Source organism: Hoplias malabaricus, chromosome 4 (genome assembly GCF_029633855.1).
Source record: "Hoplias malabaricus isolate fHopMal1 chromosome 4, fHopMal1.hap1, whole genome shotgun sequence".
NCBI classification, from domain to species: Eukaryota; Metazoa; Chordata; class Actinopteri; order Characiformes; family Erythrinidae; genus Hoplias; species Hoplias malabaricus.
Genome location: NC_089803.1, coordinates 38,475,752 through 38,579,822, shown reverse-complemented (window position 1 = coordinate 38,579,822; position 104,071 = coordinate 38,475,752). Strand labels below are relative to the sequence as shown.

General features: G+C 38.4%; 8 protein-coding genes and 2 pseudogenes across 14 annotated transcripts; 5 read left to right on the top strand and 5 right to left on the bottom strand.

Annotated features, from left to right (window-relative positions):
* The first annotated feature begins 17,217 nt into the window (after window positions 1-17,217).
* LOC136694200 (hatching enzyme 1.2-like) lies at window positions 17,218-18,375 on the top strand (annotated as a pseudogene).
* A 2,135-nt stretch (window positions 18,376-20,510) lies between these two features.
* LOC136694298 (hatching enzyme 1.2-like) lies at window positions 20,511-21,650 on the bottom strand (annotated as a pseudogene).
* Window positions 21,651-24,674: 3,024 nt separating this feature from the next.
* LOC136694074 (hatching enzyme 1.2-like) lies at window positions 24,675-26,427 on the bottom strand. The gene is made up of 4 exons (XM_066667429.1): window positions 26,307-26,427; window positions 26,082-26,222; window positions 25,176-25,293; window positions 24,675-25,062 (listed from the first exon to the last, which is right to left on the bottom strand). Exons 1-4 carry the CDS (start codon window positions 26,425-26,427, stop codon window positions 24,675-24,677), a joined length of 768 nt encoding a protein of 255 aa, XP_066523526.1.
* A 4,112-nt stretch (window positions 26,428-30,539) lies between these two features.
* Window positions 30,540-33,268, bottom strand: LOC136693941 (hatching enzyme 1.2-like). 7 transcript variants are annotated; one of them, XM_066667207.1, is made up of 6 exons: window positions 33,060-33,268; window positions 32,795-32,888; window positions 31,652-31,962; window positions 31,423-31,563; window positions 31,102-31,219; window positions 30,540-31,012 (listed from the first exon to the last, which is right to left on the bottom strand). In XM_066667207.1, the coding sequence occupies exons 3-6, from the start codon at window positions 31,836-31,838 to the stop codon at window positions 30,625-30,627; spliced, it is 834 nt and encodes a 277-aa protein (XP_066523304.1). In that variant the 5' UTR covers window positions 31,839-31,962; window positions 32,795-32,888; window positions 33,060-33,268; the 3' UTR covers window positions 30,540-30,624. The 7 variants fall into 7 exon arrangements, with proteins under 7 accessions (XP_066523304.1, XP_066523308.1, XP_066523305.1 ...); XM_066667211.1 differs by having other exon boundaries at window positions 31,652-31,877; XM_066667208.1 differs by having other exon boundaries at window positions 32,745-32,854.
* Window positions 33,269-33,695: 427 nt separating this feature from the next.
* LOC136694046 (hatching enzyme 1.2-like) lies at window positions 33,696-36,555 on the top strand. Its single transcript, XM_066667392.1, has 5 exons — window positions 33,696-33,768; window positions 34,702-34,825; window positions 34,916-35,056; window positions 35,945-36,062; window positions 36,168-36,555. Exons 2-5 carry the CDS (start codon window positions 34,705-34,707, stop codon window positions 36,553-36,555), a joined length of 768 nt encoding a protein of 255 aa, XP_066523489.1. The 5' UTR covers window positions 33,696-33,768; window positions 34,702-34,704.
* A 2,540-nt stretch (window positions 36,556-39,095) lies between these two features.
* Window positions 39,096-40,243, bottom strand: LOC136694072 (hatching enzyme 1.2-like). The gene is made up of 4 exons (XM_066667427.1): window positions 40,123-40,243; window positions 39,894-40,034; window positions 39,573-39,690; window positions 39,096-39,483 (listed from the first exon to the last, which is right to left on the bottom strand). Exons 1-4 carry the CDS (start codon window positions 40,241-40,243, stop codon window positions 39,096-39,098), a joined length of 768 nt encoding a protein of 255 aa, XP_066523524.1.
* Window positions 40,244-43,578: 3,335 nt separating this feature from the next.
* Window positions 43,579-45,436, top strand: LOC136694034 (hatching enzyme 1.2-like). Its single transcript, XM_066667372.1, has 4 exons — window positions 43,579-43,699; window positions 43,789-43,929; window positions 44,826-44,943; window positions 45,049-45,436. Exons 1-4 carry the CDS (start codon window positions 43,579-43,581, stop codon window positions 45,434-45,436), a joined length of 768 nt encoding a protein of 255 aa, XP_066523469.1.
* A 2,541-nt stretch (window positions 45,437-47,977) lies between these two features.
* Window positions 47,978-100,739, bottom strand: LOC136694029 (hatching enzyme 1.2-like). The gene is made up of 5 exons (XM_066667365.1): window positions 100,636-100,739; window positions 49,005-49,315; window positions 48,776-48,916; window positions 48,455-48,572; window positions 47,978-48,365 (listed from the first exon to the last, which is right to left on the bottom strand). The coding sequence occupies exons 2-5, from the start codon at window positions 49,189-49,191 to the stop codon at window positions 47,978-47,980; spliced, it is 834 nt and encodes a 277-aa protein (XP_066523462.1). The 5' UTR covers window positions 49,192-49,315; window positions 100,636-100,739.
* Window positions 52,470-54,066, top strand: LOC136693896 (hatching enzyme 1.2-like). The gene is made up of 4 exons (XM_066667139.1): window positions 52,470-52,590; window positions 52,681-52,821; window positions 53,449-53,566; window positions 53,679-54,066. The coding sequence occupies exons 1-4, from the start codon at window positions 52,470-52,472 to the stop codon at window positions 54,064-54,066; spliced, it is 768 nt and encodes a 255-aa protein (XP_066523236.1).
* Window positions 56,212-57,357, top strand: LOC136693897 (hatching enzyme 1.2-like). Its single transcript, XM_066667140.1, has 4 exons — window positions 56,212-56,332; window positions 56,421-56,561; window positions 56,763-56,880; window positions 56,970-57,357. Exons 1-4 carry the CDS (start codon window positions 56,212-56,214, stop codon window positions 57,355-57,357), a joined length of 768 nt encoding a protein of 255 aa, XP_066523237.1.
* Window positions 100,740-104,071: the final 3,332 nt, after the last annotated feature.

Genomic DNA, 104,071 nt, shown 5'->3' with positions numbered 1-104,071 from the left:
AACCCTCACTTATAAACTTTGTGGCCTTTTTCAGATTAAAGAATTCTTATTTTCCAGTATATTTATTCACAATGTCCATTAGGAATTTAAAAAGAGGGTAAAAAATACAGTGAATGGAGGACTCCTAACAACCAGGCCAAACCTCACATAGCACATAATTGTCATCAACATGATGAATGGAGCAATAGAAATGCTCCAAATTTAGTTGGAATAAAATCTTTTTACATTGACTTCCAGTGAAAGTTAATAAGATTCTTTCCTTCTCTTATAAACTACTATTTTAATAGATACCGTGACGATTAAGTTGTTGAGGCTACTGTTTTAAAAACAATTAAATATGGTTTCTGCCTTTTGCCCAGTAATGAGTATGAGTCATGAGTATTATCTGTGTCCACAAGTGTGTGTGTGTGTGTGTGTGTGTGATTCCTCTCTTGTATGTGTGGTCCACTTAAGAAAATAATCAGTTGTAATCTCACACTTTTCCTGGATATGCCAAACAGCTTCAAAGAAAATGAAAGTCAATAGCGGCAAGCCCTCCTGCCGTTCAAAAGAAATCACAAGCAAAAACAGATCCAGAGACACAATCAGACACATACCACACACACACACACACACACACACACACACACACACATACACACGCACACCACACACAATTCTGACTACAAAGTTTCAGAGAACATTATATAGACTTTCATTTATTATCCCCTTAATTACTACTACTTAATTACCCTAACCCTAACTCTAACCTTAACACCTATTTTCACCTAAAAATATATTGGCTTACATTATGGGGATGTATATAAGCAGATTATGGCAGTGCAAATGCAAATGCAGTGGTGTAAGCATGCTACCATTGGACTCCTGAGCATTGTTTTCCTTCTGGCAATCTGATGGACAAGTCTGGGTTTGGTGGTTGCCAAGAGAACGGTACTTGTCTGTCTGCATTGTGCCAAGTGTAAAGTTTGTTGGAGGGGGGGTTGTGGTGTGAGGTTGTCTTTTAGGATTTGGGCTTGGCCCCTTAGTTCCAGTTAAGGAGATTTTGGACAAATTCATGCGTCCAATTTTGAGGGATCAGTCTGGGGATGGCCCTTCCTGTTCCAACATGAATGTGCATCTGTGCACAAAGCAAGGTTTATAAAGACATGAATGATCAAGTTTGGTGTAGAATAACTTGTACAGAGTCCTGATCTCCACTCAACCAAACAACTTTGAATTAGAGCCTGACTGTAAGCCAGGACTTCTCAAATGCACAACAATTCCCATAAACACACTCCTAAACCTTCCCAGAAGAGTCAAAGCTGTTATAGCTGCAAAGGTCAACATCATATTACACCCTGTAGATTAAAAATGGAATGTCACTCAAATTCATATGAGTGTGAAGGCAGATGAGCGAATATTTTGGGCAATAAAGTGTATAAACAAGCTTTGGAAAAGATAAAAAGTCAAATCATCACCATTATTTTATAGTTACATTTTCAAATTTCATACTGGTATTCAAAAATGTTAAATCTTAGTGCATCCAGTGCTAGAAGAATTTGTGTGAAAAGTCACAAATAGGTCGACTAGGTTCACCACAAAAAGTGACTGTATTATAGTATTAAGAAAAACGTGTTCTTGGCCAGTCTGCTTTTTCTTTCTGTGAATCACATGATTGGAACTCCTGAATGATTTCTCAGGTAAATCAAAACATTTTTATTGGTTACATAGATTTGTCAGCATATTTTTAATCATGTCATGTATTTTATGTAATGGGCGTTGTTTTATGGATTATTCATTGCAGTGAAGTGGATTTTTTAGTTTAAATAATATTGATTTACCCATGGACTGCAGATGAACATGGGCCGTTTGGCTCAATCTGGCACATTTAAATTATGAAACAATAATGTTGATTAATGTGTGATGTCCCTAATGAAATAAAATCAAAGTCAAAATCAAAGTGTACAATTTTAAAAATCTCCTTGCTCAGCTTGTCAGAATTGTGATGGGCTATGGGATGTTTTTCATTGTCTTTTCTTCTTAAAATTTAAAAAAATAATGTGCAATGTGTGTGCCAAATATGTTGTGGCTGCTCTTGTGAATATGTGACTCTTCTCCCTCATCTTGTCTTCAGGAATTTCAGCAGTATGCTTCATTGTACTTGTTTAAAATGTTTGAGTTTTACATTACTTTAGTTGTTTTGCTGTACTGCAACAAAAAACTCCTGGCAACAGCATGGCCCTGGAGGAAGATTAACCTGCAGTATGTGTCTGCTAAGCCAGTAAAATGAATAAATTCACTTCATAGTTACAACAGTCAGCAGTAGGTTTTTCATTTTCAGTTCTTGTACAACAAAGTTTGAGTACAAATTTGCTGTTGTATATTACTGTACTTCATGATTCTGGCCAAGAACGTCAAAATGCTAAATCACTGCATGCATGCACTCCAGTATTGTCAAATGTTATTACATCTACGGTTTAGTTCCAGTTAAAACATGAAAATATATTTATCCTATGTCCACAGTCATGTTCAAAAAAGTGAACATTCTTCCTCATTTGTGAATTCAGCTACTTCAATGTACACAGATATTCTGTTGCACTCACAGTTTGTAGCATCTACCTGACCAATAGAACAGGATACTGTGAAACAGTTGCACACAAACCTAGGGGTTTAAAGCTCCCCTTGCAATGGACTGTGAAAGCGCGGATCTGTGTCTTTGGGGTTTGGCACAGTAATAATAAAAAAGTTCTTTTTTTCTAGTACTTTGGTCATTTTACAGGCAACAGTGTGTCATACAGTGTCATACCACATAGGCACTACATAACCAGGTTTACATAGTCAAGCACTGGGTGATTTAGGCCTAGATTGCTGTTTTCTGTGTGGTAATTGGTGGGATTTATGCTTCAGTTGCTTTCAATTACTTGTAAATCAACTACAAACCTTTAGACATCAGCTTTGGTTAGAGCTCAGATGTGGTAGCACTGGACTGCATGCAAGTGATACTGGTTTTTCTTGTCCTTCAATTTATTTCAAGTTTGTAACCCCACTTCATTGCTCTATACATCCAAATACAGTTTGAGTCTAAATGTGTCTCCCAGCTTAGCTCCATTCCTCCTCATTCCTCCTTTCACTGTTTGTGTCGGCCTCTGTGTTTTTGTAGGGCAGTGATTCAGTGATTAAAGATTCTTTTTTCCCCTTTCCATTCACTTTTCCTGCCTCAGACTCTTTCAGATGAAGTTAAATGTCACCATCTGAGTGGGGAAAAACATTTAAGCTGGGAACAATTTTGAGCGTGTTAATGGTGGAATTCTGGGGATTTTATTCATGGGAAAGTAGCAAAGAAAAAGGTATAGCTGTTAATATAATGGATTTTACATGCCTTAGATTTATGGGTGAGCATGGACACAGTTGGCATCTGCAGGCACTAGTTAATTCTCTTTTTACCAGAGCTTATGAGCAATAGGAACATTGTATAATTTTATACCAAAAAGAGCTCTGCCCTGCCCACTATAAATTCATGCGATAATTCATCCTACATTGTTAGGTTTCCTTTTTAAGAAGCTTATTTAAAAAAGCCTTGATTTCCAATCGTAATGATCTGGATTTACATTTTTCAGAAACAGTTCATCCACTGGTTTTACACTGAAGTGCAGCACACCTTAATTTCTATATGGAATTCCTATAAGAGTCCTATAAGAGGACCTGCATGTCATATTTTATTTTTATATTATATATATATGTGCTATGCCCAGGGTGTATTCTTGCCTTGTGATTCTGGGTGGGCTCCACACCCCTGTGCTGAAGCTGTGTAGCAGCAACTCTCCCTGGTGGGCCACCATGCCAACCAATATCCAGCACACATTATACAATTATGTTACAAAACAGTGGTAGAATCTCACATAAATATCCATCCATGTGTAGAAACTAACAATGATTATAATATTCAGCATCCTAACATTAACATTAGCTTTCTTGTTTTATTATGCTTTTGTCCACTAAAATGAAACATTCTCCAAAACTGAATAAAAATAAAAGAATGTAAACTGTGCTGCAGTGTTGTGAGTGAGATTTGTTAGTTTTAAATGGTAAAATCCTCTTCAGAAGCTGTCTCTGAATGTTTGAGAACATTTTTGAACTCAGAGATCTTAAGGGTAGATATATGTTGCTTCTGAAATGTTTTTCGTTTTCACTAGCTGGCTAATGCAAACAGAAGCCATGTAGCTAATATAATAACATCACTTCTCTATTTATTGGCTACTACATCTGAGCCTATACTAGCAGTGAGGGCTTCTTTACTGTAGTAGTGAGTGTTGCCAATGTTTGTGCAAAGCATGATGGGTATTGTAGTGAGAAGATCTGGATGGACAAAGAGACATATATATAGAATTGTGGATCATGTCAAAAATAAAAAAGCTTTTTAAGCCCTGTAAAAGCTAGAGAAACACATGTTACTTGTCCAAAATTACATTAATTTGATTAAACCCCCCTGCTTTACCTTAATAGACCTAAACTGAAGTACACAGAGATATAAATGAATGTAGTGCAGAATGATGATGTGCAGATGGAAGGATGGAGTGATGAGTGGCAGTATGGTATGGCTATATGTTCAGATGTCTCGCTGTTACAGTAAAACTCCAGACTGTCTTTTCTTCCTGGTGGTCCACCCTTGTCACCAGGACAGCGGTTTTATGAGCTTTGACTTCTGGACATGGTTCCAGCATGGCCCTACTCTCACATAAAACATAGTGGGCCTGGAGATGATGAAGTGCTGAGGAGTGAGGTTATCTCCCAAAGGCTAGAGACTTATCCCTGCACTTGGCACTTTCATATGGTGTTAATACATAGTGTGGAACTGTACCCACTAAACATATACACTGGACATGTGTCCATTATTTTCACATATACAGTTTATATTTTATCATTATATTTGCAAAAGATATTGTGGTGAAAACAAGTTCAAATATAAAATTATTTTTTTATGTATATAATATATAAATAATTTTATTTTCTATAAAGGATTAGGTGTGAGTGAGTTTAAAGAACAATGTTTTGTTCAGATTCTTTTTGGTTGCATCAATTTGTTAAATCAACAGCACACATTATTTAAAATCATTATTTATTAACTGGTGAAACTAGGTATTGGATGATAACCTCAAATAATACGGACTCCACGAGGAGAGATTTGGAAAATTTAAATCAACACATTCACACACAGAATATCACAGAATACTTGCATAATGTTATTTGGTTTTATTCTAATGTTGGGTGCTATTTGTTGTTATTTTATCAAATAAACACTTACTGCTAAGATAAATAGCTTTTTATGTCTCATAATTCCTGGTGTCTTAAACCTTTTCACAGTATATAAAATAAAATAGAAAATGATGCTTGAATTAATATTATATACTCTCTAATAAATCAGCTCAGCAAATAACTGTTTGATAATATGCATTCAAACATGCAGAAGGTGTGGATATGTCTTGTCTTTAAAGAAATCAACAAAATACTACAAAATGTGTTATGCTTTTGTGCATGTTTTATCTTTGTGGGAATGTGACTGAATTAGATCTAGTGCAGCTAATTCATTACATAATATGCTGCAATTAAACATGATTTATTTTTAATAACTGAATGACTGAAGCTTTTACTAATTCATATTTATATGTAAAATGAACAAATACATATAGGCTCAACATATTGGAATAATATTTATTTTAGTAGTGTCTATCCATTAAAAATAAATATTCAAAACAAATATAACTAAAGTAAAATGCTAGTACTTACTTGCATTTTTGGGAGGGAGATAATATGTATTGTGATAAACATGACAAACTGGATCACTTAAACCATTTTTTCTTTATTCTAATTATAATTTTTTTCTGAAATTATTTTATTCTGAGGAATATGGCTCCTGGGCTGGTTCTCTCTCTGGTTGATACATGCATTTAGAACAGAGTCTCTTGCAGAGAAGAAGAAGGGAACTCTGTAGCCATATATTTTCCTTAAGTGGGGGGTCTTAGTCATAGACGTCTCATCAACTTAATAGCTAACAGGATGAGGAGGAGCAGCCAGTTTACAGGGCTTGAGTTTCAGACAAAAGTGATCACCTTGTGACTTCAGATGAACCCTCTCTTTAGTTCACAGAAGGTAAAAAGCCAGTGAACATAAAAACATCTCTGGCTGAGATAATATCTTTCTTAGCAGCTGTGCCAGAGAGCGAGAGAGTGAGATAGAAGTAGAGCACAACATAAATAATTAGAGAGAGAGAGAGAGAGAGAGAGAGAGAGAGAGAGAGAGAACAAAACAGAGAAGCTTCTAAAATAAAAATTCATCCGACTCTCTTCATGAGTGACCGCCATCCGCTGCACTCCTCCTCAACTCCTTTTTCCACTCTTAACCAACATTGAAATGTTAAGGGAAAACAACTGAAAAGATAGCTCTTTGAAAACTGATCCCATCTCAGTGGCCTGCACCACCCCCTCCCCCACATCACTGCCCCTTTCACTTGTGCAGGCTTGATGAAAGACTATCCCTCTCTCCATCGCACGCAACTCTCCCAAACCTGTCTGGACCCTCACAAGGAGAAGGGGAGGGGGTCAGAGAGCAGAAATGAAAGAGAGTCCCACAGAGAGTGCTGACCAGGGAAAGGCAGGTTAGAGGAAGAGAGAGAAAGTGAAGAGAAAAAGTGAGCAAGAGAGAGAGAGAGAGAGAGAGAGAGAGAGAGAGAGAGAGAGAGAGAGAGAGAGAGACAAAGAAGCAGAGACAAGAGGTGAGATAAGCAAATGAGTATGTAAAAAGATTCCAGCCTAAAAATATAGTTAAAAATAGATTGGAGTTAGTAAAAATTATATTTAACCATTACCGAAACACTTTTGATTGAGATAAACTCTTTGGAAATGCTGGTTTGTATTGCTCGCTTTAAAATATTTTAGATGTGATCATCTGAGGTTGCAGTTTCAGCAATAAAACAAATGATCCTGAAAAATCTCAATGTGTTGGGAGAGTAGCCTCATAACAAATGAATTGCATAGCCTTTATCTCACCACATATATTTTCTCTTGGCAGAGAAACACAAAGAAAAAAGATTATAAGGTAAGCACATTGTGAATGAATGCCTGAGCTTTTGCTTATGAATAGGTTCATTTTGTTACAGCCAAATTAATATTTCTTAAGTACAAATGACCATGTCCTTTAGGCACTGATAAAAAAGACCAACTCAAAAAAGTATGTTTCAAATTTCCTCATGCTGCTACCACTTCTGAAGCTTGGGAAAGTCCGCCCATGTGAGCAAAGAATTCATGCTTTGTTTTAGACAGAATGCAGCAGTAAGATTGGGATGTGGCTGTCTGCTCCAGTTCTGGCTGAATATTGTTGATTTATTCTGCTTTCTTTCAGAAACACTGAGTGATGAGGGTAATGTCTACAGTCCGCACCTGTGAGCCTGCTTCTACCTCTTTAAGTTTCCAAACTTTTCTCAGCACTTAAATGTTAAAGCATTTTAGTCGTGACAACATCAAAGCCAGTAATGAATGCCTCCCTCCTCTCCAAACAGGCATCAATCATAAAGTAATGATATGCTTCCTTGTGAGCAGAGCAGTGGAGATTAACACACTGCATTGCATTCCTTACGCCTGACTTCAGCTCGCCTCGGCCCTCACCTACCAAAATATCACAGTGCAGCTCACTGAGGGACTGCTACAGACATGTTTTGCTTCTTGAGGTTAACGCAAGGCCCTTGCAGGGGAAATTCCTTGGCCAGTGTAGCGATGTAGAGACTTGCAGAGATATAAATTTGACCTTGACCCATGTGTAAGGTCAGCTGTCCTTACAGAGCTTCCTGTATCCAAATCAGAGAGGTTTTTTTACAGCAAAAATAAAGTATATGATTCAACCTATCATTTAAATGAAGACAATTTTGCACTGATCTATTTGCTATATTTTAGTTCACAATTTTTTACCAGAAGTTGACAGTGTTCCCTGGGGTTGTAATAAAATTTCTGTGACTAGAAAAGTCAAGCATAATTGCATCATCATCAGCCATTCTCACTTGCCCATAGTATAAGCCCAAATGTATGTAGACATCTTAATAATTTGTGACTTCAACTTAAGTGTGAATCCATTGTGGACATAGACAGATGCAAAGCTTGTACAATTGAAAAAAAAAAATCAGTTGAAAAAATGAAAGAAAATGAGATGCTCTGAAGCAGAGGCAAATGAGCATTAGCTCACCAAGGCCAGTGCCAAGTATTAGCTAGAGGACATTGGCATATGGGGTAGTGGAACTTCATTCTCTGGAGTAATGAAGCACAACCCAATACCATTGGAATGAATTGGAGTGGAGTGCCTTATCAACAGCTAATTGGCAGACAGTACTATCTAATCTCACAAATGCTCTCTGGGCTGAATATATTAACCTTCAAAGAAATCTTTCAGCATCTAGCCTAAAACATTCTGGATGGATTAGAGGCTGTTACTTAGGCAAAGGTGAACAAATTCTATTAGTAACTTTGATTTCTTCTTAAGCAGCCAATATGTGTGTCATGGCGAGAAGTCAACATACTCTAATATCTTAAATGTAATGACCATAACATAATTGCTTTTATTACTTAGCCATGCATCAAGCACCTTGGCAGAAATTACCTGAGTTTCATAAAAATATGAAAAATGTATGCATTAAACATTGTAATGCATTATAAAAATATTCAAATGTGAATAGAAAGCATCTTGAGTCATTAGCAGATCTCGGTTGTGTGAGGAAATTTCTACAGCAGACTCCTGACGATAATACCGGGCCACCGGAGAAGGAATATTATCATCTTCTTTGGAGACTTCAATGACAAAGCTGGCAGCATCAGCTGGACAAGGGGAATTACCAACAAAAACATTACAATGTACAACATTCTGAGAGACCCTACCAAACAAGAAGAATCTAAGATCTCTTTGTCCAATAAGTTCCAGTATCTGCAAGAACTACTAAAAGAAGTGTCCTTGACTGAGAAGGGCTCAAGAAGTGAAGCAGGCAGTATCATCAACCTGTCAAGAAATTCTGGGTTCCAAGAAACACAGCCAGAAGGTATGGACCTAAGCAGACACAATGAATCTAATACAGCAGAGGAAACTGAAAAAGACAGTAGTCAACAACAGTTGCACACATCTGGAAATGTCAAAGCACAGGAAGAGTATTCCAAAATGAACAAGAGCACCAAGAGAAACATCAGAAAAGACAAGCACAACTACACGGAGATGCTGGCAACAGAAGCACAGGGAGTAGCTCACCAGGGAAATATGCAGGACCTATATGCTATCAAGAAGCTGCAAGGATAATTCTGTAAACTGGAAAGACCAGTGAAGGACAAGGTATGTAGGGAAAAAATAAAAACAGATGAGGGTCAGAGAATCAGACTCATGAAACACTTTTAGGAACTGAACGTATCAGCTTAACAGGAACCACAAGATATCCAACCAGCAGCCAGCCACATTCCCATTCACTGCTGTATGACTTAGAAGGTTTTTGGACTGATATCAAGGCCAGTGTGGAGTTGTTCTACCCACTCTATAGCCAGAAAAGGGAGGAGGAGCAATTTCCTTCAGAGTGGTGAGAAGGCTACTTCATCAAGCCCCTAGAAAGAAAATGCAGCTTTTTAATCCAGGAAAGTTGTTTATCCAAATCCTATTGAACAACTGTTGAGCCCCTGCTCCACAACCAACAAGCCGAATTTTGCAGGGATAGGTCCTTCATCAGATAGTGATGCTGTGCATCATCTTGAAGCAGTTGTTAGAGTGGAATTGGCTTCTTTATGTCAGTTTCGTTAAATATGAGAAGGAATATAACAGCATAGACAGAAAGCTACTCTGGAAGCTACTAGGACACTATAGGGTGCCAGAAAATCACAAATAACAGACATAACTCCTATGAGGGCTTACTTCCACTTGCTTAGGTACGGTGGCCTGGAAAGCCCAAATGACCTGCAAATTAAAACAAGCTGCAAAGGCACAAAATGCATCCATCAAAATGATGACACATGGGCTTCATTTAAAAAAACACAGTGAAAGTTCAGAAAACAAATGCAAGTTCAAAGAGGCTGCAAATCCAATCACAACACAACGGAAGTTTTCTGAAGGACCCTGAAAGCTGTTGCACTCCTAAAAACACAGAACAGGAGCCCCATCAGAATCTGAATCCATTTGCATGCAAGCAGCACTGGCACAACAGATTACACTCCACTGAAATTCCTATTGTTTCTGTTTAAAAGAAATGTAAGGCTTGATTTCCTTCACATCAAACATCAGAACAGCACCTAAGCATGAGTTGTATTGCATTATATAAACTGAATGCAGTTAGGTTTAATGGCTGGTGTAGAACACAGGATATTTTAAATCAAAAGTATCTCAATAAAAAGAAACTATGTGTATCAGACTATACACAGAAGTACAGATTGGAGAGAGGTGTTTACAAATTCAGCAGCTGTCAAAAAAGCATTGCCAAACTTCTACTCCCCGTATAAAATCCTCCCCTGAAAAGACTAAATTAGCAGATAACATATACACACCAAGACATGTCACCAAAATAAATTTGATGTGTATCAGGCTTTACTGTCCAAGGTTTTGAGCATTGCCACTGCCCCTGAAATTATACTTGTTTCTGGAGTGTATAGTCTGATACACATCATGTTTCTTTTTATGTTTGATATATTTTTGATTAAAAAAAATCCTGTGTTCTGCGCCAACCATATAATGGTATTTCGTTTATTAAATGCAATACAACTAATACTTAAGCACTTTTCTGATGCGCGTGGAGTCAAACATCGATGGGGCTTTTATTCTGTGTTTTTAGGAGTGCAACAATTATCAGGGTCCTCCAGTAAACTTCCGTTGTGTTGTGACTGAACTTGCAGTTGTTTTCTGAACTTGCATCACAATTTTTAAAGGAAGCCCAGGTGTCATTGTTTTGATAAATGCATTGTCTGCTTTTGCAGCTCATTTTAATTTGCAGTTCATTTGGGCTTTCCCATCCACTGTACTTAGGCCATAACATCTACAGAGTGAAGAGAAAGATTCTCAGGGTCAGTGCAGCAATAACCACACCCATCAAACTGGAAAGTGAGGCACAAGAAGATGTAAGAGTATCTTTGATAAACAGATGGGCACAGATGCTGATACTAGAACTCAAGCAAGGCAAAGGCAGCTTTCCATTAACTAAGCAATGTCTGAGCATCCACAGACCTGACAGCCAACATCAAGGTCAGTATTTTCAACAGCATTTTGAAGCCAGTCCCATTTTATAAGGTGGAGGACTACTGCCTCCACCATTAATAGAATACAGATATATTCATTAACACCTGACTTAGAAAAATTGTTCTGATTCACTGGACAGATACAATTCATAATGTAGAATTGTGATAGCAAACACAACAGCAGTGAACAGGAGAAGAGATCCTGACGCTGGAGATGGATTGGCCTCACACTTTGCAAACCTGCATGCAGCACCGCAAAACAAGACGTCACCTGGAACTCACAGTGGAAAAGGAAGAGCGGTCACCCAAAAAATACATGATTCTGTGACTTGGAAACAGACATGAAAAGGACAGGCTGCACTTGGCTACATCAGGAACAAATGGCTCAGCAACAGAATTTTTTGGTGACCTAAATCCCCATGTGCAGCTAAAGGCGATGAGCCATTCTGGTGTGGACAAGGCCTTCCTTTACTCATTTTTCTTTGATTGACCTTTGTCTAACCTATTTTACAGGGAAGAAAATAGTCATTAAAGAATGATCAATGTTTTGTCCAAGACAATCTTTTTCATTTATCTTTGTTTTACTTTTATATTTTAGATTTCTGGAAACCACCAACCAGACTGCATACACTCTCTCCAACATGTCTTTTGCTGGGTTAATTTTCCTGGCCATTGGCCACTTTTTTGTTACCCAGATTTCTGTAATGTTGCTTGACATTCTGTTGTGAAAAGTGGTATATAAATACATTTTGATTGATTGGTGGTTGATATATGCATATATGCCTTCAGCCCAAAAAAAATGGAGTGGCAGTTGTGGCCATTTCTTGCCCCTTTATGACCACAGGTTTATTATAGCAAAGAGATAGGGATTCTCCAACAGAGTTGTGGTGTTTTGAGAGTTTGTGTTGGTGATTTCTTGCAGTGTGGAGAGTAGTAGAAGGGTCAGAGGTTAATGTGAATCCCACTGACCCACATAAACACACGCTCATTCATTCGAGCCTACTCCCTCATAACTAAGCCATGACTCACTGCACTGAATACTAGGGAGAGAGAGGGAGAGAGAGAGAGAGAGAGAGAGAGAGAGAGAGAGAGAGAGAGAGAGAGAGAGAGAGAGAGAGAGAGAGTGAGAGAGAGAGAAAGACAGTATTAGTGTCTATAAGAAACAATATGAAGGTTACCCTTTTCATTACACTAAAATGGAGCTCTAATCTCAGAGACACCATCTCCACTTTTAATTGGCCTAGCAGCAATATTCTAGATTAATGGTTAACTGCACAATCCAAGTGTAAGCTCTTTAGAGTTTTCTTTTTTAAAGGCTTTTACTGTATTTTACTGGACCATTTTTGCTCATGTAATATTTTGCATGGAATGAAATGTACTAATAGGCTGTTTGTCCCTCTTGCTGCTAGGTTTTGAGGGAATTGATTGATTTATTGACTCGGACACATGAGCATTTGCAAGGCCAGGTACTTTTGTGAAACCACATTAATTTAACTCAGACATACTCCATCAACACTGATCCAATGCTCTACAGTCCAATGTCAAGGTGGGCTTTATACCCTTCTAGCAAACTTCACATTTAAGATATTTAAGGTCAGTAATGTGCATCTCCAACAGTCCAATTCTGTTTCATGGAATTTAATTAAGATTTTTATAAAATATATATATATATATATATACATTATACTTAGATTTGAATATCTGTGTCTTCACTGGCTTCACCTTAAAGTATCTAAATTCAGTAGTTATAAGGGCTGCCAATAAATTATTAAATGAAAACTACAAGAGCAGCTTGAAATATTTAGTATTTGTATGTATATAGAATTTTTTAATTGGTTTTGGATTTGGTTGATAAATTTTACCAATAATATTGGTGTAATATTGTATAATAATAAATGTAATATTTTATCTATTAGAATAACCACAGCTTTAAAAATTATAATTAAAGACTGTTGGCCATTACACTGTATTTCTCATCTCTTTATTTTATTTCTGCTTCATCATTATCAAGCTTTCCCTTAGCCCTTAGTCCTTAGTCCTAATCTCTGATTTAAAAAAGTTGCAAATTGCTGAGAAGCACACACAAACACAATAAACAGGACCTATTTTTGTTAAATGTGGAAATCATTATAAAATGAATCAATTGAGCAATTTAAGGAAGATAAACACATTCACAGTTGAACAACTGCATCTACAATAAGTGCTTTTTAAAATAAAATAATTCACCAATAATAAGGTGTTTCCACAAACCTTTAGACAAAATGTATATAACAGGTACATCAGTAGACCTCTAAAATGGCATCTGTATTAAAGTACAAGTGGTGCTACCAAGGTGTTCACATATTTTGTTCTTCTTTTGCACAATTCTTAAACAACAATTCCTGTGTGGTGTCCAGCAGCTGCCCCAAACACAGGCTAATATAGTGATGTAGAGTGACAACTGAAGCACATGTCTTAAAGCTTTAGGCACACATTAGGATACTTGTTTATCATTAATCTCAAGACAGCCACACCCATGGATATCCTTTTGTATAAAATTAACAAAAAGTTTAATAGTTTTTACATGGGCACAACAAAAACTACAAGAATTAATTCCAGAATATTAAATAAAGGGAATGGTATATTTGATTAAAGAGTAACTATGTATTATGAATATTAAAAAAAGCCAGATAAGTCAGTATTGTTGATTAAAACAAGCATAGAATAAGATTTGTTGAATTTTGAGAGAATGTATATATTTATTCATTCATTCATTGTCTGTCACCGCTTATCCAGTCAGGGTTTTATCAGGGTTGCTGGGGCTGTAGCCTACCATGAATCACTGGGCGCAAGGCAGGAACACACCCTGGAGGGGGTGCCAGTCCTTCACAGGGTGACACACACTCACACATTAACTCACACACTCACACATATGGGCACTTTTGAGTCACCAATCCACCTACAAAAATACACAATTCAGAATTATTGAAGTAATAAACTAGTAAAAAAAACTAGTTAATGTATAAAAGAAACAAAAAAACAAACAAACAAAAAATTTTTTTAGGTGAATTCTTAAATAATTGATATAGACAAATAACTGATATTACAAATAAAGAAATTTGAAAATGCACACATTATACAGTGCGTCCCCTTGTAATATAAGGTTCTATCTGTGTTCTGTTCTGTTTTGAGATATCATGCTTGAAAAATTTTGCAATCAAAATAGCAAAGCTGAAACATGGAACTAGTCTCTTTCATACAGTAAAATAACAAGACACACTCAGTGTATTATAAATGCACAAAAAAAGATGCTTCTAAAAATGCTTGTAAAGAGTTTTTTTTTTAACAGGTTAAAGGCAGATAGTTTCTTTCTATCTCCTTTGAATGATAAAATTCCATCTGGCAAACATGAAAAAAGTAATGAAGTTTTAAGGAAACATTAAAAATTTTAGGAACATTAAACACAGATTGTGTACATCTGTCAGAAAATTAAATGTAATGTTTTAAATATATGGCATTGGTTTGAAATTAATGAGATTCTTATAATGTTCAATTTTATATTTTAAAATATTTCTTATTTACAAATAATATTCATTCATTCACTTTCTACAATTAAATAATTGCAGACAGATGTTTCAGACATTTTTATATATACAATATACACTCACTTTGGAGGTATCTTACTGTTATTGTGCTGGGACCCTCAACAGTCTTCGTATCTTTAATATGGGAACATACTGAAAATATGTTTATTTTTAATGTAGATCTGTGTAATATCAAAAAACAGACTTTTAATTCATTATTATCTGTAACTGCTTATCCAGTTCAAGGTCGTGGTGGGTCCAGAGCCTATCTGGAATCATTGGGCACAAGGCAGGAATACACCCTGGAGGGAGTACCAGTCATTCACAGGGCAACACACACACAGTCAACAGTCACTCACACCTATGGGCACTTTTGAGTCGCCAATCCACCTACCAACATGTGTTTTTGGACAGTGGGAGAAAACTTGAGCTCCTGGAGGAAACCCACGCGGATATAGGGAGACACTCCTCACAGACAGTCACACGGAGAGGGAAACCAACCCACAACCTTCAGGTCCCTGGAGCTGTGTGACTGCGACACTACCTGCTGCGCCACCATGCCGCCCAGACTTTTAAAGTTTTTTTTATTTTGTTTTATTTTATTTTTTTAAATTTAATACTAATCTGTTATACAAATGTACAGCTCATTGACCTTTATTCTAGGGAAGAGAATATAATAAACCTTGAAGGGAAAAAAATGGATTTTAAAGCTTTTTGGTGCCTTTGAATGGACGCTGTCTTTATTTTAGCAAACAACAATGTAACCACAAAGGATATTGTTTTCTGACAGTGTATGGAAACACAAAAAAGGAAGAAGTTTCTGAATCACTGGGGGGCACCTGTCCTTCAGATGGTGATACGCACTCACACCTACGGACACTTCAATATGTGTTTTTGGACTGTAGGAGGAAACTGGAGCACCTAGAGGAAACCCATGTGGACACGGGAAGAACACACCAAACTCTTCACAGACAGCCACCCAGAGCAGGACTTGAATGCCTAACCACAGATTCCTGATGTGTAACAGCAACACTACCTGTTGTGCCACCATGTCACCCTAATACAAATTATATTTGTTTCTTATTAAAAAAGAATTGCGAGGTATTTTTAACCACTGCAGAAGTCAATTTTAGGTAGAAACCATGAATGTTTAATTTCCTTTAGGTTATACAGCAACTTGCATCTGTAATAAACTGTCCCAGCAAGCCAGTGAAGAAGCTCGGAATAAAGCAAAGTTTGGCTTGGTTTTATATCACAATTGTTGACTTTAATACACTAAAAAATCTTTTGGGAGAAAAACTGAAAACTTTGGATGAATGAATGAAATAAATATTTTTGCTCTAATTCAGAGTCCATCAATTCAAAATGTATTAATATACTGTACGTATATGCTGGGAAATCTAATGACATAAGACATTTTAAAGAACTCAGACATGAGAGGCAATGAATGCAATAAATGTTGATGTTCCACAAAGGCCAATAGATCAAGACATAAAATCATACACAATTAAAAACAATTACTGACAATTACTATACACACTCTTTTGTGGTATCTTATTGTCACTTGAATGGTGTGTCTTACCATCTTTAATATGGGAACATAAGAATACCATGTTGTATTTCAAGTGTAGATCTTTACATTGAATTGATTTAATCAATTTCAAACATTTTTGTTTCGATTTACTACTGTTCTGTTACAAAAAATAAAGCAATTATATATTTCTTCCAAAGAAGAGAACATAATGAACTTTGAAGGAAATTGATTGGATTTGAATTGGATTTTAGTGCCTTTGAAAAGTCATGTACACTGTCTCTAACTTTAGCAAAAACTATCTATCTATATAGAATATAGTTTTCTGACAATGTATAGATGAAAACAAAAAGAAAAGAGAAAAATGTCTGTTTCATAAGACAAAGACAAACAAGATGATAGGGTCTGCCCATTAGATGCATACATTAGACAGTTGACACTAGCATGCCAGTTGATCCCCAGACAGCCACACAGAACTCATAAAATTAAAAATTGTGATACTAATATCACTCAGGTATGAAAAAATTTAAATGAAAATAATTCCAGTCTACTGATGAAAAGTAAATGAATAAAAATTTGGGAATTCATTTTTAAAAATTGTAAATGAAACAGGTCCTAAAACAGAACACTGAAGAACACAAGAGGCATGAAATCCTACAGAATACATATTGACTATTTACAGAGACAATCCTGTTTTTTTTATTTTTTTTCTGTTTTTCAGGTCAGAATGAAAGAAGTTGAGAGAGCCCACCCTTTAGATACACACATTAGACAGTGGACAACAGAGTGTCCGTTAATCCCAAAAGAGCCACACCGATGTGAGTCCATGGGTATAAAACCGAGTATGACCCGGTTGAGACCCCAAGCTACAGTTAAGGAGCTTCCACATCATACCTGTATACTGAAGAACATGGAGTCAGCAGCTTCTCTCTCCGTTCTTACTTTCCTGCTGCTTGGACTCTCGCAGGCCGTCACTTTCATGGAGCCTCATCCAGTGGGAAGCACAGCAAACATTCTGACCATCAACAACGGTCAAGAAACCTATGTTTTTTCCTTTTGGTTATAACATGTTCCATCAGAAATATGTTTTCCTAATCCATTTTCCATTTTCATCTGAAGGATCCAGACAACTATTGGTGGAGGGAGACATACTCATACCAACGACAAGGAATGCTCTGGTCTGCCCCAGCAACACCTGCTTTTAGAAGAAGTCCTCGAATGGCTTAGTGCAGGTTCCCTACACAGTGAGCACTGATTTCTGTGAGTAAAAGATCATTCTTCACATTAAATTAATTTGCACATCTTTGTGGAATACAGAAGGGAACAGTCCACACACAAATATTGAAAAACAATACTGTGGTTATACAATAAAGAAGTTCCACTAATAATGTCACTGTATGTATCTAGGGATTTCCTAACACTTGTCATTAAATATTTATTGTCAATTCCTTGCTTGTTTAAAGCATCCTCACACATGTCTGTGATTGCTGGAGCTATGGCGGTGTTCCACAGCAAAACCTGCATTCGCTTTGTTCCCAGAAGCACTGAAAGTGACTACCTCAGCATTCAAAGTGGAAATGGGTGAGTGTGGCTGAAGCATAGACTGGTACACCCTTTATTGAATACATTGTCCATAGCTGTGCTTCGGTGATGTGGTCAACCTTCTCTGTTACTTCCCAGGTGCTATTCTTCAGTGGGCAAAACAGGTGGAATTCAGATGGTCTCTCTCAGCTTGAATGGCTGTGTGTACCATGGCATTGTGGAACACGAGCTGAACCACGCACTAGGATTCTACCATGAACATACCAGGAGTGACCGTGACAGCTATGTGGAGATCAACTGGCAGAACATCGACCCAGCAATGCAGTACAACTTCAACAAGGAGAACACCAACAACCTCAACACCCATTACGACTACTCATCCGTGATGCACTATCCAAGAACAGCTTTCTCCATCAATGGGCAGGACACCATCACTCCCATTCCTGATTCTTCCGTGCAGATTGGTCTGCAGCTGGAACTGTCCGCCATCGACATCCAGACGATCAACATTCTCTACAAATGCTGAATCACTTTTAATAGCACGGAGTGTAACGTTGTATCGTCACATGTCATCTTCAGTCAAACGTGCTGTAATTGCATAATAAAGAAAATCAAAGCATTTTAACTTGAATGCATCTTGTTTTATTTATATTGAAGTAATCTTAACAGAGGTAACTAATGTTTAACTGCAAATAAACATTACTTTAATATATCCTCATATATGTTTCGTTTAGTTTTCAACATTTTATATTTTCCTTTGTCTAATTAGATTTTATTTAAATTATCATTAAACACATAGTACTTTCAAAACTAGTCATGCTTCAGCTTTGAAGCTAATGCCACCAAACTTAACAGGACTGCAGAGCCTATACCCAAACAGTGTCTTGTCCCCTTAGAAAATGAATGATGGGATCTAAAGGAAACCCAAATAAAACACATGATGTCTCAATGGACTCTCACACTCATATTTAATACATTTTATGTAGCAAGTTTTACAACTTAAACATCAGCTCAAAGTACAGTACAATAAAAAGGTAAATCAGAAGACATCAACGACTTTCTTTGGAAAATTATGAGACAAAAGGGGAAATATTATCAAAATAATGTATAAATATGTATAAGCATTGCTGGTTTAAATATGATTTCTAAATATTTTGACCATATGCAGAGGTTAGTTTTAGGTAGCAACCATGATTGTTTAATTTCTTTAGATAAAGATAATAATTAAAAGTAAGATAAATAGGGCCCTATCAGCTTTTTTTCTCTGACTTAACTGAAATGAATCTTATTGTTGTTTGCTAAAGGTACAGACAGTGTACATGTCTTTTCAAAGCACAACAAGACTCTTAAAACTCAGTTATGTTGCTTCAAGCTTTATTATATTCTCAACTCTAGAAGAAATATCAAACAGCTCTATATTTTCATAATAGAACAGTATAAAATAGAAAACAAATTAAAAATCTGGATTACGTTCCTGTATTAAATATACTAAGACATACCGCTGAGGGTCCCACCACAGTGGCAGTAAAATATGGCCAAAGTTTTCTATGAGAGTATAATGTTCATGAGAATTTCTGCAATAGCAACTGTTAAATTAATGAGTAATTTCAGTCAGCAATTGCTTCTGATTGTATATCTAAATGTATAAACCTCTATGAAACATGACCATATTTTGTAGAAACAGTTGGCCTGTCATGCTCCAGTTTTTTAAAAGGTCATACATTTTGTAAAAATTGTGTCTGAAAGATATTTAGAGCATGAAATATCATTAGATTACCCAGTATAGTAGTATATAAGTATGCATTTGAATAGATGGGCTCAGAATTACAACATAAATACTAATAGCATTCATTCTTTTACATTTTAAAAACATTTCTTCCCAAAAGACAATTTTGTGATATAAAACCAAACCCAAACACTGCCTTTGCATGGTGCTTCAGAACCTACTTGTTGGGACAATTTATTATGCATGTTGCTGTCTAAAGAAATTAAACAATCATGGTTGCTACCTAAAACTAATCTCTGCATATGGTCAACATATTTAGAAATCATATTTAAACCAGCAATGCTTATACATATTTATACATTATTATGATATTTCCCCTTTTGTCTCATAATTTTCCAAAGAAAGTCGTTGATGTCTTCTGATTTACCTTTTTATTGTACTGTACTTTGAGCTGATGTTTAAGTTGTAAAACTTGCTACATAAAATGTATTAAATATGAGTGTGAGAGTCCATTGAGACATCATGTGTTTTATTTGGGTTTCCTTTAGATCCCACCATTCATTTTCTAAGGGGACAAGACACTATTTGGGTATAGGCTCTGCAGTCCTGTTAAGTTTGGTGGCATTAGCTTCAAAGCTGAAGCATGACTAGTTTTGAAAGTACTATGTGTTTAATGATAATTTAAATAAAATCTAATTAGACAAAGGAAAATATAAAATGTTGAAAACTAAACGAAACATATATGAGGATATATTAAAGTAATGTTTATTTGCAGTTCAACATTAGTTACCTCTGTTAAGATTACTTCAATATAAATAAAACAAGATGCATTCAAGTTAAAATGCTTTGATTTTCTTTATTATGCAATTACAGCACGTTTGACTGAAGATGACATGTGACGATACAACGTTACACTCTGTGCTATTAAAAGTGATTCAGCATTTGTAGAGAATGTTGATCGTCTGGATGTCGATGGCGGACAGTTCCAGCTGCAGACCAATCTGCACGGAAGAATCAGGAATGGGAGTGATGGTGTCCTGCCCATTGATGGAGAAAGCTGTTCTTGGATAGTGCATCACGGATGAGTAGTCGTAATGGGTGTTGAGGTTGTTGGTGTTCTCCTTGTTGAAGTTGTACTGCATTGCTGGGTCGATGTTCTGCCAGTTGATCTCCACATAGCTGTCACGGTCACTCCTGGTATGTTCATGGTAGAATCCTAGTGCGTGGTTCAGCTCGTGTTCCACAATGCCATGGTACACACAGCCATTCAAGCTGAGAGAGACCATCTGAATTCCACCTGCTTTGCCCACTGAAGAATAGCACCTGGGAAGTAACAGAGAAGGTTGTCCATATCACCGAAGCACAGCTATGGACAATGTAATCAATAAAGGGTGTACCAGTCTATGCTTCAGTCACACTCACCCATTTCCACTTTGAATGCTGAGGTAGTCACTTTCAGTGCTTCTGGGAACAAAGCGAATGCAGGTTTTGCTGTGGAACACCGCCATAGCTCCAGCAATCACAGACATGTGCGAGGATGCTTTAAACAAGCAAGGAATTGACAATAAATATTTAATGACAAGTGTTAGGAAATCCCTAGATACATACAGTGACATTATTAGTGGAACTTCTTTATTGTATAACTACAGTATTGTTTTTCAATATTTGTGTGTGGACTGTTCCCTTCTGTATTCCACAAAGATGTGCAAATTAATTTATTGTGAAGAATGATGTTTTACTCACAGAAATCAGTGCTCACTGTGTAAGGAACCTGCACTAAGCCATTCGAGGACTTCTTCTAAAAGACCAGAGCATTCCTTGTCGTTGGTATGAGTATGTCTCCCTCCACCGATAGTTGTCTGGATCCTACAGATGAAAATGGAAAATGGATTAGGAAAACATATTTCTGATGGAACATGTTATAACCAAAAGGAAGAAACATAGGTTTCCTGACCGTTGTTGATGGTCAGAATGTTTGCCGTGCTTCCCACTGAAGGAGGCTCCATTAGAGGGACAGCCTGCGAGAGTCCAAGCAGCAGGAAAGCAAGAATGGAGAGAGAAGCTGCTGACTCCATGTTCTTCAGTATACAGGTATGATGTGGAAGCTCCTTAACTGTAGCTTGGGGTCTCAACCAGGTCATACTCAGTTTTTATACCCACAGACTCACGTCGGTGTGGCTCTGTGGGGATTAACGGACACTCTGTTGTCCACTGTCTAATGTGTGTATCTAAAGGGTGGGCTCTCTCAACTTCTTTCATTCTGACCTGAAAAACAGAAAAAAAAATAAAAAACAGGATTTTCTCTGTAAACAGTCAATATGTATTCTGTAGGATTTCATGCCTCTTGTGTTCTTCAGGGTTCTGTTTTAGGACCTGTTTTACTTATATGCACATGGACTGTTGGATTTTTTAAATCATTTCATCAGTAGACTTGAATTATATACATTTACATTTTAATTTTTTGAGTTCTGTGTGGCTGTCTGGGGATCAACTGGCATGCTAGTGTCAACTGTCTAATGTATGCATCTAATGGGCAGACCCTTGTTCGTCTTTGTCTTATGAAACAAGACTCTCTCTTTTTGTCTCTTTTTCTTTTGTTTTCTTCCATACACTGTCAGTACATAGTTTTACCTAAAGGTACAGACAGTGTCCATGTCCTTTCAAAGGCACTACAACAGTGTTACAATCCAGTTGATTTACTTCAAGGTTTATTATATTCTCTTTTCTACAGGAAACCTCAAAGAGGTCTACATTTTCATAAGAGAAAGGTCTGAATTAAAAAAACAAATTAAACCTCTGGAGTTTGAGACTACACAGATCTGCACTTAAAATAAAACATGGCAGTATTATGCGGCAAAAAAGCAGTTCAAAAATGTTTAATTAAAACCCAAGACAACAGTTATCAGTGTAAATGTGCAAAGGTGAATTGCGTGGGATTTTGTCAGCATCTAAATATGCAGGGGTAAGAGCTGCAGACAAAAAATTAGGAAGCAAGTGGTATCCACTAGTGGCATTGCAGTTATGCTGCATTCAAGTGATTTTGGAAACTGAGAAAAAAACAATTTCCACACATGTGTATTGTATTCAAGAGACAGACAAATCATATTCACCACTGGTAAACTGCATTCTGTATAATACATGAGTTTACGAGATGTGACGTAAGTATCACAACCTTTTACCTCTTCCCCAAGAGAAAACGGCAAGTATTCATTTGAATTGTCTAATTATGTATGTTTTCTCCAAATAAAACTCAAATATCAAGATTAGATTTGTTATTACTCAAAAAGCACTTAGTTGATATTTAATAATTAATCACTTTAGGAGAATAGTTATATGACAGTGAATAGTTATCCAGTAATATTGCTTTTCTCAATGATAACTAGCACTGATTTACTTATGATTAATTTTATTTATTTATTTTCTATTGCTGTGTGGTTATTTGTTGTATTTAATTTGTGCGATTACCTTTCGCCCAATGATTCTGACTTACCACAACCCTGAACTGGATTAGCGGTTACAGATAATGAATCAATTAATGAATTTGTGTGATTGTGACTGGAGTGTCGAGTGTACTTAGCACTGAGTGGTGGGGAAGTCTAGAGTGGCTTATTGAAGAACTAAGATTTATCATTACGCCTAGCGTTTATTTATCATCATCATCATCATCATCATTTTCTTCTCCGCTTTTCCATTTCAGGGTCGCGGTGCGTTTATTTATTCATTTATTTAATATTTTTACCGTGGTGACTATGAAGCTATGTTGAAGTTGCTTTCATTTTTTCTGTTTTAGAAGATTTATTCTTTTACAATGGTGATTATGCCACCCTCTTCTTTTATGAGTTACAGTTCCAGGACTCTGACAAACTGATGCTTGGAGCACTTGGACTGCATTTGCACTTTTTTTATAAAGTTTTATTTTACTTCTCAATTATGTGAATAACATTTTTAATTGTGTCAAGTACCAACTTGACTCAGTTCATTACTGGCAATTCAGCTGCATCCCCAGGTATATGTATATAGGTATTAGACAGAGGGGAGGGTGTACCCCCCACCTGTGTGACAACATCTGTGTGCTGTACTCTGAGAGTAAATTAATAGAAGCATTCGACAGAAAAAAGCTGAAGTATGTAAAATTGATGGCTGATATGACGGTGACAGGCATATGTAAGACCAGTATATATAGATTTGTAGCCAGGTCCGTCAGAGTTTGGAATCAGGGGCCAGTAACTAAAGGGTATATCTTAAGGAGTTATCAGAGCACAGACTAGTGAAATACACTGTAGAGGTGTTATGGTGGTAGTTGGTGATGTAGCGCATAGTCATCACATGGAAATGGTGGCACAGAACATGCACTAACAGTGCCAATGGGGTAACTAATTACAGCCAGGTCAGGTCAGTGTGGATTACAGCTAATGATAAAACTAGCTTGGAGACGGGGTGGGTTTGGGATGCCAGAATTCACTTTTTAGACATCCAGAGGTGTTGTGGGATTTATTCTGCCAAACGCTGATGAGGGGAGATGCCTACAAACCTGGGCTGGGCTCAATGAGTCACTCTAGGTGTTAAGGACAGCATGTTTCATATCAGATAAAATATGTCCACAGTGGTTTGGTGTAGAATTTAAACAATTATTGATAACAGACATTTTGTGGCTGCAGATTTTCTAATGCATTGGCATGGTATATTTTACATCTTAACCTGTGTATGATTATAATCACCTTGTACTTTAACTTGTGACGTTAAGAAAAATAGCAGCAAAAAACCATTAGACTCTGCAGTCCTGCAAAATTTGGTGTTTCCTATCTGTAAAGCTGTAGGATGAAGATTTAATGAGTGAAATAATAATTCCACTTTCTACCTAAATAGAAGAGGAGAAATTAAAAATGTGAAGAATGAAATTAAACTCCTGTGGAGGTTTGTGTAATTACTGTATACATGCGCTTCAACACTAGTTATCACTGTGTTGGCGTTAGTTCAGATAAAGACAATATATGTTCCAGTTAATATGCTTTGATTTTTTTATTGTGCAATTCCAAAAAAACATTTGACTGAAGATTACATGTGACGGTACAACGTTACACTATGTGCTTAAAAGTGATTCAGCATTTGTAGAGAATGTTGATCCTCTGGATGTCGATCGCGGACAGTTCCTTTCTCTGTCCAATTTCCACAGAAGAATCAGGAATGGGAGTGATGGTGTCCTGCCCATTGATAGAGAAGGCTGTGTTTGAATAGTGCATTACGGATGAGTAATCGTAATGGGTGTTGAGGTTGTTGGTGTTCTCCTTGTTGAAGTTGTACTGCATTGCTGGGTCGATGTTCTGCCAGTTGATCTTCACATAACTGTCACGGTCACTCCTGGTATGTTCATGGTAGAATCCTAGTGCGTGATTCAGCTCGTGCTCCACAATGCCATGGTACACACAGCCATTCAAGCTGAGAGAGACCACCTGCTTGCCACCTGTTTTGCCCACTGAGGAGTAGCACCTGGGAGGTAACAGAAAAGTTGTCCACATCACTGAAGCACAGCTACAGGCAGTGTACTCACAAACTGAGAAGCATATCTAAATTCTCCTTCAAAATCTTTCAGTTTTTCTTACCCGCTTTTGTTCTCAATGCTGATGTAGTCACTTTCAGTGCTTCTGGGAACAAAACGAATGCAGGTCTTGCTGTGGAACTTCGCCATAGCCCCAGTAATCACAGTCATGTCAGAGGATGCTTTCAATGGGCAAAGAATTGACAATATATTGTTATTTAATGACAAGTGTTAGGGAATCAGTAGCTACATACTGTGATGTTATAAGCTAAACTACTTTATTTATACAATTTATTCCATTGCATTAATTTCTGTCCATCACAAAGATTTTAACAGCACATAGAACACAACTTTGTCAGTTTGTGCTGCAGTAAACATTTGCATGTATGCAATTTTTTCACCTAACGATTTGTTTCGTTGCAGGTTTTGAACTGATTAAACATAGAAACAATTAAGTAATGGTTCAGCACTAAGAAAAGGTAACTAAAACTCGTACACGGTCACAAAAGCTGTCACTGTGGTGGTACATTTTAATTTGTCGGTTCCCCTTAAGGGAATTTCTGTACCTGTAGTAAGAGAACATAATTATACCTTACTCTATATTAATAATAGATTTTAAAATTTTGTTCATTTCATACAACAAGTTTTATCTCCATGACTTACATGATGTTCTATTTTGAGTTGTACAATAAAAGTTACAAATATTCACCTCTCCTTATGGAGAACAGAAAGTAATGTACATTTAAGGAGCATTACTGGACTTCAACATCACGGTTGTATCTGTAAAAGTACATTTACACTCTTTGTACATTTAGTGAACAATAATGTACCTATAACATACATTTTTTTCTCAGAGTGAGTTGTTAGGGTTCTATCACTCTGTTCACAGAATCCTATGTCTTTAATAAGGATGTTTATTTAACTTTAAATAGTCTAATTACTTTATAGTGAAGAACAGGTTTTTACTCACAGAAATCAGCGCTCACTGTGTAGGGCACTCGCACTACTCCATTCCCGGACTTCTTCCAAAAGCAGTTGTTGCTGGGGCAGACCAGAGCATTCCTGGTCCTTGGGATAAATATGTCTCCCTCCACCAATAGTTGTCTGGATCCTTCAAATGAAAATGGAAAATGGATTAGGTAAAAAAAAAAAAAAAGATTTTTGGAATGCCTATGAGGATTTTTTTTTTTTTTACCATTGTTGATGGTCAGAATTTTTGCTGTGATGTCCACTGGCTGAGGCTCCATGAGAGGGATGGCCTGTGACAGACTAAGCAGCAGCAAAGCGAGAACGGAGAGGGAGACTGTGGACTCCATGTTCTTCAGCATAAAGAGAATATGTGGAAGCTCCTTAACTGTAGCTTGAAGTCTGAACCTGGTCATACTTGGCTTTTATACCCATGGTGCATACATCGGTGTGGCTGTGTGGGGATTAAGGGACATTCTAGTGTCCACTACCTAATGTATGTATCTAAAGGGTGAAAGAACCTTCTTTGTGAAGAGTCAATATTTATTCAACCTGATTTTTTTTGCCTCTTCTGTTACTCAGGGTTCTGTGATAGGACCCGTTTTTGTGCATACTGATGTGAAATACAGTACTCTGAAATACAATGTCTAATATGTGCATCTTCAGCTTGTTTGTCTCTGATTTAAAAGCAGAAACATCTAAACTAGAATTGATATGTTTCTTCACTTCTTGTGTACCCCTGGGTTCCATTTTAGGCCAGATTCTATTTTGAAGACTTGGACAGAGTTGATTTTTATATTTTTTATGCTAGGATTTCCTTTTAGTATGAGAGTTTGTAGTTCTTGTTTTAAGCAAGTGAACATATTAATCCCAATGTGAATGTAAACACATGGGTACACCCCATGTAGCTGTCTGGCGATTAAATGACACTCTGGTGTTGACTCTCTAATGTATGCTTTTAAATGGTGGACCATCTCTGTTGCTTTTTTCAGCTTCTTTCAAAATAGTTTTATACTTTAATACTCTAAAATGTTCACAATTACAGTTAATGTCCATACTGTTTAAACTACTGATTCTGAATGTTGGGTTGTCTAAGTATCTAATCGTTGTCAAGAAGAATTTTTCATGTAGAAGCAAAGACTTGCAATACAACGTTAACTTATGGGCTAACACAGGTAAAACTGTATGAAATGACTTAACTTACTCATACTAATTACTTAACTTACCCAATTACTTAACTTACATGAACAATACTTACACTACTTTATATTTCACAACAAGTTCTCATAGCACAGGGGTCGGCAACCTTTACCACTCAAACAGCCATTTGGACCCGTTTCACACAGTAAAGAAAACACTGGGAGCCACAAAATCCTTTTGAAATTTTATACGAAATAACACTGCATATAACAGGTTTTTTTTTTTTTTTGCCTTTGTGTTATGTATAAACAAACTATACCGTGTTACATTTATGAAATTAATGAACGACTGCAGAAAAATGAAATAACATTTCTGCATGCAACAAAACATTTTTAACTCTGAAAAAAAAGACGTTGGGTTGATGGTTAAGTAAAATACTCAATGTCTATTTGAGTCCTTGTAGTAATGGGGAAAAAGCTTAAATTATCCACTGGCAGCAAACAAAATTGCTGTCCTCTCTCTGCGTGCCGTCATCCTTTTGCTGGCGCCGTGCATTCAGCTGTCAAATAGTTCAAGAAACCGCACACTGGCGGGTGTCCCACATTGGAAGTTGTGACGTGTATTAAGAGCGACAAAATATTTTAAATATTAAACTATTTTAGATTTTTCAAGATCGCCATAATCTTCATAGAATTACATTCTGAAAATGAACGAACTAAAATAAAATACATTTTAATTAAATTCTCAGTAATTTTTCATACACGGTTGCCGACCCCTGTCATAGCAGCTATGATAATTTTGGCTTTACCAACTCCATTAGTACAATAATGCTCTTGTTCCTCATGTAAGCCATTTCCTTTTTAATTTGAGCTTTCATTAAAATTGATGTATAAATATGTTAATGTGCATATATGTAACCACGTCTTTATTTTCTGAACTGACCACACAGGAGCACTTTTTAAATTTACCATTACTATCATTCTTTCATTTGTTGCTCTGTGTGGATTATTGTCCCCCTTTCACCCTGTTCTTAAATGGTCAGGACCCCCACCAGACCCCCATAGAGCAGGTATGATTTTCACAGTGGATCAAAAGACAGCACTGCACTATTCTCAACTGCAACCACTTCAACCACAACGCTTTTAGTGGACAAACCTGGCCTCACTCTCAGGATTCTCCCTGAATGCTTGCTCTCTGTACATCTTCATTAACCAGTTCAGGGCTGTAGTGGGTTTGGAGGACTCCCGGGAATCAGTGGGCGTAAGGTAGGAACACACCCTGGAGGGGGCACCAGTCCTTCACAGGGCGACACACACACTTACATATTCACTCACACACTCACACCTATGGACACTTTTGAGTAACCAATCCACCAACCAATGTGTGTTTTTGGACTGTGTGTTTTGAAATGTGCGTTTTGAACCCACAACCTCCAGGTCCCTCCAGGTTGTATTTTTTTGTTTTGTTTAGTTTTTCCAGCTGTATCATTTTCTTGGACTACTGGCTGCACTGCACCAATGGTTTCCAAAGGTACAGCACACTTCCAATTGGATCTGTAAGCTTTCCTAGAAAGTGCACAGGTACAGATGAAGTTAACACACAGTACAGACAGAAGGCTAAATCCTTTGAAATCTTCCCTTGACCAATTTTCTGGTTGCAGTCTTGCAGTCCTTTAATGGCATTTGGTACAAAGTAATAAGTATCCACTGGCAATGCTTGTATGTTTCAGGCACCAAATTCAAAATGTGTCTTTAAACCTTTCTTCAAAAGGTATTCAGTGAAACCACTGAAAATGTTTTCAATAAATAACATTTCTACAAAATTCAAAATAAAAAACGCCACAATTTTTACCAGAAATGGCATATTTAATCAACTCTTTTTCGTTTTTTTTAGGGTATGATAGTTTTTTCCCTTTTATTTTGTACACATGGATAAACACCGCTGTGGTTGTCTGTTTGTCTGTCTGTCTACCATGTGCATCTACAGGGCAGACCCTAACAGCTTGTTTTTCTTTGACTTAACTGAAACTAATTTTGTTGTTGTTTGCTAAAGGTACAGAGAGTGTACATGTCTTTTCAAAGCACAACAAGAGTCTTAAAACTCAGCTATGTTGCTTCAAGCTTTATTATATTCTCAACTCTAGAAGAAATATCAAACAGCTCTATATTTTCATAATAGAACAGTATAAAATAGAAAACAAATAAAAAATCTGGATTACGTTCCTGTATTAAATATACTAAGACATACCGCTGAGGGTCCCACCACAGTGGCAGTAAAATATGGCCAATGTTTTCTATGAGAGTATAATTTCCATGAGAATTTCTGCAATAGCAACTGTTAAATTAATGAGTAATTTCGGTCAGTAATTGCTTCTGATTGTATTTCTAAATGTATAAACCTCTATGAAACATGAGCATATTCTGTTGAAACATTTCGCCTGTCATGCTCCAGTTTTTTAAAAGTTCATACATTTTGCAAAAATTGTGCCTGAAAGATATATAGAGCATGAAATGTCATTAGATTACCCAGTATAGTAGTATATAAGTATGTATTTGAATAGATGGGCTCGGAATTACAACATAAATACTAATAGCATTCATTCTTTTACATTTAAAAAAAATTTCCTCCCAAAAGACAATTTTGTGATATAAAACCAAACCCAAACACTGTCTTTGCATGGTGCTTCAGAACCTACTTGTTGGGACAATTTATTATGCATGTTGCTGTCTAAAGAAATTAAACAATCATGGTTGCTACCTAAAACTAATCTCGGCATATGGTCAAAATATTTAGAAATCATATTTAAACCAGCAATGCTTATACATATTTATACATTATTATGATATGTCCCCTTTTGTCTCATAATTTTCCAAAGAAAGTCATTGTTGTCTTCTGATTTGCCTTTTTATTGTACTGTATTTTGAGCTGATGTTTAAGTTGTAAAACTTGCTACATAAAATGTATTAAATATGAGTGTGAGAGTCCATTGAGACATCATGTGTTTTATTTGGGTTTCCTCGAGATCCCACCATTCATTTTCTAAGAGGACAAGACACTGTTTGGGTATAGGCTCTGCAGTCCTGTTAAGTTTGGTGGCATTAGCTTCAAAGCTGAAGCATGACTAGTTTTGAAAGTACTATGCGTTTAATGATAATTTAAATAAAATCTAATTAGACAAAGGAAAATATAAAATGTTGAAAACTAAACGAAACGTATATGAGGATATATTAAAGTAATGTTTTTGCAGTTCAACATTAGTTACCTCTGTTAAGATTACTTCAATATAAATAAAACAAGATACATTCAAGTTAAAATGCTTTGATTTTCTTTATTATGCAATTACAGCACGTTTGACTGAAGATGACATGTGACGATACAACGTTACACTCTGTGCTATTAAAAGCGATTCAGCATTTGTAGAGAATGTTGATCCTCTGGATGTCGATGGCGGACAGTTCCAGCTGCAGACCAATCTGCACGGAAGAATCAGGAATGGGAGTGATGGTGTCCTGCCCATTGATGGAGAAAGCTGTTCTCGGATAGTGCATCACGGATGAGTAGTCGTAATGGGTGTTGAGGTTGTTGGTGTTCTCCTTGTTGAAGTTGTACTGCATTGCTGGGTTGATGTTCTGCCAGTTGATCTCCACATAGCTGTCACGGTCACTCCTGGTATGTTCATGGTAGAATCCTAGTGCGTGGTTCAGCTCGTGTTCCACAATGCCATGGTACACACAGCCATTCAAGCTGAGAGAGACCATCTGCATTCCACCTGTTTTGCCCACTGAAGAATAGCACCTGGGAAGTAACAGAGAAGGTTGTCCATATCACCGAAGCACAGCTATGGACAATGTAATCAATAAAGTCTATGCTTCGGCCACACTCACCCATTTCCACTTTGAATGCTGAGGTAGTCACTTTCAGTGCTTCTGGGAACAAAGCGAATGCAGGTTTTGCTGTGGAACACCGCCATAGCTCCAGCAATCACAGACATGTGCGAGGATGCTTTAAACAAGCAAGGAATTGACAATAAATATTTAAAGACAAGTGTTAGGAAATCCCTAGATACATACAGTGACATTATTAGTGGAACTTCTTTGTTGTATAACCACAGTATTGTTTATCAATATTTGTGTGTGGACTATTCCCTTCTGTATTCCACAAAGATGTGCAAATTAATTTAATGTGAAGAATGGTGTTTTACTCACAGAAATCAGTGCTCACTGTGTAGGGAACCTGCACTAAGCCATTCGAGGACTTCTTCCAAAAGCAGGTGTTGCTGGGGCAGACCAGAGCATTCCTTGTCGTTGGTATGAGTATGTCTCCCTCCACCAATAGTTGTCTGGATCCTTCAGATGAAAATGGAAAATGGATTAGGAAAACATATTTCTGATGGAACATGTTATAACCAAAAGGAAAAAGCATAGGTTTCCTGACCGTTGTTGATGGTCAGAATGTTTGCCATGCTTCCCACTGGATGAGGCTCCATGAAAGTGACGGCCTGTGAGAGGCCAAGCAGCAGGAATGCAAGAATGGAGAGAGAAGCTGCTGACTCCATGTTCTTCAATATACAGGTATGATGTGGAAGCTCCTTAACTGTAGCTTGGGGTCTCAACCAGGTCATTCTCGGTTTTTATACCCATGGACTCACGTCGGTGTGGCTCTGTGGGGATTAACAGACACTCTGTTATCCACTGTCTAATGTGTGTATCTAAAGGGTGGGCTCTCTCAACTTCTTTCATTCTGACCTGAAAAACAGAAAAAAAATAAAATAAAAAAACAGGATTTTCTCTGTAAACAGTCAATATGTATTCTGTAGGATTTCATGCCTCTTGTGTTCTTCAGGGTTCTGTTTTAGGGCCTGTTTTATTTATATGCACATGGACTTTTGGATCAATTATTTTCATTCATTTCATCAGTAGACTGGAATTATATACATTTACATTTTTTCATACCTGAATGATAGTATTATCACCATTTTTAATTTTGTGAGTTCTGTGTGGCTGTCTGGGGATCAACTGGCATGCTAGTGTCAACTGTCTAATGTATGCATCTAATGGGCAGACCCTTGTTTGTAGATGCACATGGTAGACAGACAGACAGACAACCACAGCGGTGTTTATCCATGTGTACAAAATAAAAGGGATAAAACTATCATACCCTAAAACAGAACCTAAGTAACACAAGAGACTTCAGACCCAAACGGAATAATTATTGAATCTTCAGGCAGCGTTTTCATTTTATGATCAAATATGCCATTTCTGGTAAAAAATGTGGCCTTTTTTTATTTTGAATTTTGTAGAAATGTTATTTATTGAAAACATTTTCAGTGGTTTCACTGAATACCTTTTGAAAATAAAGACAAATTTTGAATTTGGTGCCTGAAACATACAAGCATTGCCAGTGGATACTTATCACTTTGTACCAAATGCCATTAAAGGACTGCAAGACTGCAACCAGAAAATTGGTCAAGGGAAGATGTCAAAGAATTTAGCCTTCTGTCTGTGTTGTGTGTTAATTTCATCAGTACCTGTGCACTTTCTAGGAAAGCTTACAGATCCAGGTGGAAGTGTGCTGTACCTTTGGAAACCATTGGTGCAGTGCAGCCAGTAGTCCAAGAAAATGATACAGCTGGAAAAACTAAACAAAACAAAAAAATACAACCTGGAGGGACCTGGAGGTTGTGGGTTCAAAACGCACATTTCAAAACACACAGTCCAAAAACACACATAGGTTGGTGGATTGGTGACTCAAAAGTGTCCATAGGTGTGAGTGGGTGAGTGAATATGTAAGTGTGTGTGTCACCCTGTGAAGGACTGGTGCCCCCTCCAGGGTGTGTTCCTACCTTACGCCCACTGATTCCCGGGTGTCCTCAGAACCCACCACAACCCTGAACTGGTTAATGAAGATGTACAGAGAGCCAGAATTCAGGCAGAATCCTGAGAGTGAGGCCAGGTTTGTCCACTGAAAGCATTGTGGTTGAAGTGTTTGCGGTTGAGAATAGTGCAGTGCTGTCTTTTGATGCTTTTGTCGCTCATAATACACGTCACAACTTCCAATGTGCGACACCCGCTAGCGTGTGGTTTCTTGAACTATTTGACAGCTGACTGCACGTCGCCAGTAAAAGGATGACGGCACGCAGAGAGAGGACAGAATTTTTGTTTGCTGCCAGTGAATAATTTAAGTTCGGCGATTTTTTTCCCCATTACTACAAAGACTCAAATAGACATTGAGTATTTTACTTAACCATCAACCCAACGTCTTTTTTTCGGAGTTAAAAATGTTTTGTTGCATTCAGAAATGTTATTTCATTTTTCTGCAGTCGTTCATTAACTTCATAAATGTAACACGGTATAGTTTGTTTATATATAACACAAAGGCAAAATAAATAAAAAAAACCTGTTATATGCAGTGTTATTTCATATAAAATTTCAAAAGGATTTTGTGGCTCCCAGTGTTTTCTTTACTGTGTGAAACGGGTCCAAATGGCTGTTTGAGTGGTAAAGGTTGCCGACCCCTGTGCTATGAGAACTTGTTGTGAAATATAAAGTAGTGTAAGTATTGTTCATGTAAGTTAAGTAATTGGGTAAGTTAAGTAATTAGTATGAGTAAGTTAAGTCATTTCATACAGTTTTACCTGTGTTAGCCCATAAGTTGACGTTGTATTGCAAGTCTTAGTTTCTACACGAAGAAGTTTTCTTGACAACTTTTAGATACTGGGATAACCCAACATTCAGAATCAGTAGTTTAAAAAGTATGGACATTAACTGTAATTGTGAACATTTAAGAGTATTAAAGTATAAAACTATTTTGGAAGAAGCTGAAAAAAGCAACAGAGATGGTCCACCATTTAAAAGCATACATTAGAGAGTCAACACCAGAGTGTCATTTAATCGCCAGACAGCTACATGGGGTGTACCCATGTGTTTACATTCACATTGGGATTAATATGTTCACTTGCTTTAAAAAAGTACTACAAACTCTCATACTAAAAGGAAATCCTAGCATAAAAAATATAAAAATCAACTCTGTCCAAGTCTTCAAAATAGAATCTGGCCTAAAATGGAACCCAGGAGTACACAAGAAGTGAAGAAACATATCAATTCTAGTTTAGATGTTTCTGCTTTTAAATCAGAGACAAACAAGCTGAAGATGCACATATTAGACTGTGTATATCAGAGTGTTAGTTAACCCCCAGACAGCCACACCAAAGTGCATCAGTATGCACAAAAACAGGTCCTATCACAGAACCCTGAGTAACAGAAGAGGCAATAAAAAAAAAAATCAGGTTGAATAAATATTGACTCTTCACAAAGAAGGTTCTTTCACCCTTTAGATACATACATTAGATAGTGGACACTAGAATGTCCCTTAATCCCCACACAGCCACACCGATGTATGCACCATGGGTATAAAAGCCAAGTATGACCAGGTTCAGACTTCAAGCTACAGTTAAGGAGCTTCCACATATTCTCTTTATGCTGAAGAACATGGAGTCCACAGTCTCCCTCTCCGTTCTCGCTTTGCTGCTGCTTAGTCTGTCACAGGCCATCCCTCTCATGGAGCCTCAGCCAGTGGACATCACAGCAAAAATTCTGACCATCAACAACGGTAAAAAAAAAAAAAAAAAAAAGAAAGTCCACACAGGCATTCCAAAAATCTTTTTTTTTTACCTAATCCATTTTCCATTTTCATTTGAAGGATCCAGACAACTATTGGTGGAGGGAGACATATTTATCCCAAGGACCAGGAATGCTCTGGTCTGCCCCAGCAACAACTGCTTTTGGAAGAAGTCCGGGAATGGAGTAGTGCGAGTGCCCTACACAGTGAGCGCTGATTTCTGTGAGTAAAAACCTGTTCTTCACTATAAAGTAATTAGACTATTTAAAGTTAAATAAACATCCTTATTAAAGACATAGGATTCTGTGAACAGAGTGATAGAACCCTAACAACTCACTCTGAGAAAAAAATGTATGTTATAGGTACATTATTGTTCACTAAATGTACAAAGAGTGTAAATGTACTTTTACAGATACAACCGTGATGTTGAAGTCCAGTAATGCTCCTTAAATGTACATTACATTCTGTTCTCCATAAGGAGATGTGAATATTTGTAACTTTTAATTGTACAACTCAAAATAGAACATCATGTAAGTCATGGAGATAAAACGGGTTGTATAAAATCAACAAAATTTTAAAATCTATTATTAATATAGAGTAAGGTATAATTATGTTCTCTTACTACAGGTACAGAAATTCACTTAAGGGGAACCGACAAATTAACAGAAAATGTACCACCACAGTGACAGCTTTTGTGACCATGTACGAGTTTTAGTTACCTTTTCTTAGTGCTGAACCATTACTTAATTGTTTCTATGTTTAATCAGTTCAAAACCTGCAACGAAACAAATCGTTAGGTGAAAAAATTGCATACATGCAAATGTTTACTGCAGCACAAGATAGATAGATAGATAGATAGATAGATAGATAGATACATACATACATACATACATACGTACATACTTTATTGATCCCCAGGGGAAATTCAAGAAACTGACAAAGTTGTGTTCTATGTGCTGTTAACATCTTTGTGATGGACAGAAATGAAAGCAATGGAATCAATTGTAGAAATAAAGTAGTTTAGCTTATAACATCACAGTATGTAGCTACTGATTCCCTAACACTTGTCATTAAATAACAATATATTGTCAATTCTTTGACTATTGAAAGCATCCTCTGACATGACTAAGATTACTGGGGCTATGGCGAAGTTCCACAGCAAGACCTGCATTCGTTTTGTTCCCAGAAGCATTGAAAGTGACTACATCAGCATTGAGAACAAAAGCGGGTAAGAAAAACTAAAAGACTTTGAAGGAGAATTTAGATTTGTTTCTCAGTTTTTGAGTACACTGCCTGTATCTGTGACGTGGACAACTTTTCTGTTACCTCCCAGGTGCTACTCTTCAGTGGGCAAAACAGGTGGCAAGCAGGTGGTCTCTCTCAGCTTGAATGGCTGTGTGTACCATGGCATTGTGGAGCACGAGCTGAATCACGCACTAGGATTCTACCATGAACATACCAGGAGTGACCGTGACAGTTATGTGAAGATCAACTGGCAGAACATCGACCCAGCAATGCAGTACAACTTCAACAAGAAGAACACCAACAACCTCAAAACCGATTATGACTACTCATCCGTAATGCACTATTCAAACACAGCCTTCTCTATCAATGGGCAGGACACCATCACTCCCATTCCTGATTCTTCTGTGGAAATTGGACAGAGAAAGGAACTGTCCGCCATCGACATCCAGAGGATCAACATTCTCTACAAATGCTGAATCACTTTTAAGCACATAGTGTAACGTTGTATCGTCACATGTAATCTTCAGTCAAATGTTTTTTTGGAATTGCACAATAAAAAAATCAAAGCATATTAACTGGAACATATATTGTCTTTATCTGAACTAACGCCAACACAGTGATAACTAGTGTTGAAGCGCATGTATACAGTAATTACACAAACCTCCACAGGAGTTTAATTTCATTCTTCACATTTTTAATTTCTCCTCTTCTATTTAGGTAGAAAGTGGAATTATTATTTCACTCATTAAATCTTCATCCTACAGCTTTACAGATAGGAAACACCAAATTTTGCAGGACTGCAGAGTCTAATGGTCTTTTGCTGCTATTTTTCTTAACGTCACAAGTTAAAGTACAAGGTGATTATAATCATACACAGGTTAAGATGTAAAATATACCATGCCAATGCATTAGAAAATCTGCAGCCACAAAATGTCTGTTATCAATAATTGTTTAAATTCTACACCAAACCACTGTGGACATATTTTATCTGATATGAAACATGCTGTCCTTAACACCTAGAGTGACTCATTGAGCCCAGCCCAGGTTTGTAGGCATCTCCCCTCATCAGCGTTTGGCAGAATAAATCCCACAACACCTCTGGATGTCTAAAAAGTGAATTCTGGCATCCCTAACCCACCCCCTCTCCAAGCTAGTTTTATCATTAGCTGTAATCCACACTGACCTGACCTGGCTGTAATTAGTTACCCCATTGGCACTGTTAGTGCATGTTCTGTGCCACCATTTCCATGTGATGATTATGCGCTACATCACCAGCTACCACCATAACACCTCTACAGTGTATTTCACTAGTCTGTGCTCTGATAACTCCTTAAGATCTACCTTTAGTTACTGGCCCCTGATTCCAAATTCTGATGGACCTGGCTACAAATCTATATATACTGGTCTTACATATGCCTGTCACCATCATATCAGCCATCAATTTTACATACTTCTAGCTTTTTTCTGTTGAATGCTTCTATTAATTTTCTCTCAGAGTACAGCACACAGATGTTGTCACACAGGTGGGGGGTATACACCCTCCCCTCTGTCTAATACCTATATACATATACCTGGGGATGCAGCTGAATTGCCAGTAATGAACTGAGTCAGGTTGGTACTTGACACAATTAAAAATGTTCTTCACATAATTGAGAAGTAAAATAAAACTTTATAAAAAAAGTCCAAATGCAGTCCAAGTGCTCCAAGCATCAGTTTGTCAGAGTCCTGGAACTGTAACTCATAAAAGAAGAGGGTGGCATAATCACCATTGTAAAAGAATAAATCTTCTAAAACAGAAAAAATGAAAGCAACTTCAACATAGCTTCATAGTCACCACAGTAAAAATATTTAATAAATGAATAAATAAAAGCTAGGCCTAATGATAAATCTTAGTTCTTAAATAAGCAACTCTAGACTTCCCCACCACTCAGTGCTAAGTACACTCGACACTCCAGTCACAATCACACAAATTCATTAATTGATTCATTATCTGTAACCGCTAATCCAGTTCAGGGTTGTGGTAAGTCAGAATCATTGGGCGAAAGGTAATCGCACAAATTAAATACAACAAGTATCCAAACAGCAATAAAAAATACACAAATACAATTAAACATAAGTAAATCAGTGCTAGTTATCATTAAGAAAAGCAATATTATTGGATAACTATTCACTGTCATATAACTATTCTCCTAAAGTGATTAATTATTAAATATCAACTAAATGCTTTTTGAGTAATAACAAATCTAATCTTGATATTTGACTTTTATCTAGAGAAAACATACATAATTAGACAATTCAAATGAATACTTGCCGTTTTCTCTTGGGGAAGAGGTAAAAGGTTGTGATATTTACGTCACATCTCGTAAACTCATGTATTATACAGAATGCAGTTTACCAGTGGTGAATATGATTTGTCTGCCTCTTGGATACAATAAACATGTGTGGAAATTGTTTTTTTCTCAGTTTCCAAAATCACTTGAATGCAGCATAACTGCAATGCCACTAGTGGATACCACTTGTTTCCTGATTTTTTGTCTGCAGCTCTTACCCCTGCATATTTAGATGCTGACAAAATCCCACGCAACTCACCTTTGCACATTTACACTGATAACTGTTGTCTTGGGTTTTAATTAAACATTTTTGAACTGCTTTTTTGCCGCATAATACTGCCATGTTTTATTTTAAGTGCAGATCTGTGTAGTCTCAAAGCTTCAAAGCTGAAGCATGACTCGTTTTGAAAGTACTATGCATTTAATGATCATTTAAATAAAATCTAATTATGCAAAGGAAAATATAAAATGTTGAAAACTAAATGAAACATATATGAGGATATATTAAAGTAATGTTTATTTGCAGTTCAACATTAGTTTCCTCTGTTAAGATTACTTCAATATAAATAAAACAAGATACATTCAAGTTAAAATGCTTTGATTTTCTTTATTATGCAATTACAGCACGTTTGACTGAAGATGACATGTGACGATACAACGTTACACTCTATGCTATTAAAAGCGATTCAGCATTTGTAGAGAATGTTGATCCTCTGGATGTCGATGGCGGACAGTTCCATCTGCAGACCAATCTGCACGGAAGAATCAGGAATGGGAGTGATGGTGTCCTGCCCATTGATGGAGAAAGCTGTTCTCGGATAGTGCATCACGGATGAGTAGTCGTAATGGGTGTTGAGGTTGTTGGTGTTCTCCTTGTTGAAGTTGTACTGCATTGCTGGGTTGATGTTCTGCCAGTTGATCTCCACATAGCTGTCACGGTCACTCCTGGTATGTTCATGGTAGAATCCTAGTGCGTGGTTCAGCTCGTGTTCCACAATGCCATGGTACACACAGCCATTCAAGCTGAGAGAGACCATCTGCATTCCACCTGTTTTGCCCACTGAAGAATAGCACCTGGGAAGTAACAGAGAAGGTTGTCCACATCACCGAAGCACAGCTATGGACAATGTAATCAATAAAGTCTATGCTTCGGCCACACTCACCCATTTCCACTTTGAATGCTGAGGTAGTCACTTTCAGTGCTTCTGGGAACAAAGCGAATGCAGGTTTTGCTGTGGAACACCGCCATAGCTCCAGCAATCACAGACATGTGCGAGGATGCTTTAAACAAGCAAGGAATTGACAATAAATATTTAAAGACAAGTGTTAGGAAATCCCTAGATACATACAGTGACATTATTAGTGGAACTTCTTTGTTGTATAACCACAGTATTGTTTTTCAATATTTGTGTGTGGACTATTCCCTTCTGTATTCCACAAAGATGTGCAAATTAATTTAATGTGAAGAATGGTCTTTTACTCACAGAAATCAGTGCTCACTGTGTAGGGAACCTGCACTAAGCCATTCGAGGACTTCTTCCAAAAGCAGGTGTTGCTGGGGCAGACCAGAGCATTCCTTGTTGTTGGTATGAGTATGTCTCCCTCCACCAATAGTTGTCTGGATCCTTCAGATGAAAATGGAAAATGGATTAGGAAAATATATTTCTGATGGAACATGTTATAACCAAAAGGAAAAAGCATAGGTTTCCTGACCGTTGTTGATGGTCAGAATGTTTGCCATGCTTCCCACTGGATGAGGCTCCATTAGAGGGACAGCCTGCGAGAGTCCAAGCAGCAGGAAAGCAAGAATGGAGAGAGAAGCTGCTGACTCCATGTTCTTCAGTATACAGGTATGATGTGGAAGCTCCTTAACTGTAGCTTGGGGTCTCAACCAGGTCATACTCGGTTTTTATACTCATGGACTCACATCGGTGTGGCTCTTTTGGGATTAACGGACACTTAGTTGTCCACTGTCTAATGTGTGTATCTAAAGGGTGGGCTCTCTCAACTTCTTTCATTCTGACCTGAAAAACAGAAAAAAAAATAAAAAATACAAAAACAGGATTTTCTCTGTAAACAGTCAATATGTATTCTGTAGGATTTCATGCCTCTTGTGTTCTTCAGGGTTCTGTTTTAGGGCCTGTTTTATTTATATGCACATGGACTTTTGGATCTATTTTTTTCATTCATTTCATCAGTAGACTGGAATTATATACATTTACATTTTTTCATACCTGAATGATAGTATTATCACCATTTTTAATTTTGTGAGTTCTGTGTGGCTGTCTGGGGATCAACTGGCATGCTAGTGTCAACTGTCTAATGTATGCATCTAATGGGCAGACCCTTGTTTGTAGATGCACATGGTAGACAGACAGACAGACAACCACAGCGGTGTTTATCCATGTGTACAAAATAAAAGGGATAAAACTATCATACCCTAAAACAGAACCTAAGTAACACAAGAGACTTCAGACCCAAACGGAATAATTATTGAATCTTCAGGCAGCGTTTTCATTTTATGATCAAATATGCCATTTCTGGTAAAAAATGTGGCCTTTTTTTATTTTGAATTTTGTAGAAATGTTATTTATTGAAAACATTTTCAGTGGTTTCACTGAATACCTTTTGAAAATAAAGACAAATTTTGAATTTGGTGCCTGAAACATACAAGCATTGCCAGTGGATACTTATCACTTTGTACCAAATGCCATTAAAGGACTGCAAGACTGCAACCAGAAAATTGGTCAAGGGAAGATGTCAAAGAATTTAGCCTTCTGTCTGTGTTGTGTGTTAATTTCATCAGTACCTGTGCACTTTCTAGGAAAGCTTACAGATCCAGGTGGAAGTGTGCTGTACCTTTGGAAACCATTGGTGCAGTGCAGCCAGCAGTCCGAGAAAATGATACAGCTGGAAAAACTAAACAAAACAAAAAAATACAACCTGGAGGGACCTGGAGGTTGTGGGTTCAAAACGCACATTTCAAAACACACAGTCCAAAAACACACATAGGTTGGTGGATTGGTGACTCAAAAGTCTCCATAGGTGTGAGTGGGTGAGTGAATATGTAAGTGTGTGTGTCGCCCTGTGAAGGACTGGTGCCCCCTCCAGGGTGTGTTCCTACCTTACGCCCACTGATTCCTGGGTGTCCTCAGAACCCACCACAACCCTGAAATGGTTAATGAAAATTTACCGAGAGCAAGCATTCAGGCAGAATCTTGAGAGTGAGGCCAGGTTTGTCCACTGAAAGCATTGTGGTTGAAGTGTTTGCGGTTGAGAATAGTGCAGTGCTGTCTTTTGATGCACTGTGAAAATCATACCTGCTCTATGGGGGTCTGGTGGGGGTCCTGACCATTTAAGAACAGGGTGAAAGGGGGACAATAATCCACACAGAGCAACAAATGAAAAAATGATAATAATGGTAAATTTTAAAGTGCTCCTGTGTGGTCAGTTCAGAAAAATAGAGGTGGTTACATATATGCACATTAACATATTTATACATCAATTTTAATGAAAGCTCAAATTAAAAAGAAAATGGCTTACATGAGGAACAAGAGCATTATTGTACTAATGGAGTTGGTAAAGCCAAAATTATCATAGCTGCTATGACAGGGGTCGGCAACCTTGTCTGAAAAATTACTGAGAATTTAATTAAAATGTATTTTATTTTAGTTCGTTCATTTTCAGAATGTAATTCTATGAAGATTATGGCGATCTTGTAAAATCTAAAATAGTTTAATATTTAAAATATTTTGTCGCTCTTAATACACGTCACAACTTCCAATGTGGGACACCCGCCAGTGTGCGGTTTCTTGAACTATTTGACAGCTGAATGCACGGCGCCAGTAAAAGGATGTAAAAATAATTTAAGTTCGGCGATTTTTTTCCCCATTACTACAAGGACTCAAATAGACATTGAGTATTTTACTTAACCATCAACCCAACGTCTTTTTTTTCAGAGTTAAAAATGTTTTGTTGCATGCAGAAATGTTATTTCATTTTTCTGCAGTCGTTCATTAATTTCATAAATGTAACACGGTATAGTTTGTTTATACATAACACAAGGGCAAAAAAAAAAAAAACCTGTTATATGCAGTGTTATTTCATATAAAATTTCAAAAGGATTTTGTGGCTCCCAGTGTTTTCTTTACTGTGTGAAACGGGTCCAAATGGCTGTTTGAGTGGTAAAGGTTGCCGACCCCTGTGCTATGAGAACTTGTTGTGAAATATAAAGTAGTGTAAGTATTGTTCATGTAAGTTAAGTAATTGGGTAAGTTAAGTAATTAGTATGAGTAAGTTAAGTCATTTCATACAGTTTTACCTGTGTTAGCCCATAAGTTAACGTTGTATTGCAAGTCTTTGCTTCTACATGAAAAATTCTTCTTGACAACGATTAGATACTTAGACAACCCAACATTCAGAATCAGTAGTTTAAACAGTATGGACATTAACTGTAATTGTGAACATTTTAGAGTATTAAAGTATAAAACTATTTGAAAGAAGCTGAAAAAAGCAACAGAGATGGTCCACCATTTAAAAGCATACATTAGAGAGTCAACACCAGAGTGTCATTTAATCGCCAGACAGCTACATGGGGTGTACCCATGTGTTTACATTCACATTGGGATTAATATGTTCACTTGCTTAAAACAAGAACTACAAACTCTCATACTAAAAGGAAATCCTAGCATAAAAAATATAAAAATCAACACTGTCCAAGTCTTCAAAATAGAATCTGGCCTAAAATGGAACCCAGGGGTACACAAGAAGTGAAGAAACATATCAATTCTAGTTTAGATGTTTCAGCTTTTAAATCAGAGACAAACAAGCTGAAGATGCACATATTAGACATTGTATTTCAGAGTGTTAGTTATCCCCCAGACAGCCACACCAAAGTGCATCAGTATGCACAAAAACAGGTCCTATCACAGAATCCTGAGTAACAGAAGAGGCAAAAAAAAAATCAGGTTGAATAAATATTGACTCTTCACAAAGAAGGTTCTTTCACCTTTTAGATACATACATTAGGTAGTGGACACTAGAATGTCCCTTAATCCCCACACAGCCACACCGATGTATGCACCATGGGTATAAAAGCCAAGTATGACCAGGTTCAGACTTCAAGCTACAGTTAAGGAGCTTCCACATATTCTCTTTATGCTGAAGAACATGGAGTCCACAGTCTCTCTCTCCATTCTCGCTTTGCTGCTGCTTGGTCTGTCACAGGCCATCCCTCTCATGGAGCCTCAGCCAGTGGACATCACAGCAAAAATTCTGACCATCAACAACGGTAAAAAAAAAAAAAAAAAAAGAAAATCCACACAGGCATTCCAAAAATCTTTTTTTTTTACCTAATCCATTTTCCATTTTCATTTGAAGGATCCAGACAACTATTGGTGGAGGGAGACATATTTATTCCAAGGACCAGGAATGCTCTGGTCTGCCCCAGCAACAACTGCTTTTGGAAGAAGTCCGGGAATGGAGTAGTGCGAGTGCCCTACACAGTGAGCGCTGATTTCTGTGAGTAAAATCCTGTTCTTCACTATAAAGTAATTAGACTATTTAAAGTTAAATAAACATCCTTATTAAAGACATAGGATTCTGTGAACAGAGTGATAGAACCCTAACAACTCACTCTGAGAAAAAAATGTATGTTATAGGTACATTATTGTTCACTAAATGTACAAAGAGTGTAAATGTACTTTTACAGATACAACCGTGATGTTGAAGTCCAGTAATGCTCCTTAAATGTACATTACATTCTGTTCTCCATAAGGAGAGGTGAATATTTGTAACTTTTAATTGTACAACTCAAAATAGAACATCATGTAAGTCATGGAGATAAAACGGGTTGTATAAAATCAACAAAATTTTAAAATCTATTATTAATATAGAGTAAGGTATAATTATGTTCTCTTACTACAGGTACAGAAATTCCCTTAAGGGGAACCGACAAATTAACAGAAAATGTACCACCAAAGTGACAGCTTTTGTGACCGTGTATGAGTTTTAGTTACCTTTTCTTAGTGCTGAACCATTACTTAATTGTTTCTATGTTTAATCAGTTCAAAACCTGCAACGAAACAAATCGTTAGGTGAAAAAATTGCATACATGCAAATGTTTACTGCAGCACAAGATAGATAGATAGATAGATAGATAGATAGATAGATAGATAGATAGATAGATAGATACATGCATACATACATACTTTATTGATCCCCAGGGGAAATTCAAGAAACTGACAAAGTTGTGTTCTATGTGCTGTTAACATCTTTGTGATGGACAGAAATGAAAGCAATGGAATCAATTGTAGAAATAAAGTAGTTTAGCTTATAACATCACAGTATGTAGCTACTGATTCCCTAACACTTGTCATTAAATAACAATATATTGTCAATTCTTTGACTATTGAAAGCATCCTCTGACATGACTAAGATTACTGGGGCTATGGCGAAGTTCCACAGCAAGACCTGCATTCGTTTTGTTCCCAGAAGCACTGAAAGTGACTACATCAGCATTGAGAACAAAAGCGGGTAAGAAAAACTAAAAGACTTTGAAGGAGAATTTAGATTTGTTTCTCAGTTTTTGAGTACACTGCCTGTATCTGTGACGTGGACAACTTTTCTGTTACCTCCCAGGTGCTATTCTTCAGTGGGCAAAACAGGTGGCAAGCAGGTTGTCTCTCTCAGCTTGAATGGCTGTGTGTACCATGGCATTGTGGAGCACGAGCTGAATCACGCACTAGGATTCTACCATGAACATACCAGGAGTGACCGTGACAGTTATGTGAAGATCAACTGGCAGAACATCGACCCAGCAATGCAGTACAACTTCAACAAGAAGAACACCAACAACCTCAAAACCGATTATGACTACTCATCCGTAATGCACTATTCAAACACAGCCTTCTCTATCAATGGGCAGGACACCATCACTCCCATTCCTGATTCTTCTGTGGAAATTGGACAGAGAAAGGAACTGTCCGCCATCGACATCCAGAGGATCAACATTCTCTACAAATGCTGAATCACTTTTAAGCACATAGTGTAACGTTGTATCGTCACATGTAATCTTCAGTCAAATGTTTTTTTGGAATTGCACAATAAAAAAATCAAAGCATATTAACTGGAACATATATTGTCTTTATCTGAACTAACGCCAACACAGTGATAACTAGTGTTGAAGCGCATGTATACAGTAATTACACAAACCTCCACAGGAGTTTAATTTCATTCTTCACATTTTTAATTTCTCCTCTTCTATTTAGGTAGAAAGTGGAATTATTATTTCACTCATTAAATCTTCATCCTACAGCTTTACAGATAGGAAACACCAAATTTTGCAGGACTGCAGAGTCTAATGGTCTTTTGCTGCTATTTTTCTTAACGTCACAAGTTAAAGTACAAGGTGATTATAATCATACACAGGTTAAGATGTAAAATATACCATGCCAATGCATTAGAAAATCTGCAGCCACAAAATGTCTGTTATCAATAATTGTTTAAATTCTACACCAATCCACTATGGACATATTTTATCTGATATGAAACATGCTGTCCTTAACACCTAGAGTGACTCATTGAGCCCAGCCCAGGTTTGTAGGCCTCTCCCCTCATCAGCGTTTGGCAGAATAAATCCCACAACACCTCTGGATGTCTAAAAAGTGAATTCTGGCATCCCTAACCCACCCCCTCTCCAAGCTAGTTTTATCATTAGCTGTAATCCACACTGACCTGACCTGGCTGTAATTAGTTACACCATTGGCACTGTTAGTGCATGTTCTGTGCCACCATTTCCATGTGATGACTATGCGCTACATCACCAACTACCACCATAACACCTCTACAGTGTATTTCACTAATCTGTGCTCTGATAACTCCTTAAGATCTACCTTTAGTTACTGGCCCCTGATTCCAAACTCTGACGGACCTGGCTACAAATCTATATATACTGGTCTTACATATGCCTGTCACTGTCATATCAGCCATCAATTTTACATACTTCTAGCTTTTTTCTGTCGAATGCTTCTATTAATTTTCTCTCAGAGTACAGCACACAGATGTTGTCACACAGGTGGGGGGTATACACCCTCTCCTCTGTCTAATACCTATATACATATACCTGGGGATGCAGCTGAATTGCCAGTAATGAACTGAGTCAAGTTGGTACTTGACACAATTAAAAATGTTATTCACATAATTGAGAAGTAAAATAAAACTTTATAAAAAAAGTCCAAATGCAGTCCAAGTGCTCCAAGCATCAGTTTGTCAGAGTCCTGGAACTGTAACTCATAAAAGAAGAGGGTGGCATAATCACCATTGTAAAAGAATAAATCTTCTAAAACAGAAAAAATGAAAGCAACTTCAACATAGCTTCATAGTCACCACAGTAAAAATATTAAATAAATGAATAAATAAAAGCTAGGCCTAATGATAAATCTTAGTTCTTCAATAAGCCACTCTAGACTTCCCCACCACTCAGTGCTAAGTACACTCGACACTCCAGTCACAATCACACAAATTCATTAATTGATTCATTATCTGTAACCGCTAATCCAGTTCAGGGTTGTGGTAAGTCAGAATCATTGGGCGAAAGGTAATCGCACAAATTAAATACAACAAATAACCACACAGCAATAAAAAATAAATGAATAAAATTAAACATAAGTAAATCAGTGCTAGTTATCATTGAGAAAAGCAATATTATTGGATAACTATTCACTGTCACTCACTGTATTCTCCTAAAGTGATTAGTTATTAAATATCAACTAAATGCTTTTTGAGTAATAACAAATCTAATCTTGATATTTGACTTTTATCTAGAGAAAACATACATAATTAGACAATTCAAATGAATACTTGCCGTTTTCTCTTGGGGAAGAGGTAAAAGGTTGTGATATTTACGTCACATCTCGTAAACTCATGTATTATACAGAATGCAGTTTACCAGTGGTGAATATGATTTGTCTGCCTCTTGGATACAATAAACATGTGTGGAAATTGTTTTTTTCTCAGTTTCCAAAATCACTTGAATGCAGCATAACTGCAATGCCACTAGTGGATACCACTTGTTTCCTGATTTCTTGTCTGCAGCTCTTACCCCTGCATATTTAGATGCTGACAAAATCCCACGCAACTCACCTTTGCACATTTACACTGATAACTGTTGTCTTGGGTTTTAATTAAACATTTTTGAACTGCTTTTTTGCCGCATAATACTGCCATGTTTTATTTTAAGTGCAGATCTGTGTAGTCTCAAAGCTTCAAAGCTGAAGCATGACTGATTTTCAAAGTACTATGCGTTTAATGATCATTTAAATAAAATCTAATTATGCAAAGGAAAATATAAAATGTTGAAAACTAAACGAAACATATATGAGGATATATTAAAGTAATGTTTATTTGCAGTTCAACATTAGTTTCCTCTGTTAAGATTACTTTAATATAAGTAAAACAAGATACATTCAAGTTAAAATGCTTTGATTTTCTTTATTATGCAATTACAGCACGTTTGACTGAAGATGACATGTGACGATACAACGTTACACTCTATGCTATTAAAAGCGATTCAGCATTTGTAGAGAATGTTGATCCTCTGGATGTCGATGGCGGACAGTTCCATCTGCAGACCAATCTGCACGGAAGAATCAGGAATGGGAGTGATGGTGTCCTGCCCATTGATGGAGAAAGCTGTTCTCGGATAGTGCATCACGGATGAGTAGTCGTAATGGGTGTTGAGGTTGTTGGTGTTCTCCTTGTTGAAGTTGTACTGCATTGCTGGGTTGATGTTCTGCCAGTTGATCTCCACATAGCTGTCACGGTCACTCCTGGTATGTTCATGGTAGAATCCTAGTGCGTGGTTCAGCTCGTGTTCCACAATGCCATGGTACACACAGCCATTCAAGCTGAGAGAGACCATCTGCATTCCACCTGTTTTGCCCACTGAAGAATAGCACCTGGGAAGTAACAGAGAAGGTTGTCCACATCACCGAAGCACAGCTATGGACAATGTAATCAATAAAGTCTATGCTTCGGCCACACTCACCCATTTCCACTTTGAATGCTGAGGTAGTCACTTTCAGTGCTTCTGGGAACAAAGCGAATGCAGGTTTTGCTGTGGAACACCGCCATAGCTCCAGCAATCACAGACATGTGCGAGGATGCTTTAAACAAGCAAGGAATTGACAATAAATATTTAAAGACAAGTGTTAGGAAATCCCTAGATACATACAGTGACATTATTAGTGGAACTTCTTTGTTGTATAACCACAGTATTGTTTTTCAATATTTGTGTGTGGACTATTCCCTTCTGTATTCCACAAAGATGTGCAAATTAATTTAATGTGAAGAATGGTCTTTTACTCACAGAAATCAGTGCTCACTGTGTAGGGAACCTGCACTAAGCCATTCGAGGACTTCTTCCAAAAGCAGGTGTTGCTGGGGCAGACCAGAGCATTCCTTGTCGTTGGTATGAGTATGTCTCCCTCCACCAATAGTTGTCTGGATCCTTCAGATGAAAATGGAAAATGGATTAGGAAAACATATTTCTGATGGAACATGTTATAACCAAAAGGAAAAAGCATAGGTTTCCTGACCGTTGTTGATGGTCAGAATGTTTGCCGTGCTTCCCACTGGATGAGGCTCCATTAGAGGGACAGCCTGCGAGAGTCCAAGCAGCAGGAAAGCAAGAATGGAGAGAGAAGCTGCTGACTCCATGTTCTTCAGTATACAGGTATGATGTGGAAGCTCCTTAACTGTAGCTTGGGGTCTCAACCAGGTCATACTCGGTTTTTATACTCATGGACTCACATCGGTGTGGCTCTTTTGGGATTAACGGACACTTAGTTGTCTACTGTCTAATGTGTGTATCTAAAGGGTGGGCTCTCTCAACTTCTTTCATTCTGACCTGAAAAACAGAAAAAAAATAAAAAATACAAAAACAGGATTTTCTCTGTAAACAGTCAATATGTATTCTGTAGGATTTCATGCCTCTTGTGTTCTTCAGGGTTCTGTTTTAGGGCCTGTTTTATTTATATGCACATGGACTTTTGGATCTATTTTTTTCATTCATTTCATCAGTAGACTGGAATTATATACATTTGCATTTTTTCATACCTGAATGATAGTATTATCACCATTTTTAATTTTGTGAGTTCTGTGTGGCTGTCTGGGGATCAACTGGCATGCTAGTGTCAACTGTCTAATGTATGCATCTAATGGGCAGACCCTTGTTTGTAGATGCACATGGTAGACAGACAGACAGACAACCACAGCGGTGTTTATCCATGTGTACAAAATAAAAGGGATAAAACTATCATACCCTAAAACAGAACCTAAGTAACACAAGAGACTTCAGACCCAAACGGAATAATTATTGAATCTTCAGGCAGCGTTTTCATTTTATGATCAAATATGCCATTTCTGGTAAAAAATGTGGCCTTTTTTTATTTTGAATTTTGTAGAAATGTTATTTATTGAAAACATTTTCAGTGGTTTCACTGAATACCTTTTGAAAATAAAGACAAATTTTGAATTTGGTGCCTGAAACATACAAGCATTGCCAGTGGATACTTATCACTTTGTACCAAATGCCATTAAAGGACTGCAAGACTGCAACCAGAAAATTGGTCAAGGGAAGATGTCAAAGAATTTAGCCTTCTGTCTGTGCTGTGTGTTAATTTCATCAGTACCTGTGCACTTTCTAGGAAAGCTTACAGATCCAGGTGGAAGTGTGCTGTACCTTTGGAAACCATTGGTGCAGTGCAGCCAGCAGTCCGAGAAAATGATACAGCTGGAAAAACTAAACAAAACAAAAAAATACAACCTGGAGGGACCTGGAGGTTGTGGGTTCAAAACGCACATTTCAAAACACACAGTCCAAAAACACACATAGGTTGGTGGATTGGTGACTCAAAAGTCTCCATAGGTGTGAGTGGGTGAGTGAATATGTAAGTGTGTGTGTCGCCCTGTGAAGGACTGGTGCCCCCTCCAGGGTGTGTTCCTACCTTACGCCCACTGATTCCTGGGTGTCCTCAGAACCCACCACAACCCTGAAATGGTTAATGAAAATTTACCGAGAGCAAGCATTCAGGCAGAATCTTGAGAGTGAGGCCAGGTTTGTCCACTGAAAGCATTGTGGTTGAAGTGTTTGCGGTTGAGAATAGTGCAGTGCTGTCTTTTGATGCACTGTGAAAATCATACCTGCTCTATGGGGGTCTGGTGGGGGTCCTGACCATTTAAGAACAGGGTGAAAGGGGGACAATAATCCACACAGAGCAACAAATGAAAAAATGATAATAATGGTAAATTTTAAAGTGCTCCTGTGTGGTCAGTTCAGAAAAATAGAGGTGGTTACATATATGCACATTAACATATTTATACATCAATTTTAATGAAAGCTCAAATTAAAAAGAAAATGGCTTACATGAGGAACAAGAGCATTATTGTACTAATGGAGTTGGTAAAGCCAAAATTATCATAGCTGCTATGACAGGGGTCGGCAACCTTGTCTGAGAAATTACTGAGAATTTAATTAAAATGTATTTTATTTTAGTTCGTTCATTTTCAGAATGTAATTCTATGAAGATTATGGCGATCTTGTAAAATCTAAAATAGTTTAATATTTAAAATATTTTGTCGCTCTTAATACACGTCACAACTTCCAATGTGGGACACCCGCCAGTGTGCGGTTTCTTGAACTATTTGACAGCTGAATGCACGGCGCCGGTAAAAGGATGTAAAAATAATTTAAGTTCGGCGATTTTTTTCCCCATTACTACAAGGACTCAAATAGACATTGAGTATTTTACTTAACCATCAACCCAACGTCTTTTTTTCAGAGTTAAAAATGTTTTGTTGCATGCAGAAATGTTATTTCATTTTTCTGCAGTCGTTCATTAATTTCATAAATGAAACACGGTATAGTTTGTTTATACATAACACAAGGGCAAAAAAAAAAAAAAAAAAAAAAAACCTGTTATATGCAGTGTTATTTCATGTAAAATTTCTAAAGGATTTTGTGGCTCCCAGTGTTTTCTTTACTGTGTGAAACGGGTCCAAATGGCTGTTTGAGTGGTAAAGGTTGCCGACCCCTGTGCTATGAGAACTTGTTGTGAAATATAAAGTAGTGTAAGTATTGTTCATGTAAGTTAAGTAATTGGGTAAGTTAAGTAATTAGTATGAGTAAGTTAAGTCATTTCATACAGTTTTACCTGTGTTAGCCCATAAGTTAACGTTGTATTGCAAGTCTTTGCTTCTACATGAAAAATTCTTCTTGACAACGATTAGATACTTAGACAACCCAACATTCAGAATCAGTAGTTTAAACAGTATGGACATTAACTGTAATTGTGAACATTTTAGAGTATTAAAGTATAAAACTATTTGAAAGAAGCTGAAAAAAGCAACAGAGATGGTCCACCATTTAAAAGCATACATTAGAGAGTCAACACCAGAGTGTCATTTAATCGCCAGACAGCTACATGGGGTGTACCCATGTGTTTACATTCACATTGGGATTAATATGTTCACTTGCTTAAAACAAGAACTACAAACTCTCATACTAAAAGGAAATCCTAGCATAAAAAATATAAAAATCAACACTGTCCAAGTCTTCAAAATAGAATCTGTCCTAAAATGGAACCCAGGGGTACACAAGAAGTGAAGAAACATATCAATTCTAGTTTAGATGTTTCTGCTTTTAAATCAGAGACAAACAAGCTGAAGATGCACATATTAGACATTGTATTTCAGAGTGTTAGTTATCCCCCAGACAGCCACACCAAAGTGCATCAGTATGCACAAAAACAGGTCCTATCACAGAACCCTGAGTAACAGAAGAGGCAAAAAAAAAAATCAGGTTGAATAAATATTGACTCTTCACAAAGAAGGTTCTTTCACCCTTTAGATACATACATTAGGTAGTGGACACTAGAATGTCCCTTAATCCCCACACAGCCACACCGATGTATGCACCATGGGTATAAAAGCCAAGTATGACCAGGTTCAGACTTCAAGTTACAGTTAAGGAGCTTCCACATATTCTCTTTATGCTGAAGAACATGGAGTCCACAGTCTCTCTCTCCATTCTCGCTTTGCTGCTGCTTGGTCTGTCACAGGCCATCCCTCTCATGGAGCCTCAGCCAGTAGACATCACAGCAAAAATTCTGACCATCAACAATGGTAAAAAAAAAAAAAAAAAAAAAATCCTCATAGGCATTCCAAAAATCTTCTTTTTTTTTTACCTAATCCATTTTCCTTTTTCATTTGAAGGATCCAGACAACTATTGGTGGAGGGAGACATATTTATCCCAAGGACCAGGAATGCTCTGGTCTGCCCCAGCAACAACTGCTTTTGGAAGAAGTCCGGGAATGGAGTAGTGCGAGTGCCCTACACAGTGAGCGCTGATTTCTGTGAGTAAAAACCTGTTCTTTACTATAAAGTAATTAGACTATTTAAAGTTAAATAAACATCCTTATTAAAGACATAGGATTCTGTGAACAGAGTGATAGAACCCTAGCAACTCACTCTGAGAAAAAAATGTATGTTATAGGTACATTATTGTTCACTAAATGTACAAAGAGTGTAAATGTACTTTTACAGATACAACCGTGATGTTGAAGTCCAGTAATGCTCCTTAAATGTACATTACATTCTGTTCTCCATAAGGAGAGGTGAATATTTGTAACTTTTAATTGTACAACTCAAAATAGAACATCATGTAAGTCATGGAGATAAAACGGGTTGTATAAAATCAACAAAATTTTAAAATCTATTATTAATATAGAGTAATGTATAATTATGTTCTCTTACTACAGGTACAGAAATTCCCTTAAGGGGAACCGACAAATTAACAGAAAATGTACCACCACAGTGACAGCTTTTGTGACCGTGTACGAGTTTTAGTTACCTTTTCTTAGCAATGGAATAAATTGTAGAAATAAAGTAGTTTAGCTTATAACATCACAGTATGTAGCTACTGATTCCCTAACACTTGTCATTAAATAACAATATATTGTCAATTCTTTGCCCATTGAAAGCATCCTCTGACATGACTGTGATTACTGGGGCTATGGCAAAGTTCCACAGCAAGACCTGCATTCGTTTTGTTCCCAGAAGCACTGAAAGTGACTACATCAGCATTGAGAACAAAAGCGGGTGAGAAAAACTGAAAGATTTTGAAGGAGAATTTAGATATGCTTCTCAGTTTGTACACTGAGTTTTGTAGCTGTGCTTCAGTGATGTGGACAACTTTTCTGTTACCTCCCAGGTGCTACTCCTCAGTGGGCAAAACAGGTGGCAAGCAGGTGGTCTCTCTCAGCTTGAATGGCTGTGTGTACCATGGCATTGTGGAGCACGAGCTGAATCACGCACTAGGATTCTACCATGAACATACCAGGAGTGACCGTGACAGTTATGTGAAGATCAACTGGCAGAACATCGACACAGCAATGCAGTACAACTTCAACAAGGAGAACACCAACAACCTCAACACCCATTACGACTACTCATCCGTAATGCACTATTCAAACACAGCCTTCTCTATCAATGGGCAGGACACCATCACTCCCATTCCTGATTCTTCTGTGGAAATTGGACAGAGAAAGGAACTGTCCGCCATTGACATCCAGAGGATCAACATTCTCTACAAATGCTGAATCACTTTTAAGCACATAGTGTAACATTGTATCGTCAAATGTAATCTTCAGTCAAATGTTTTTTTGGAATTGCACAATAAAAAAATCAAAGTATATTAACTGGAACATATATTGTCTTTATCTGAACTAACGCCAACACAGTGATAACTAGTGTTGAAGTGCAGATATACAGTAATTAAACAAACCTCCACAGGAGTTTAATTTCATTCTTCACATTTTTAATTTCTCCTCTTCTATTTAGGTAGAAAGTGGAATTATTATTTCACTCATTAAATCTTCATCCTACAGCTTTACAGATAGGAAACACCAAATTTTGCAGGACTGCAGAGTCTAATGGTCTTTTGCTGCTATTTTTCTTAACGTCACAAGTTAAAGTACAAGGTGATTATAATCATACACAGGTTAAGATGTAAACTATACCATGCCAATCATTAGAAAATCTGCAGCCACAAAATGTGGGGGGTATACACCATCCTCTCTGTCTAATACCTATATACATATACCTGGGGATGCAGCTGATTTGCCAGTAATGAATAACATTTTTAATTATTGACACAATTAAAAATGTTATTCACATAATTGAGAAGTAAAATAAACCACTCAGTGCTAAGTACACTCAACACTCCAGTCACAATCACACAAATTCATTAATTGATTCATTATCTGTAACCGCTAATCCAGTTCAGGGTTGTGGTAAGTCAGAATCATTGGGCGAAAGGTAATCGCACAAATTAAATGCAACAAATAACCACACAGCAATAAAAAATAAATGAATAAAATTAAACATAAGTAAATCAGTCATAGTTATCATTGAGAAAAGCAATATTATTGGATAACTATTCACTGTCGTATAACTATTCTCCTAAAGTGATTAGTTATTAAATATCAACTAAATGCTTTTTGAGTAATAACAAAATCTAATCTTGATATTTGACTTTTATTTGGAGAAAACATACATAATTAGACAATTCAAATGAATACTTGCCGTTTTCTCTTGGGGAAGAGGTTAAAGGTTGTGATATTTACGTCACATCTCGTAAACTCATGTATTATACAGAATGCAGTTTACCAGTGGTAAATATGATTTGTCTGCCTCTTGGATACAATAAACATGTGTGGAAATTGTTTTTTTCTCAGTTTCCAAAATCACTTGAATGCAGCATAACTGCAATGCCACTCGTGGATACCACTTGTTTCCTGATTTCTTGTCTGCAGCTCTTACCCCTGCATATTTAGATGCTGACAAAATCCCACGCAACTCACCTTTGCACATTTACACTGATAACACTGTTGTCTTGGGTTTTAATTAAACATTTTTGAACTGCTTTTTGCCGCATAATACTGCCATGTTTTATTTTAAGTGCAGATCTGTGTAGTCTCAAACTCCAGAGGTTTAATTTGTTTTTTTAATTCAGACCTTTCTCTTATGAAAATTTAGACCTCTTTGAGGTTTCCTGTAGAAAAAAGAATATTATAAACATTGAAGTAAAATCAACTGGATTGTAACACTGTTGTAGTGCCTTTGAAAGGACATGGACACTGTCTGTACCTTTAGGTAAAACTATGTACTGACAGTGTATAGAAGAAAACAAAAGAAAAAGAGAGAAATGTCTGTTTCATAAGACAAAGACAAACAAGGGTCTGCACATTAGATGCATACATTAGACAGTTGACACTAGCATGCCAGTTGATCCCCAGACAGCCACACAGAACTAAAAAAAAAATTAAAAATGGTGATAATACTATCATTCAGGTATGAAAAAATGTAAATGTATATAATTCCAGTCTACCGATGAAATGAATGAAAAAAATAGATCCAACAGTCCATGTGCTTATAAATAAAACAGGTCCTAAAACAGAACCATGAAGAACACAAGAGGCATGAAATCCTACAGAATACATATTGACTGTTTACAGAGAAAATCCTTTTTTATATATTTTTTTCTGTTTTTCAGGTCAGAATGAAAGAAGTTGAGAGAGCCCATCCTTTAGATACACACATTAGACAGTGGACAACAGAGTGTCCGTTAATCCCCACAGAGCCACACCGACATGAGTCCACGGGTATAAAAACTGAGTATGACCTGGTTGAGACCCCAAGCTACAGTTAAGGAGCTTCCACATCATACCTGTATACTGAAGAACATGGAGTCAGCAGCTTCTCTCTCCATTCTTGCTTTCCTGCTGCTTGGACTCTCGCAGGCTGTCCCTCTAATGGAGCCTCATCCAGTGGGAAGCACGGCAAACATTTTGACCATCAACAACGGTCAGGAAACCTATGCTTTTTCCTTTTGGTTATAACATGTTCCATCAGAAATATGTTTTCCTAATCCATTTTCCATTTTCATCTGAAGGATCCAGACAACTATTGGTGGAGGGAGACATACTCATACCAACGACAAGGAATGCTCTGGTCTGCCCCAGCAACACTTGCTTTTGGAAGAAGTCCTCGAATGGCTTAGTGCAGGTTCCCTACACAGTGAGCAATGATTTCTGTGAGTAAAAGACCATTCTTTACATTAAATTAATTTGCACATCTTTGTGGAATACAGAAGGGAACAGTCCACACAAATATTTAAAAATAATACTGTAGTTATACAATAAAGAAGTTCCACTAATAATGTCACTGTATGTATCTAGGGATTTCCTAACACTTGTCATTAAATATTTATTGTCAATTCCTTGCTTGTTTAAAGCATCCTCGCACATGTCTGTGATTGCTGGAGCTATGGCGGTGTTCCACAGCAAAACCTGCATTCGCTTTGTTCCCAGAAGCACTGAAAGTGACTACCTCAGCATTCAAAGTGGAAATGGGTGAGTGTGGCTGAAGCATAGACTTTATTGATTACATTGTCCATAGCTATGCTTCGGTGATGTGGACAACCTTCTCTGTTACTTCCCAGGTGCTATTCTTCAGTGGGCAAAACAGGTGGAATGCAGATGGTCTCTCTCAGCTTGAATGGCTGTGTGTACCATGGCATTGTGGAACACGAGCTGAACCACGCACTAGGGTTCTACCATGAACATACCAGGAGTGACCGTGACAGCTATGTGGAGATCAACTGGCAGAACATCGACCCAGCAATGCAGTACAACTTCAACAAGGAGAACACCAACAACCTCAACACCCTTTACGACTACTCATCCGTGATGCACTATCCGAGAACAGCTTTCTCCATCAATGGGCAGGACACCATCACTCCCATTCCTGATTCTTCCGTGCAGATTGGTCTGCAGATGGAACTGTCCGCCATCGACATCCAGAGGATCAACATTCTCTACAAATGCTGAATCGCTTTTAATAACACAGAGTGTAACGTTGTATCGTCACATGTCATCTTCAGTCAAACGTGCTGTAATTGCATAATAAAGAAAATCAAAACATTTTAACTTGAATGTATCTTGTTTTATTTATATTGAAGTAATCTTAACAGAGGTAACTAATGTTGAACTGCAAATAAACATTACTTTAATATATCCTCATATACGTTTCGTTTAGTTTTCAACATTTTATATTTTCCTTTGTCTAATTAGATTTTTTTTAAATACACATAGTACTTTCAAAACTAGTCATGCTTCAGCTTTGAAGCTAATGCCACCAAACTTAACAGGACTGCAGAGGCTATACCCAAACAGTGTCTTGTCCTCTTAGAAAATGAATGGTGGGATCTCGAGGAAACCCAAATAAAACACATGATGTCTCAATGGACTCTCACACTCATATTTAATACATTTTATGTAGCAAGTTTTACAACTTAAACATCAGCTCAAAATACAGTACAATAAAAAGGTAAATCAGAAGACATCAACGACTTTCTTTGGAAAATTATGAGACAAAAGGGGACATATTATCATAATAATGTATAAATATGTATAAGCATTGCTGGTTTAAATATGATTTCTAAATATTTTGACCATATGCAGAGGTTAATTTTAGGTAGCAACCATGATTGTTTAATTTCTTTAGACAGCAACATGCATAATAAATTGTCCCAACAAGTAGGTTCTGAAGCACCATGCAAAGGCAGTGTTTGGGTTTGGTTTTATATCACAAAATTTTCTTTTGGGAGGAAATTTTTTTAAAATGTAAAAGAATGAACGCTATTAGTATTTATGTTGTAATTCTGAGCCCATCTATTCAAATACATACTTATATACTACTATACTGGGTAATCTAATGATATTTCATGCTCTAAATATCTTTCAGGCACAATTTTTACAAAATGTATGAACTTTTAAAAAACTGGAAGATGACAGGCGAAGTCTTTCAACAAAATATGTTCATGTTTCATAGAGGTTTATACATTTAGATATACAATCAGAAGCAATTACTGACCGAAATTACTAATTAATTTAACAGTTGCTATTGCAGAAATTCTCATGAACATTATACTCTCATAGAAAACATTGGCCATATTTTACTGCCACTGTGGTGGGACCCTCAGCGGTATGTCTTAGTATATTTAATACAGGAACGTAATCCAGATTTTTAATTCATTTTCTATTTTATACTGTTCTATTATGAAAATATAGAGCTGTTTGATATTTCTTCTAGAGTTGAGAATATAATAAAGCTTGAAGCAACATAGCTGAGTTTTAAGACTCTTGTTGTGCTTTGAAAAGACATGTACACTCTCTGTACCTTTAGCAAACAACAACAAAATTAGTTTCAGTTAAGTCAAAGAAAAACAAGCTGATAGAGTCTGCCCTGCCCTGTAGATGCACATGGTTGACAGACAGACAGACAGACAACCACAGCGGTGTTTATCCATGTGTACAAAATAAAAGGGATAAAACTGTCATACCCTAAAACAGAACCTGACAAGAGGCTTCAGACCTAAACGAAATAAATTTTGAATCTTCAGAGAGCAGTTTTATTTTAAGATCAAATATGCCATTTCTGGTAAAAGAATTTGGCCTTTTTTATTTTGAATTTTGTAGAAATGTTATTTATTGAAAACATTTTCAGTGGTTTCACTGAATGCCTTTTGAAAATACAATGACAAATTTTGAATTTGGTGCCTGAAACATACAAGCATTGCCAGTGGATACTTATCACTTTGTACCAAATGCCATTAAAGGACTGCAAGACTGCAACCAGAAAATTGGTCAAGGGAAGATTTCAAAGGATTTAGCCTTCTGTCTGTACTGTGTGTTAACTTCATCTGTACCTGTGCACTTTCTAGGAAAGCTTCCAGATCCAATTGGAAGTGTGCTGTACCTTTGGAAACCATTGGTGCAGTGCAGCCAGTAGTCCAAGAAAATGATACAGCTGGACAAACAAAACAAAACAAAAAAAAAATGAAGCAAAAAAAAAAAAAAAACCTGGAGGGACCTGGAGGTTGTGTGTTTGAGTCCCGTTTCTGGTGACTATCTGTGAGGAGTTTCAAAACGCACATTTCAAAACACACGGTCCAAAAACACACATTAGATTGGTGACTCAAAATGTCCATTGGTGTGAGTGGGTGAGTGAATGTGTAAGTGTGTGTGTGTCACCCTGTGAAGTACTGTGCTGTGAAGTACTGTGAAGAAGCTAAACGTTATATTGCTTCTACATGAAAAGTTCTTCTTGGCAACTTATAGATACTTACATAACCCAACATTCAGAATTAGTAGGTTAAACAGTATGGACATTAACTGTAATTGTGAACATTTTAGAGTATTCATTCATTATCTGTAACTGCTTATACAATTCAGGGTCGCGGTGGGTCCAGAGCCTACCTGGAATCATTGGGCGCAAGGCAGGGAATACACCCTGGAGGGGCGCCAGTCCTTCACAGGGCAACACAGACACACACATTCACTCACACCTACGGACACTTTGGAGTCACCAATCCACCAACTAACGTGTGTTTTTGGACTGTGGGAGGAAACCCACGCGGACACGGGGAGAACACACCAACTCCTCACAGACAGTCACCCGGAGCAGGAATTGAACCCACAACCTCCAGGTCCCTGGAGCAGTGTGACTGCAACACTACCTGCTGCGCCACCGTGCAACCCCATTTTAGTGTATTAAAGTATTAAACTATTTTGAAAGAAGCTGAAAAAAGCAACAGAGATGGTCCACCATTTAAAAGCATACATTAGACAGTCAGCACCAGAGTGTCATTTAATCGCCAGACAGCTACATGAGGTGTACCCATGTGTTTACATTTACATTGGGATTAATATGTTCACTTGCTTAATACAAGAACTACAAACTCTCATACTAAAAGGAAATCCTAGCATAAAAAATATAAAAATCAACACTGTCCAAGTCTTCAAAATAGAATCTGGCCTAAAATGGAACCCAGGGGTACACAAGAAGTGAAGAAACATATGAATTCTAGTTTAGATGTTTCTGCTTTTAAATTAAAGACAAACAAGCTGAAGATGCACATATTAGACAGTGGACACTAGAGTGTTAGTTAATCCCCAGACAGCCACACCAAAGTGCATCAGTATGCAAAAAAACAGGTCCTAACACAGAACCCTGAGTAACAGAAGAGGTAAAAAAAATCAGGTTGAATAAATATTGACTCTTCACAAAAAAGGTTCTTTCACCCTTTACCCTTTCACCCTCTTTTTCATCCGTTTGGGGAGCTTAAACATGGTGGCAAGGCAGAAAGTTGACTCAATTATGGCGGAAATGCCTAGATGGTGAAAAGTAGGTGTGAACTGAATTTTAGGTGGTGTGCTGGGCGGGTGGCTGGTCTAAGGTCTTGTGTGAGGAAAGAGCATGAGCTTGAAATTAGGGGCTAGGAGCAGTGTGGCTGAAAAGTGGATAGGTCAGGTTGAAGTCCCACAGAATCTGGAGGAACCAATGTGAACTGTACCATAGGAGGCAGGTTGTGGTGCAGTCACTAGAGGAGACTAGAGTGGCGCAAGCTGGAAAGCTGGGAGCAGTGTGGCTGCCAAGAGGAGAAGATGGGGCGAAGGTCCACAGAAGTACCTGGAACAGAGTGAGAGCTGAAAAACTATAGGTTGGGAGTGACGTCATCAGAAAGGAGAGAGCTTGAGCTGAGGGTCGTAGGAGAAAGAGTGAGCTGCAAAGATAGGGCTGGGAGCAGCATAGCGGCAGAAAGTAAGATCAAGCAGGAGAGAGTGTGAGACGGGCATAGGGACGAAGGTCCACAGCAGGTCCTGAAAATAGAGCATGAGCTAGAAAGCTGGAGAGTGTGAGCAGCACAGCAGCAGAGGGGGAGGGTCCAGGACGATGGTCCACAGCACCTGAAAGCACGGTCAAAAGTGAAGGGCATGGGACAAACGTCCACAAAGCACACAAGCTGTTGAGTTAGAGGCTGGGAGGATGAGGGGAGGGTGGGATGATAAAATGAGAGCGAAGCTACAGTGAGGAAGCCGTGCCGCGAGGAGACTGCGTGGAGTGCCCTGAATTCTGGGCAGAAGGCAGCCCTGCAGCAGCACCTGTGGAGGGGGAGAGTGCTGGAAAAAGGGAGGGGTGGGGTGATAATATAAGAGAGAGCGAATCAGCAACAAGTAAGCTGTGCAGTGAGGAGACTGCATCAAGTGCACTCAGTGCTGGGTAGAATGCAGGCCCACAGCAGGACCTAGAAGCAGCTAGAAAGTTGGAGGCTCAGAGCAGTGGTTGCTGCAGGGGTAGAGGATGAGGTAATGAAGGGAGAGGGTTGGGATGATAAGGAGAGGAGGAGAAAGTGAGGGATGGGATGATAAAGGGAGGGGTTGGGATGATGAGTAGAGACAAATAGAGTGGAGGAAGGTGGGATAGGAGAAGAGAGAATGAGAGGAGCAGCTTCTAAATGGGTGCAATGCTGTCAGTCAAGGCTGTGTTCCGAGGGAAGGAGGTGCTGATTCAGAATAAATGCTTAAATGTGCTGCCTGTTCCAATACTTTCAAATGCTATCATCTCGTGAGCCCTGTAGGTGAACTTATGCCTTGATAATGTGCAGAAATATTGCAGATTACAATTACAAGCCATTTTCTAACACAGCTTAGGTAAAAATTTGAATTTCAAAAGCTGTCCTCTAACGCACTAACTTGTGAGACAGCTAGTAAGACATTGAGGCTAATGCCATCCAGCTCAGACACAACCAGGAAGAGTAATAGAAAGATGAGGAATGCTCCAGCAGGGGTCGTTGAATCAGGAGTGTGCAGGTTGCGACATCATCACATTGCTGTGCGGGGGCTACGTACACTGGCAACGGGGATTACTCTCTTTAGCTGAATGAGTGAAGGGAACACCGTTGCTTCGGAGTACATTACTGGAACACAGAAATTGTTCAGCCGGAATGGAGGAAATGGGAGGCTCGATGTTTCACGCATGCCACTGCAAGAGGAGAAACAGGAGAACAGTTTTTTTTCTCCTGTTAAAAAAAACAAAGCTCACATAAAGAAAAAAACATATGCAAAAAGGCTTGCCCTCTTTGTGAAGATATGAGCTGCTGATTTCTCCAGTTTCTGACACACAAAACATTATCGTACTTATGCAGTTAAAGCCACAACTATCATAGCCACTATGAGAACTCGCTGTGAAATGTAAAATACTTCTTTTGTAAGTATAATAAATGTTGAGTAAGAGAAGAACATTCATACAGTTTTACCTGTGTTAGCCCAAATGTTGTAATGCAAGTCTTTGCTTCCACATGAAATATTCTTCTAGACAACTTTCAAATACTGAGATAACTCAGCATTCATAATCAGTACTTTAAACAGTATGGACATTAACTGTAATTGTGAACAAGTATTAAAATTACACTATTTCGAAAGAAGCTGAAAAAAGCAACAGAAATGGTCCAACATTTAAAAGCACATATAAGACAGTCAACGCCAGTGTCATTTAATCGCCAGACAGCTACGTGGTGTGTATCAATGGATTTACTTTTAAACTGAGATTAATATGCTCACTTGCTTAAAACAAGAACTACAAGCTCTAATACTGAATGAATTCCTAGCAAAACAATAATTGAAAATTAATGTCCAAGTTTTAACATCTGGCCTAAAATGGAACCCAGGGGTACACAAGAAGTGACAAACAAGCTGAAGATGCACATATTAGATCAGAGACAAACAAGCTGAAGATGCACATATTAGACAGTGCATACTGGAGTGTTAGTTAATCCCCAGACAGCCACACCACTGTGCATCAGTTTGCACAAAAACAGGCCCTAACACAGAACCCTGAGTAATAGAAGAGGTAAAAAAATCAGATTGAATAAATATTGACTCACAAAGAAGGTTCTTTTTTTTAGTTTACAGAGCCCACCCTTTAGATACATACATTACGTAGTGGACACTAGCATGTTCCTTAATCCCCACACAGCCACACCGATGTATGCACCATGGGTATAAAAGCCAAGTATGACCAGGATCAGACTCCAAGCTACGGTTAAGAAGGTTCCACATCTACTCTGTATACTGAAGAACATGGAATCCACAGCCTCTCTATTCTCGCTTTGCTACTGCTTGGTCTGTCACAGGCTGTCAGGACCTGGTGGTGAGGGAACTGGGCTTGTAACAGGATGGTTGCCAATTTGATCCCCAGAGCCAACAGGTCATGACTAACATGCCCTTAAGCAAGGCACCTAACCCCCCAACTCTGAGCGTGTGTGCTCACTATCCAATAGTGTGTGTGTAAATTTGTGTTTCACTGCACTGATGTCAAATATATCACTTTTACGTACAATTAATAGACATCGTCTAATTTAGGGTTAAATTCGAATTACATTTATGGAAAACTATTGTTAAACTTTTTTAAAGACAAGGTACGTTTTTACCAAGCATTTAAAATGTATATAAAAAAACACTGATTTTGTCATCTTTTGTGTTGCTTAATTGATTTTTGCCTGAACATTAAATAATTAAATTACTACCCAATGTTTTTTGGGTGTTTTTTTTTTTGGCTGATAATTCCAGCGTGCTCTGGCTGACCAGATTCTGGTTTTTCTGGGTCTAACTGCATTGCAGACAGTACAGTGCAGTCTGTTCTCTCAGTCCATCTGTCTAAGATAAAACAGAAAAGAGTCAGTTGTGCTAAATTATTTCTCCGCTTGTGATCAAGACTAATGCTCCTTTCCCCTTGCTTTTTTTCTGTCAAACATATGTGACCTCCCATTTTTTTTCCACTTCCCTCTTCTGTCATTTTCATTTCATCCCAAGCCAAATCCATGCCTGCTCCCTCTGCTGTGGTTTCATTTGCTTGCTGCATTGTAGCTTTACACCCGTCCAGTTTGTGTGTGTTAAAGTTTCCCTCTGGGTAAAGAATAAAGCCACAAAGAGACAACCTAACCATACACACATGGAACACACAGTGACTTCATCCGCAGACTTCCGCAACAACTGCACACAATATTTCTTAAAAATATACATTTCTTCTTCCAATGTATTGTGCAGTAATTTATGCTTTCATTGTTTAGGCCACTAACATTGCTATCTCAATACACTGTCAATGCAATGGTCCTCAGATTTTTCTGAAATTTTTCTAGTCCATGATCAATACGGTCCACACATTAATGCACCACTATTTCTTTAATAAGAGACAAAATTGTTTTCTTAAGAATGAAAAACACTTTCTTGTGTAATCACTTGAGCAAAAGTTACTTTTGGAAAAAACATCTGAAGTAAGACTATATGCACTTGAACAGTCCTGTTTCAGAATGGGAAATGTAGGAAACAGTACCTCTGTGTGACTGAACAAACATCTGCTAAAATCTGAAACTTTGTATAGTCTCCACAGAAAAAATATTAAGTAAGTGAGACTCTGAAACAGTTGCACACGAGCATAATGTTCATGTGGCTAAATGGAATCAAATCCTCACAAATATGTTCTGAGTGTATCTAGTGTAATGCATTTTCAGAAGAGTAAACAAACAACCCATATATACCTTATTTAGAAGAGATATTTAGGATGAGTGCATCTTAGAATTCAGCTGTGAACTGCATTCAGTAAGCTTTACATCCTACCTTCTGTGAGCACTGAGAACATAGTATGCTTAACTCTATGCCCAAACATATCTGAGGTTAAGAGTGGGAGTAGCATTTAGCAGGTAGCTTTCAGAGTTCTTACAAAAGGAGATCATTTCTACCTACACTCTTTAGCAAGAGTGCATTCCTGTTGAGGGATTCTCTTCCTGCTGTGGTTCAGGCTGATTACCAGGCTGTGAAATAAAGACACAAATTCTTTTAGAAAAAGTAGCAAATGTACAACATTTGGAATTTTATGCAGCTGAGAATAGCAGAGAACAGAAAGCATGGATCAATCCACCTATACCATACATTCTGTGTTTTGAGTTTATTTATATATTTGCTGTATTTGTTGTGTTTTATATTCAATTTAATCTTTAATTTGATAATCCCCCCTCTCCATGCTTTCCTCAACTCTTTCAAAATCAGCTGAATTTAAGGGAGGACAGAAGCAGCAGCAAAGATTTTGTGACACAATCTCAAAGACTAGGAAAAATTTCAGGTCATGTTGTTGTTTGTATTACAATCATAAAATCACAATTCATCTTTGCATGTTTTCTCCTCAGAGTGGATGCATTCCCATGCAAAAACAAGTTCTATGAGAGAAAGCCAAAGAGGTGAGTCACTGCCCAAAACCCACACAGTAAACAAGGTGACAGGTCAGCTAAAAGACACTTTAGACACCATTGCAGTTACTTTACATTTGGGTACAAAATAAAGAAGCATGCAGTTGTCTTTAGAAGGTTATGTAAACAGTCTAGGCTGGGAATGCCTGTTGAAATAAAGTATTCCCTTTTAGATATGATCAATCCCAAGCATCAAGATCTGGAGCTTTCATAATAGTAATCAATAATAATCAATGTGCCTACTACCCTGACTCATCTAGCCTAGTGATAGCCCACATTGTCAACTTTGTACGTATTTCATGCGTGTGTGCCCAGGTTCTGAATCATACCATTTGTAAAATTACAGTTAGATGAGGAATGAACCTAGGGGAATTTCCAGAGCTTCCCATTCACATCCCATACATTTGCATTTAGAGTATTTGGCAGATACTTTTCTCCATAGCCACATATCATTTTGATAATAATACAGATAATAGTAGCGTTAGAAATATTGCCCAGAATTTGTTGGATTTGTAACCCTAGTCTTAGATATTTCCACAAAGATCCTAAATAATGTGGCCACTTTGAATTCATACCTAGACCCGTTCAGCTCTTTCAAGCAAGAAACTGGTAAGTGTGTGATAAGAGACTTTGATAGTGAACAATGTGCCAAGCAGATGACATATCACATCTCACATGAGAAAGAGAGTCAAATATCAGATTTTCAGGCAAATGGACTAACTGAGGAAAGATGTAGCCTCTGGGCCTTGCTCAAGCATGCCGCTAAAAAAGAAACATGGTGAATAGAGATTCTGTGTTGAATTCTGATGCTTGAACAATATAACAGGGAAAGCTTTAATCTTCTGCTTCGAAATACACTAGAAGAAATGGCAGAAGATGTTTAATTTTATCCTGTCTTCCTAATGGAAAATGCCAGGTAAAATTTGTGTGGGTGATCAGAATAATTTTATATGAATTTACATATTTTCATCTGATGTGCATGTCTTTCTTGCAATATGCAATACAAAATAAGTAAAAATTTGGACACTGTATGACAGTGAAGCTTTGTGAAAAATGTGTACACTGTTTGAGTTTTTTTTGAGATTAATTGCACTGAATGTCCAAACTTAATTTCACATATTTAAAACGAAAACATTCTGCTGTACACTCAAATCTTGTTAAATATCCACTGAAAAGCACTCACCATTAAGCTTCAATGTGCTTAATGCCAAGTGTGGGTTAAATGAATAAAAAGCTCTCAACCTGCAGGCTGGATACAGCACCCTGCATTCATTTGAGTGGCTCCTTTAAATACAGCAGCAATATATGTGGACTGGATAATGTACGTCTTAAAATTGAAAGTTCAAATATTGGATATATTATAATGCCATAAGTATTCACACATCTGCCTTTGTATGCATGTGAGCTTGAGTGACATCCAATCCCTAATCCATAGTGTTTAATATGCCTTCTGAGAAGGCTTTCCAAAATGCTTAGCATGTTTATGGGAATTTTTGACCGTTCTTCCAAAAGAGCATTTGTGAGGTCAGACATTGATGTTGGACAAAGGCCTGGCTCATAGTCTCCGATCTATTTTATCCAAAAGGTCTTCTATTGGGTTGATGTCAATCAAGTTGTTCCACATGAACTCACTCATCCATGTCTTTATGGATCTTGCTTTGTGCACTGGTGCACAATCATATTTGAACAGGAACGGGCCATCCCCAAACTGTTCCCACAAAGTTGGGAGCATGACATTTTCCAAAATATCATGGTATGCTAAAGCATTAAATGTTCTGTTCACTGGGAGTAAGGGGCTGATCTCAATGCCTGAAAAACAATTCCACACCCTAATCCCCTCCACCAGTTTTACTCTTGGCAAAATGCAGTCAGACAAATTTTGTTCTCCTGAAATATGTCTCCTCTGCTCTAGAGTCTAGTGGTGGCGTGCTTTACACCACTGCATCTGACACTTTGCATTATGCTTGTTGATGTAAGACTTGGATGCGGCTTATCAGTCTTGGAAAGCCATTACATGAAGCTCTCTACACACTGTTCTTGACCTAATCTAAAGGCCACATGAAGTTTGGAAGTCTGTAGTAATTGTCTCTATAGAAATTTGCGGACCGCATTAAGCACCTTAGTATCCACTGACCACACTCTGTCAGATTAAATGGCCTACCACTTTGTGGCTGAGTTGCTGTTGTTCCCAATTGCTTCCACTTTGTTATCATACCAATGACAGTTGACTGTGTAATATTTAATAGCAAGAAAATTTGGTAATGCTTTATGATACATCCAGTGTCTTAACATGCACTTAGCTGGCACTTACACCATATCGTCACCCATTTTATGGTGTACGTTCTCCTGTTTTAAAGTGTATTTTGCTAGTACGGATTCAGCCCGTAGAGACTGAAATGGGGAGGTGAACTCCCTTTGGATAAATGAGAAAAGGGTGGAGACGGGGTGGAGGTGGGAGCAAGGTTTAAAACAGCAGGATCGGTGGGTTTGATAAAGGTCGAACACGGCTCCGAATATGGGGATCAGCGGGAATGACTCTGTGAAGCTGACAGTGAAGCAGTCGAGTCGAGATCTGTCTCCTGAACTAAATGAAGCGAGTTTGTCCGACATGGAAATTACGTGAATTTGCGGGGTATATATAGGGCTGAGAGGAGGAGTTCAGGCGTGGTCCTACTCCCAAAATTATGTTATTACATAACTTCAATTAATGGGTACTTACAGGGTACCTTCCCATAACCTCCTTATGCATCAGTACATCTAAAATACTTACAAGTGTGTTTTTACAAGTACTTCCCTGACACTTACAATGCATCTTCTCGCACTCTAAAGTGTATTTACCCTGTATTAACAGCGTAGCTTCCTATAAACTCAGTACAGTTAAAATTCTTACCAGATACTCACATTCCAGGAATTTCATTCATTAATTCATTTTCTGTATCCGCCCATGGGTCATGGGTTGGCTGGAGCCCACCTGATCACTGGAAGCAAGGCAGGAACACACCCCGGAAGAGGCGCCAGTCTTCCACAGGGCAGCACACACTCACACATATGGACACTTTTGAGTTCAAATCCAGCAACGAATGTGTGTTTTTGGACCATGGGAGGAAACCCAAGCAAACATGGGGAGAACACATAAAACTCCTCACAGACCATCACCCAGAACAGGACTTGAACCCACAACCTCCAGGTCCCTGAAGCTGTGTGACTGTCACACTACCTTCTGTGCCACCCTAGGGACTTATTATTCTTCTAAGAAATTCTGTTTTGTATGACACTGTACGGTTCTTAATAATATGATGAGCATTGGCTCTGCACCTTTGAAATGTCCTTCTAGGTGTGTAGGCTCAGTTCTACAGCAGCTCATGACAGGCTGAGTAGAAATAAGTTACTTCTTAAGTCCACAACTATGGAAGGCATGTATTGTCGTCCAAAGACAAAAAAAAACTGAATGCAGGGATATTAATATTTATAATACAATAATAAGAAATGCAAAGTCTTATACAAATGGTTTTATTCAATAATTATAAAGAAAGCACATATCTACAGTCCAACAACATTGAGCAGGCTGGATTATATAGTTCCTCACTGTCCTCTCCTTACACTGTAACTACAGTTACATGTAAGTATGTAGAGTACTACATAAAACATATAAAACAATGTTTTAATTGCACAAAACATACTCAGTATACACCTAGATGTTGGAAATAAGTGGAGTAAAGTGCTATATGTTGACAGTTAGAACATATAATTCATTTTCAGTGAAATTACAGAGCTGTGTCATATCTTCTTTCAACACATTATTATCATTATCTGTAACCGCTTATCCAATTCAGGGTCGCAGTGGGTCCAGAGCCTTCCTGGAATCATTGGGCGCAAGGCGGGAATACACCCTGGAGGGGGCGCCAGTCCTTCACAGGGCAACACAGACACACACACACATTCACTCACACTCACACCTATGGACAATTTTGAGTCGCCAATCCACTTACCAACGTGTGTTTTTGGACTGTAGGAGGAAACCGGAGCACCCAGAGGAAACCCACGCGGATACGGGGAGAACACACCAACTCCTCACAGACAGTCACCCGGAGCGGGAATTGAACCCACAAACTCCAGGTTCTTTCAACACAGTGTTTTCCTAATTAACGGGAAACATCCTACTTCCTACATAGAAAGGCTATTGAAACTCTGCATCTTTTGACAGCTTCTTCTAATAAGACTATTTATTTATTTACTTACTTACATTTATTCCCCTTAACTAGTGATGAATAAACATAATGGGGTTTTCATTAGTTGTCAGTTGTATTCATCAAAGTAAAAGAAATAAACACTTGAACTATATCAGTCTGTGTGTAATGAATGAGTATAATATACAAGTTTCCCTTTTTGAATGGAATTACTGAAATAAATCAACTTTTTCATGATATTCTAATTTTATGACCAGCACCTGTATATGTTTTTGGAATGGTCTGGTATGCTTAGGCACATGTATAAAATGAGGTCCTCATGATTTTCCTAAAACTACTATAGGGCAAGACCATAAGGTGTCTTGTCCAATTCAACATGTGCATGGCTATGTGTTCTTTATGGGTATGTTGTTAAGCATCCTTGTAAACAGACTATAATTTTAGAATATGAGTTTTATATGTAATAACCTTCTCTCATACTGTAGTTTATGGTATTTGCTCTCTCTGATTGTGATCTGTTGTATGTCCACATGAGGCTCGTCATACTTAGTAATGCTCCGCTTTGGTGGGTACTTTGTGTCTTACTTACCCACAAGTCTTTAATTTTGTTAGCTGCATGGTTTGAAGTGATCCCAAAAAATGTTTGGTTACACAAAAGACAAAAAGGGAAGAAGTCTGATTTTAGGATGGGTAGCAGCCTATGGGCATTCTTCATCATTCTTGCCATGTGTGGAGTCATTTTACATAAACACACTCTTAGAGGAATGTTTCAATTTCTATCCCATTTAGCCCTGTTTTTTTCTCACATCCGCTTGCTTTCCCCTCACAGCTATGCCATTATTTTGCCCATTTTTAGCTCATTTCTCCAAAATCTGAATTCCAGAGCTCATTGATTTTGGCAGAATCATCACAAGACTGTGCTTCTTTGAATCTCAACACTTACTCACACCATAATCTCTCTCTCTCTCTCTCTCTCTCTCTCTTTCTCTCTCTCTCATACAACAGTAACCTAGTGGGTTGAGGTCAATAGTGTCTAACTGGCCTCACACATGTTGATCATAAAGCAAAGGCTCAGTGCCCTGCTGCTGCACTCTTAATGCCAGGGGCTCCTGCCAGGCTTTTGATTAGCAGAGGCCCAACATATCAATCCCTCCTGACAAGGAGACTTTGATTTATTGTTCCGTGACCAATATTCACAGGTTAAAAAAAAGCAAAATCCCCAAACACAGCTGTGTAGATGAAATGTCAGACGGGATTCCAAATGAATTGCTGGTAATTGTGAGATCTATATTTCTGCCCAAGCCTTGACAATCTGGCTCCCATTACAGTCTCCCACAGAGAAGGAAAGAATGAAGGAAGGAAGAGTATGAGAGAGGTACAGAGCAAAAGAGAGAGAGAGAGAGAGAGAGAGAGAGAGAGAGAGAGAGAGAGAGAGAGAGAGAGAGAGGTGGTGGGGGATTACATGTCTGCAACATGTAAGAAGTGAGCCTTTAATGTTACAATATGGTAACACTGATCCAACTAATAGTCATTAAGATGTTTTTTGACTGGGCAAACAGAAAGCCCATTTAAAATCTTCTACTCTGACTTCTAACCTATATATATATATATATATATATATAAACCGCATCAGATGTGTTTAAGAGAAATCAGCTTTCTGGTTGTGTATCTGCTTTATTGACCTGACATTTTTTTTTTTCCGACAGGCCGCAAAGACGTAATTCTATATATGCCACTGCATTTATCAGCAAAATTAATTACATAGTCCAGTGGTGAATAACATTCCTTTAAAAAGAGGTGGTAATTTCAGTTCATGATTTGTCATTTTCACCTCTGAAGTAGTATAGTGTTAGACCGTGATAATACTGTGGAAAGTTTGGCGAAGCTGTTATTATAACATGCTCTCGGTGTGAGGGTTAGTGGGTCATCTTAAGGGCACTATACCCTGAACTTGACCCATTATTTCCACATTGCTCCCAGTGGGAGAATCTGAGCCTTTAATTGGGTTTAACTGGCTTTAATTGGGTTTAATTTGTGCTGTGTTTGAGCCCAACGAGCTGTGCCTTTAGGCTACTCCTCAACTGAATGATCTGGAACCAAGTCAAACTCCATTCACATCCCACTGCCTCTCCCTCTACATTTCACGCATAATAGAACACTGTGCTGTGTTTTCTTGGGGTGGGAAATGGTCCATTTCAGTGACTGGCAATGGGTTAACGTTCTGTTATTATGGTGAAGAATATGTTCAGGTCACTGAGATTTAGAATGGGTCATTGAAATGGGGATAACTAACAACTCAGTTATTACATTTGGGAAGTATATAGGAGATTATGTTAATTTCCTTGTACCAACATGTGGTGCTCAGTGAATTCCTTTCTAGCCCCTCCAAAGTTTAATCATTACAGGTCATTGGCCCAGGTGCCATTACTTTTATGATATCGTTATTATATTTTATGTAATATTTAAAGTTTTACCTTACAAAAATATTTTAAAATGCTAGTTTCATTTTTAAGATTGTATTTTATTACCTTCAAACATTATAAGTAGGAGGCATATAAGGAGGCCAGTATAGCCTCTGATTAAATAGCGCCGTTGCAATAAATATGCAGGATGTAGCTTGCCTTTCTCATTCTGAAATAAGAATTGATGTCCTTGAAAATAATCTTGCAGACAAAGGAAAATTTATTTATTTATTTATTTATTTATTGCTGTGGTTGAGAGAATGTGACATCCTCTATTTCAACTAATCAAAGCACAGGATAAAACATCTGTGTTTTTGGTATTGTATGCATTTCAGCAACAGCCTTAATTTATAATTGTGGATGTTGTGATAAAATGTGTTTACTGAATGTTTTGTTTGTTTGTGGAGTAATGGGTTAATAAAGAATCAGCATATGTGCAAGTGTGTTAGTGCTGTTGGCATACAGATGTATCATTTTTATCTGGATCTGTGCAAACCTCACTGTCAGCAATTATTATGTTGAACTCCTCCCTATTTCCTTACTGCTCAGCTATCAGTCAGCATAGACATGTTTCGGTAGCCACCATCCACACACATAGACCACTTCACTGGCTTTATTGCAGCCCAGGAATGATAGGCATGTCTGAAGGCCCACCCATTGGTTTATGAGAGAGGGGAGACAGGGAGAAGGTGCATGCTACAGCCTGCAGGTCCTTTCATCTCTAGCAAGTGCGTGTGTGTTTGTGTTCACGTGCGTCTCTGTGCATCTGCGATTCACTGCTAGCATTCACAAAGGCAGCCATGGTCAGACTGAATTTACCAAAACCCTGATGGGTGATGGAGCCACAAATTTCACTGCCTGAGTTTGGCAGCAGCTGGAAATGGCAGGTCACAACAGGGAGATGATTTCCTCTTCCCATCATGAGGTTCCACTGCTTTCATCCCAGATGAATGTCTCCCTTTGTGGAGAGAGGCACATGCAAAGTTGTGACTTCAAGATTATTCATACCACCTTTATCCAGTCCATGTTGCCAAACCTTCCCTCAGGCCTCAAGAGGAGAGGAGAGAATATATGCACTGTTAGCACTTGGCATTAACATCTCCTCACTGGCATCTGATAATGTTTCTATGTTTCTCATCCGATCAAGACACAGCATGTTTATGTTTCCCCATTGTGGATGCAGCTTCTGCAGCCAGATACTGATAGGACAATATTTTCACACATTGTATTTAAATTAAGTGTTGCACATCATGGCTGATAGTACTCCCATATTCTCAGCAGCAACAGAGGACATCTGGTAAACAGGGTCAACAACAGGGTCATGAACACCCAAGGCTCACTGAGGTGCAAGATTAGTTGCCCATCTAAACTGAGGCCACAAAAGAACTACTGTAACTGACATTAATGAAAAATTAATGCTTGCTATGAAACAAAAATGTTGTCAGAATACACAGTGCATTGCAATTTGAACTATATGAGAAGGACATGTGTTGGAGCATTTCTGTGAGGTTGGATGATGTGTAGCCACAATAACATAAAATATTAGTGAGGAAACAGAATGATATGCTGTAGATCACAAACAACACTCCAATGTCAAAGTTACTGGAGAGTCACTTTAGTGAACAGTTCCTCTGCTTCATTGTCAAAAGCTGGGGCCTGTCTACAAAGCTATGTTTGACCTGTTAGGTTGTTTGCAGGAATGGCAGAATATGTTTAAGTGACAGAGCCTAAGAGAGCTTGCATTTACATAATAGTGTCAAAAGAGTTGTCTATGTTCTTTTGTTGAATGTACATACTCCAATCAGCCATGATATTAATATCAGCTCCTTGTTTCTGCAGTCATTTTGCATTATATAATCTCCAGTGATCATAATCACCAACTTCATATTTCTACAATCAGTGAATGTATAAACAAGAAGGTGAGTACAGAAACTAGGAGGATGTAATGATGTTATGCCTGACTGGTGTAAAGTAGTCCTTATTCTGTGCTGTGGGAACTGATTTGTTGTGGGGGGGGGGGGGGGGGTCTGCAGGCTATCATTAACTAACCCAAAGCTTTGCATGATTATAGACTCATAAGGTCAAATCAGCTTGAAATCATCTCCTCCATTCATTCATTTATTCGTTCTTGGACACAACATGCTTCAGTTGTGTCCACATACATACTGACTCTAAATAATGCCATATATGTAGTATATTAATATTAGCATATCAACAATGTATTAACTGAAATATATATATATATATATATATATATATATATATATATATATATATATATATATATATATATTATATTAACAGTGATATAAATATATAAATGAAATATATATCAGTGGCGGATGCTGGTCTTTCAAGGAGGGGAAAGAGGCTCAATTTCATCATAAAATGTGTCGGTTTATTTACATGTAAATTCTACCCTCCATTCCTTTTCAAGAAAATGATCTGTGACCCTGTCGTATCAACAAGACGTCTTTTCCAGGGACTTGACTGGTGTCCTCTCAATGGCCAGCAGAGCTAGGCTGCTTAAATGGCCTTGGCCCATGTGAAGTGTGTCCGCCTGTGAGTGCTTTGTGACGGTGGAGGGGCTCAGCAGCACCCGCTGGACAGAAACTGCGATAGAAGTCAGAAAGAGATAAATGTCAGTTTCCAAACACAAGCAGCTACAAAAAAACCCACCAGAAATAGAAGCTCGATTTGTCGCTAGTCGTTTTAACAAAGAAAATGCCGCTAAGAGGATTAAGAAAGTCTGGTTCAACTCAGAACAGAATGAAAATGTAATGCTCCCATGGATCTTTACACCAAAGGGTCGCTGATTCGCTCATTTTGCTGTCAATCAAAAAGGGATTCAGCCTCAGGCAGATCATACAATCATCATGCAGAAGCTGAGCATCCAGGCCAGCCGAGGCCAGCCCACTGCCCCATAGACCCCCAGACACGCTGAGCGTCCGATGGGCAGGACAAAGCCCAGCATTTATCCAATGACTCGTCTCGTTTCAATGCACTTCGCTGCTTCGCTATTGAACTCTGTGGACGCTCAGTGTCCACACTGTTTAAAGCACTGTGAAGCTGCGGGAATGATTGAGAGGAAAGCCGCGTCTTTACCAGCGATAAGAATCACTTGATCACTTATTTTTTTTAAATTTTATGGGAAGCTGAGCTTCCCTTGCAGTCTTAGAGCAATCGCCTCTGATATATATTAATTCATTCATTCATTATCTGTAACCGCTTATCCCGTTCAGGGTCGCGGTGGGTCCAGAGCTCACTTGGAATCACTGGGCGCATATATATATATATATATATATATATATATATATATATATATATATATATATATTTAATAAAAAAAAGAAATGTATTAGTTACTGAATAAATTGCAGTAGTTACTAGTAGATCTTAAGATAAATAACTGATAAAGGAGGTAAGTAACTGAATAACAAAATAAATGAATTCATTCTTCTTCATGCACTTAGAGTTCAAGGAGTTAAATTTTTATGAACCCTAGAAAGTGGTTGCTCTCTTGGATGCTGACCACAAGTCTCTGGCTGGACATAGGCTGTGACGTTAAAGGATGTGGGACAGCAGAATTGCAGGCTTGCTAATGCTAGCAGAGACACTTTTGCCCATTAGAGTCAGCGGCTGACTGCACCTCCTCGGCATTTCCCTCTCACACGTACAGTGCAGCCACACTCACCACACTCATTTACTGAGGAGAGAGATAGAAAGGGCACAGGCTATATATACACACACACACACACACACACACACACACACACACACACATTTATTTCCTAGCTATGGAGCATTTTTTCATTATCTACAGTTCATAAATGCACACATATACAGTCATGAAGAGTTTGGGCATCCCTAGCCAAATTACAAGTTTGCTGATTTGAAAGTGAATATAAGTACACATTCAATTGCATAATTACTATTATTTGCTGAATTTATCATACTAGGAATAAACGTGGTCTGTGCAAAAATACACCTTTTTTCAGTATGTTGAAGTTTGTTCCCTGATGTGCACTGCTCAATAGACAGACTCTGGACTCAGGTCCAGGTCTGGACCTGAATGCAGTTTTTACAGACAAACAACAGACAATAAGCCAGTGATAAAAACTCTTTGCAATCCGTTTTAAGTTTCCACAATCACTTTTTGTTTCTTGCATTCCAGTCAAGGAACCTGTAAATAATGATGTCATTCAGCAAGCAGTTTGTTTGTTGCCATGTGTAGCCATTAATATCTGCTTAACAAATTGGCAAAGGTAGGCTTCTCCTCCAAGAACTAAATTTGTTCTGTACAAAATAAATAAAATAAATCATCAGTGAAATCCATTCCTCAAATATAGACTGGAAAATATGCTCTTTTGAGTTTCTGCTATGACCTGACCCTCACCTCAGAGGAAATTTGGCAAGTGGACCTCTAATGGTGCTGATCCGCATGGCATCGTCTCGAGTCTTAGCTTGGCATGGCTTGACGTGTTTTTTCCTGGTTGCTTTTCCACTAGCACAGCTCCCCAAATAAAGGTAGCTGGTGATGTCTCAAAACCCCATTTCAAACAGGAACCACAACAGTGGCACCAGTAACTTTAGGCACTTTTATGGAGTAATTTTAGTTTCAACAGTATTTGAATTTGAATTCTGCAACTTCAGTATTTTTTTGCCATGATTTGAATTTGTATTTGACGTTTTTGAATTTGCATTCTGTAAATTGAACCTACATGTATATTCATTTCAAAGGCAGAGAAATTCAAATACAAAACAAAACAAAAAAAAAAACAATCAGTTCTTTTGATTCTTAAAATTCATTTTGTAGGGACTTATTTTTATCATGCTTTTACCATTAATGCCTTTTCTGGTCTGTCATTGTGTGTTTCTTGTTTTTTCTAGTTGTCATGTGCTCCATAGCACATGGCTCTGTTTTGTCTTTGTCTTTGTCCTTGCCCCCTCCAGGGTGTGTTCCCACCTTGTGCCCAGTGATTCCAGGTAAGCTATGGTCCCTCCGCAACCCTGAAATGGATAAGTGGCTTTGGATAATGAATAAACTTTTTTTTTTTTTTTTAAGGCGAGGCTGTATGATGTCTTCATTGGGACAAAACTTAATATCTCCAAATAATTACATTTACATGAGAAAGGTATACCCTTTAACTTTCTGTGGAGTTAATGGAACAGGAATGAGACATTTTGTCATTTTGCAAGGATTGGTTGCTAGGTGTTTATGCATGGAGATGACCAGCAATATAAAAAATGTCCCTTCTTTTGTCTTTTGTTCTTTCATACATTTACAGAATGGCTTTAGTCAAAGATTTTCCCCAATTCAAGCCAATTCATGTCTCTCTCTCTCAGTGCTGGAGAGGGCTGTTTTTCTTTCCATACAGAGAGAGAGAGAGAGAGAGGGAGAGAGAGAGCGAGAGAGAGCAGGGGGCGGGGAATAAAGAGACTTTGTATTAGTAAAATGCATGCAGCAAACCCAAAGTGCCTGTGAAATGGAATAAGTGAGCTTGCAATTTGAAGAAAGCATGAGCCCAGTTTTAACTGATTACTGCATCTGTCCAACGAGTAAAGGCCTATTCTTTCATGATAGAATTCATGTCTGTGGAAAAAGATTTGCCTCCTGAATGAGATTCAAACCTTGAAACAACGCTGCAACACCCACACTCAGAACAATTTACAGAATGTACACTATTTGTCTAAATGTTTGTAGACATCTGTTCATTCAGCCTTTCTTTTTAAATCAAGAGATTGATATCTAGTTTTCCCTTTCGTTTTTCCCATTTCACTTCTGAGATTGTACTAAATTCTGGGATATTATGTTTTCCCATAAATTAAAAACTGTTATGAGTTTCCAGAAATCTTAGCAAAATAAAATAACATGCTGTAATTTAAGAGACAGTATTCCATTTTATAAGAAATTGTGTAAAATGAACGCAGTTGTGATGAATTTCTGACTTAACATAGAACATATTTTTATTGATCAAACTGTCATCTAAAATGGATTACTAAAGCTTTGACGGTGCTAATGTGATTAAATTGATTATTGCTTATTCTTGTGAGCTGTAAATCCTGTCTGTAAACTAAACTTTTCCTGAGTTATGAGGCATAAAATTATATATATATATATATATATATATAGGTGATTACTTGTTGATTTTTGATGCTTTATCAGACAACGATGCTTTGTAACATGTGTGTTTGGGGAGTGTTAAGATATAATGTAAAACAATTAATAAAAAAGACCCTATGTTAATGCAGGTATAAACCTGATGAATAAACACAGACAGAACTTTAGTGTTATTTTTGCCTGAATAATTTGTACCTTAATATGAGTCCATTTGAAACATTAATTTATATGAACTGAGCTCAGCTCCCATACACAGTGTGTCTCTTTTGGTGTGTTCTGTCCTGAGTGTAACTGTGTAATTGAAATTTGAAAAACCCTGGTGTAAACCCTTGTGGTATGGAGAGAATGCACACTGTGTGTTAAAACAAGGAGGTGGTTATAATGTCATAGCTAATTGGAGTATGTTCGTGTATAATTAGCCAGAACAGATCTGTTGTATTTCCTATAAAGTGGGGAACTTTTTTATCCTTAAAATGTACAAACACACTTATGCACACTCACACACACACACACACACACAGAGAGAGAGAGAGAGAGAGAGAGAGAGAGTGGCGTGAGAAATTAAATGTCTGGACAACACAGCTGATGAGTGTGTCTGGCTTGAGTACTTGAGCACTGACCCTTTAGGCTGGAGGAAACAGGCCATAAATCTGAGTAGTGGGCCATGAGGGCTACTCCCGTTTACTCAGGTGGTCTACTCTGACAGCCACCACTACACACTCATGCTCAGCCATTGTCTCCAAAACACTGCACAGTGTGAAGATAAAGAGGGAGCGGAGGAAACTGCTGAAGTTATAGAGCTTCCTTTGTGCTCACAAACACTCTGGGAAAATGACAGGCACTTGGTAATGTTCAGCAGAGTTTGTGTAAACAATAGTTTTGTGTTGTGCTTATCTGTGTGTCTTCAGCATGCCTGACACAGAGGCTCACATTACTGAGGTCAGCTAGGACATGATGACACTGTCTGGACATTAATGATTCATGACTGACACATGTACACATGATACCAGAAGAGAGAAAAGAGAGAAAGTGGAACTGAAATGTATTGATGGTAAGATAGAAGGATAGAAACCAACAATAACAATCAAACAAAATTCCCTATATATATATATATTAACATATCTAGTCACTAGCAAAATCAGAATATTGTGGCTAATTTTCACAAAAGAGAAATTTTCACAATAAGCAAACAACATTCTGATTGTCCAGTTGAAGGTATATAAATACATTTTCATTCAAAACCTTTACACAATCAGAATCTTGTTTCTTTATTCTTAAAATTCTCACCAATTTCTGACCTTTAGTGTTTTGTGTTTAGTGAAATGTCTGTTACGTGTAATAGGAAGCATATGTTTTTAAAGTATACAAGTAAAAAAAAATTTAAATATACATTCACAAGGTATTGTTCTGACTATATGGAAGCTGATACGCTGATCATCACAAGCATATGTAGTGTTCCCAAGGCTGGTACCGAATTCAATTCAGTGCAGTTCAAATATATTTATACAGCATTTTTTACAACTGATGTACAAATCACAAAGCAGCATAATTCCAGGTCCTAGCCCTAAGTTAGCAATCCGAAAATAAACAGTGGCAGGAAAAAACTTTCCTCAGAGCATGGGGAAGAAACCTTGAGAGGAACCAAGATTCAAAAGCGGAACTCATCCTTCTTTGTTGGGCTTTGGATTAAAACACTAAACAAACAAGAGTACATTAACAAATACTAGGCAATGTATAATTATGAAGTTACAATGCAGTATATAAAATCATGTTCTGAGTGGGTAAAGAGCTGTGTAATAAAGTATAGCAAGAGGTAAGTCATCCAGCATGGTCCTGCTGAGTGACCAGATACACCAGCACCAGATGAGAACAAAACTAGGTTTATTCATCTTAAACTAGTATGGAGTTGTTGTTTTTGTATTCATCTGGGTGTAGTAGTTTTTTGTTCATTTATAATTGTATCCAGACTGTAGTTCTGATATAGTCTATACTTCTGTTCACTAAGAAATAATAATAACCCAACACATGAAATGTAGGCTGTCTGAACATTCCGTAAATTCATGACTAGTACCGAAACTGTCATAAATCTACAGTCTGTACATGTTATTTATTTGCTTAAGGATTTTTATCTGTCGAAATCTCAAACTCTTTCAAATATTTGTGTACATGCTGTAATGCACCTATTGCATTTAATTTAGTCTAGATGGATATATGAGAAATTACTCAGTCACAGCTATTTAACTGAAGAGATTATTGTGTTGAATGAATGGTGTATTGTACTAAGGTGCTGTTATGGCTGTTAGTCATACATCTAAAGAGATGTTTTATGACACACCTGTTTAATTAAACAATGTGTGTTTTTTTCATGATTTTTCAGTCACAGCCTGTGGATTTTTTTTCTCAGTTTTTCTAACTTCCTCATGCTGTACTACAAACAATAGATGCATAAAGACTGGTCTTAATCCAAATAATTCAAAAATTCCTTCAATATATGTTTCATTCATTCATTGTAACCACTCCAGTTCAGAGTTGTGGTGGGTCCTGAGCCCACCCAGAATCAGTTTTACTAATTTTCTCCCCAATTTTGTCACTGCTAATTCTACCTATTAATTAGGTTTCCATAACTCACACAATACTACCAAACTAGGAAAGAAAGGTTTAGCACAAGCATCCACTGTGGCATGTGAAGCCAGCCACATTTTCTTTTTAAAGTTTTGCAGGCACAATGCCATAGAAACATTTAATTGTGCTTGAGGGGAACACTAACAGATCTGTTCTGTTATGTTAGTACCCTGGAGTAGTCTGAGAATAAAAGGGCATATGTTTGAGCCTTGACTGAATTCTATGAGCCTGGACAAATACTTTAAATTGCAATAAAGCATAGCAACAATCCTGGGTCCTACATTTTGTCTGTAATGTGGTCAAAATATTCCACTAATGGTTAACTACTCTTTTAAACATTTGTTCTTATTTGTTAATAAGTACAATATACAACTTTCTTTACAATAAAGCGATGGCTGTTTTTCTGACCCTTCTTGAGAGGCCCTCTAAGGTCTTGTCAGACACACATATAGAAACAATATCCATTTGATGCAACCTCTTTTAAGAAACATGCCTGTGCCCCTCCTGATTGGAGTCAGTTGATCAGGGCCATGCTAGCAACCTTACCTCACATTGGCCAAAAGCGCTCATTTTTCATTTATTTCACTCCTTTAACAGAGTGACTAGGGAATTATTTCTGAAAAGCCTCAGGAGGGGTGTTGCCAGTTTGCTGAATTTGAACCATTTGAAGCAATGGGGCTGCCTCTGGTCTGGATTAAAGAAATGGCCCATTCATTTGGGCCTGTCAGAGCAGGAATGGTTTGCAGACTCGGGATGGGACACTCACTAGCCCCCTGAACTCATTATATAATGTACCTCCACTTTCAGGTACAGGCACACAGACACAGTTCTCTATTGCTTTGTCCAATCATCACCTGCTTCATCATGGACAGAGAGAGAGAGAGAGAGAGAGAGAGAGAGAGAGAGAGAGAGTTAAGATGATCTCTTTAATGTGAAGTATGAACTCTTTTAAGTATTCCCAGTATCCATCTGACTGCCATTTAAAAGCTTAAAGATCATTCAGGGTATTACAGGAAATACTTCAAAAACATGCTATTTAGCAATCATCTGTAATCTCCAAGCTAAACACACTGGAAAGTGAATAGCTGGAAGATGTAAGAAAGGCTTCTTCTATGTATCTACACATATAAACTTTGTGATTAATCATTGTTTTGCTCACTTAAAAGTGATTGATTAGTTAAATTGAATAACATTGTTGAGCCAGGTTTAATTAGTTACAAATCAGTCCTTGTATGATGTTCAGCCAAAGAAAGCGGGTGAAGTAGAATCTTTGTTAATGTTCATAAGTTTGTAGTTCTATATAATAACACATTTTGAACAAGCATGATGTAATACCATCTTAACATGTCTAGAGCCGGATCAGATCATTCAAACAGAATGTTGTTAGTTTTTATATTATGTTTTTAAAGCTTACATTTTTTCATTCATACTTTTACTCACACTCTCTGAATTATACAGTCCTACCAAACTTGGAGGATGAAAACCTGCACATAACTCCACTGAAACATTTGAAGCCAATCATCTGAGTATTTATTTATTTATACTGGACATGTCAGCATGTTTGGAGGAGAATGCTAAATGCCTAGTTCTCTAACAGACACCTGTGCTAACTCGCATTGTTCTAAGTGAGCATCCCCACCCCCTTTTTCCACATAAATCAAAGCTGTAAAATGCTGAGTGTATTATACACTTCTGTAATGTACATATTGTAGTACTTTACATAAAGTCCTGTGTACAATTCATATGCAGTGTGTCTAGTTAACAGGATTAGCTAGGGAAAAAATCATTACCTCAGCATTAGAGTTGCAGTTAATTTATGCAGTTAAAGGTAATTGCTGTGGTCAAGTCTAACTCAGTCAATGTTTATGGCACAATTAGACGTGTTGGGGTAAGGTCACATTAACTTTTGGGGCTTTTAAGATGCTGTACAGCTGAGAAAACTCTATATAAAGAAGTCTAACTACTCTTTCTGGATACTTTAGGTAGCGTAATTGGATGTGACTCCAGCTCCATTTACTAGTGCCTTACATTTCTCACTGTTTTTGCCCAGGGGAGGAGAGGCAGTAATATTTACGTAAAGTTATGTTTGGGTGACAGTGGCATATGCGTTACATTTTTTTTCACTGAACTACAAGCTGTTCCCATGCGAATATCACATAAATGTCTGTGTCATCACAAAAAAGCAGAGTATTGAATTATACTGTATTAATTTATAGGAACAGAAACCTACTGCCGACGTACATCGAACTGGAAAAATTACAAATCTGCCAGGTCAGGTACTTGAAAGCTGACATTTCAACCAAGACAATTGTGGCTCACTTAGGCTCATAACATATCACAAGCAATTATAACCATGCATAAACCAGATTTCCCCTAAACATATTAATTTGTCAGTCTTATTATTTGGACACTTCTCAATAAGTTGTTTTATTGGTTTTCTAAGTGACAATAAATAAATAGCCTCTAGAGGGAACAAATGTCTGCTCATTTTAATTAATTTAACTTGCAGAAAAAAAGCATGAAATGTGGCCTGGCACATTAAATATTTTTATTCTCAATAAATAAATAAATAATAATAAATAAATAGAAATAGATCACTAAACCTAAACCTAAACTGAAATGTTTTCTCTGTATGACGTGTGGCTTTTCTTTTGAAATCCATTCACCTACATGCTCTTACCCTAATGTTTAGGTAAGATGTCAATGTTACTGTCACCCAAATGTAAGATGACAATGCCTTTCAATGTTATTACTGCTGCAAGAGAGAGTCTAATATGTACCCCCAGCCACACACATACACCCATAAACACTCACACTTTATAACATGTACCTCAATCTAAAAACTTACAATCTTAAATACACACACTTACACATGTATGAGATTATCTGACATTATTTTTACTGGGCCACCCCATTGTACAGTTAATGGTGAGGGTGAGAAGTAAGGCAGAAGAAACACTGACAGCTATACCATCCCCTCCGTTTCATAAGATAACACCATTTACTGTACAATTATTGTTTTGAAGTTTCTCTTGGACAGAGGCAATATACTATACACCAATCAGCCAAAGAATTATGAACACTTCTTGTTTCTACATTCACTGTCTATTCTCTCAGCTTCAGATTTGCTTATAGAGTCATAATCATTTTGATGCCTTACTGACCTGTAATTCCTGAGCTTCTGTCATTGATGCTCCTGGCTCAGTACCACAGAACCTGTACTGTTTAAAGGCTGAAGGAGGGTAGGATATTGCTATTAAAACTAACTACACTCAGCAACTTTGCCCCGGAGCAAAAATGCCAAATCTTACCTAGTGTTTCTTTAAGTCAATCTTTAAATGGTGTAGGACAGATGTGTTATGTATGCATTCATTAATCACCCTGATCCAGTTCAGCAATGTTTTTCCAGGTGTCTGTTTCACACCTGGTGCATTTAGGACTCATTACCAGCCCACGAGGCCCTTCTTTTGACAGATGACATTCCTGTTTTCACGTGCCCTATATAAACACAATCTAAGAGAGGAAAGCTGTGTTAAAGTGAGCCTTGCCCAGTCCTCCATCTCGCTCCATTTATTGCCTCACCTCAGATTGGGCATAAAGCCCCATCAAGCAAAAGTCATTTAATCTTCAGCAGCTTTGGCCTTGCTAGCTTGGGCACAGTGACAAAAGACATGTTTTGGCAATGTGGCTTTGATTAGCTTTGAAAGCAAGCACTCAGGCTGTTGAAAATGCCCCGGCGTGCTGGTCTTCTTTAAAGGGAGCGGCTACTTCCCAAAGACAGGTGTGCAGGTTAAAGGGGAGGGTGTCTGGCTTAGGCTGCCAGAAAGTGAACACGAGACAAGCGGGAATAGTAAATCACAAACACACTCAGACTCCTGCCATCAGCGCTGATCAAGGGCTGCCCACCAGCCGGCTGGAGGGCCCACATCAAAGCAAAGCAGTTCCGCTTGTGCGAGCAGCACTGGCCCTACAGTGGCCGTAGTGAACTGGTCTGAATTAGGCTGAGATGAAGGAATAAAGCCCCAAGAGCCCAAACAGGATGCTAGACTAAAGAGCTATTCAGGACCATTTGGAATGATTAAGATCTTGCAGTGATTATTAACATCTATAAACCTGGCTTTCCATTAGTATACTATTTGTTACTAACAGGATCTGGAAGAGACATTTCTTAAAGCAATAGGATTATGATTTATAAGCAAAAATATACAGCTATATGCCATCAGTTCCTGGACTGGACTCATGGCAACCCTGATCAGGATGAAGCATTTACAGAAGATGTAAAGCATTAGTTTGTTCATTCATTCATTCATTTGTTCATCCATTCATTCATTTATTCATTCGTTTGTTCATTAGTTTGTGAGTTCGTTTGTTCCATCAACAATCATCTCCTATAAGTGTTTCACCCTGATCAGAGATTCAGTGGGTCCAGAGCCTAGGGAAAACCGTAGTGTACAAGGTATAATTGCATCCTCAACAGGAAGCTAGCCCAGCGCAAGAAAAACATTTATGATATAGATATCCAAAGACACTTTATATAATACATTTTTTGTAACTTTACAAAGAACACCTGTAGATAGTATTTTTTGGGCCAAGGGACCTCATAAGTACACTATGAATTTCTGCAGCCCAAAGCAGTTAAAATGTTTTACTGCATTTTTATGGATAAGGATTTCTGAAGTTTAAAATTTAATTAATTCATATTGGCCACTTCACCTTCAATGGTGTATCATATACTATTAGTAGTTACATGGGAATATAAGTGTTTTATAAATACTTTACCATTTAAGGTAGAGCAGCAAATGTTAGGAACTAGAGATTCCTAAACCAAAATAGGGAACTTAATTATGTGTAGAAATTATTTGAAAAATGCAAAATGTAGACAGACGGTGCTTGTGCATTAAATGTAAAGGCAACAGTATAACAGGGTTCAAAACAAAGAATCCATGTTTTCATCATACAGTCTTCTCCATGTCTTCAGTTTAAATACAAATAAAAATATAAATGCTAAAGAACATCACATCACATTACTTGAATGGATTTTACAATTTAACAAGTATTTCATTTCAGTTTAGTGCACTCTCTCTCTCCTCTTGCATTTGTGCATTTTGGTCTATGACATTTGACTGAGGCTTAATGTAACAGGCCTATTTTCCAATCACACAATCAGTCCTATGGTTGGGCTGCAGTTCAAAATAATCACCATTCTATTGGCTCTGAGACATGGCTGCACCTCTTAAATGTTGTTTTCAGCATGTCTTGCATGCCTTACTTCTCTCCATCCCTTTTGTTTAGTTCAATTTGTGGTCAGATTGTTATGAAGTGATGATTGCAATGTATGGGTAACAGTGGTCAGGCTTCCAGGCCTAGCTTTGTTTGATTGAATGGCCAAAACTTTTGGACTATTACATCCAAATTAACACTGGTGCATTCATTGAGCCAGTGTCAGTGAGATGCCAGCATTATGTTAATAGGGAACAGACAGGGAAAGCTTTACAGCAAAAGACTGTCTACTTCAATGTTTTTAATCGACGCAGAGTGACAGAAGTGTAATGCGTTCCAGAGGCTTCTCACTACCAACCAACTTCAGACTTCTCCATTTCTAAGAACAATAAACGGCTGCCACTCGAAGAGAAGTCTTCTCAGCCTATTTCCCAAACCCCAAACAAAGTCTTCCTCCACTGCAGCCCACCCAAACGTTTTGACAGTGGGCTTGACCCTGGTGGAGGACAAGCTATCTCCAGCAGACCCATGCAGAGTGAGGGGTGCTATTGTTTGACTTAGTTGCATAACTGAGATATTACACTTCTTTCCAAGTCAATGAGGACCAGATGAAGGTGAGCTTTGTGTCTGTGAATGTGATTAGAAACTTGCCAAAAGTATTCAACCCCTGCCTGGGACATGCCATCTGTCAACTGCCCCATGTTCATGTCACAACTGGGATTTAAGAAAACATTGCTTCTTATTTTCAGAATAAGACATGAAGTGGCTTAGATCCAGAGCTAAGAAAGAAAGGCATGACACCCAATAAAGACCACAGTGGAAACCAAGACTACATAACTGGAATGAATGAATGTAATTATTATGTGCGAAAAATCAAGCAACAATGCCCTGACTGGTCACTTTTTGCACTTTCCATGTACAACATCCATTTACCATATACATCATTGTACAAATGTCAGAGGTCTCCTGTTCATTAATTTAATTTCTAGTCAGATTAGAAGGTCTTTTACCTTTATAGCAGCAACTTTTCTTTTTGAGAATCTATATACAGAAACTATAACATTTCTTCAGAAAGGAACATTTTCAGGTTCATTTTTCATTCATCCACTGTTCCAACTTAAAATGAAGTTGCATTTCTTTATCTTTATGATCCAAGAAGTCTTATACGGATTTACACTCATCAGTCCATAAGGCCTTAGTGTATTTCAGGCTGGATATTCCAGGTTTGTTTTTGTTTTTGTTTTTATATTTCCCTTTGTTATTAATATACAACATATTTGACAACATAAAAACAATACAACAAAATTTACTTAAAATGTGAAGTCTTTAAAAGAAAAAAATATATATATTTTTAATGACAGTGGCCATATATATGTACTGCTTGATTTATAGGGGTATTACCTGTTCTCACTACAAAAGAAAAAAAAATGCCTGAAGTATGGAATGTGGAGACACGTCTCTGTCCTCCCTGTACTTTCCAGAAAAGGATTTTGTACTAAAATTGGGTTTATTTTAGTGCTCCAACTGGATGGCCCAATGGATTCTGATGTTCTGATAGTAATTCAAAACAATCTTTATCCCTTCTCTCTCTCTCTCTCTTTCTCTGGCAAGGAGGAGAAGGAAAGGGAGGCAACAGGAGGTTGGACAGTTCCATAAATAAGAGGTGCTCTGTCTTTATTATGTTCAAGGTGCTTTTGGAAGCTTTGGGATTGACATGCCTCTGAGCTCAGATCTGCTGCTCCTGCTTGACTTCATTAAAGAGGAATGCTATGTTCACCATCGCCCTCGTCCAAACTACCCACACGCCCCCCACTCATTCCCTCCATTTTTTTTTTGTTTGTTTTAATTCCTCACCGTTCCGAGGCATCTGATCTTACCGTGTGAGAGGCGAGTGCATTCCTGACTAGCTCACAGCCTCAGAAAGCCTCAACCTCAGAGGAGAGGAGCATGAACCCCCCTCCCCCTCCCCTTCATTACACACACACACACACACACTCAGGAAACATGGGCTGTTTTGGCTGCTCACTTGCAGCAGACTCTGTAGCAGTAAGGGTTTTCATACTTGTTTTATTGACCTACTTTCTGTCGATGGAGCACATATGGAATATTGCAGTGGCCTGGAGAAAACAGCTTGGGGGCTGCATATTTCACTCAGCATTTGCACGGCTAGCTTCTTACCCCTTACACTCAGGGCCACCATCGTCTCAACGGAGCAGAACATAAAGCAATCAGCAGATGAGGAAGCTCTGTTTTAGTTTTTTAATGGGTGCTATACTCTGTAGCCAAAAAGTACATTTTCCCCTGAAATCAAGGAGTTTGTTCCCTTTTTCTGTAGTTACAGATTTTACTTTTCTTGGAAGGCTTTACACATTAGAATGTTAAAGCCCAGGAAACCAGAGCACCCGGAGGAAACCCATGCGGACACAGGGAGAACACATCAACGCCTCACAGACAGTCACCCGGAGTGGGAATCAAACCCACAACCTCCAGTCCCCCAGAGCTGTGTGACTGCAACACTACCTGCTGCGCCACCGTGCCACCTACTAATCTAGATTATAATTAGTGAAATCAAGTAGTGGTACTGCTAATGGATGAGTAGTTCAGAATCACAAACACCACTACATCTCTACCCAAATCGTTTTGAATGATGCTCCATCATGCCAGAAAATACAGTCCGACAGTCCAGTTTTTAGGGGTGTTATACCTCTCAAGGCAATACTTAGAAATGGGCATGGCAAATTATATGTGTTTTATATGTTCATATGCTCATATGTGTCTCACTGTATCTGTCAATTTATTTATTTTTTTGGTAGTTTTAAGCTGCACTTTGCCAATAATGTGCAGCAGAAATCACCAAATAGAAGAGGTGTCCATCCACTCATCCGCTTATTCGGATCCGGGTCGCTGGGGAAGCAGTCGGAGCAAAGAAACCCAGACCTCCCTCTCCCCAGCCACCGCCTTCAGCTCCTCCGGGGGTATACAGAGGCGTTCCCAGGCCAGTAGAGACATGTAGTCTCTCCAGCGTGTTCTTGGTCTGCCCCGGGGCCTCCTCCCCTTTGGACATGCCCAGAACACCTCACCAGGAAGGCGTCCAGGAGGCATCCGAACCAGATGCCCGAACCACCTCAACTGGCTCCTCTCGACATGGAGGAGCAGCGGCTCCACTTCGAGTCTCTTCCGGATGTCCGTGCTCCTAACCCTGTCTCTAAGGGAGAGTCCAGACACCCTGCGGAGAAAGCTCATTTCAGCCGCTTGTACCCGCAATCTCGTTCTTTCAGTCACTACCCAAAGCTTGTGACCATAGGTGAGGGTTGGGACGTAGATTGAACGGTAAATTGAGAGCTTTGCTTTTCTGCTCAGCTCTCTCTTTACCACAACGTACGAGTACCGAGCCCGCATTACTGCTGACACTGCACTGATCCGCCTGTCAATCTCACGTTCCATCTTTCCCTCACTCGTGAACAAGACCCCGAGGTATTTAAACTCCTCCACTTGAGGCAGGATCTCACTTCCAACCTGGAGAGAGCACTCCACCCTTTTCCGACTGAGTACTATGGACTCAGACTTGGAGGTGCTGATCGTCAACCCTACTGCTTCACACTCGGCTGCAAACTGGTCCAGCAAGAGCTGGAGGTCCCAGCTCAATGAAGCCAACAAGACCACATCATCCGCAAAAAGCAGACATGGAATCCTGAGACCACCAAACCGGACACCCTCCGCCACTTGGCTACGCCGAGAAATTTTGTCCATAAAAATTATGAACACAACCGGTGACAACGGGCAGCCCTGATGGGGTCCAACTCCGACTGGAAATCAGTCGGACTTACTGCCAGCCATACGAACCAGAATCCTGCTCTGTTTATACAGAGACTGGATGGCTCATAACAAAGAGCCCAGTACCCCATACTCCCTGAGCACCCCCCACAAAATACCCCGAGGGACACAGTTGAATGCCTTCTCCAGATCCACAAAACACATGTAGACTGGTTGAGCAAACTCCCATGCACCCTCCAGGATCCTAGCAAGGGTAAAGAGCAGAGGAGGTGTGTAAATAGAAGAGGTGTGTTCTCACTAAAAGAGTGTTCATTTAACAACATTTTTTGTTCATGGGCAGCCAAACCTTTTCATTTGACTGTTTACAACTAAAACCTTGCTCTCAGTGTTCACTCACCCAATGTACAACCCAACTTTAAGCTTTTGAGTATGGCTCTGTTTTCTAACTTAACTAAACTCAGAATGATATATGTATATGGACCAACATGTCCTCATTGCTGAAAAACAGGCTTATAGAAAACTCAAGGTTTCCATTATTAATTAAGACTTTGTTGTGGCACTCATGTGTCTGTCTTCTAAATACTATGTTTTTTTTTTTTTTTTTCAAATATGACACTGCGGGTATTTTAATGTGCTCGCACTTTAATGGATGTACCCATTTAAAATGCTGACAAGCACTACTTGGACATAAAACTTGAATCTCAACCCAAAGCAGGAGGGGGTATCCTTATGGGGAACATAAAACCATATGATGGTGGATAACACCAAAAGAAGAAAACAGGACCAACTGAACACAAATACAACACAATGCATCCAAAGAACAGTAAACAGCACTTGCAAAACATCAACAAAGAGAAAGCATCATGCATCATGGGAGGTATAAAGCCACCCACTACTCTCTACTCATCCTTTTCTCTTGCCCACAGTTGAGAATGTGCTGTGGAACATCTACAACACGATTTGAAAGCAGAATTAAAATTGACATGCAGACCCTGTTATAAATAACAGTGCTTAAACTGCTTTAATGGGGCATGCACCATCATGGCAGGAAATATCCAGTGGCGTATGTATGAGATGTGTGGTTGGGCTCTATACAGGAAACTGATACTGCTATCAGGTAGTCTTCTTTCATGCAGGTTCTTCAAAAAAGCAATGAAGGAATGTATGTACTACAACAAACCCCCTGTTCAATCTAAAAGCACCCAAGACACATTCCACTGTGTAGAATGAGAAGCCAGAGACTTTCTCTGTTTTCCAGGAAGCCACAGGCTGATAGAACAGCTAACAGCAGAAACAGAAACAACACTGCCATGTTTGGAATTAGCTGTCATATTGATTCCCACTTCAAAATCTAGAAGGAAAACTTCCAGAAAAAAAATGGAAGTTTAGATCGGATTGATACATGAAATGCTGAATCTGTATGCACAAAAACATTCCCACAAATTTTGTAATGATTTAATCTAGCTGAATTAAGTGGCAGTCACTGCAGGCTAACAGCAGATGATGAGTCTCAGGTCACCATGGCCAGTAGTGTCAGCTAGATGTATACAAAAGCCTCCATACTGAGCTGATTTTCTGTGATGGCAGTCGGATGAGCTACATCACTTGTCTCACCTAGAACTAAGCATTCGACCACATACCTAAGTTCACTAACACTCCAACTGCTTGATACACAAGCAAGTCCTTACAGCAATGTTCTGACAATTCTCAAAAGAGTAGAGGTTGCTACTTTTTTGAGTTTTGTTGGGACAAACTCAAACTTGAACACCCTTGATTTCAGAAGAAATTTCGGATGAGTAGGCATCAATAAACATTTGGACATATAGTGTATAGTAGAAATAGTAGCATCTAAGATATTACAACCCTAAAGCTTAGTTTACTAAAAACAGTTTTGAAAGACAAGGCTGTCTCTATCCACTAAGCCTGTGTTAACTCTGTTTTTACACTCATGTTTACCTTTCTCATCCCTCTGCTCCCCAAACAAGTATTTTACACTATGTTGTCTCAAGGGGGAAGACTGTCTGCTAAACAAATTTGTCACAACTGTATGTGGGGGAGGTGGGTTGTATAACTCTCTGTAAAGTCTGCCGCTCAGCTAAAGTGCTTTATCCTGACACGTCTGTCAGGGATGACAATAGCTATCAGATTGCACTAGGGGGACTTGAGGAGATATGGGGCAGGCCCAGACTAGCACACAAGCCCCTGGTGCTCTCGTATCTCATATATCTTCATGTTAACTATATTGCATAAGCATTCACACAGCCAATTCAAAGCATTCTTACATCCTGATTCACACAGGAACACTGTAAAACATAAAGTTTAACAACCTCTCTGAAGGGAGCATGTGGTCAGTAAGAGGGCACAGAACACTTCAAGCTCAAACAGGTGTGAGACCATGTTCATGAAGAGCAGGTGTGAACTTCCCAGGTGTAGTGCTGGAGGCTGCATTACCATGGCAATACACTGATGGGCCATGGCAGGGTAGATAATAACAGGATGATAAATGATGAGGGATACTTAGTCACTGGCAAAGGTCCACAGAGTGCCTGACAATCATTTCAAAAGGCACCTAGTTATTCTCAGTGTTGTATTAAAACCATATTACTTAATCATTTGAAAACGTAAGCTACTCCTTGCATTAAGTGAATATACAATATATAGAATGGTCCTTTATAAATATTCAAAAACTACTTATAGCTTTAATATATATCATTATATTACCCTAGACATTTTATCCAAAGCCAATAAGGTTGCTTTCAATTTCCAAAGTTATTAGTCTGCAAATTATTTGGAGATATATTTTTTACAACTGGGTTCATAAGAAATCAACTTTACAGAAATCCAGTAATAGGACAAAAGATTAACAACATAAAAAAAACAAGCCAAAGAAGCAATCCAAAGGTGAGAGTGGCAAGGAAAATCTCCCTTAAAGCTGGAGGAGGAAACCATAGGAGGACTCAAGACTTCCAACCTACTTTAGTCAAAACCATTTAAAGATTATTGATATGAGAGTACCACCACATGTTTGCTGTTATGCTCAGCTGTGCAGATATAATCAGAGTAGTGATGATGAGGATAATAAGAGTAATGGTGATAAACTTCTATAATAATAACAAATTAAAAATTAATAATTAAAATCTGTATGAAGTTCAAAGCAGTTTGCAGATGGCCAGTGCAGGTGGCAGTAGATGAATGGTGAGCCTGGGATATAATAGCTGAAGGTGGAGAAGCTCTTAGTTCTCCATCAGTGTCAGGCAGGACCAGTGAGTCATTTACTCAGAAAGGAGCAGGATGGGATTAGTTGTTTTGGATTGATATAGTACAGAGAACGTAAACATTTTCAGAGTGCGGTAAGCAAATCTAGCAGAATTGACTATAATGGACTAAAAGAAGGGATCCAAATGGAAACATAGACATAGAGCACCCTAAAACACTGGCATCCATCTGCTCCACCATCCGCAAACCACAAATACATATATATGTATGTATATATATTTTTTAAAGTCCACAATTTCTTTTTATTTATTTACTTATTACTTACTTACTTACTTACTTATGTTGCATGTGGTCCTAACAAGTATAACAATACAAAACAAACATACACTGACATAGTCATAAATATATGGTGAGAACTGCAAAGTCATAGGCAGTGTCATTACACTTACAGTATTTCTCATATTCTCAGAAGCATTTCTGACATCTGAACAACCCAGAGGGCAACATTTATAGCATGTAATTTCACCAACTGCACCACTGGCACGTTCCTTCTATTTATCATCTTATAAAATAGACATGAAATGTGCAGGTCATAAACTACCACATCTTCACATCTGCCTTTCATGGTTTGCCCAGGATCAATCACTCTTAGCAGAAATAACTGGTGAGGTTGGTACATAACTCTGACCCCAACTCTTTCATCACTTCAGCTTCAAGGCCAAGAGGTCAATCTTCTATCCAAGCAAGGCTGCTGCTTCTGAAATCAAACACACCTGACTGTCACGAATGTGGCCTGCAGCACAAAGAAAAAAACAGCTGTCTATAGCACTACTGTGATAGTTTGTGATATTGTTATATGTCTGTAGCCTTTTTCTTACCAGGAGTTTAGTTCTGCCTTGTGTGACCTAAAGAGCCAGATATTTGATAAGATCGGGTTTCTTTTATTTTCAGTGTAAAATGTGCCTTTGCATTTAAGCTGTCTGTGTAAGTGAGCACACACACACACTCTCTCTCTCTCTCTCACACACACACACACTCACAAACAAACAAACAAATAAATTAGTGTACTTGGAGCTGTGAGCAGAGTGACAGACGGCCACCTCAGCAATGGGGAACAGTTGGGGGTTAGGTGTCTTGCCCTACAGCATCTCAGCCATGGATGATGTGGGACAATACAGTGTTCCCACACTGCGAAACTCGATTTGAGCTCCATGATCAGTGAAGCTTGCACACTGAGGCAGTGGCAGATTTATTTTAGACACTCACAGATGTGTCCTATCTGATCATAAGTGGCCAGCACAAGTACTGGTGATATGGGATACAATGCATCCCAAGGATACATTAAACACTCAGAGACACATGTAACCAAATTATACTTGGTGTGAAAGTGTGAAAGGCAATGCATTTTGGCAGTCGGGTGATCACTTGAGACACATATTAATGCCAGGTGTGTATGGGGTCTCTGTTGTACATATACACACATGTATAGGAACGTGCAATAACAAAGTACACATTCCCAGGTGGGTGTTTTGTTATACACATGTACATATACATGTACATGTTGAAATATGTTGTTCATTATTTAGTTATCCTGTTTTTCAGGATTTAGATTTCTAAATCCCTTATGCAGTTTTTTTATTTTGGCTAGGCCAGTGGTTTCCAAAAATGTCCTGCTGTGCCCCCATTTTGTAGATATTTTCAAGCCCCCTCCACTGTGACACACATACAGGCTTTTTCTTGCAACCTCCACTGGCAATTTATTTTTATATTATTCTGGCTTAGACTATAGTTTATAGTCTAACAAGACTCCCTTTAACAAGAAGCAATACCTGGCACCCCTGTTATTTAATAGATATATTGTTGGGAGAATAAGTGTCCACACATTTTTGATTTTGTAGTGTATGTAACTACTTTAAAGTGGTCAATACCTGGCAAAATACATACATTGCGAGTGTAGTATTATAATTAAGACTGATGGGGATAATTGTCAACATTTCCTGACCTCAGAGCAACAGCAGTTATGAAAGATAATATACAAGAAGTTAATTTCTGAACTTGATATGTGACATATTTTTAATGCAAGGCAGAGCTATAGCATTTATTTAAAGCAACAGGAGCTGTAGCAGAGTGAATGCTGTTCTTTTATGACCACTGTGCTGCTGTCTAGCCGGAGCAAATCTCCTGTCCCTCGAGGGCGTATATATGGGTTAGTCTTCCCCATTTCTACCAAGGCTGTGTCAGATGTGCATAGAGAGAGCGGCTGGATCCTGTTTCAGGCCTGTTCCGATCACAGTTCTGAAATACCATCTCAACCGCAGACTATTTTAAGGCCAGCCTCAGCCATGCCCCAGCCCAGGCCCAGATCCTGCTCTCATCTGGAGACTCTGTCTGAGGCCAACTCCCCACACAACCCCACAATTACAGAGCACTGAGCCAAAGCTTTCCGGAGCATCAGTCAACCAGCAGAGATAAAGCCCCATCTCTGGGGAGGCAGAGGGTTGATGATGGGGTTTGGAAAGAAGACAGACACCTCTGACGTCCACTCTGACAGCACAACCCCATCAAACTTTTCTCTTTCATTCTGGAGGTTGACCATAACCATTCCTTCAGATTCATAGTAAATCAAGCAGCAGATTGCTTTCGAATTAAAATATTTAGGATATTTTTAGCGATATTCAAGAGTAAGCACGGAGAATCACTTGGGTTTATTCAAAATAGTCTGGTATGGTACTTGGGTGTACACTTGGGTGTAGTCAAAATAGTCTGGACCTGTAAAATTCTTCTGTTTTGATCACTCAAATATACTGACTCATGTTGAGAAGTATACTGAAGCATAATAAGGAATCTCCACAAGAAGAGCCAGCAATGTTGGCCTAAACTTTAAACACCTCTCTTTGTACAGTGTTTCGTTTGAAATCAAGGGCATTAGTAGAAAGGTTTCAGTAGGCCATATAGTATGCACTGCTGCAAAGATTTGACTAATTGACCTTTTGTTTAGTGTGGACTGATAATGATATATCCCACATTCTCCTGAGGGTCCAGTCGCTTTCTGCCCATGCTGTCTGCAGGCTTTATAGGTGAGCGCCAGGCTGGTATGTGTGCTCTTGCGTAAGCCTTTAATCTCATCACCCATCACTTCTCCTGCTCAGTTTGGGAAGCAGGAGTTTTTGTCTCAAAATAAAGGCAGGTCCTCACACTGTCCCCTGTGGATTTTTGTTTGGGATTCTTGCCCTCATCCATTGACTGGCAGCAAGCGGAACACTGGGGGGGACTTACAGTAATCAAACAGAGGAATCAAAGGGTTTATAGGGGTTTATAAATGTCAACCTCTTCGAGGCTTGTTCCTAAAGTTTATTTACAAGTTCTGAGATGGTGAATAAATTGTGCTGAACAAAATCATATTTACAGAAGCATCAGGTGATTAAGCTACTAGACAAAAGCAAAAGTTTGGGCATTTATATATAAATAAACCAAAACAAATCCAAAACCTCTACAGAAAACAGATTTGACATTTCACTGCAACTCTCTGAGCAGTCAGTGAAATAATGGCTGCATATTTGCCATACTAAAGTGTGTTCCCTGTATGAAATGTCTTATTTTAAAGGCATCAGGACAGTGTATGGCCAGATAGATAGATAGATAGATAGATAGATAGATAGACAGACAGACAGATGCCTCAGTTCATTATAGTATACATGTACATTCGTGTGTAAATGTGTTACAAGTCCTGTTAGCATTATTAGCAGCTCAAATATTGCTACATCCAAAATGGCTGAAAAGTAAAGAAACAAAGGAGACAATGGCACACATGCTGATGTCAAACAAAGGAGATGACAGTGCACATGCTTGATGTTCTATACAAAACCTGTTTTTTTCTGTATTCCCTCTACACAACTACACTGAATACAAAGTTTCTGTTGGAAGGAGTGTCCCAAAATGTCAGATTTCAGTGACCTAAAATGCAGTTTACAGGTAGACAAAAGTTAACAGAAAAAGCACACGTGTATGTATGGACAAGGATTTAAATATGATGAGTATTAGTAGAAAAACTTATATAAATTTTTTTCTAATTTACTAAATATTTTTCAAAGCTTTGTTGATTAATCAATTAATTTAAATTTCATTCCCAATCTCACTCCGACTAGGTTCGTCTTTGGCTCTCTGGTCTGTATGGTTAAAGGAAACAACTCTCTAACTGGAATTAGAAACACAGGAAGACAATGGTGCATACTGGGTTCTTTTTTGTTAACATTTCAATATGAGATCAAAGGGTCTGCGTTCACCAGTCACTCATGACTACAAGAGTTCTCTCTGCTTTTGTATATCATACTTAATCTTGTTCATGGCTCTTTCCACAGATCTGTGGAGAAAATCAAACACTGAGTATTTGAAGAGAAAAGCCCTTTTCAGCTCATTCACCAACAAAGTCAATCACTGAGCTCAAAAGATTTTTTCAAGTATCATTTCCACTCAAGACCACAGTAAAGAAGCTCAGACTCTTTATTCTGAAAAGTGCTTCCTCCCCTTTTTAACACCGTTTACACAAAATCAACTTAGTCAGAGCAATAGCTTACATTCTTCTGTGTTTAATGTGGGTACAGTAAAGGGGAAAATATGTTAAAAGCCAATTTTAGTGTAAAACATGCTTTCTGTGTAAAAGAAATATTCCTGGAATTTCATGTGTTCCAATGAAAATATCTTCATATGTTTTGTGTATACAAAATGATCAAAAGATTTTGAACACTTGCTTATCAATTGCAAATTAATTATGTGTATCAGTTGTGTTAATAGTTAATTCAATGCTGAATTAACAACTAATACTCCTGTGGGGCATCTTTGGACTAGACATTAGACCATTGCTGTGAGATAGTATTCAGTGAATTAGGAAGGTCAGACACAAATATTGGGTAATTTATTCTGAATGCCACTCCAAATCTTCCCAATTGTTTTAATGGTCCATAATCCCTATCTATCTATCTATCTATCTATCTATCTATCTATCTACATTATATGGCAGATTGAATTAGATTTTCTGCAGCAGCTGCAATGGTTAGGGTCACCATGCCCAATTGTTAATTCCAGCTACAGTGGTACAAATCTCCCTGAATAAAGAGAAATGTACACAGAAAACTTGTTAGGATTCATCAACTAAAAGACAAGTCTTATCTAGCTTCAAAACTCCACAATGTCTACAAATAATGTTCCAAAAAAGTCCATTTCTGAATAGTCTGTGAGTTATGAACTATAATCAGAGACAGCTTTAAAATGTCTTCATGCGGTTTGTCTGAGCCTCATTAAATTCACATGTATAACATGTTAATAACACTGGAGCCGCGCTGAGTGGCAAGCATTAATCAACACCTACCACAAGTGGTGAAATCAAAGTGTTAAAGAAGTGACAAACAAAGCATGGTATATGTGTTTTGGTAAATTCTAAGCATAGGAACAACAAACACTTTTAGCTATAAATGCAGAAATCCACTATCTCTACTGAAAGAAGCAGTCCTTTATTTCCTTAATTGGTTTTTGCCCACTGAAAGCATGCTGTACAAACCCACAGCTAAGCTGGCTCTATTCCAAACCATTCAGCTTGTTAGGATACAAGAAGATGCTTGCTTATTTAGGGGATATGGACTGCAGGGTAAGATCCTACTCTATAAACCTTAGTGAATAAACAATAAACAAAAACTTGAAGCTGCAAGTCTGTAAGTGTGTTTGCTAGGATGGTGGTTTTTACAAACAGGTTTTGTATTGTTCCCATGCAAATGAACACCTTTGTGATTTGCAACCTTAGCATGCTATTACATTAAAAAATAATTTAGACTAACACCATTCCAAAATAACTTAATTATTCAATTCTATATATGCTTACAAAGATGCTTACAGTATATATTTAGATAAACAAGTAACATGGAGCATCAGACAAACCATACAAATGACAAAATTAATGAAAAATAGCAACACAAATACAAATGAAAAATGAGATGACATAGGTTCTATTAGCTTGGTGCAAGTCTGATGAAAGCTCAGCCACCAAGAGTGGGGAGGAAAAGGTGAACAGTCCATTAGAGGATCTGAGAGTGTGATTAGATTTGGAGGGCTTATAGGAATTTAATGAAGGTTTTAGAGAACAGGTAAAACTTGTCACTGTGGTAGTACCTTTTGCTGTGTCTGTGGTGGTACCCCTTAAGGGCACATATTTGTATCTTTAATTAGGTAATATTGTACCTTATTTTATTATAATTGTAGATTTTAAAGTCGTGTTGATTTCATACACTCCATTTAATCTCCAGGACTTAGATTATGTTGTTTTATTTGTCACAGTTCTATAATGAGAACTTACAAATATCCACCTCTCCTTCTGGAGAAGAGAATGTAATGTACCTTTATGGAAAAACGACTGGACTTTTAAACACTGCCCTACCTTTAAAGGCACATCTACTCTTTTTGTAAATTCAGTGAACAATATTGTACCTCTACCGTGCCTTTTATTCTGAGAGTGTAGCTCTTTTTTTAAGAGTTCAATTACATACATGTTGATATGTTTTTTATCCCTGATCTTTTATTGCAGATTGCAGTTTGTATGTCCATATGTGGCTGTTGGGTTGTGCCTTTTGCCAAGCTGTTGTTACACTCTTGAAAATGATGGGCCACTCATCTCCGGTGCGACATATTTATTTTGTTTATGCACTGCAAAAACAGAAAATAGCAGGTTACAGGAGCCACTCGGTGTGTTACCTGCTAACTGCTACACCAAGTACTGACCGACTCCTTTTTTCCTCACAACAACCGTGACACAATACACTTGCATTGTAAACCCAAATAATAAAACAGTACTCTTTGAACAATCCTTATTCTAACCAATTACATTACTGTCTCTGCACTTTTACAGTTTTACATGCCCAGAACGCATTTTACTGTATAGGCCAGTATCATTGTGAACTCTGATTAGAGCTTTATAGTGTTTTTAACAACAGTTTTAGTTGGTTATTTTTAAATCCCTTTCAACCCAGTACTCTTATGAATTGTATTTTAAACTAACATTTTAAATGGATATCTCTTTAGCATATTTCTTTTACATCTTAATCTTAATGAAATAACCAGAAAGCATTTTACACTTCCTCCGCTAAACAGAAGACATATAGGGCAGTTTTAAACCAAAAATAGTTGTATGGCTACTACAGACTTTAATCCCAGCCGTCTAACCGGACTGGTACATGTATAAGACCACATGTACTCCATAGCCTAGCATGAGACTCAGTCTGACTTCACATTTAGCCTTAGCGTCTATCTCCAAACTTACAGACCTAAAACAGCTCTGCAGCACATTACCACAACCCCTCGAACACGAGTCCACCATTTTAACCACACAATATACTACTGTGTACTCTCAGTAATATATGATTTATCACCCAGCTTACCTGCAAAAACCGAAAATAGCAGGTTACAGGAGCCACTCGGTGTGTTACCTGCTAACTGCTACACCAAGTACTGACCGACTCCTTTTGCCGGTCGGAGTGTCAGCCACTGGTGCATATGGCACCGAGCGCCCTCTACTGGCGAAATTATATATTTTATAGTTAAATAATAAAAGAGACATTAACAGTAGTTTTTACGGTGAAAGTGACCTTAGACATAAAAATAAAATGGGGGGCTACTATTTTCATTTATTTAACTATTCCATAGGGCCACACTCTCCCCCACAAATTTAAATGTCTCCTGACATTTCTGGTTACAAAATACATTTGCCCCCTAACTTGAATACAGTCCAGCCCACTGTCTCCAGAAGGCATTACTCTCAATGACATGAGCCCTAGTTACCTTACCGTCTCTCTGAACCAAAGTCGGCTGACCTAGAGTGTCATAACTCAGTACCCTTGGTTTCTTACTCTGTCTTTTGGGTCGCTGTCTCTCAGAGTTAGTCTCACCTCTGTTCGGAACTGGAATGTCCATCACCACCTTACTTCTCCCTGACCTTTCAATATCAAGGCTTTGACTCTGATTGGGTCTGTTCTCTTCGCTCTGTAGTGGCAAATCCTCTTCGCTCTGTAGTGGCACATCCTCTTCTTGAACATGAAGACTTGGTTCAGGCTGGAATGGCTCTGCCAAAGGGTTGAGTGGAATCTGCCTCTGTCGTCTCCTTGGAACAGGCCTGAGGTACCACTGGTATGTACCGCTGTAGTCATCATCCGATGTGTCACCATTTTCTGGCTGCTGCTGCGGTGTACATGGACGTCTCAACCTTTTCCTCGTAACAGTTGGAGAGTCTTTTTGGGGCTGAACAGTCTGTGCTGGTGGCTTCTCAAGGGGTAGGAAGTCACATGGCAGTAGGAGATTCCTGTGCACCACCTTCTCTCTTCCATGACCAGTTTCAGGACAGATCCTATACACTGGGCTGTCATCTGTTTTTCTCCCTGTCACTTTGTAGATTTGGTTCTCCCAATAGGACTGGATCTTTGCGGGTCCACCTCTAGGAGTGAGGTTTCGGAGGAGCACTCTATCACCAGGCTGAAGATCTCTCCCTTTAACTCTCCTGTCATAGTATGCTTTCCCTCTTGCAGCTTCTTTAGTAGCCGTTTCAGAAGCCACGGTGTAAGCCTCCTGCATTCTCTGTTTCCAGCAGCTCACATAGTCATCATAGTCCATATGAGCTTCATTTTCCCGTAGCTTGAAGAGCAGGTCGATGGGCAGACGTGGGGACCGGCCGAAGATGAGATAATATGGGGCATACCCTGTTGCTTCGCTCTTGGTACAGTTGTACGCATGGACAACTTTAGCCAGTGACTCTTTCCAATCATCTTTCTCCTTGTCTTCCAGTGTCTGTAACATGGACAATAGGGTACGGTTGAATCTCTCTACCTGTCCGTTACCCTGTGGGTGGTAGGCTGTTGTGTGGGAGCCCTGGATACCTGAGAGTTCTTTTAATCTTGTCATGAGCTTGTTATCAAACTCTTTACCCATGTCATGGTGTAGTCTAGTCGGGAAGCCGAACTTGAGTGCAAAGTCATTGAAGAGCTTGTCAGCAACAGTTTTAGCTGCTTTGTTCCGTGTCGGGTAAGCCTGTGCAAACCTGGTAAAGTGATCCATGATCACTAGTATGTATTCATAGCCCTGCTTACACTTTTCCAGGTGGAGGAAGTCTATGGAGACCAGTTGGAACGGGTAAGTGGACTGGATCGGGATCAGAGGTGCACAGGTCTGCTTACTCGGTTTCTTCTTCTTAAGACACTCACACACTTCTGTAACAAAGTGTTCAACTTCTTTCGCCATCTGAGGCCAGTAGAACCTGTCTCGAATCAAGTCGAGTGTCCTTTCCACTCCCAAGTGGCCCATGTCTTGGTGAAGCTCTTTGAACACTAGGGGACGATAAGCGTTAGGGACCAATAGCTGCTCTCTGCAGGTTGTTTTACGATGCAAGACCCCGCTTTGGTCGACGTGAAGCTTCAGCCACTGCCTGAGCAATGCAGCTACTGCAGGAGGCTCAGACTTCACCTCAGCCCTACTTGGTCCTTTACCCTGTGACTTGTACCAGAGCACCCTTGACAGGACTTCATCCGCTTCCTGGGCTTTGCGAATCTGGTCTGGTGTAAAAGGCTGGGAACTGTTAGACTCTTCCATCAACTTCAGAGCACCAACTTGGATAACACCAATACCTCGAGAAGGATCTCTGTGCTCCACCATCACTGACTCCATAGATGCGCTTATAGCTTCCTGTCCCACTTCAGCAGTACAGCTCTTCATGTAGCTGTCAATGTCCAGTGGCATCCGTGATAGCCCATCAGCATCGGCATTGGTCTTACCTGGGCGGTAGCGGATGGTGAAGTTATAGCTGGCCAGTTCTGCGACCCATCTGTGACCTGTGGCGTTGAGCTTTGCAGTCGTGAGCACATATGTTAGCGGGTTATTATCTGTATATACCACAAATGATGGAGCATGGTACAGATAATCCCGGAAACGCTCACAAATGGCCCACTTCATTGCCAAAAACTCTAATTTGCCCGAGTGCAGATGGTACTTTTTCTCAGCTGGACTCAGAGTTCGGGACCCATATGCTATAACTCTCATCTTGCCTTGCTGACGCTGGTATAAGACAGCACCTAGTCCAACTTGTGAGGCGTCACAATGTAATACAAAGGGTTCGGTGACGTCGGGATACCCAAGCACAGGAGGTCTGACAAGTGCATCTACAAGCTGGTTCAATATCTCTTGGTGGGAGCTAGTTCACTGAATGGGCATGCGTGATGGTAAGTGGCCTCTACTTTTATTCACTCCCGTTTTAGACTTGTTAGCTAAGACTGGAGCAGGGTTCTCAGAGGAGGGAGGACTAAGCAGGCTATAGAGTGGATGGGCTACACGAGAGAAGTTGGGGATGAAGGACCTATAATAAGAGAGAAAACCAAGCATTTGGCGCACCTCTCCGACAGTTGTAGGGGTTCTCTCCTTTAAGGCCATCACTGGGGCCAACTCTGCAGGGTCCATCGTGTAACCTTCCCCTGTCACTAGCTTGCCCAGAAATTTCAAACTTTGCCTAAATAGTTCACATTTCTTTGGGGTCAGCTTAACACCATGCTCTCTGTAACGCTGGAGGACCAGACGAAGGTGCTTGAGGTGCTCTTCAAAGTCGCTGCTGTGCACCAGGTTGTCGTCCAGGTATGGAAGGCAAATGGTGTCTCTGAGGCCTGCCATACAATGTTCCATGCTCCTCTGGAACTCAGCGGGTGCGGAGCTGAGACCAAAGGGAATGCGTACCCATTGATAGAGGCCCCAGGGTGTGATGAAGGCTGTTAAAGGGCGACTTTCTTCATCCAGAAAACCCTGGTGGTACGCTTTGCCTTGGTCCAACACTGAAAACCAAAC

Bases quoted from the DNA above. Each gene is read 5' to 3' on its own strand.
- LOC136694034 (XM_066667372.1), top strand. From the start codon at position 43,579: ATGGAGTCCACAGTCTCTCTCTCCATTCTCGCTTTGCTGCTGCTTGGT. The intron at 43,930-44,825 runs GTGAGTAAAATC...GACTATTGAAAG, and splicing joins CACAGTGAGCGCTGATTTCT to CATCCTCTGACATGACTAAG. The intron at 44,944-45,048 runs GTAAGAAAAACT...GTTACCTCCCAG, and splicing joins AGCATTGAGAACAAAAGCGG to GTGCTATTCTTCAGTGGGCA.
- LOC136694074 (XM_066667429.1), bottom strand. From the start codon at position 26,427: ATGGAGTCCACAGTCTCCCTCTCCGTTCTCGCTTTGCTGCTGCTTAGT. The intron at 26,223-26,306 runs GTAAAAAAAAAA...TTTCATTTGAAG, and splicing joins AATTCTGACCATCAACAATG to GATCCAGACAACTATTGGTG. The intron at 25,294-26,081 runs GTGAGTAAAAAC...GCCCATTGAAAG, and splicing joins CACAGTGAGCGCTGATTTCT to CATCCTCTGACATGACTGTG.
- LOC136693941 (XM_066667207.1), bottom strand. From the start codon at position 31,838: ATGACCTGGTTGAGACCCCAAGCTACAGTTAAGGAGCTTCCACATCAT. The intron at 31,564-31,651 runs GTCAGGAAACCT...TTTCATCTGAAG, and splicing joins CATTCTGACCATCAACAACG to GATCCAGACAACTATTGGTG. The intron at 31,013-31,101 runs GTGAGTGTGGCC...GTTACTTCCCAG, and splicing joins AGCATTCAAAGTGGAAATGG to GTGCTATTCTTCAGTGGGCA.
- LOC136694072 (XM_066667427.1), bottom strand. From the start codon at position 40,243: ATGGAGTCAGCAGCTTCTCTCTCCATTCTTGCTTTCCTGCTGCTTGGA. The intron at 40,035-40,122 runs GTCAGGAAACCT...TTTCATCTGAAG, and splicing joins CATTCTGACCATCAACAACG to GATCCAGACAACTATTGGTG. The intron at 39,484-39,572 runs GTGAGTGTGGCC...GTTACTTCCCAG, and splicing joins AGCATTCAAAGTGGAAATGG to GTGCTATTCTTCAGTGGGCA.
- LOC136693897 (XM_066667140.1), top strand. From the start codon at position 56,212: ATGGAGTCAGCAGCTTCTCTCTCCATTCTTGCTTTCCTGCTGCTTGGA. The intron at 56,333-56,420 runs GTCAGGAAACCT...TTTCATCTGAAG, and splicing joins CATTTTGACCATCAACAACG to GATCCAGACAACTATTGGTG. The intron at 56,881-56,969 runs GTGAGTGTGGCT...GTTACTTCCCAG, and splicing joins AGCATTCAAAGTGGAAATGG to GTGCTATTCTTCAGTGGGCA.
- LOC136694029 (XM_066667365.1), bottom strand. From the start codon at position 49,191: ATGACCTGGTTGAGACCCCAAGCTACAGTTAAGGAGCTTCCACATCAT. The intron at 48,573-48,775 runs GTGAGTAAAAGA...GCTTGTTTAAAG, and splicing joins CACAGTGAGCACTGATTTCT to CATCCTCGCACATGTCTGTG. The intron at 48,366-48,454 runs GTGAGTGTGGCC...GTTACTTCCCAG, and splicing joins AGCATTCAAAGTGGAAATGG to GTGCTATTCTTCAGTGGGCA.
- LOC136694046 (XM_066667392.1), top strand. From the start codon at position 34,705: ATGGAGTCCACAGTCTCCCTCTCCGTTCTCGCTTTGCTGCTGCTTAGT. The intron at 35,057-35,944 runs GTGAGTAAAAAC...GACTATTGAAAG, and splicing joins CACAGTGAGCGCTGATTTCT to CATCCTCTGACATGACTAAG. The intron at 36,063-36,167 runs GTAAGAAAAACT...GTTACCTCCCAG, and splicing joins AGCATTGAGAACAAAAGCGG to GTGCTACTCTTCAGTGGGCA.
- LOC136693896 (XM_066667139.1), top strand. From the start codon at position 52,470: ATGGAGTCCACAGTCTCTCTCTCCATTCTCGCTTTGCTGCTGCTTGGT. The intron at 52,822-53,448 runs GTGAGTAAAAAC...GCCCATTGAAAG, and splicing joins CACAGTGAGCGCTGATTTCT to CATCCTCTGACATGACTGTG. The intron at 53,567-53,678 runs GTGAGAAAAACT...GTTACCTCCCAG, and splicing joins AGCATTGAGAACAAAAGCGG to GTGCTACTCCTCAGTGGGCA.